The following is a 104,902-nucleotide window of genomic DNA, read 5'->3' on the forward strand; positions in this document are numbered from 1 at the left end:
GTTTTGTGAAGATGAATTTTCCCATCATTGGTGGGCCTGAAGCCAAGACTAAATGATCATTCACTGGGGTGCTAAACTATGCTAAATAGTTTACATAGAATTGAGTGAGAAGATATTCAACCCCAGGACTGCGAGTCTATGGTAAAGTGGTGCACAAAAGACAGAGACAGCTTCTATAACAGCATTTCTTCAGGACCTTTTCTGAAAGGTCTTTCTTGGAATTCAGAGATGCAAACAGTACCCCTTAATTCATGCAGGATTGTGTAGAAACTGAACTTAGAAAATCGGCTTCTATTTAAAATGAAATAGTGTTTATAATGCACAAGTAACGAAAATAAAAATTTGAAAGTATAAAATGGAAAATTTGTAATGAAGAAAATTGTTCAGTGATCTCATAGTTACTCAGTGTGCATATCTAAGCAAAACTCACATTAAGAACTTTGCAAAGAAGTCAACAGAGAACACAGAAGCAAGTATTGGCAGTGTCCCAAAGAACACAGAATCAGTCCACCCGTTACAGTACTGACATTTGAAATACTGTGAAAATGAAAATATGTTAAATTTGAACTAGTTATTACCTTATACTGTGAATATATTCAGAACATAGTTTTTAAATGATCAAATACTGAGATTTTTAAAGGAGTCAGTGTAAACCAGAACATTTCATTTATTCAGAACTATTTACCGCAGTTATTTGAAAGTCATTACATTTACATTGTGGATCAAAAAATTCTTTAAAAAGGTATTTTAAAATATAGAAATAAAACAATAACCATCCCTTCTAGGCATTAACTTTGTAAGGATGTTTTTCCAAACTCAAGCATATTTCAATTTCTCAAATTTGTGGATTTCTTTTTTTAACCATTGTAATGTTTCAAATAAGAATATTTATATTTTATATGTTTTAAAGTCCATGTCAGGTTCAGTAGGCATTCATGTAAGATCATTGTTTCTTAATTGATTCAAAATTTAAGAGTGAAAACAAGTCATAGTGTCTGTAAAATACAAAATATTAGCATATGTAATCAATCATCACAATATAAAGATAATTGACCATATCCAAAGGAATCATGAAATAGTCATGTGAATTCAGGTTAAAGTAGATGAGAAATAAAAAACACAAAAATGGGTTAAAAGAATTTTTCATTTATGTATTCAGCATACAAAAGTTGTCTGGTAAACATTAGTTTCATGCCAACCATGGTGGCACATGCCTGTAATCACAGCATTTGGGAGGCTGATACAGGACAATTGCTGCAAGTTTAAGGTCAGCCTGAACTATACAGTGAGTTCAAAGCAACCTGAACTACACATCAAGACCCTGCTTCCCAAAAAAGTTTCTTTGCTAATTATTGTATGTTTACCTTTAGCAGCAAGAAACACAATTATATGATTATGTCTTGTAGTATGGACTTGTTCCTTAACAGTATAATTTGAAATTTTATACGTGAAATACCTTAAATAGTGTATGTTAGCTTTCTCATTGGTGGACACAATAGCTGACACCCACAATTTAAAAGAAGGGAAGTTCAACATAGCTCACATTTAAAGGAGAATCAATTCATGGTCAGCAGCTCCAAGGCAAAAATATCATGGTGGAATGATACAAGAGTGAAGCTCTCTGTTCATGGCTATCAGGACTCAGAGCAGGGGAACAGCACCAGAAAAGAAAGGATGGAGGGAGTCCCTGCACCCCGTGCACCAGCAGAGGCCTGCCAGCAGCGGAGAAACAGCGAAGTAATGCAGACCCTGAAACCTACGTATCAGCGGAGGTCCTGCTGTCCAGGGAAACCCACGTGCCGGCAGAGGTCCTGCTGTCCAGGGAAACGTATGTACCGGCGGAGGTCCTGCTGTCCAGGGAAACCTACGCGCCGGCGGAGGTCCTGCTGTCCAGGGAAACCTATGTACCAGGGAAAAACAGCAAGGAAGGAGTGCAGTCCGCAGGAGGCCTTACCTGTAGGGGAGAACCAGCAAAGAAGCCATCGGCCTTCCTGTGAGCCAGCGGAGGTTCTGTCAGATGGGGAGAACCAGAAAAGAAGCCGCCTCCACCTCCTGCCTCCTGTCTCCTGCGTCCTCCCTCCCCCGACCAAAATTAACTGGACACCACACGGGCTAAGATGATAATACTGAATCAACCTGACATTTAAATTGCTTGATTGACTGGGCAACTGGGCAACTAATTAGAGGATAAGATCATGCAACATAATGATGATTGTGGATTTCCTACTGTCCTATCACTGTTTTGTTTTGTTTCACTTTACTCTTCTGTTTTAGTCCCTTTAAAATACAATTTAAAAATTTAAAAAGAAAAAGAAAGGATGAAGAACCAGATATAGACTCCAAGATTATGCCTCAATGACCCACCCAGACCCAACTAGAAGGGTACTCTGCAGGTCCCCTGATTGATCCCAAAACCAATCAAATGGGCACAATCAAGCTAACCCATCAAAAATAAATTTTTACAATTTGTTCTAATGGTCTTTAAAGGTTTTTAAAAAGTAGTTTTTGAGGGAGACTTTTTTAAAAAACTATTTTATCTTTTAGTACCAGAAACCAAACTCAGGGCCTCATGCTTGCCAGGCAGGTACTGCACTGCTGAGTTAAATCACTGGCCTCTACTGGTCTTTATTGGCAAATCATAATCTTATCATTTTTGCATTGTGTAAAGCTGAGATGTTTTAAATCAATTTCACTTAAATGAAGTAAAATTTTCTAGTTATTAAGTAATGAGTCGTATCTGTTTAGCATGAGATTGACAATACAAAGTCAGTGGATAACATCTTTTTCAGACCAATTATGAAATGAACTGCTAAACTGTAAGTTCCAATATTCTGCTTCTTATTGAATGCAATACCCCAAACTCTTTAATCAGAAACAGGCAATTTATCCAAACTCAATTTTTATATAACTATCCTGATCAAGTCATAAAAACTTACCATATCTTTTGGAAACTTATCACCATACAATTAATTCCCTGAGAAAATTGAATTGAAACTATTACAAGTGAAAATACATGACAGTACTTAACAGTAGAAAAAAAAGCCAAGTGAGATATAGGAGGAACATACTGTCTGGGATAAACCAACTTGTATGCTCACAACTCAAAAATGTATAATTCCTTAGTAGCCTAATTTCAGATAAAAGCTAATTGTAGTCTGTCATGGCCCTTACATTTTGGTGACACAGATTTGCCAATATTGTTCTCTTTCTCCCATTATGTGCTATTTTTCCTTCCCATCACTACCATGTGTGCTACATTTTTAGATATATAATTCATGCCAGAGAAGACAACATTTCTTTTTAGAACATGTGATTTATAAGATCATACATAGAATCTTTATGGAATGTTCATTTTAGTCTTTATATAGGGTTTTGGTTTTTGTAACTCTTTGAGAGCAAAGAATGCATAATAAGGGGGCTGGGGATTTAGCTCAGCGGCATAAGCGCCTGCCTTGCAAGCAGGCAGTTGTGAGTTCGATCCCTGGTACCAATAAAAACGAAAAAGACCAAAAAAAAAAAAAAAAAAGAATGCATAATAACATTATATAATGATATGCTATTATTAAATGTTTGGGGTATCCCACATGCTTATGATTTCTGGTTTTAAAATTTGGAATTTTGGGTTCAGTTAATATCAGGACAATAACTTTCCCAATATTAAGTACCTGTCTGTAAATCATAAAACAGTCATTGTATTTGTGCATCATAGTGAATGAAGAATTCTGACATTTCTGTTCCTATAACATCTACACAACCAAGGTCTTGCTGTTTGTTATGTTCCAGACTGTAAAAATTTTGTCAATTTATTATGTGCTTCTTATTTCTTGACTCTTATTAGTTCATGTTTGCAATACATAAATGACTACGTTCACTGTAGGGAATTGGTACATGTATGTGATACATTCCAATTTTATTCAGTTTCCCTCCTCCTTGCATCCCACTTTTATTTTTCCACTATGAGATTCATCAATTTATCTTTTAAGATCTTATGAAGTTAATTATCATTTATACAGATTGAAAACCAGACTAAACGGCCAGAGAATCATTATGTGCTTCTTGAAGGAATCTGAAAAACTAACATTTCTGAGTACTGATTTTGCTGGGTAGTTTCATGTACATTATCTTACTTCTCTCCAAAGTAAGTACAGTGTCCATAAACCCCAGTGATAATTTCTCCTTAAAGAATGACCCGGGTCATAGGCATCACATTTGGTAGCTAAAGTTTTTCTGCAGATAAAATGATGCTGAGGTAAATTTGGAGGCCACCTTGTCCAACATGGCAGCCACCAGACACAGGTGGCTATTTAAATTTCAACCAATTAAATTAGAAAGTTAGTTCCATAGTCACAGTTGCAATGTGCCAAGTGCCCAAAGGCTGCATCTGGTTAGTGGTGATTCATCACCTCAGAATGTTGTATTAGACAGTGTTACAATAGACAGTATTTTCATTGGAGAAAACAAAAGTGGAGCTTAATATGCAAATGTATTAGACTGAGCAAGAATTAATTCAACATTAAATAATAACATCACATGAACAATAATCAATGGGAGAAATAAAAACTAGGTAACCTTTCTCCTTACTGAAAGCCCTGCCCTCATTTCCTATAGAATTTGTATTTTAGAAAATTTGTAATTTCTTTCCTTTCCTGAGATGTAAATAACTTTATAAAGCCTTTTGCCAGTTTTACAACCCAATAATACCTCTGCTTCAAAGGCCTGGGAGCCATCCCTTTGAAATGTAATCATCAAAGGAAATAACATCCTTGTCTCCCAACTGCTGTGGGAAAGCAGAAGACCGACTTCATGGACACTTTGCTTGAGGTTGCCAAAACTATCTCCTGTCAAAAGAAATGAGAAGTTGATTTTTCCTTTGGATAAAGCCAGTTAGCAGATGGTGTACGTCCTACCCCTAAGGTCCTCCTGTACTTTTGTGACACCTCGTTTCAGCCCTTATAAACCCCTGATTCCTCTGCCTTACTCTCTCCCTAATACAAAACCCTTCAATAAAGTCATCCTCACTTATTTAATTATTATTTATAATTATTATAATTATTTTTCTTTGATACCAGTTTTCAGAAAATGAAAGTAATAATAAAATTCAAAGTAGTACAAATCTTAGTTTATACCATAAACAGCTTTGAAATTCCCTTCTTTCTTCCTTTCTCCTACTCCTCTTTTTTTGTCTTCTCCATCTCTGTCTCTCTGTCTCTGTCTGTCTGTCTGTCTCTCTCTCTCTCTCTCTGTCTGTTTCTCATTGAACCCAGGACCTTGCTCCTGCTAGGCACGTATTCGACTGCTGAGACATACTGTCTGTCCCTTGATATTTTCTTCAGATAAGCTACCTACTAAATGATTTATATAGGCAATTATATAGCAAAGTGGGAAAAGTCAAAGGACAAAGGTTTAAGGACAGATGGATAATCGGCTTTCAAAGGTGAAACTGAGTCCAGTATTCTAGGGTATAGCATCACAATTATACATAGTTATACTTATTACCATTGCAGCATCCGCTCTGCTATGAAAACATGATGGAAAAGGAAGCTAAGTGTCTGGGGAACACTTTTTTAGAACACTATCTCCCTTAACTGAATCGAGCACCCCTGAAAGTCATTGGTGGGTCCTTCTAACAATTTATTTCCAACATGGTTCTGAGGCTGAGCCAGGACTACACCATTTTCACATCTGCACTTCCAAGTCTTTTTATTATTCTCTATAAATCTCAAGAAATTAATCTCCCAACTCCTTCTGAACATTTCGCAAACATTGACTCACTGTTCATAATGCTCTCTTCTCAGAAAGTAAATCTAATAATTTATGAAAAGATTTTTGGGCTCTTTCTCTCCCTCCCTTTGCTCCCTCCCTCTCTCCTTCCTTCCCTCCACCTGCCTCTGTGCCCTCCCTTCCTTTCCTTTTTTCATCTTTTTGACCCAGGGTCTGGCATCAGTCCTCCTGCTTCAGCCTCCCAAATGCTAAGACTGCAAGTGCACACCACCGTGCCAGGCTTCCGTCCTTTCCTAATGCCGCTCCAGGAGATTTACCTTTGTTTTCACCTGAACACTAAAGTGGATCAAAAATGCATTTTTGATGTTCTTTGCTCTTTCCTTTTCTTTTTTCCTTTTTTGGAAACAGAGCCCGGTATCAAGCTCTTCATCCTCCTCCTCACGTTAGATTTAAAAAGTGATGGCTCTGTTGTGAGTGGGGAGGGGACTGATACAGGAAGAATCACAGACTTTCCACAGAACTCAAAACACTTAATAACATATAAATCTACTTAAATATTTCTGATGTTGTATAACTTTAAAAAAGCTTTCCTGTTAATCCTGGGGGACAAATTTTAATATATGGTCTATTTTGCTACAACAAAACATAAAACTAGTAAACTTAGAGACACCGATTGGAAGTCAAAGTTTTAAAACAGTTGTCTACCTCTGCCATCCCATCTCTTATTGACATTCTCTGTAACCCTGGTAATTTGTACATGGGCTTCTCCCATTTGAAAAAACTCTATTTGTTGCTGTCTCTCATAGTGTCTCAGTGCCTACCTACGCAGCACCATCAGCATGGATTCTGCGGGCCACACCTTCCCTTGGCTTCTGAAACACCACAGTCATCTGTTTTTCCCTTGCTTAACTTGTTTGGCTTTTAAAGACTTCACTTCCTTTGTCTCAGAGCTTCCTACCAGGCAGGAAGCAAAGCACTATGGTGGAGCCCAGAAGTACAGCACTTCCTAGCTGACTGCTGTCATTAAAAACACATTTATTCTGTGCTCCTGCAAGAGTCACTTAAGAAGGGTGAATCTGCAAGTGTCTGCCCTCTTCTCAGCATCATAAGGGACGCCCCTCTCCTTTGAGTCACTCTAGGAGTGGCCTACTGGGACATTACATTTCTTAACCTAAAGAAGAGAGTATAGTGCTCAAGAGACAGGTGGTAATGATGGAGAAGGCAGGCAAGGGCTCCTTCCTACTAGTATTACAATAGTGGCCAAAGTCTGCCTTCAAATATATTCGTGCTAGCTACACTATCTGGAGAAGCTACTTGATGGCCATCCTAACAATGTATGTTTGTTCATCTGTAGAAAATTTGATTGGATTTAAAATTTATTACCTTTATGAGAAATTTTCTGTTATACCTATCCATGGGGAAAAAATAAGGAAAGACTGATAGATTTTTCTAATATAATTTCAACTTTATATTTACAGAGGATTTATAGAATATTCTTTTTATTATATATTCATATGATTTTTTTACCCATGATAAATAATCTAGAATTTGAATTCTGTGCACATTTTTTATCAGTGCTAGTGATCATGTATAATAAGAAAATATATCCAATTTGAATATAAATGATATTAAAATCAGATTAAATATAATGTTTACTATCATAGTACTTTCTATTTCATTTGTTATAATTATGAAATATAAACTTAACATGATGAAAGGAATTCTGTTTCCCCAAAAGAATATATTGAAGCCTTAAACCCCAGTACCTAAGGATAAGATCTTATTTAGAAGCAGGGTCATTTCAGAAGTAATTAGTTAAGGCAAAGGTTTAGAGTAGGAAGGGTCCTTAATCCAATGTAACTTGAGTTCTTATAAGAATATGGCCATGTGAACACAGAGACAAAGAGAAATCTTGTGTGGTAATGAGGGTAAATACTGAAGACTTATAACTATTAGCCAAGGAACTTTGAAGACTGGCAGCAACCACCAGAAGCAAGAAAAGAGAAAGAGAACAATTTCACTGAAGGTTTCAGAGGCACCAGTTTTTGCTGACACCTCAATTTTGGATTGCTAGCCCCAGAACTATGAGATAATAAATTCCTCTTGTTTTTAGCTACACTATTTATGGTACCAAAGTATAGTATGGCAGTCATAAAAAACAAATATAGATAGCATTGAAAAATGTCACTGAGCCTCATATACGGACGGTTAGATTTCTTAGAAACTGCCCTCAGTGACATATGCCTATATTGTTCTGTTTGTGATGGTAAGTAGAAAGCTGAGAAGCAGTCTTCCATCCCTTCTTAAACAAGAGCACTTGTCCGTGTTGTCATGTCTTCTCATAATCCACCGAATCTTGCTTCATGATCCTACTATTCAATTTATAGCTGATTGATCACCTTAAATCCGTGTCTCTAAGCTCAGGTGTCTCTCCTGAGTCTCAGACTCTAATTAACTACCTACTGCATTTGAAGGTCCCATGGTCAAATTGAGACTGCAAGACCCAACTGGGATAATTACAGGAACCCTTGAGAGGTTTGAAGTTAGATTACCAAGGCAGACACGGAGACGTGGGGGTCTGGGCATTGCCTCTGGACACAGCTCTAGCATTTTCTTGTCATCTTAGACAAAACTTCGTCCTACGGCCTCCCTTGAACCCATCTCCATCAAAGTGCAGAGAGTATGAAGAACAAATCCTGAGAAAAAGCATCATCTTGAGAAACCTAAAATGCAGATAGATAAACGACACCATCTGTGAGAATTTGTCTTCACTACAACACGGCCAAAAACGTGCCATGCGTAATAACAGGCTAACTCATGATGTTAAAGGTAAATTATTCACCAAAAACTGTTAAAAACTACAAGAAAGGTTTTGTTAAGCTACTACAGCAAGGAGATTCCAGTATATAAATAAACTCGAATGTACAGACACAAAAGGCAGGAGGTTTAAAAAACATGTTATGTGCCGAGTTCCATGTGAGTTCCATGTGACTAGGCCGCTGTCTGTTGCCTGTGGTTATAGAAATTAGGCTTCCACCCACCCCCGGAGGTTGGGGTGGGCCAATCATTCTTTGTTTTTTCTTAATCATTCTTGATGATCGTATTTCACAGTGATAGTTTCCAGGTCCCTGAGAAAGACATTCCTGGAATGTACAAGATAAATCTCAAAAAGAAAATAAATTTATAACTGCAAGTTTTCTACATTAAATGCTCTGAGAGAGGAGAGCTCGGGGCCTATGCTCAGGTTTTGGCAGGAACAATCAGTAAATTCTTTTGACAGCACTGAACTTTCTCAGGGAAGTATGTTAAGGAGTACGGGCTGTCATCCTCTGTTGGGAGCCGCAGCCCCGAGCCCGGTCGCCTCACTTGGCGGACGTGAGGCCTGTAGTAAAGAGTAAAGCCTGAGGTAGATTACCCCTCCCATCGAGCACGTTAGTTTCCTGCTTACCGCGTAAGCAACCCGCTCAACAATATAGTCTGCCTGGCAACTGATGATGTTAGCCAATCAGCTTGCCTTGCTTACTTTAACATGATTGGACACTGTATCCGTATATATACTGGTGCCACCCCTGGGGGGGAAGAAGAAGCCCGGAAATAGAAGCCCAGAAGGAGCCGCGGGGAGCGGACCAAAGGAGGCTTCGGCTGGGAGCGATCCCAGGGCAGGCTGTACGGAGAAGGAAAATAAAAGAAAAGGTTGTCCACTGCCAGACTTTGTCGTGTGTCCTTCCTGCCGGCCGGGAGCGGACATCGACATTTGGAGGCCCGCACGGGGACTGATCACCCCCGAGACGTGACAGCGGACAACGCTCCAGTACAGAGCTGCGAGACAGGTGAGTTGGGGATAAGCCTGGGCTCTGGGTGGCGCGCACCTACAGGGCTTTTAGACTCCCCTCAGGCTCACGCGTAAGTGGCGGATTCCTTGGGCCTCACGCGGTGAGTAACATATTAAAAGATGGGAAACATGCTAGGTAGCAACACTAAGAGCGAGGGTGGTTGTGGAGAAAGCTCTCAAGAGCTTACAAAAGTACGCAGGGTATTTGAGCAGGCCCAGTCGGGGAGCTCCCGAGAGGGGCCCGTCAAGGGGAACAAAGATGCTAAGGAGAAGGACGGGGCTCTAGCCTCGGAGTCGTCTGACTCCGAGGACGAGGGAAAGTTGAATGGCAAGGAGGCCAAAGAGACCAGCTGTCAGGAGCCTAAGTCGCTCGATAAGGAGTTGCAGGGTTCTTTCCCAGTAATTCAGGGTACCACAGAGCCATTTGTTGACTTTGTGGCCCGAATGCAAGATGCTGCCGATAAGATATTTTCTGATCCGGGAGTGGCTCGACCGCTGGTAAGGCAGCTGATTTTTGAGCAATGTACAAAGGAGTGCAAGGCAGCGATAGCTCCTCATAAGAACAAGGACCTCAACGCCTGGATTAGGATATGTAGAGAGATAGGGGGGCCGCTCTCCAACTCGGGAGTGGCTGCTCTCCTGGCCGCGGCTGTACAGCAGAGGGGACCTCGCGGGTTAGAAGGGGAATGTAAGGCTAAAGGGTGTTTTGCCTGCGGGGAGCCAGGACACATTAAACGTCATTGCCCAAACAATACAGATGCTAGGCCTCGCCCTAGGAATGAAGAACCATATGTTTGTGGGCGATGCAAGAGGGGATCACACAAAGCTGAGGAGTGTAGGTCGGTCTTTGATGCTCAGGGCAACCGTATTTGTGGACGAGATGCTAGAGGGCCAAAAAACGGCCAGAGGGGGCCCCCTTCACAGGCGGGCCCCCGCCCCAGAGACAGGACAGCTCAGGATGGCAGCCTTCAACAAGGGCCACCCCTGGGTCAGCAGGTGTGGACCTCAGTGTCGCCTCCAGACTTATATTAGTGCCTGATATGGGTGTTCGAGTGGTTGAAACCACCTTTAAGGGACCGTTACCCGAAAATTCCGTGGGTCTGGTGATCGGGAGATCCTCCACGGCCCTTCGGGGTCTCATAGTAGTCCCGGGGGTCATAGGCTCAGACTACACAGGACACATTAAAATTATGGTTCAATCTCTTGTGGGTACTATGGTAATCAATAAAGGAGACAAGATAGCGCAGCTCTTGCTGCTCCCCAGTCTCCACAAGAGATTCCCCTCAAAGCAGAAAATTAGAGAAAGTCAAGGTTTCGGTTCCTCAGGGGAAGTCTTCGAGGGACTCCATATAATACTTGATAAAAGGCCCATGCTCTCACTTAAGGTCAATGGCAAGAATATAACAGGGCTCCTAGACACAGGAGCTGACCGTTCCATTATCTCTAGAAAGGATTGGCCCTCCAACTGGCCCACCAACACTGCAGATAACACGCTGCAGGGCCTGGGGATGGTGTCAGCTCCTCAGGTTAGTGCTTCAACCCTGTTCTGGTGCGATGAGGAGGGTCATCAGGGCCATTTCCAACCTTTTGTGTTGCAGTTGCCAGTGTCTCTATGGGGAAGGGACATCCTCACTCAGATGGATGTCACGCTTACGTCAAACTGCTCCCCCCAGGCTAAGGATATACTCAGGAACCAGGGATATACCCCCGGCAAAGGCTTGGGCAATGCCCTACAGGGTCGGACATCCCCAATACCAGTAGAGAACAAAAAAGGTAGGCAAGGGCTGGGTTTTTCTTAGGGGCCGCTGAAGAAGCTCTCCTACCCACTTCGATCAAAATCACCTGGAGGTCAAATGATCCGGTTTGGGTACCTCAGTGGCCCCTGCCTAAGGAGAAGCTATTAGCCTTGTCAGAAATAGTCAGTACACAACTTAGATTAGGACACATTAAGCCGTCAACCTCCCCATGGAACACCCCCATTTTTATAATTAAGAAAAAGTCTGGCAAATGGAGGCTGCTCCATGATCTAAGGGCGGTCAACGCGCAGATGCAGTCCCTGGGGGCGGTCCAGAGGGGGCTGCCAGCTCTCTCAGCCATCCCTCAGTCCTGGCCAGTTTATGTTATAGATCTTAGAGACTGTTTCTTCTCAATCCCCCTGCATCCAGAGGACACTCATAGGTTCGCCTTTACTTTACCCACCATTAACCAAGAAAGCCCTGATCTCAGATACGAGTGGATAACGCTGCCCCAAGGTATGGCCAACAGTCCCACTATGTGTCAGATTTACCTTGATTCCCTACTGGCCCCCCTACGGAAATCCTTTCCCAAGATAAGATGTGTGCATTACATGGACGACCTTTTGCTCAGCGGCAGGGACCCAGACATGCTAAATAATATGCTCGGCCAGTTGGTCGAGGCCCTGAGACAAGCTAATCTGCATGTTGCCCCCGACAAGATTCAGGGAGGAGAAATGGTGACCTACTTAGGCGCGAAAATCTCCCCTATGCTAGTCTCTCCACAGAAGGTCACCATTAGGACGGATGGCGTTAGGACCCTAAATGACATGCAAAAGCTATTGGGAGACATTAATTGGATTAGGTCATATTTACATATACCAAATTCAGATCTCAAACCCCTGTTCGACCTTCTGAAGGGAGACCCAGATATAGCCTCCCACAGGAGGCTCACTCCTGAGGCAAGAGCTGCCTTACAGAGAGTGGAAAAAGCCTTAGGTGGGGCTACCTTACACAGAATTGAACCAGGGCGACCCTTTGATGTCTGTTTGCTACAGACTAGTCTACAGCCTACAGCGGTGATTTGGCAGAAAGGACCATTACTGTGGATACACCCTAAGGTCTCACCTGCAAAAGTCATGGAGCATTACCCGGAGGCAGTCGCTTCATTGGCCCTTGAAGCGCATGATAGAGCTGTCCAACATTTTGGCTCAGGACCACAAGCCATCCGAGTACCCTATACCGCCAGCCAGATCAAGACCCTGGCTGCCTGCATAGATACATGGGCCATTCTGAGATGTGTTTTCCATGGGGATATAAACAATCAATACCCTAAAGACCCTATCTTGTCATTTGTCACTCAGCACCCTATAATTTTTCCAAAGGTTACTGCCTCTGAGCCATTAGTCCCAGCAACTACAATATACACAGATGGCTCCAAGACGGGGATAGGCGCCTATGTGATCCTAGGCAAGCCCCCGGTTACCATACAATTTGAACCTGATCAGCCTCAGGTGGTGGAACTGCAGATCGTTAAAATGATTCTTGAACGGTTCTCAGAAGCCATTAATATTGTCTCCGATTCTAGGTATGTGGTCAATGCTATGCAAGTGCTTGAGACTGCCGGTTTAATTAGATCCACTTCCACAGTGGCTGGGCTGTTCCTGTCTATCCAGACATTGCTTCAGAACAGACACCATAAGGTCTTCACCACCCACATAAGAGCACATACATCCCTGCCGGGGCCCATGGCACAGGGGAATGCAGCTGCTGATACTGCCACTCGCCCGTTATGGATTTTTACCTTACTAACACCAATCGAGCGAGCCCGTGCCTTCCATGATAAGTTTCATGTCAATGCCAGGACACTAGCAAACCATTTCCATGTTTCCAGAGCAGATGCACGAGATATCGTGCGACTATGTGACTCCTGTGCCACATACAAACCTGCCATACCGATGGGAGTAAACCCTCGAGGTTTGATCCCTGGTGATGTTTGGCAGATGGACATCACACATATACAGGAATTTGGGACTCTTAAATATGTTCATGTTTCCACAGACACCTGTTCTCACGTCATATTCGCAACAGCAGAAACAGGTGAAAAAGTGTCTAATGTGATCAATCATTGCCTGGCGGCTTGGGCCGCATGGGGCAAACCAAAAATATTAAAAACTGATAATGGACCAGCCTATATAGGCAAAGCCTTCAATGAGTTCTGCAAAATGATGGAGGTTCAATTAAAACATGGTATCCCATACAATCCCCAAGGTCAAGGAATCATTGAGAGGGCTCATAGAAGCCTCAAAGAAATTTTACAAAAACAAAAAGGGGGAGTAGGCCAAGGCCTGGCCCCAAAGGCGCGATTATCCATGGCACTATTCACACACAATTTTTTAAATTTAAATAATGATAATTGCTCCCCAGCCGTGGAGCACTGCAACCCTTCCCCCAACCATAAAGGGTGGGTGAAGTGGAAAGATGTCCTGACAGGACAATGGATGGGCCCGGATCCAGTGGTCAGCTGGAACCGAGGCGCGGTTTGTGTTTTCCCACAGGAATCGGGACGAGAACCACTGTGGGTACCGGAGAGACTGACACGGGCGACAAAGCCCTCGACTGAAGATCAGACCTGCCCTACCGGAGATCCATCACAGACCAACCAACAAGATGAATAGAAATAGCGGTAGCCCGAAATGGACAAGAAGATCCTCAGGCATATGCATGGCTCGCTCGCCTAGCCTACGACCGAGTCTAGGGGTGGTGAGCTTCCCACACTCCTCCTCTAAAAAATTATGACATAGCTGGGTAGGAGAGTCAATGACGGGTAAGAGCGTACTCCCCCGGTGCGACTCAACCTAAGCCAGGCCCTACCCCATCCTGCACGTAAGCCGCTGGACTGTTAGATGCTGCCCAGGTCTAAATTTCTCTCCGAGGGGATTTCTTTACGGAGAGGAAATGAGTGCAAGCTTGTGTGCATCCGGGTTCCGTCCAGTTTGTGCCTGGCCCTAGAAAAAGGACGAGGGCCTCAGGGCCTTGGCAGACCACGGGACGGCCGACCAGGGTCTAAGCCAAGGACCTACGGTGGGCCTACGCATAGGGCATAAGCCTCTGCACCCAGTCCAGAAAGGGCTACGATGCGCACATTCATAAAAAATAAAAAAGGGGGAGATGTTGGGAGCCGCAGCCCCGAGCCCGGTCGCCTCACTTGGCGGACGTGAGGCCTGTAGTAAAGAGTAAAGCCTGAGGTAGATTACCCCTCCCATCGAGCACGTTAGTTTCCTGCTTACCGCGTAAGCAACCCGCTCAACAATATAGTCTGCCTGGCAACTGATGATGTTAGCCAATCAGCTTGCCTTGCTTACTTTAACATGATTGGACACTGTATCCGTATATATACTGGTGCCACCCCTGGGGGGGAAGAAGAAGCCCGGAAATAGAAGCCCAGAAGGAGCCGCGGGGAGCGGACCAAAGGAGGCTTCGGCTGGGAGCGATCCCAGGGCAGGCTGTACGGAGAAGGAAAATAAAAGAAAAGGTTGTCCACTGCCAGACTTTGTCGTGTGTCCTTCCTGCCGGCCGGGAGCGGACATCGACAATCCTCGGAACACATCTTTGAACTGACAGAAATGACACTGGTGTTTGCTTAGTTTCATAGAGAAATGGAAAAGTTACCTGTGCTGTTTGTGGCAGCTTTTATAGGCCAAGGTTTAGAGTGGTAAGAAAGGACTTCGAAGAGCCCAGGCGAAGTTTAATCAAGACCATGAGTGTTTATCTCTGATGTGAATCATTGTGAAGTTCCTCCAATCACACTGTGTTCTCAAAGAATAAAAGGAATGCTGTCAATTTTTTACTGTATTTAAATAATAGTGGCACTCAGTGCCCTCTGTGAAAAGCAAAAGTCAGACTAAATAAACCTGACATGTCTGTTATCACCAAAGGCCAAGTTGCAGGAATTTAACTCATTCATATAACTTCTATTAGTAGCTGAGAACAGACTTTTATTAAAGAAGCAAATTAATATAGAGATCTAAGGTAACGTGTGCAAAAGCCTTGATATGGGAGTTGTGACTTTACCAGGAAGAAGTAGGTGAAGCGTAGTAAATGAGCACAGAGCAGTCTGAAATGTGGCTGGAGGAGAACCGGGTCGCACGGGGCCTTCTCACCAGTGGCGAGGAGTTTACATTTCATTCTAAATGCAGTAGAAACTCAGGAAGCATTTTAAGCAGATAGATGAGACCATCAGATTTACAGATTTTTTAAAAATTGCTTTGGTTATTTGTGGAAAAAAGAATAGTAAGAGGAAAGATTGCAAGTAGAAAACAATTTTGTAAGTTGTAGAAAATTCCAGAGAAATGAGGTGATAGCTCGTACTAGGGAGACAGCAGTAAAGATGGAGAGATATGAATGGATTTAAGTTATACTTGAAAAGAGAACAGACTGTAAATAAATTAGGTTTACAGAAAGGGAAAATTTAAGGGAGATGCCTAGATTTGTGATTTGAAGTAAATACCAGAGTAAAGTAGATTTGGGGAGGAGACTGAATTATGTTTAACAGAAATGGTCAGTTAGGCACTGGATATATGAATCAAAAATGCAGGGAAGAACTCAAGCTCAAGATTTGGAAGTCATCACCACATAGAAGACACTTAAACTCATCATCTTTGGGATTTAAATAACATGTAACATAAACATTTTAGACAATGAGGAGATGAGGAAATACAGTTGTCTATGTCACTTATTATTTTAATGGTAGCTGTTAAGTATTACATGTATACATTTTATATATTGTATGTTAAATGTCCTTTAGGCATACAGAAATATGATAGAGAAAGAGACAGAGACAGGTGGACAGAGAGGTATCTTGTCATGTTTTACAATGCTGTGATCCTCAAAGTCAACAGCGCTGCTTATGCTAATAAAAGTCTATTCACTGTGTGGCCTAAAGGTGGAGTACAGAAGGGTAAGTCATCACCTGCTGGTTCATTCCTGCCCTATTACAGAAATATCAGAGTAAAGGCAATGACTCCTCGCTGTCACCCTCTGGATATAAGAGGGTGGAGCACAAGTACTCCAAACAGAATCCTCCCGTGCCCAGCAGAGGCACGCTGCACTGTATCATTTACTGTGACTGCATGATTGCGGTAAGTCTTTCATGGCACATATCCAGAGGTCAGCCTGGGGCGGTTGCAACCTGCAACAGGTAGGTTTATTGATGCGATTTCTCTCAAATATTCAGATATTTCTTCCCCACAGCAGGTGTTGAACTCAAGGGAAGCTGAGCTACTACATTGTCAGCAACAAGCCCCAACCCTGCCCTGCTTGGAGACACTCTGGCCTTGAATTTGTGATCCTTCTTTCTAGTCTCCCAAACACCTGGGACTACAAAGCTTTGCCAATTCCCCTTGGCAATAAATTTTCTTTTTATAAAATTGTATATTTTCCTGCAGGTCAAACAATTAGAATTCAGTAGACTCTTAGATTAGGAAATGTTCCATAATATCCCCAGTTTGTTGCAGTCATTTTTTTTTTTTTTGTCTTTTTCGTTTTTTATCGGTACAAGGGATCGAACTCACGACCGCCTGCTTGCAAGGCAGGTGCTTATGCCGCTGAGCTAAATCCCCAGCCCCAGTTTGTTGCAGTCTTAGCATATTGCAATTTCATGAATATTTCACTGTACTCAAAGTTTACTATTTTAAAGAATTATATGGAGAAAACTGCTTCTGATTCTGGAGGTGCCTGGCTTAATGCTTATTTTCTTCAGGCTTTAATTTCTCTATTTTAAAATGTATTTTAAACGAATGCTATACATTGCTTCTAACAGAAGTTATCTCGGATAAGTAATTCAGATTAGTTTTTGCTAATCAAGAATTTTCAACTCTCTGACGTTCTAAAGTAGCATGGTACACAGGTACAATAGTACATGCCTGTAATTTCAGCACTTGGGAGGCTGAGGCAGGAGAATCACTGTGAGTTCAAGGTATACCTGAGCTACATAGTAAGATCAAGACCAGCCTAAACTACATAGTGAAACCCTGATTCCAAAAAACCTTAATAACAATAGAGGAGTATGCAGGATTAAAGCTGGTATATTTCTAGTGTATTCGGCACTGCTGCTTCTTCAAGCCTTCACTATTAGAGACTTTAGCCTGAGAAGCCTCATTTTCATCTGTAACATTGTCGCCCCCTGATTGATGTGTTTTGAAATTTTGTTTCAGTTTTTTCTTTTTCTTTTGAAGTAAAATAGATTTGGAAAATAGTAAATAAACCCATGGCCTTCCCTCTGTGCTATGTTACAATCTTTTTATTTGGATTTTGATACAGATTCTCAAGTCACTAAATGTGACAATTTGTCCAGGCTGGGCTTGCTCCTTTGATCATCCTGCTTCCCCCTTCCGGAGTGCTGGGGTTACCTCGGGCAGCACACACGCAGTCAGTGGCAAATAACTCCTATAAGAACGAGAATAACTTTTTAAAAAAAGACCAATATACTGTAGTAACCACTTTGGGAGTGTAGTGGATTAAAGTTTTAATCATTTTGATGAATTTTTCTGCTCTTTGTTCTGAGCCTTGTCATCTGTTTTTTACTTCATAAATATTAACACTGTGATTATTATTATTGTCAGCAAGAAAAGCCATTACTAACATTCAGTTGCACAATTTAATTAATTTAAAATTAAATGTAATTAATAACATACCATTTTATGTATACATCTTTGGAGAAGAGTCCATGCAAGGTTATAAACAAATAGACACAAACGTTAACAAAAATCCAAACAGAAAACCAAGCCAGCCAGAATGCAAAACAACTCCCCCCCCCCCCCCCGTGGCTTTACACAAGCAAATGACTTTAGATTTCTGGTGGCTGTCAAAGGTGACTGCACGTCAGACAGCGCAGTTCCACCCCACACCGTGTGACTTTGTAGGGTGCCCACAAGTAGCCCCATCGGCCCTGTCTCCCCAGTTTGCTTACAAGCTGATCTCATAGTGCGCTCTGCTCAGCTCCTGAAGCGCACAGCTGGACACTGCTAACAAGGATCCTGAACCAGTAGCTCCCCAAAAGCCCCTCGGATGTGAGCGGTGACTGAGGAGCCCCGGAGCCCTTCCCTGGTTCACATTGCCAGTGCCCATGAAGTGCCCTGTGTGGATCTGAGCATTGTGCAGCAAGGCAGGGCTGAGATGAGATTTCTAGGCTCCATGCTTTCCATTACAACATGTTTCTGGACAACCAAAAAAACCCCCCACATAACACATCCGTCTTTGTTAGGAAACTTTAGTAGCTTAAAACTTGCCCCATTTAGTATTTGAAACAATGTTTCAAGGGTTCAGTGTCTTCCACTTATTTTCATTATTTCTCCGGTTTCTACCCACTCTGTACTGTCCTTTCTTCTCTCTGATTCTAAAGCCATTCTTCTTAGTTTATTTACTCTTAATTGTGGAAAAATATTTTAAGTACACAGCTCAGTAATAGTATGTACATTCACACTGTTGCACACAAATCTCCAGAACTGCTCATCTTGGGAAACTGCCGCTCCTTCGCCTGTTAAGCATCTTTTTCCTCTTAGCCCAGCCCCTGGAGACCTGCGTTCTATGTTCTGTTTATAAATTTACTGCTCTGGATACATTTTGTGAAATTCTACAGTATTTGCTCCTTCTGTGACTGGCTTATTTCATTTAGTGTAATGTCTCCAAAGTGTTCCCGTGTTACACCTTGTCAGAGCTTTTTTCCTTTTTAAAATTCTGAACCAGATGATGTGGTGCATGTTTGTAGTCCCAGCACTTGGGAGCCTGAGGCAGGAGGATCACTGTGAATTTGAGGTCAGCCTGAGCTGCATAGTGAGTTCAAGACCAGCCTGAACCACATAGCAAGAACTTACCTCAAGAACAAAACTTAAAAAATAAGATAAAATACATAAAATAAAATTCTGACGAATGTCCCATTACATGTATACGTTGTACTTTGTTTATGCATTCATCTGTCAATTGCTTCTACTTTTGGCTATCAGGAATGTGGATAAACAGATACCACGTTGAAATGGACTATTTTCTATTCTGTTCATGTGTACTTGGAAGTAGATCTGCTGGATCCACAGTCTAGAAGAACTGCTTCTTTTTTTTCCCTCTGTGTGTGTGGTACTACAGAGTGTTAACCAATAGAGAGTTCCACGGGGCTTCTTTTTAAATTGTTGGTATCCCAGACAAAGAATTGGACAAGACACATAGAAAACAAAGTGAAAGCATATATTTATTTAACAGAAAAGAAATATGCTCTGCATAGTGAGAGCCGGCTCACAGTGGGCCCCAAAGATCAGAGAAGAGAGTCTTTTATGTTTAATCGAGTGTCTAAGTTGCTCCCTGAGGGCTATCCTGGGAATGTCTGATAACTCACGCTGAATTACGTTCTTTGTATTAACCGCTGATGTTTTGTCCCATAACTTACTTTGTTATAACTGTACTCAGGAGATGCAGCCCATACGGATGACCAGACAATGAGTTTGTGGTCAAAGGATACTGTTGGACACATTGAGGTGCTTATACCTGAACTGAGGAATTCCCCAGGTGCGGATCTGTGGGCTGCTGTGGCTGTTGTGTGGGAGTCAGAGAGGCAGCTCCCTAGGCAGTACTGAGAGCCTTGAAGAGAGCTGATGAGGTGGTCTGTGGTCCAGAAGAAGCCATGAGCTCGCCTGTGCTCACTGCTATCCTGGGGTCAAATTCAAGGAACATCGAACCACGGCTACAGCTTTTATGTTTTGTTTTCATTTTGAGACAGGGTTTCACTGACTTGATAAGCTTGTCTAAAACTTATAATACTCTTGCCTCAGCCTGAGCAGCTGGGATTACAGACATGTGCCATCTCACCAAGCTCTATTTTTAATGTTTTGAAGAACTGCCATTTTGTTTTCCATAGTAACAGCACAATTTTACATTTACACCACAAATGCCTAAGGATTGTAATTTTTCCACATCTTCCCTAATATTTGCCACCTTCTGGTATTTTTAAATACAAAGTTATAGGCAGAATGGTGTCCCTCAAGTTTTGTGTATTGAATTATAACCCCCAGCACCTTAAAATGTAACTATATTTGGAGATAGAGTTTGTAGGAATTAATCAAGTTAAAATAAAGCCTTTATGTTGGATCTAATCCAATCTTATTTGTGTCCTCGTAAGAGGAGATTAGGATACACAGACAAAAATGAAAGATGGACACACAAAAGACAGAACCTATGGATACTTTGCAGAAGGCAGCCATCTGCAAGTCAGGGAGAGAGGCCACAGAAGAAACTGAGCTGGCTAATTCCCTGGAATTGGACTTACAGATCCTATAACTGAGGAGATAAATTTCTTTTGCTGAAGCAGAGTAATTCTTAGCCGTCCTCATGGGTGTATATAGTACATCATTAGTAAGTGTGATTTCCATTATCCTAACAATTAGTGATGTTGAACATCTGTAAGAAATAGTTTGTTAACTATTTCTATGTTTGCTTTGAAGGAACTTCTTTTGCACAGTTTTTATTTTTACTTTTTGGTTGTAGAAGTTCTTTATATAGTCTGGATATTAACTACTCATCAGATACATGATATGAAAATATTTTTTTCCCATTCGGTGATTTGCCATTTCTCTCTGGATTATGTTCCTGGACATGAAAAGTGTTAAATCTGATGTGTCTGATTTATCCATATTCTTTTGTCCAGTTTTAGAGATTGAACCCAGGTTCTTGCATATGTGAGGTAGGTGCTCTACTGTTGACTACGTTCTCAGGTCTTTCTCATGTTTTATTTTGAAACAAGATCTCACTAAGTTACACAGAGTAGCCCGATTTATGGGGATATGACACTTTTAGCTTTTTTGACTATGGTTTTGGTGCTATATCCAAGAAATAGCTGCCAAATTCAATGTCATGAAACTTTTCTCCTAATTTCTTTTCCTAAGAGTTTTCTAATTTTAGCTCTTATGCTTAGTCTTTAATTCATTTTGAATTAATTTTATATATGAATATAGTAAAGGAACAACTTCATTGTTTTGTACGTAAAAACACCTGTAAATAAGGCTATTTTTATGGCTACTCACTCTACATTCAAAGCTGAGTATGGAAAATTGACCTTTGGATCAAAACTGAGTCTATAATTCCTTAAAGAACAAAGTTTGCAGACTTTTATATACGACAAGCAAGGCTATGGGATGCAGGTTAAAAGTACTGACTTTTGGAAAGTACCACTTCCACATAGCATGCCTCTGGGATACTTCAAGTGGGATCTGTCCACTTTCTGGGGCCTCAATCCCAAACGTTCTCCATTATATTGAGAGTTACTGTCTCTGACTTATCATATAAACTTTCACGTCACTCCCTTCTGCTCTAGCACTTCTGCCCAGGTATTGACTGACCTTTGAGAACTATCTTGGGAAACACACACACACAGACACAATCACCCTACCTGGATGACCAGGGGAGTCAACCTGTCTGAGTCCAGCGTTGGCAAATGGGATGGGGAAGCTAATGGATAAATGCTTTTCCCTTTCGTGCAACAGTCAGAGCTCTTAGGTGCTCTATATAAAGCTTCTCAGATGTGCAAGCAGAATCTAAAACCAGTGATTTGTAGTAGCAGCCAACACAGTAATACATTCTTGTTTTGCTTCTTTTCACCCTGTCCTCTCTTCAACCCTTGCTGGCTCATTGGGTCCAGTCCCTCACAAATAACCACAATTACCCAAGCCTCTGTCTCATACTCTGCTTTCAGGGGAACTCAAGTTAAGATGGACACAGTATTATGAAGTTAGGGTGCCTTGTTCCTAATAAAGTACCTATCCATCCACATGGATGTTCTTCTGTTTTCTGTCCTTAACTGAACGGAGAAGGAAGGCAAAAGATGATGGAAAATTTGGAGTTTATTTTCTATACATAATAATTAAATTCCTCTGTTGCACTGTTTTATCTTTGTAGGCGATGGACCAATTACTTCCAAGTGAAATGGAGAAGAGAAAATTGACAATAATGTTTGCAGGAACATATTTCTTAATACGTCCTTCGTTACATGGGAGAGTTCCCTACACAGTGCTTCTGTGACTCATACAGAACCTTCTTGCTGAAGCAGAATGGGTGATAATTTCCTGGGAAAATATACTGAGGGCCACAAAATTCTACCTAATGTTAGGAATAGAAGGGAAATAAGAACTCGAAGCATTGGGGATGATCTCCAATCTATGAGACTGGAAATAGTCTGGTCAGCTCTGTCACCAAGACAAGTAGCAGCTCAGAGGCTTCACCCAGTCCCACCAGGTCTGCCAGCTCACTTAGCAGTTGCTTGCTTTTGGTTTCAGCTGAGATGCCAGCTGCTGTAGCTGCGGAGGACCTGAGGGCACAAAGAGTCAGGGAAGGGTCTGACATAAAGTCAGCTTCCGGCAGCAGTCTGAAGGCTGCTGTGAAGCAAAGCAAAGACAGACTTACCACCAGGTCACCCAGAAAAAAGGAACAGAGTGGGGCAGCGTCCCCATACAAAACCAGAACACATCGAACAAGCCCATGCATACAGTAGATGCCTTTCACGATGGTCCACTGCCACAGCTCTGGGTGTCCTTGGTAAATGCATGAAGACAGTTTAAAGTCATCTTCCCTGGTTCTCTGTTATGAAAAATGAAATCCATGAACTAGGAATATTGGAATCACCTGTGTGCTCATTAGAAATGTAGACTCTCACTTCCATTTCAGAACTAACTGGTCTGTAGTTTCTAACAAGATTGCTGGTTGCTTCTCATGCTTCTTATAGTTTGTTGTCAGTGAATCAGTCATATTTCATATATTTCCTAGGTGTTTATGAATGATTTGTCTGAGAGATTTTCAAGAAAGGGAGAGACACAATTTCTCTAGGAACTTTAGAAAGTGTGCGTTGGGGTGCATTTTGGTTGTCATAATGAAGTCACTAACATTCAGTAAACAGGTGAATGAAGTGAATTATTTCAGATCCTAAAAAAAAAACAATTTCCAAAACAGATGATATACCCAACAAAACTGTTTTCAAAATGGATAGAGAAATAGATACTTCCACAACAAAGAACAACTGAAGAACTTCATGACTACAAAACCAACCTGGCAAAGAATACTGAAAGATATTCTAGATAGACATAGGAAAAATCCACTAAGCAAGGCAAACAATAAAACAGAGTGAAAAGGTAAAGAATCAACCTCAGAAAGATAACATGTCGAAAATAAACCAATATATATCAATTTTAACCAATAATGTAAATGACCTCAATTCACCAATTAAAAGAAACAGACTGGCAGAATGGATCAAAAAACAACATCCAACCATATGCTGTATACAAGACACCCATCTAACCCAAAGGGAAACTCATAGACTGAAAGTCAAAGGATGTAAAACAATACTTCATGCAACAGGAACCCAAAAAAGAGTAGGGGTAGCTATTCTATTTGCAGACAATGTGAACTTCAAACCAAGAATGATCCAAAGAGATAAAGAAGGTCATTATATACTAATTAGAGGAAAACCTCAAGAAGAAGAGATAACAATCTTAAATATCTATACACATAATTTGGGAGCACACAGCTAAAGAAAAAAAATATTAACAGAAATGAAAAATCAAATAAGCAATAACACAATTATAACAAGAGACCTTAACGTGCCATCGATGCAAAGGGATAGATCAACTAGAGAGAAAATCAGCAAAGAAATAACAGAACTGAATCACATCTGTGAACAAATGGACTTGGTAGATGTATACAGAGTGTTCCACCCAACAACATCAGATAATACATTGTTCTCAGAAGCACATGGAACATTCACTAAAATAGACCATATACTAGCCCACAGAACATACTTAAGTAACTGCAAAAGAATTGAAATTATCCCTTCATGTTATCAGATCATATATCGGATCATAGTGCCATGACACTAGAAATTAATGACAAAAGAAACTGAAAAAACACAAACACATGGAAATTGAATAATACACTCCTGAACAATCAGTGGGTCACAGAGGAAATTAAAGAAGAAATTAAACAATATCTACAAGCAAATGAAAATACAAATACAACTTACCAGAATCTGTGGGACACAATGAAAGCAGTCTTCAGAGGAAAATTTATTGTGGTAAATTCCCACATCAGGAAAACAGAACAAACACAAATTAACAACTTGATGCTACACCTCAAACATCTAGAAAAACAAGAACAAGTCAAGCATAAAGCCAAAAGAAGAAAGGAAATTATAAAAATCAGAGCAGAAATCAATGCAATAGAGACTAAGAAAACAATTCAAAGAATCAGTGAATCAGAGTTGGCTCTTTGAAAGAATAAATAAAATTGGTAAATTCTTAGCCAACCTTATTTTAAAGGAAGGAAAAAACCTCAAATTCATGCACTAAGGAATGAAGAGGGTGAAATCACTATAGACCCTGTGGAGATACAGAAGATCACCAACACCTATTTTGAAATCTCTACTCTCATAGGCTTGCTAGCACAGAAGAATGGACAGATTCCTACAAACATATGAACTACCAAAGCTGGGTCAAGAAGATGTAAAACTGCTGAATAACTCAATTTCAATTAACAAAATTGAAAACATAATTAAATACTTATCAAAAAAGAAAAGCCCAGGTCCACGTGGATTCACTGCAGAATTTTACAAGAAGTACAAAGAAGACTTAATGCCAACACTCCTCAAACTCTTCAATGAAATTGAAAGGGAAGCAATTCTCCCTAACTCATTCCTGGGAGCAAGTATTACTCTAATACCAAAACTAGAGAAAGACCCAACTAAAAAAGAGAACTACAGGCTAATCTCCGTACTGAACATAGATGCAAAAATTTCTCAATAAAATATTGGCAAACAGAATGCAGCAAATCATCCAGAAGATCATCACCATGACCAAGTGGGATTCATCCCAGGAATGCAAGGATGGCTCAACATATGCAAATCAATAAATGTAATGCACCATATCAATAGAGCCAAATATCAGAATCACATGATCATTTCTATATATGCAGAAAAAGCTTTTGATAAGGTCCAACATTCATTCATGATAAGAACCTTACAGAAAATTGGAATAGATTGTCTTTATCTCAATATGATAAAAGCCATCTATGACAAACCAACAGCCAGCAACATAATTAATGGCCCAAAACTGAGAGCTTTTACCCTAAAATCAGAAACAAGACAAGGATGTCATTATTCATCAGTCCTATTAAATATAGTACTAGAAATACTAGTCAGGGCAATTCGATAAGAAAGAGAAATAAAAGGAGTAAGGATAGAAAAAATAGAAGTCAAATCATCATTATTTGCAGATGACATGATACTCTACATAGAAGATCCCCAAAATTCCAATGTAAGACTCCTAGGTAAATTCAGTAATGTAGCTGGATACGAAGTCAACACTCAAAAATCAATAGCATTCCTATACACAAACAACAAAATCACTGAAGGAGAAATAAGAGAAGCCACACCCTTCACAGTAGCATCCAAAAAAATGAAATACTTAGGAATAAATCTAACAAAAATGTAAAAGATCTATTGAGGGAAAAGTATAATTTAAAAAGACCTCAGAAAATGGGAAGACATCCCTTATTCATGGATAGAAGAACAAATATTGTGAAAATGGCCATTCTCCAAACTGTTACTCAGATTTAATGCAATTCCAATTGAAATACCACTAGCATACCTCACAGATCTAGAGAAATCATTCCTAAAATTCAACTGAAACCAGAAGATACCTACAATAGCAAAGGCAATTCTGAGAAACAAAGGCAAGGCAGGAGGCATCACAATCCCTGACTTGAAGTTGTACTACAAAAGCTATTGTAATAAAATCAGCATGGTACTGGAACAAAAAGAGACCTAAAGATCAATGGAATATATTAGAAGATGCAACTACAACTACAAACACACTCAATCACCTTATATTTCATAAAGGGGTCAAAGACGCCCACTGGAAAAAAGTCTCTGTAATAAATGGTGCTGGAAAAGTTGCCTCTCCATATGCCAAAAACTAAAACTAGACCCATGCCTATCACCATGTACTAAACTAAAGTCTAAATGGATCAAAGATCTAAATCTTAAAACAGAAACACTAAATCTGTTGGAAGACAAAGTAGGTAGAAATGTTGAAGACATAGGGGTAGGTAGAGAACTCATAAACAAGAATCAAACTGCTTGGAAAATACTTCCAAGAATCAATAATTGGGCCCTCATCTTATCAAAAAGTTTTTGCATGTCAAAAGAAATCTCCAGCAGAGTGAAAAGAAAATCCACAAGTTGGGAAAAAAATCTTAGTCAACTGTCTCTCAAATAAAGGACTTTTGTCTAGAACATATAAAGAATTTAAAAACATCAGTCCCCTGAAATTCAAATACCCAACCCAAAAATGAGTATCTGAGATGAATATACAGTTCTCAGATGAAGAAATACAAATGGTAAATAAATACATGAACAAATGTTTAACATCATTGGTCATTAGAGAAATGCAAATTAAAACCACACTGAGATCCCACCTCACTCCAGAAAGAATGGCCAGAATAAAGAAAAATGTCAACAATAAATGCTGGAGAGGCTGTGGGGAAAATGGAACTCTTCTGTACTGTTGATGGGAGTGCAGACTGGTGTAACCACTGTGAAGGTCAGTCTGAAGGTTCCTCAGAAAGCTGGAATTGGAAGTCCCATTTGACCCAGTTATTTCACTTCTGGGTAATACTCCCAGAAGAACTGAAAACATCATACCAGAGTGATGTATGTGCACCCATGTGTATAGCAACACTATTTGTAATAGCCAGATCTAGGAAGCCACCTAAGTGTCCATCAACTGAGGAATGGATAAAAAAGATGTGGTGTTTTCATACAACCACTACTCAGCTATAAAGAATGATCACATTGAGATATTTATAAATAAATGGATGCAACTTGAGTTATACTCATAAGTGAAATAAATCAAACTCAGTTTTGTAAATACTGTATTGCCTCACAAGTTTAAGAAATGGTAGGAGTACATAAGATACAAAATCTTCAATAAATACAGTGGAAGGATAAGAATCTGCTCAAAGAGAAAAAAATAATATCTCAGGAAAAAGGAGAAAAAAGAAAAACATCTAAAATTGAATAAACACACTTAGAATAGCTAAGATGATTGTGCTACAAATTCTGTAAGTTCTTGGAACAAAACAGTTAACATTCACAGGACTGGAACAATTTTGCATGTTAGTGTCTGGTGATCTGAGGAACTTTTGAAGATCATTATATAAAGAAACAACCCTAGGGGCTGGGGATATAGCTCAGCGGCATAAGCACCTGCCTTGCAAGCAGGCAGTTGTGAGTTCGATCCCCGGTACCGATAAAAATGAAAAAGACAAAAAAAAAAAAAAAAAAAAAAAAAAGAAAGAAACAACCCCAGTTATCCTCCTACCACCTTGTTTTGAAGGCCTATATCATCGTTTTGGGCTCTTTGCTATTGTTATTTATTTGTCTTTTTGTTTAATGGTTTTCAAGTAATCTATTTTGTTTTGTTTTTCCCTCTAATACAGAAAGGATAGGTATACATGTAGAGGCGTATACATGTGTAGAACTTCTCCTAAACAGTTTATGAGAATCGATTATATTATATGTGATGAAATGAACAGCTACTTTGAAGAAAAAGAGACATTATGGTATCCATTGCTGATTCCCTATCATCATGCTGCAAAAACCAGTAATTCTTTTATTTTTTGTTTAGAGTGGTTATAGTCTGTATTTGTATTACTTAATTTCAACATGAAGGCATGGACAGCTATTTTGAAGAGAGCGAGAGACATTATGGCAATCATTGCTGATTTCTCTATTGGCTGGTTTTAAAGACCTATAATGTCTTCCTCACTCCGTTATGATCAGTTTTATACTGTTTTGTTTTGTATGAATTCATTGTGTGTGAAGATATAGACCACTATTTAGAAGAAAGCAAGAGACATTACGGTAGCCACTGTAGATCTTCTGTTGTCTTGCTTTGAAATCTGCGTCACTTACATTGTTTTCTTCTGATCTGCTTTGTTCTGTTTAGTTTTATCCTCTTTAAAAAAACAGTAAACAGGTGCCAGTATGCTAAATATCGTGCAAAGTTTGGGGTGGCTCCATAGGGTAGAGAATTGTCTGCACAAATGACAGTAATGTTCCCATCAAGGAACATGTTAGCAATTCTTTCATCTGTCAAATAAGCATTTGGGCTGCGTGGATTCCAGTGTTCTCCCTGGCTGTAAGCAACTTTTGTTCTACATTGTCTTTATAATGATTAAGAAAGCTGTCATTTCTGTCTTTCTCTGTCTCTGATTGTGGCTTCTGTAAGCCTATATCATTTTCACTTAGACAATCCAATGGAATCAGTCACAGAGATTAACCATAAATTTATGTAATTGTTTGCTAAATATAAGTTTCCCAGTGGGGTTAAAATTCAAGAGTCATTTAGTCAGTTAAATGTATTTGTTGTTTTTGATGCTGACAAAACAAAAAGTCTGGAAATACTTACAGCCAAGAAAGTAATTTTCTAGTTTGCAATTCAAGACCACCATTGCCCTGAGTTTAGCTGAAGTGACGGTCTCCCTATTCCCCCATTTATCTGGATTGACACGAGAATAAGAGCATTGTAAGAGATGTAGTTCTCCGGTAGCTGTTTACCCATTGTCTGTGACAAGTCAGCATCAGACAGCAGACACATGGAGGGACATAAATAGGTCGCATAAGCCTGATGGCACTGAGGACCCTCTGGATGTGTGGGACTGGTGGAGTAGATTGAGTGAGACTGAACTGCCTGGATCTTTGGAGATGAGTAAACAATCAGATGACTCTGGGGTCTGATAACCCCCCATTTGAAACTGGAAACGAGTTAATTACTGCTTACCTCACTATAGTACTGTCAGGACATGTCTACTAAAAATGTGAACTTGGTTGAAAAGCAGTATTTACCTGTAAAGTGCTACTAGGATTTACCATTGTGATATATCTAACACATATTACAGGAATCAAAGTTAGGAAATTGAATCACAGGAAAAACCACTATAGCTAAAGTAGAAAGCAATATCCTACAGAAAATTCTTTTTCCTAGGGTTATTTGCCCTGGGATTCTGTGTTAGCAATATGAGTCAGTAATAAATCAATGGCATGGATGAAAATGCAGGCTTTTATGTTGGTACGCATTTCCTCTGTTAAATATGTTGGTGTCTGGTTACTGAGCAAAGCAAATAGGAGAAACAACACAGAGAACTGCAGTTCTGTCTATAGCTTAGACTCTAACTCAATCGAGAGTGTACTAATTGTGGCCTTAATATAGTGCTGATCAAAAGTATTCAACTTTTTTGAAGTGACTGTGAAAACCAGTTGACTGATAAAAATTGTTAAAAATAACGAAGATATCCCTTAATGTTGTATTTTAACATATAATGCATAAAAGCACATTATTGCATGATTTGTCAGTCCTTATTAAAAATCTATTCTCTAAGTTTGCTGATTTTTAAGATTCTGTGACTATATTTTCACCTAAGTAACAACTATAATGTATTTGCTGTATCTGGTTTTTAATCTTTCAGTGCTGGGGACGGAACCCAAGGGTCCACTCCTGTTAGATCAGAGCTCGGCCACAGAGACAGGTCCTTAGCCTTTCAGATTCTTTCAAGTGGAATAAGAACCACAGTCACTTATGGGACAATATTACTGCAGATCCTAGATTTTGACTTCCTGCTTTCTAATATTCTGCAGTTACCTTTTCAATGATTTGTAAAACTCTGAAACTTTCCAAAGGATTCAATTTAGTTTTCACAGAAACAACAGCTTGTTTTAATACTCACATTTCTGTTTGTCATAAAGTAGTTTAAATTACATAATTACAATAACAAGTTCAACTGGCATGAGCAAATAAGTAATCACAACTGACTGGATAAACTTGCTTCTCAACACGCGGAAATGGTAGCACCAAGATGTGCTCTACTCAAGAGCAGCCTTCTGGTCATGAGCCTTTGTCAAGTCACAATTGTCTCTTACAAAGAGATAGAGAGGACCCACTAACCGATATAATCAGTGTAGTAAATAGCTGTCTATTATGGATCAAATAACTAATCCCTTCAGAATTTATATCATGCTAGATGCCCATTCTCAATTTGGTATGTTAGGGTATGTGTGAGTGTGCACACAAACATGGCTAGGGATTTAGCCCAAGACCCTACGAATTCTAGGCAATTGTTGTATCTCTGAGCTACACTCACACCTCCTATATTGCTCTGTTTTGTAGGTTCAAGATTTTATGATACAGTTTTCATAGGAGAGTCTACATTCTGAAAATTATTCAAATAGCATACATAATAGGTTATTTGAGGTTATTTTCCTGACCTTATTTAAGTAGCTACATTCAATAATTCATTACTAGAACCAGACTTGTAAATACATTTTAATATTTGCCTGAAATAAAATTGGAATGTGCTGTGTATCAGGGCCCTTGAACTTTAAGTCCATTTTCCAGAAATGGTGATAAATTTGTATTGACTCAACTGAACGTTGTTCCTAAATGTTCCTCAGGACTAAAAAGGCATAGTACTTAATATTAGAATGAAAAGATAATTATATTAGTGTCTTGGACTGCCATAACAGAATAACATAGAGAGGGTAGTTTCACATGTCACCCCAGCCCTTGAGACACAGTAGTTCATGCACGACTGTGCCATCTGGCAGTTTGTACCACTAGTAGTACAAATGGATCTAATCACTCCTCTTGGTCTTTTTATTTATGAATATAATTAGTGAAAAATCACGATGGACAGCCATGCACATATCACTGGTGGCTCAAGCCACCCAGCAGCAAGACATAGGAATTACTGCCCCACTGCAAATACCTTAAACAAGTCCAGGTCAAGGTCTGGCAGAGTTAGTCTCTGGAGAGGGCTCTCTCACTGGCTTGTAGATAGTCACCTTCCAGCCATTGTTCTATCATGAAACACAGAAAAATAAAAGTAGTAGAAAATTATAGAATTGCTGTAAATTTCTATTTTAGTAATTTTTCTACACTAAAATATTCATTACAATGATTATAAAAACCAATTATATTCTTAAAACTTGTAATGAGGGCTGCTGGGGATATTCCTCAGTGGTGCAAGTGCCTGCGTGGCAAGTACAGGGGGTCTTGAGTTTGATTTCCAGTACCAAGGAAGAGAGAGAAAGTGAGAGAGAGAGAGAGAGAAAGAGAGAGAGAGAGAGAGAGAGAGAGAGAACTTGCAATGATGATATCATCAAAGATGATACTGATATGAGAGAAACAAACTCAGAACCTGCTCCACGTCTGGTATAAGTTTGTGTTCTCTAAAATTGAAGAATAAATTCTAGGCACAACAGCAGAATACATTTACTGGGAAAAGAAAGCTTCTGTCTGTGAGAAACCGAAGGGGCCTAAGTGGGTTGCTGAGGACTCCGCATCTTCAAGGGGTTCTTACAGAGCAAAATCGTGAGATAAAGTGGGTCCATGGTGGGGAAAAATGCGAAATCACAAGGTGGGTGTGAGGTGGGACAAAAGAATAGTCAGTTAATAAGATTGTGAGCATAATGCCTCAGGTAGTACTGATTAAATTGGGAACAAATGGAGAAGCAGTCAAGTAGCAAGAGGGCATGAAACAGAGCAGGGGCTTTCCCTGGAGGGGGTGGCGTTCCCGGTTTTCTTTCTGGTTTTCCCAAAGTGACTGACACCTATTTAGAATATCAGTCATTGTTGTTTAGTCCTCAAAGGAAGTGTGTGGGTGCATTCCTGAGGCCTGGCCCTCAGCAGATGTGTCTGTTGCAATATATCCTGTCTTCTGCACTGGCTTCTTCAAGGGCCCAGCCCTGTCTGACTGACTGCCTACAATATTTCTATCTCATGGAGCTATCTGTAACATTTCTCCCTCTAAAGAAGTATCTGCCATGAGGGAGCAAAGGCCGACCTGGCTTCTTCAGGCTGAAGGGGGTCATACTTGTGATTGACAGTCAGAGATTCTCTCCAGAGAGTCACCTAAAGGCCCTTGATAGGTGTCAGGCATTCTCACCTTGGGTGGCATATAACTTTAGGCCTGGACGAGACAAAGCCAAAGTAAGTATTTGTGGCCAAATAACAAGATCAACAGGATTATGACAGGATTATGAATATGTAAAATGCTTCCACAAGGAAGAGCCAGTAATAGCTTCCTCTAAAGAGGATGCATAAGGTCCAAAGAATTTCAGAATCTAATTATGTGATTAATTTGTCATCTAATATCTTGAACACTTATTGAGGTATTAGCAGAAGGATCAGGAATGTACACACAGTGTTTAGCTTTTATAATTGCACAAGTACCCCTGTACTGCTGCTAGAATGCCTAATGTCACTGTATCTTAGTGGGTGGCTTTTCTCATTAATCTTATCTCTTTATCTAGGAGAGAGAGAGACCAGCTGTAGTGTCTTTAAGGCCCCCACTCTATGTAACTAGTCAAATTATATGTGTCATATAAACTCTCCTTACAAGGTCGATCTGGCGGATCCCGGTAAAAGGAGTCTAGCACACTTGTCACTGGATTTGTCTGTATGATCACTTGGGGTTTGGCAGCCTCCAGGCAAAAATAAACAAACTTTTAAGAAATTAGAGTGGATATAACCAAAGTATGAGTACTAGAGCACATAGTTAAGTCTAGAAACTGCTCTTTATTTTTTTATAAAGGATTTTTTTAAAAAAGGAAAAAAAGCAAAACAGACAAAAGGGTAGAAGTAATACAGAATTTCAAAAAACAGTAAGAAATCACTAGATGATAGACTACATATTGTCATCTTCGAAGTCGCTGTTCAAGTTACAAAAGTAAAGCGTACAAAGTGGACATTTAAACAGTGAGACTGCAAACAGTTCTGTTCCATGATCCAACAAAAACTTAATAATACGGCTATCTGTTTTACACACTTAAACATACATGCAGTTATATCCTTTAGAGCACTTTCTTTTCCTCTCTTTTTTATAATAACAATTACACCTTTTAGGTTTTGTTACTCCTACAGTTCTTATTACTTTGTTTGAAGAGAATGAAACCAAATGTGACAAAGCAAAATGGAGTCAGTTAAAACAAGAAGAGACATAGTATATGATGTAAAAACAAAATACAAGGTGACCAACAATGGCTACTATAATGCCTCTTGCTATCTTCAAAAGAATTGCCCATATCTTAAAGAGGGCAAGATTAAACATACCAAAACAGAATAAAACAGATTATAAGGAAACAATTTTAAGAAACACTGATTTCAAAGCAAGTCCACTGGAGATCTTCACTGTCTGTCTTATTGTGTCTGGTTTTCTTCCAAATAGTTGTCCCCATCTTCACACACAGTGAATACATACTGAACATTATAGAACTAATCTGATCATAATGGGGTGATGAAGACTTTTTAGGTCTTCAAGACCTGACATTGGGGAAGTCAATAGTGACTACTATAATGTCCCTCTTTCTCTTCATAGTAGCTGTCCTTATCTTTACATACACTGAAATTGAACGTAAGACACTATACTAATATCACTCTGAACAGTGAATAATAGTTTTGCTAGATTTTATATCATAATGCTACAGAATTAGCACTGGGTTTCTTAGTGTCTCTTCTTCAGAGTATCTGTTCATTACATCATGCATTATATAATCTGTTCCTGTAAGCTGTTTAGAAATTCTCCCCGTGTGTGAATCTCTACATGTATATCTTAGGGAAAAAGATCATAACAAAACAAAAAAAACCAAATTCTTAGAAAAACATGAAATGAAAAAGACATAAAGCCACGTTATTAGGTGATCTACAGTAGTTACTATGCTTTCTTTTGTTATTTTCAATTCAACTCTGTAGAAACTGTTCTTAAGGGACTGAAATAGCAATTGTAACCACTGGCTCTTAGCCTCTTTATTGATGGACTCATATTTTCGACATAATTTCCTCCAGTTTTAGCTGTAGTTATACGCAAAATTTTGATGACTTGCGAACCAGATTATAACAATTCACATGTTATTTTTAACCAGTGAAAGCCTCGCAAGTTATTGTACATAAACATCGACAGATACTGTATTTGTAAAAGCAATCAGCATCATTTTGATTAATGGGAAACCTGGGTACTTATAGTATTTAGGCAGATAAAATATCTTTCCTCAGGATGGGACGTGGGCTTCTATGCATAACTAAAATGAGTAGGTGAAGAGAAAGCATCTCAGTTACAGCTTAAGCAAGTTACCTTTTTCCACAGACTTATTTTTTTGAAGTATGACAGCTAGAAGGAAGATCTAGTTGAAGAGAAAGACCAGGAGACGCGTGCCAACGTCCAGCAACAGGCTGGTTTTTTTCTTCTCTCAGGACTCCTCCGTGGAGATGACAGATGGAGATAACTCTGGCCAGAGGGAAAGGCAGAATGCCTTGGGGCCTTTTAGTTTGGCTGGATCACTGGGGCCTCTGCCTCAGAGTGCTGTCTCCTTTCCAGGGGTCGCCTTTGCAGTCAGAGCAAGACATAGGGGCCTCTTCAGGCAGTCCGTCTTAAGGTGGCCTGGATTTCCACAATAGTAGCAGGTGAGTCTAGTCCTTAAGCTCTTCTGGAGACCCTTATGGTCTGTTCTTTTTAAGACTGAAACGGAAGCAACCACTTTTTGGTCTCTTTGCTTTTCTCCTTGGCTATCTCCAGGTCTTGATTACAGAATACTAAAAAGGCAGCTTTTACTAACGTATCAGTTGAGCAATCTGGAGCAAAAGCTATCTTTTGCAACGTTTGTTAATATCTGGGGATGACTGGGTAATAACTGTCTTTAAGAATAATCTGTCCGGAGAGGGGCGGCTCCGCGTGACCAGAGTCCGCGTAGGAGGGGTCGAAGGTCTAATCCCAAGACTGACTAGGCTAGGACTGGCCAGTGGACCGAGAGACTAATAAACTGAAGCTGCTGGAGCATTCCTGCGAGGAGACAGGCATGATGGGTGAACAACTGTAAGCCCAGCACTGAGGCAGAAGATTGCCAAGAGTCCGAGGACAGCCTGGGCTACCTACTGAGGAGTCAATACCAGTCTGAAACCATAGTGAGATCTTGTCTCAAAAAACAAGTGTGGGACTGTGTATGACAAGACACATAAGAACAGATCACTGAAATACCATTTGTGGTGCAGAGGAGGAGCTGGGCGGATCTGGAGTGCCTGCAGAAGCCCCTTCCTTTGTCTGGAGGACTGAATATCTTTGCAAGCAGGGAGGGATCGCAGACTCCTGAGGCACCTCGGCCTGTGGTGAGTGCCCAGCACACTCTGCCCAAATCTCAGACTGTTCCGGACCCCCCAGGCGTCTGGGTGCAGTGAAGTGGAGCAGTGGGTTAGAGGCCACTACATCCGCCTCCCCAATCCGGCTACACTTGGAGGTCTGCTGAGCTCCCGATGGGTGGGCGGGCCTACACTACCTCCCTAGCCCAGCCGCGCCTAGCCATCAGTGTGCAGAGGAGGAGCTGGGCAGATCTGGAGTGCCTGCAGAAGCCCCTTCCTTTGTCTGGAGGACTGTGGATATCTCTGCAAGCAGGGAGGGATCGCAGGCTCCTGAGGCACTGTGGCCTGTGGTGAGTATCCTAACCCAGCTGCGATTGAAGAGCTGTGGAGCTTCCAAGGGGCAGGTGGGCGCACAGTGTCCCTGAGGCTCAGCTTGTCTGGCACTGCGGAGTTCTGAACAAGCAGAGGAGGGCCATTGGTTCTGCAGGCCCAATGGCTTGGGGTAGCATGGTGCCAGAGTCTCAGTAGCTGCAAACATAGAAGGGGATTTTCAACAATCCTGAGGAAGCTTTCAAATAACACTTGAAACACAGAAATATAGGAAAATGACAAAATGAAAGACCAAATTACAACCTCAAACCTCCAGCCCATCTCAGGAAACCCTAGGAGGGATGTATTTACAAGAAAATATATCCCATCCACCTCATATATCAGACACAATAGCTACTGAAGTTGACAAGCAACTCCAGGAAGCTTTAAAGAAATTCAAACTCGAAATAATTTCCCAGATAAAAGAAGAAATGATAAAAGAAATGAAAGAGATTCTGAATATATCTAAAGAAAACACAGATAAAAAATTGCAGGAATTAAACAAAAAGATAGAATTCCTAGACGAGCAATATAAGAAACAAACAGAATACATAATGCAGATGCACAGAGATATACAGGAAATAAAAAACTCCACTGAAAGTTGTAAAAACCACCTTAATGAAAGTGAAGATAGAATTTCAGACCTTGAAGACAGGATTGCAGCTAGTGAACAGGAAAGGAAAGATCTTTTAAAAATAACAAGGAATCAGGAAACAACAATTCAACAACTGCAAGACGATGCAAAGAAGAATAACATAAGAATGATAGGGATTAATGAAAAAGAAGGAGACAACATAAAGGATATCAAGAGGATATTTAGAGAAGTAATAGCTGAAAATTTCCCAAGCATGAGATCAAAAACTGACATCAGGATCAGTGAAGCATATAGAACTCCAAATAGTCAAAACCAAAATAAAACTACACCCAGACATATAATAATCACCATCCCAGAAATCCAACACAAGAATAGATTATTAAAAGCTGTCAGAGAGAAAAGACAGATCACTTATAAAGAAAAACCTATCAGAATCACAGCAGACTTCTCATCCCAAACAATAAAGTCAAGAAGAGCATGGAGTGAAGTATTCCAGATCCTAAAGCAAAATGATTTCCAACCTAGACTGATATATCCTGCAAAACTATCATTCAAAATAGATGGTAAAATACGATACTTCCATGACAAAGAACAGCTGAAGAACTTCATGAACACCAAACCAACCCTGCAAAAAATATTGAAAGACAGTTTAGATACACAAAGGAAAAAACCACTAAGCAAAGCAAATAATTAAACAGAACGGAAAGATAAAGATGCAACAGCAGAGAGATAAGATTCCTACAATTAACCAACATTTAACAATAATAACCATCAATGTAAATGGTCTCAATGCACCAATCAAGAGAAACAGACTAGCAGAATGGATCAAGAAACAAAATCCAACCATATGCTGTTTACAGGAAACCCATCTAACCCAGAAGGATACTCAAGAATGAAAGTCAAAGGATGGAAAACAATTCTTCATGCAGCAGGAATCCAAAAAAAGGCAGGAGTAGCCATTCTGTTTGCAGACAACGTGAACTTTAAACCAACAATGACCATAAAGGATAAAGAAGGTCACTACATACTCGTAAGGGGAAAACTCCAAGAGGAAGAGATAGCTATCTTAAATATATACGCACCAAACTCCAGAGCACCCAGTTATATAAAGCAATTATTAACAGAAATGAAAACTCAAATTATCAGTAACACAATTGTAACAGGAGACCTTAATATGCCATTGACACCAAGGGACAGATCAACCAGACAGAAAATGAGCAAAGAAATAACAGAACTGAATCATACCTGTGAAAAAATGGGTTTGATAGACATATACAGAATGTTCCACCCAACAACATCAGAATACACATTCTTCTCAGCAGTACATGGATCATTTTCTAAAATAGACCATATATTAGCTCACAGAACATATTTAAACAAGTGCAAAAGAGCTGAAATCATCCCTTGCATGTTATTGGATCATAGCACTCTGAAATTAGAAATTAATGATAAAAGATACTGCAAAAATCCCACAAACACATGGAAACTGAATAACACACTCTTGAGTAATCAGTGGGTCACAGAAGAAATTAAAGAAGAAATTAAACAATACCTAAAAGAAAATGAAAATGCAGATACAACTTACCGGAATTTGTGGGATGCAATGAAAGCCGTCCTGAGAGGAAAATTTATTGCACTGAGTTCCCACATCAGGAAAGCAGAACGAATACAAATAAATAACTTGATGCTACACCTCAAACAGCTAGAAAAAGAAGAGCAAGTCAAGCCCAAAGCCAAAAGAAGAGAGGAAATTATAAAAATCAGAGCAGAAATCAATGCAACAGAGACTAAGAAAACAATCCAAAGAATCAACGAATCAAAGAGTTGGTACTTTGAAAGAATAAATAAAATCAATAAGCCCCTAGCCAACCTTATTAAAAAAGGGAAGAAAAAGCTCAAATTCATGCAATAAGAAATGAAAAAGGAGAAATCACTACAGACCCAATAGAAATACAGAAGATCATCATCACCTATTTCGAAAACCTCTACTCTCAAAACTTTGATAACACAGAAGAAATAGACAGATTCTTAGAAGCATATGAAGTGTCAAAGCTAGATCAAGAGGATGTAAAACTGTTGAATAACCCAATCTCTGTTACTGAAATTGAAAATGTAATTAAGTTTTTACCCACCAAGAAGAGCCCAGGCCCAGATGGATTCACTGCAGAATTCTACAAGAAATACCAAGAAGACCTAATGCCGACACTCCTCAAACTATTCAATGAAATTGAAAGGGAAGCAATCCTTCCTAAGTCATTCCTGGAAGCAAATATTACTCTAGTACCAAAACCTGAGAAAGACCCAACTAAAAAAGAGAACTATAGACTGATCTCCCTAATGAACACAGATGCAAAAATTCTCAATAAAATATTGGCAAATAGGATCCAGCAAATCATCAAGAAGATTATACACCATGATCAAGTGGGATTCATCCCAGGAATGCAAGGATGGTTCAACATACGCAAATCAATAAATGTAATCCACCATATCGATAAAGCCAAAAATAAGAATCACATGATCATTTCTATAGATGCAGAAAAAGCCTTCGATAAGGTCCAACATTTATTCATGATAAAAACTTTACAGAAAATTGGAATAGATGGTTTTTACCTCAATATAATAAAGGCCATTTATGACAAACCAACAGCCAGCATCATACTAAATGGCCAAAAATTGAAAGCCTTTACTTTAAAATCAGGCACAAGACAAGGATGTCCTTTATCACCACTCCTATTTAATATATTACTGGAAGTACTAGCCAGAGCAATTAGGCAAGAAAGAGAAATAAAAGGGGTAAAGATAGGAAAAGAAGTTAAGTTATCATTGTTTGCAGATGACATGATACTCTACATAGAAGACCCCCTAAACTCCATTGAAAGACTCTTAGATACAATAAATAAATTCAGTAATGTGGCTGGATACAAAATCAATACTCAGAAATCAATAGCATTCCTATACACAAACAACAAAATCACAGAGAGGGAAATAAGAGAAACTGGACTATTCACATTAGCAACCAAAAAAATGAAATATTTAGGAATTAGTCTTACGAAAGAAGTGAAAGACTTATACAGTGAAAACTATAATACACTGAAAAAGGAAATTGAAGATGATCTCAGAAAATGGAAAGACATCCCTTGCTCATGGATAGGAAGAACAAACATTGTGAAGATGGCCATTCTCCCAAAACTCTTATACAGATTCAATGCAATCCCAATAGAAATACCATCAACATACCTTATAGATCTAGAGAAATCACTCCTCAATTTCATCTGGAACCAGAAGAGACCTAGAATCGCAAAGGCAATTCTAAGCAGCAAAGACAAAGCAGGAGGCATCACAATCCCTGACTTGAAGTTATACTACAAAGCAACAGTAGTAAAATCAACATGGTATTGGAATCAAAACAGAACCGAAGATCAATGGAATAGATTAGAAGATACAACCACAACTACAAACACACTCAACCACCTTATCTTTGATAAAGGAGCCAAGCAGGTTCACTGGAAGAACGACAGTCTCTTTAATAAATGGTGCTGGAAAAACTGGCTCTCCATTTGCCGAAAACTAAAGCTAGACCCATGTCTATCACCATGTACTAAATTAAAATCTAAATGGGTCAAAGATTTGAATATTAAAACAGAAACACTAAATCTATTGGAAGACAAATTGGGTAGAAACCTTGGAGACATAGGAGTAGGTAGAGAATTCATGAACAGGACTCAAACCGCACGGGAAATACTTCCCAGAATCAATACCTGCGACCATTTCTTATTAAAAAGTTTCTGCATGTCAAAAGAAATCTCCAGAATAGTGAAAAGAAAACCCACAAACTGGGAAAAGATTTTAGTGAACTCTCTCTCAGACAAGGGCCTCTTGTCTAAAACATATAAAGAATTAAAAAAACTCAGACCTCCAAAATTCAAAGATCCAATCCAAAAATGGGCATCTGAGATGAATACGCAATTCTCAGATGAAGAAATGCAAATGGCAAATAAATACATGAAAAAATGCTCATCATCGGTCATTAGAGAAATGCAAATTAAAACCACACTGAGATACCATCTCACTCCTGAAAGAATGGCCAGGATCAAGAAAACCAACAACAAATGCTGGAGAGGCTGTGGGGAAAAAGGAACTCTCCTGCACTGTTGGTGGGAGTGTAGACTGGTACAATCTTTGTGGAGGTCTCTCTGGAGATTTCTCAAAAAGTTGGGATTGGAAATCCCATTTATTCCAGCTATTCCACTTCTAGGCATATTCCCAGAAGAACTGAAAGCATCATACCACAGTGATATATGTGCACCTATGTTTATAGCAGCACAATTTGTAATCGCCAGATCTTGGAAACAACCCAAGTGTCCATCAACTGAGGAATGGATAAAAAAGTTGTGGTATTTCTATATAATGGAGTATTATTCAGCTATGAAGAAGGATCACATTGAGATATTTATCAATAAATGGGCGCAGCTTGAGATCATACTCATAAGTGAAATAAATCAATCTCACATGTATGAATACCGAATAGTTTCCCTAATGTAAGTAATGATTCAAATATATAAAAATATGTGGTAATCATGATTCCCCATTATGTGGCCTTGAAAGCCTTATAAAATTTTCACTTATTAATTAGAAAGGCTTTATTCTGGGCTTCTTGATATGGAAATATTTGAAGCTATAGTATATGAAGTTTTATCCAAATATTTCAAGGAAAAAGACAGACACTATGGTAACTACTATTCTTTAAAAAAATATTTAGTTATTTCTTATGTTTATTTTAATTAAGGGAAAAATTAAAAACATTAGGAGATATAATAGTAACTCTTTTTGATTTCCTATTAACTTGTTTTAAAGTCTTGTTTTGACTGATTAGACTCTGTTCCATTCTGTGCGATAGTATCAAGTTTGAGGGTATAGGCAACTAGTTACTTTGAAGGCAATAAGATTCACTAAGATGCCCATTCTGGTTTGACTATTGTCTCCTTTGGAAGTCCTGTAATGTTTACAATGCCTAAGTTTTATTGGTCTTCTTCTCTACTATTTTGTCCAACTTTATAATATCTAATGAGATAGACAATTCTTTTTAAGGAAACAAGAGACAATGTTGATAACCATTGTTAATAACCTTGTACTCTGTTCTACATCATGTGCTATGTCTATCCTTGGTTTTGACTGACAGCTTTGTTTTGCCATATTTGACTTTATTCTCCCCCCCCCAAAAGTAATAAGAACTAAGGAGCAATAAAATCCAAAATGAGGGGCTGGAGGTTTAGCTCAGCGGCATAAGCACCTGCCTTGCAAGCAGGCGGCCGTGAGTTCGATCCCCGGTACCGATAAAAATGAAAAAGACCAAAAATAAAAAATAAATAAAATAAAATCCAAAATGTGTAAATTTTGTTGTAAAAAAGAGAGAGAGGGAAAAAAAAGAGCTCTAACGGATATAACAGCAAGTATGTTTAGGGGTGTTAAATAGCTGACTATATTAATGTTTTTGGATCATTGAACACAGCTGTTTGCAGTCTCTCTGTTTGAATGTCTACTTTGTATTCTTTGATACTGTGATTTGAGCAACTATTTCCAAGATGATAATATGTAATCTATTAACAGGTGATTTCTTACTGTTATTTTTTTTTTTTTTGTAGATCTGTATTATGTGTAACCTTACACCGCTTTGTTTTGTTTTGTGTTTTTCTCTTTTTCCTTTTAAATAAAAAAAAAAGAACATACGTTTTATCAATGCCTCTTATAAACAATGTAAGAAAGCATAGGAGTTTTCTTATTTTTTGATAGTTAATGATTTAAAATAATTAGAGGGTTTGGTTTTTGTCCTTCTCAGAACTTCAAAAGTACATACCTGAAAATGTTTCTTGCCTGGCTGGTAAGTCAGCAGGGCCCTTGAATAGGGACTGGTTGGGCTCCAGTGGGCACTTTCCCTGATTGTCTACCTTCGCTCTTACAATTAATATGATATCCTCCTCAAATGTAATAGCAGCTTATAATGGGGCTTGTCTCTCATTAGAAGTCAATGTTTGATTTAAAATTAACATTCAATCTTTCCAGTCTAGCTGTAGGTCTGATTAAGTTTGTTAAAAATCTCAATATACTTAATGGAAGGATTTTGCCCTAGTTAGGACCCTACAGCAGTGAGAGGCAGGACTGAGGGATGTTTACCTTGAGGGCATTTTCCCCGCCCCTAGGCAATTTACCTGTGGCACTAAATGAGTTCCAATCAGCTGCTGGTGCATCGGTAATGCCTCTTTAGACACCAACCCAGACCAAAGCTATATGTATGCCCCAAACCATGTGTCTGGCAGAGAAAGCCAGGTCCGGTGGTCATGGAGTTCCTGTCCACATCCTTAAGATAAAGGCCACTTTGCTTTATAGTCTGTCTTTTAACCGTGCCAAAAGTTCCATCACTTAACAGGATCATCTAAAATTTTTCTATATCTGCTTTAGATCACTGAGAGAAAGAGATATGAGTATGGTAGTCTCAAGTGGATTAATACTTATACCTCAAGCATAAATAAGAATTATTTTGTAATGTAAAAGGAAGTTCAAACATAAGGCAATTCTGACCACTTTCCTTCTTTACTACAGTATGATTCTAATTGTAAAAGAGCATCAGAATTAATATTTACCTTTGCATTTTGTTTGGCTCTAGAGGATAAGCTGTTCTAAAATGTCAGAGTCAAACTTCCATTAGTGCTTAAAAATATATACCAAAGGAATAAGATTATATATTGAATTTCTCAGCAAAAGAAATGAAAAAGAAAGAATTGTTCATCTCCTTTAATTTCTGTTGTATCGCTATACTCTGATGGTGTCCCTAGTCCTGTTGCAGGCAGCTGAGTTAGTTAGAAATACTATAGGCAGCGAGATAGGGCACCTGGCATCTGTGGGGAGACAGGCACCTCCTGCTGTGGGCCAGGCCTCAAGACAAAGGATCAAACAAATGCATCTACATCTGGGGAATGATATTCTAATTAGTTCCCTCTCACCCTGGAGTCACTATCCCATTCCTCTTAGGGAAAGGTCACAGCTCCAAAATGCCCGCTTCTTAACGTGACTTGCTTTCCCATTTATTCCTAATGTAATCAATTTTACCTGAATTATTGATCTTATTGGCTGACTATAGTTATGTCCCACCTTATGCCCATCTGCTTTGTGAGTTCCCAGTCCCCCCCCCCCCGCCCTGAACCCATGATTTTACTCCATAAAAGTCCCTAGAAAAGACAGAGTCAGGGGCTTGGAAACCCTTTCTGTCTCTCTTCAGACAGAAGCTTTCTTTCTGTCAATAAATATATTCTACTCTTAACCTCCGTTGTTCCTAAAATTCATTCTTCGATTTTAGAAAACACAAACTCGTGGACATAGTAAGTTGGAAGTTTCATTCCTCTGTATCAGTCCTTCAAATTGATTCCAGTCCAGGGCAGGTAGATGCCAGCTGGAGAGAGACAGAAGATAAAATTCATTCAGCTTACCTACCTTTGCACTGGTGCACAATTTCATCTTCCCAGGGAGCTCATGTACTTACTCCTGGAAGTACTTCTATAAGCATGTTACAACTGGTCTTGACGATGATGGTAATGTTTAAAGAAGGAAGCATTGCTTTATATTAAAGTACTACTTTGTTCTTTGAAAAAGCACCCATACCAAAAAGTGAGTAAGCACTTCTCAGTCTGCAAATGAGACTATCACTTATAAAGATAGACAGAATCAACAATTGACTTGAAGAATTCCACCCTGGGCCCTAGGCCAAAGAAGTTTCCAGGACACTTGTGTTATCTATTGATCACGGAGGCAACCTTTCCTAGCAGAAAGACAAAGCTATGCTTTATTTAAACTTTATAACCTTGAAACTCATAGGTTTAACTTAAATTCATCATCTAGAATTCACATTTTACATGTTAGTAAAAGTACATGTTAGTAAAAGTATTAGCCTTCTATGCACACATGAAAGAAAATGATGCCTGACTCGAATCTCTTTCTTACTTAGTTAGCATTTGTCAGGCACCAATGTAAATCATTTCCCTGATAGCCTGTGAAAGACAAACAGTGGTAGGCTACCTCAGCCTGATTTTTGGAGGGACAGTCAACAACAAGGTGATTCTAAAGTGAACTCAAATGCTTAGGGGGTAATTTCTAGTTTACTAGCAGAGAAAGATAAGTATGATAGATGAGTAGAGATTTTTCTGTGGTTGGGAGCCAATTCCCACTGAAGAACCTTTATGTACCTGCCAGAGAGTAGCTCTGGTCCTGGCGAGCTCAGTTGCTCTAAGTTTCTACTGGTCCACGCAACCAGAGAGCTGTCTCTAGCAAAGAATCCAGCTGCCTTTCTAGTTAACATTCCATTGCCCATTGACTTTAATGAAGATGCACCAAAAGGTACTAGGAAACCTGTCCTCTGCTTTAAGAGTGGCAGCTGTTCTAAGAGTCTGTAACTAGCTGGCAGAATAACCACAGTTTGTTAAAGTCCTATAAGGGATGTGTAAAAGCCTGAGAAAAATAATTACCTAGCACATTACAGGTTAAAGTAAAAGTTTCAAAATCCACAATTTATTATCAAAGTATTTTTCTATACACATAAATGATAACTAGACCTTGGAGAGGAGAGAGAAAAACGGAGGTACTCCTGTAGGCTAAATGTGTTTTGGTCCCTTAAGTGTGATGTTTTGAAGTTTGATGCTTTCATTCAGAAGTCAGTTCTTTCCACTATGTCTCAGGTTCAGCTTCCTAAAGTAGCCCAGTCTAAACCACTAAGCTGGGACCTGGCTTTTATGTGGGTCTTCTTGCATGGGAAAAATTCCAATGTCTCATCTGACCCAGAGATGGGGTATGTGTCCCTCATCTAAGATGGCTTCCTTGCCTTTGGCATCAACAAATGCTCATTTTCCACAGTATTAACTTAGTTGTTGAGTAGGAGGCAAAGTTTGGGGCAGTTTAAGAGTTATTTTCTCTCAAGATATTACTCAAGAATATCTTATAGAGAGTCAATGCAGGCAACAAAGTCAAAGAATCAGATGGAAGGAATACATCAAACAAGGGAAATAGTTGAACAAAAAAGAAACAAAGGACTCAACAACAGGAAAAGAATCTAAAGAAGGGTATATGTCAATAGCTTACAGTAATAACTCTCAGCATAAAAGGCCTCAACTCCACAGTGAAAAGAGCAGACTGGCAGGGTAGATCAAAAACCAAAACATGACAATCTGTTGCATTCAAGAAATTCTTCTAATCCACAAAGAAATTCATAGATCAAGAATCAAACAATGGAAAACAAAATTCCATGCATTAGAATCCTGAAAGCAAACAGGGATAGCAATTTTATTCTCAAAGGAAATGTCAAGATAAAACTAATCAGAAGAGGCATAGAAGGTTTCTACATATTAGTTAAGGGAACAATTCAATAGGAAGGGACAACAATTATAAATATATATGCATTTGATATAAGGGCACCTAACTTCTAAAACAAATACTGCTAGACATAAAATATCAAGTAAACACCAACAGAACTGTAGTGGGGGACCTCATTATCACACTCTGATAAAAAGACAGACCAATTACCAAAAATGTCAACAAAGAAATAACAGGCTTGAACAACAATTTACAACTTTAAACAAGTAACTGTAGTAGATAACTCAGAAACTATAGTAGATAACTGTAGTAGATAACTCTTGAAACTATAATGTTACATCAAATAAATCTAAGCAAACCTTAAATACCACATGGTTTCTCTCATATAAGACGTCCAAAGCACAAGAAAGGTCAACATAAAATATAGGTAACAGAAAACAGGGAGATGGATCTTTTGTAAATGGGAAAGGGATCCAGAGATGCAGGTAGAGTAGGAAGGTGAGAGTGAGAGGGAATGTAAGAAAAGAAATCTTAAAGCATGCCATATGCATGTAACAAATACTCATGAAAGGAACATTGTGTATTACAAATAAATACTAACAAATATTTACATTTAAAAATACTATTAAGTAGGAAAGCAATCAAAGGATAGGTGGTTATTTTGTAGAAGAAGAAATTTGAATGAGTTATAAATATAAGAAAATCTATTTAATCATATTGGTAATTATTATTTAAGAAATCCATATTATACCAGGCTCGGTGGTACTTGCCTGTGATCCTAGCACTCCAGAGGCAAGAGGATCACAATGAATTCAAGGCCAACCTCAATTATACAATAAGTTAAAGTCCTGCCTGGATTACATCGTAAGACCCTGTCTCAAAACCAAACACATAAAAAAAGACATGCAAATTAATGCAAGATTGTACATCACATTCATTAGAGTGGCAAAGATTAACCTCTGACTATACAAAGTTTTGTGAAGGATGTGAAGAAACAACTCTTCATAACTAGAAAGAACATTATCAAGGAAACTCACTTAAAGAAGCAATTGAAATAATCTAGGGAAGTTGAATTTGTAAGAATATACTTTGAGAAATTCTCCCAGGTTTGTAACTAAGAACTAAAGATAACCTAAGTGTTCATTAACAATGATAGTATGTAAACACAAAATACAATATTGTACAGTAAAAGTGAGTTCACTAGATGTATATGTGTAATAATTTTGGCCATGTGTATAGTACCCTCAACTGCATCATTTGCTATCATATTTCTACCTATCCATTAAGACCCAAATTAAATGTCCCCTGCTTCACAAAACATTCCTCAACTATCCCAGTGCCAGTTGGAAATCTTTGCCACCTAACTCTGTAGCATTTTGTTTAAACATGTACATGCCACTTACTACCTTATACTATGGTTATTTGTGTTTGCATTAAAGTTCCTCCTACCTGACTGGATCTTCTCTGAATAATAATACATGTATATTGACTAGAATTTTTCACTTGAGATGGCCTGTGGTGTTGGCAGGATAACCAGCACTGAAAGTGCTTAAAATCGTGCATTAGTCTACCAAATGATTGTCGTTTGCTCTTTATCATAGTGTCAGAAGCAAGGTATTCTTACTGCTAAGGTTTACTTAGGGAAGTCCTTAACTACATCGAAGATATCTTAGCTAAAATTTCATTTTACAGAATTATTTTTAAATTTTCCAGGGCTGTGGATATAGCTCAACAGCACAGTGACTGCCTGGCAAATGTGAGGTCCTTAATTTGACTCCAGGTACTCAAAAAGAAAAAAAAAAATCCTCCCTGGATATAGTTTCATCATTGCATGAAGAAAACCCTTGGTTAAGCATAATCTCATGGATGCACAGGTTTGCACCATAGATGTGTACTGTGAGCTTGGACATTACTCCACCAAGGGAAATTAAGTTACTCAGGGTGTTCACTTCAGACCCCTCAAAACCCGTCTTCTCTTTCAGCTTTCCAAAGTTCAATCACGTTGCCAGTGGGAAATGAAGGCATTTCCTTTAAAAATCTGTTTAAAAAAATAGTGCTGACATAAAACTGATAACAGCAGGCATTTGCCCCATGATATTGACTGACATGAGTTTTTTGGAGAAAATATGGAAATATTAAATCTACTCATTATTAATATCTGTTACATGACAGATTTTATGAAGATTTGACTTTTTCTTCAAACTTGAGTTAAATTATGACCTACCAGTTAAAACAGAATTATAGGATCCATTCATCCTGATAGACCATTATGCTATCATTCAACTGATTCCTACAGAATACTCTGAAATTAATGAAGTGATATAATTAAGCAATGAATTATGCTCTGAAATTTATCACTTATTTAGGAATTAAAGACAATATTCATATGCACTTATTTAGGTATTAAAGAAAACATTCACATGGCACACACATACCAGATGTGCAGATTTATGTATGTGCACATTTATACACGTACACACAAATTTTTATATATACAACACACATTTTCATTTGCACATACACAACATAATACAGACATACACACATCTAAACACACGGATTACCCTTATTCACCTTGTGGTTTGACAACAGATAGCTTCACACAAAAAAATAAGTATAATACAAAAGTATTATGATAAGAACTATGACTATGAATTTTGATGCTTAATGTTTTTGAGTTAGTAATTCATTCCCTACATCATCAAAACTACCTTAAGAGTAGATGAAATAGAGACATATCCTGGTTACCCCAGAAGAAAGCAGTAAAAGGGCTGCAATAAAGTAACAAAATTGTGAAAGAAGTAGAAAACACAGTAGACTTACCCATTTCAATAATTCCAAATGTGAAAGAACATTTCCATTAAAAAGCACATCTTTAGACTGAATAAAAATTTTAAAAGAACAGCTCTGCTCCTGCCCGTGCTGCTCCTCTTGCTTTGGCTCACATTACTTCTGGCCTAGGCAGCTGCTTAGGCACCAGTGAGTTTGCAGGGCAGCCTGTTGTGGGGACCAGGGCTACAGGTGGCCATCATCTTGCCCATTCGCTATTTCTATCTGCAGGTGGTCAGTGCACAGGGCAAGAATCTCACTCACTCATCCCCAGGTCAAACAGTATTCAAAGTAGCAGTCAAACGTCTTTCATCTAAAGAAGTAGTCTGGATTCATGTTCCTGAACCTTTGGACAGGAATGGTGGGACATTTTTGGTGCGATATAGAATGTATGACACTGTCAACAAAGGGACTGAAGATAGATGTACTTTATGGTGATGAACATGTGGCCCAGTCTCCCTATATTTTGAAAGAGGGTAAAACAGAATAAAATGAATCAAAACAAACCAGTGTAAGAGTACAGGACTTTGGGGTTGCCAGAGGAGGGAACTATGCTGCCAGAGAAGGTGACTTCCTGTACATCATCCCATGCCCTGGGAGAGTTTAAGATCATTGCTCCCAGTGGTCAACAACCTGCCCAGCTTCCAGCCACATTAGACTAGTGGGAGGTTTTGCAGCCCAACTAGATTACACCTAGCAATTTTCTTCAATCAAGGGAGTTGAGAGCATGTGAGGTGAGTTCTAGTGCATTGATCCTTGCCTGGGGAGAATTTTGGACTATCATTCACAGTGGTTAGGTGCCTGCCTAGCTGCCTGGAACACTGGAGGTGGCATGGGAGGTCCTGTGGGCCTGACTGCACCATGCTCAGCAACCTCCATTCAGTCCCAGGAGCCAAGGGCATAGGAGATGATTTCCAACACGCCCAAGGAGAAGCACTGGAACAATACTTGAAACACGAAAATATAGGAAAATGACAAAATGAAAGACCAAAATGCAATCTCAAACATCTAGTCATCCCAAGAAAGACTAGGAGCCATGTACAAAGAAGAAAATATATACCATACACTTGAAATACCTGACATAATAGCAACTGAAACAAAGAAGCAACTTCTGGAATCTTTAAAGGAATTCACACTAGAAATAATCTCCCAGGTAAAAGAAGAAATGATAAAAGTAATGAAGGAGATGCTGAACACATCTAAAGAAGACACAGTTAAAAATTAGAGGAACAAAACAAAAAGATAGAATCCCTGGATGAACAAATAAGAAACAAGCAGAATACATGAAGCAGATTCAAAGAAATATATGGGAAATCAAAAATTCCATTGAAAGTTTTCAAACTGCCTCAACAAAAGTGAAGACAGAAATACCAACTTCCGGGAGAACATGGCGGACAGATAACAGATACTACAGAGGCTCTCTGAAAGGCTTGGTTCAGAAGTCAGGAAGGGTGCGGAGTAAGGAGACATAAGCAGGTGGAGATATGCTCTGCTGACTCAGGAACGAACTGGGCTGAGAGAAACCAACTTGGAATGCAGTCCTAGTGCTAAAACAGGAACAGAAAAGCCTCAGTGTGGAGGCTGGAGCCCGTGCCATTGGAAGCCGCGATTTGGGTTTCCTGCTGCGCGGCGGCTGGCTGCCTCTACATCAGCTCGGCAAGGAGAGAGACGCGCGGAAGCTCTGAGAACGGGAATCTGCGAACGGAGTCGAAAACAGGATGGGAAGGGAGGCGTGCACTGACTTGTGGTGAGGTGAGTGAGAGAAACTGACACTCTACCACAGTTTGACTCCAGTGGAGGACTTTCTGGGCCTGGGCAGTCCTGCGGGAGCAGGGCGCGGTGGCGACTCCAGCCACATATCCCCCTCTCGGGCGGGATTGGTGAAAAGTGCCTGGCCTGCATGACGCTGCTGGCGGACTCGGTAGGCTGGCCCAACCCAGATCCCAGAGCCTGACGGTGGCCGGGAGAGGCAGGCCCCGCATAGGCTGCCTGGTCCGTAACTCCCTGGTGCGCTGCGGTGGGCGGGAACACCTAACCCGTGCAATTCGATCAGGCTGTGGCTGACAGGGAGAGAAGCTGGGTCTCCTATATAAGCTTGCATATATAAGGAACAGAGAATATGGGAAGAGGCAGCAACAAGAAAGGCTCCTCGGCCCCCAATTCTGAGAAACAGGCAATAGCGGACACTGCGCCAATAGACATAAAGCGCCATATAGAGAGCCTCATAGATCAGTTCAGGAATGAAGTTATCAATGACCTGAAGCTAGAAGTATGCAGAATAGTTAGAGAAATGCTAAGCACCACCCAAGAAAAAACAGATGGTGGAATGGAAGAACAGAAAAAGAGGGGAGAATTGTTTGATGGAGAAAACAGAGAAAGCATAGAATACGTGAAGCAGGTTCAAAGGGACTACCAAGAAACTAAGAAGTCTATCGAAGACTGGCATAACAGCTTGAAAGAAACTAAGGACAGACTATCTGAACAGGAGGGCAGACTTGTAATATGGGAGAATGAAATGAAAAACTTCTTAAAAATAACAAAGAAACAAACAGCAATAATACAAAGACAAGAAGATGATAAGAGGATCCATAACTTAAGGATTAAGAACATAAAAGAAGAAGTAGGGACACAAACAAGTGAACTACAAAAGCTACTCACAGAAATAATCCAGGAGAATTTTCCTAATTTAGCAAAAGGTAAAGATACTCAGTTGTATGAAGCATACAGGACCCCAGCCACATACAACCCAAACAGAGCAACACCCAGGCATATAATAATAAAAATTCCAGAAATTCAATACAAGAACAGAATATTAAAAGCTGTCAGAGACAAGAAACAGACCACTTACAAGGGAACACCCATCAGAATTACAGCAGATTTCTCTGCACAAACCATCAAATCACGAAGAGCATGGGGGGAAATAATTCAAGCTTTGAAAGATAGTAATCTCCAGCCAAGATTAAGATATCCTGCACAACTGTCCCTGGAAATTGATGGAAAAACAAGGTGCTTCCAGGATAAAGAGGAACTGGGGGGAATTTGCAACCACCAATTCAACTCTACAGAGAGTATTGCAGGATATTCTAAAAAAAGAAAAATACAAAGAATCCAGGAAAAGTGGCGGGGAGGCCACAACGAATGGAGCAGAGAACAAAATGAAGAAGACAAACTGACAGAAAAAGAGCTCAACAGAAATGAGGCAGAGAAGATTGGATGATAGGAACAGCTATTTTGGAGAAAATGACATCTTAATAGGTAATACTGATTTAGTATCATCTTGTTTTGAAGTCTCATCTAGCTTTTGTTCTTCTGTCTCAAATGGTCTAAATAGGTTGTATCTTATTGGATTTTATTATGTACGATAGTATAAGCAAAAACCTTTTAAAGACAAGGAGATTATAAGAAAAGTGAAGGCAGAATTTTAAATTTCAGACCTTGAAGGCAAAATTGCAGCTAGTGAACAGGAAAGGAAAGGTTTTTGAAAAATAACAAGGGACCAGGAAATAACAATTAAAAATAGCTGTAAGATGATGCAAAGAAAAACAATGTAAGATTGACAGGGATAAAATGAAAAAGAAGGGGATAACACAAATAAATATCAAGCTGAAAATTTCCCAAACATGACAATGGAAATGGAGATATGGATTAGTGAAGCATATAGAATTCCAAATATCCATAACCAAAACAAAACTACATCTGGGCATATAATAATCACATTCCCAGAAATCCAACATAAGAACAGAATATTAAAAGCTGTTAGAAAAGATAGGTCACCTATAAAAGAAAATCTATCAGAATCACAGCAGACTTCTCAACACAAACAATGAAGTCAAGAAGACCATGGAGTGAAGTATTTCAGATGCTAAAGGAAAATAATTTCCAACCTAGACTGATGTACCCTGAAAAACTGTCCTTCAAAATTGATGGAGAAATAAGATACTTCCATGACAAAGAACAGCTGAAGAACTTCTTGATCACAAAGCCAACTGTTCAAAGAATACTGAAAGACAGTTTAGATACACACAGGGAAAAACCACTAAGGAAGGCTGTCGGTGTCTCTCCCGGCCGGCAGGAAGAACACATGACAAGATCTGGCAGTGGCTAGGCTCTCTTTATTTTCCTTCTCCACACAGTCTGCCCCAGGATTCTTCCCGGCCGAAGCCTCTACCGGTCCGCTCTCTGCGGCTCCTTTCGTGCTTCTCCCCTACAGTCTGTCCCGAAGCCTCTACCGGTCCGCTCTCCGCGGCTCCTTCCGTGCTTCTTCTCTACAGTCTGTCCCGAAGCCTCTACCGGTCCGCTCTCCGCGGCTCCTTCCGTGCTTCTTCTCTCGTGGCGGGAGAGGCACTCACTTTTATAGGGTTACAGTGGCCAATCAGTTCAAAGCGCGCGATGCGGGCTGATTGGCTAACATCAGTTGTTGCTAGGCAGACTATCTTACAGAGCGGGTTGTTTACCAAGCAGGAAGCAGGAGATAAGCGCCATCTTAGCACACTCGATGGGAGGGGTAATCTAGCTCAGGCTTTGCTCTTTCTTACAGGCCTCATGTCCGCCAAGTAAGGCGACCGGGCTCGGCCGCGGCTCCCAACATCTCCCCCTATTTTATTTTACAAGAAAGAGCGCATCGCAGCCCGTCCTGGATCGAGCGTAGAGGCCTATGCCCCGAACTGAGGCCCACCGCAGGCCTTTGGGTTGGAACCCGGGTCAGCAGTCCCCGGGTCCACCAAGGCCTTGAGGCCCTCGTCCTTTTTTCCAGGGCCAGGAATGAATCTGGACGGAACCTGGATGCACATAGGCATGCGCTCATGCCACTCCGTGTGATCCCCTCGGAGAGGCATCTAGACTCTGGGCAGAATCTAGCAATCCAGCGGCTTTCGTGCGATGTGGGGTAGGGCCTGGCTTAGGTCGAGTCATGCTGGGGTGGCATGCTCTTACCCGTCATTGACTCACCTACCCTGCTACATGTTGTTGTCTAGGGAGGAGAATGTGGGAAGCCTGTCACTTTTAAACGCGGTCGTAGGCCATGTGAGCGAGCCATGCGTATACAAGGGTAGCACATAGGGGAGCAAGCCGTTCCAGGCCCCCAAAAAGGGATTGTCCTGCAGTTCTTTTAGGGCTCATCTTGTTGTTGGGTCTGCAGTTGGCCTCTGGTGGAACAGGCCTGATCTTCAGTCGAGGGACTTGGCGCACTTGTCAACCTCTCTGGGACCCACAGTGATTCTCGTCCCGGTCCCTGCGGAAAGACACAAACCGCGCCTCGGTTCCAGCTAACCACCGGATCCGGGCCCATCCATTGTCCCGTCAGGACATCTTTCCATCTAACCCATCCTTTATTTTTTTGGGATGGGGTACAATGTGCCATAGCTGGGGAGCAATTTTCACTGTTTAAGGAATTTTTATTAAAGCAAGAATTTTATAATCCAAATTACGTTTCCTTGCTCAGTTATCAATTCTGTTATGTAGACAGAACTGACATCCTGAGCTATTCCACAGTAAAGAATTACAAAATTAAAGAAAGGAATGCTTTAAATTTTTGTACTTTGCTGAAAATTCTTTTTCTGGGGTCTATAAAACATTAATTTGTTTTTATATTTTACTATTTTTTTTGTATTTTTTTTTTTTTTGTTTTTAAATCAAGTAATCTAGGACTAGCATTGTTTGCTAGACCTGGCATTTGCTCGGTACATAAGGTAAGCTGTCAATTTCTGCAAGGAAATTTTCTAGAGTCTTACGCCCCACCTTGAGGTCCTTGGACTTTAGGAGTCTCCGAAGGACCAACACCAAGGGCTGAGCATCTTTGTCCGGTATGTTTCCCATATTTATATCTTGTTGTGTTCTATTATTTTGACTCACCTCGTGAGGCCTAGGAGACCGGCCACTTACGCGTGAGCTCGAGAGGAGTCTAAAAACCCTGTAGGTGCGCGCCACCCAGGGCCCAGGTTTATCCTCTACTCACCTGTCCTGCAGCACTGTGTCGGAGGATATCGTCCACTGCCGCGTCTCGGGGCTGATCAGTTCCCCGTACGGGCCACCAGTTGTCGGTGTCGCTCCCAGCCGGCAGGAAGAACACACGACAAGATCTGGCAGTGGCTAGGCTCTCTTTATTTTCCTTCTCCGCACAGTCTGCCCCGGGATTCTTCCCGGCTGAAGCCTCTACCGGTCCGCTCCCCGCGGCTCCTTTCGTGCTTCTCCCCTACAGTCTGTCCCGAAGCCTCTACCAGTCCGCTCTCCGCGGCTCCTTCCATGCTTCTTCTCTACAGTCTGTCCCGAAGCCTCTACCGGTCCGCTCTCCGCGGCTCCTTCCGTGCTTCTTCTCTCGTGGCGGGAGAGGCACTCACTTTTATAGGGTTACAGTGGCCAATCAGTTCAAAGCGCGCGATGCGGGCTGATTGGCTAAAATCAGTTGTTGCTAGGCAGACTATCTTACAGAGCGGGTTGTTTACCAAGCAGGAAGCAGGAGATAAGCGCCATCTTAGCACACTCGATGGGAGGGGTAATCTAGCTCAGGCTTTGCTCTTTCTTACAGGCCTCACGTCCGCCAAGTAAGGCGACCGGGCTCGGCCGTGGCTCCCAACAGAAGGCACACAATTAAACAGAATGGAAAGATAAAAATGCAACAGCAGAAAGATAACATGTCAACAATAAACCAATATATAATAGTTATAACCATTAATGTAAATGTTCTCAATTTACCAACTAAAAGAAACGGACTGGCAGAATGGATTAAGAAAAAAAATCCAACCATATGCTGTCTGCAAGAAACCCATCTAACTCAAAGGGAAACTCACAGACTGAAAGTCAAAGGATGGAAAACAATACTTCATGCAACAGGAACCGAAAAAAAAAAAAAAAGCGGGGGTAGCTATTCTGTTTGCAGTCAGTGTGAACTTCAAACCAAGAATTATCCTAAGAGATAAAGAAGGTCATTACATAATGGTTAGGTTTCCTTTCAAGAGAAAGACATAACAATCTTAAATATAGATGCACCAAATTCCAGAGCACCCAGTTATACATAGCAAGAATGAACAGAAATGAAAAATCAAATTAGCAATAATACAATTATAACAGGAGATCTTAACACACCATTGACACCAAGGGACAGATTAACCAGACACAAAATCAACAAAGAAATAACAGAACGGAATCACACTTGTGAACAAATGGACTTGATAGACATATACAGAGTGTTCTATCCAACAACATCAGAATATACATTCTTCTCAGCAATACATGGGACATTCTCTAAAATAGACCATATACTAGCCCACAGAACATATTTAAATTAATGCAAAAGAACTGAAATTATCCCATGCATGTTATTAGATCATAGCACCATGAAACTAGAAATTAATGATAAAAGAAACTGCAAAACCCCCACAAACACATGGAAATTGAATAATGCACTCTTAAGCAATCAGTGGGTCACAGGGGAAATTAAAGAAGAAATTAAACAATACCCACAAACAAACAAAGATACAAATACAATTTACCAGAATCTGTGGGATGCAATGAAAATGATCCTCAGAGGAAAATTTATTGCAATGAGTTCCCACATCAGGGAAACAGAATGAATCCAAATAAACAACCTGATGCTACACATCAAACATCTAGAAAAAGAAGAGCAAGTCAATCCCAAAGCAAAAAGAAGGGAGGAAATTCTAAAAATCAGAGCAGAAATTAATGCAATAGAGACTAAGAAAACAATCCAAAGAATCAATGAATCAAAGAGTTGGCCCTTTGAAAGAATAAATAAAATTGATAAGCCCCTAGCAAGCCTTATTTCTAAAAAAGGAAAGAAAAAGCTCAAATGCATGCAATAAGGAATGAAAAAGGTGAAATCACTACAGACTCTGTGGATATACAGAAGATCATCAAAACCTTTCAAAAACCTCTACTCTTATAGGTTCGATAACACAGAAGAAATGGACAGAATTGTAGAAATATATGAAGTACCAAAGCTGGGTCAAGAAGATGTAAAACTGTTGAATAACCCAATTTCTATTAATGAAATTGAAAAGGTAATTAAGTCCTTATCTTACCTAAGAAGAGCCCAGGCCCAGAAGGATTCACTGCAGAATTCTACAAAAAATACAAAGAAGACTTAATGACAACACGCCTCAAACTCTTCAACGGAACTGAAAGGAAAGCAATTCTTTCTAACTCATTCCTGGAAGAAAATATTACTCTAGAACCAAAACCTGAGAAAGACGCAACTAAAAAAGAGAACTACAGGACAATCTCCCTAATGAACATAGATGCAAAAATTCTCAATAAAATATTGGCAAACAGGATGCAGCAAATCATCAAGAAGATTATACACCACAACCAAGTGGGATTCATCCCAGTCATGAAAGGATGGTTCAACATATGTAATCAATAAATATAATCCACCATATCAATAAAGCCAAAAGTAAGAATCACATGATCATTTCTATAGATGCAGAAAAAGCTTTTGATAAGGTCCAACATTCATTCATGATAAGAACCTTACAGAAAATTGGAATACATGGTCTTTACCTCAATATGATAAAGGCCATCGATGACAAACCAATACCAGCATCATATTAAATGGCTAAAAACTGAATGCCTTTATCTTAAAATCAGGCCCAAGACAAGGATGTCCCTTATCACTGCTCCTATTCAACATGGTGCTGGAAATATTAGCCAAAGCAATTAGATAAGAGAGAGAAATAAAAGGGGTAAAGATAGGAAAAGAGAAGTTAAATTATCATTATTTGAAGATGACAGGATACTTTACATAGAAGAACTCCAAAACTACATTGAAAGTCTCCTCGATATAATAAATAAATTCAGCAATGTAGCTGGTTACAATATCAATACTCAAAAATCAATAGCATTTCTATACACTAACAACAATATCACTAGAGAGAAATAAGAGAAGCCACACCCTTCACACTAGCATCCAAAAAAAAATGAAATACTAAGGAATTAGTTTTGTGAAAGACTAAAAGATCTATACAGGGAAAATTATAATACACTAAAAAAAAAAAAAAGAAATTGAAGAGAATCTCAGAAAATGCAAAGACATCCCTTGTCCATGGATAGGAAGAATAAATATTAAGAAAATGGCCATTCTCCCAAAACTCTTATACAGATTCAATGTAATCCCAATGAAAATACCATCAACATACCTCATAGATCTAGAGAAATCACTCCTAAAATTCATCTGGAACTAGAAGAGACCTAGAATAGCAAAGACAGTTCTAAGCAGCAAAGGCAAGCCAGGAGGCATCACAATCCCTGACTTGAAGTTATACTACAAAGCAACTGTAATAAAGTCAACATGGTACTGGAATAAAAACAGACCTGAAGATCAATGGAATAGATTAGAAAATATGACAACTACAAACACACTCAACCATCTTATCTTTGATTAAGGGGCCAAACATACACTGGAAGAATGACAGTCTCTTTAATAAACGGCGCTGGAAAAACTGGCTCTCCATACACCGAAACCTAAAACTAGACCCATGCCTATCACCATGAACTAAGCTAAAATATAAATGGATCAAAGATCTGAATATTAAAACAGAAACACTAAATCTGTTGGAAGACAAATTGGGTAAAAATATTGAAGACTGTCGATGTCGCTCCCGGCCGGCAGGAAGGACACACGACAAAGTCTGGCAGTGGACAACCTTTTCTTTTATTTTCTCTCTGTACAGCCTGCCCTGGGATCGCTCCCAGCCAAAGCCTCCTCTGGTCCGCTCCCCGCGGCTCCTTCCGTGCTTCGCTCTGAAGCCTCTACCGGTCCGCTCTCCGCGGCTCCTTCCGGGCTTCGCTCCGAAGCCTCTACCGGTCCGCTCTCCGCGGCTCCTTCTGGGCTTCTACTTCCCCCCAGGGGTGGCACCAGTATATATACGGATACAGTGTCCAATCATATTAAAGTAAGCAAGGCAAGCTGATTGGCTAACATATTATTGAGCGGGTTGTTTACGCGGTAAGCAGGAAACTAACGTGCTCGATGGGAGGGGTAATCTAACTCAGGCTTTACTCTTTACCACAGGCCGCATGATCGCTATATGCAGCGGCTCGGCAATGTGGTGGCTCCCAACAGAAGACATAGGGGTAGGTAGAGAATTCATGAACAGGAATCAAATCACAAGGGAAATACTTACCAGAATCAATAACTGGGATCACATCTTCTTAAAAAGTTTCTACATGTCAAAAGAAATCTCCAGCACAGTGATAAGAAAACCCACAATCTGGGAAAAAATTTTAGTGAACTGTCTCTCAGACAAAGAACTTCTGTCTAAAACATATATAAAGAATAAAAAAATTGGGCTGGGGATTTAGCTCAGCGGCATAAGCACCTGCCTTGCAAGCAGGCGGTCGTGAGTTCGGTCCCCGGTACCGATAAAAACGAAAAAGACAAAAAAAAAAAAAAAAAAAAAAAAAAAAGAATAAAAAAATCAAACTCCCCAAATTCAAAGATCCAATACTAAATGGGCATCTGAGATGAATATACAGTTCTCAGATGAAGAAATACAAATGGCAAATAAATACATGAAAAAATGTCCATCATCATTACTCATTAGAGAAATGGAAATTAAAACCACACTGAGATTCTATCTCACTCCAGAAAGGATGGTCAGAATCAAGAAAACTACCCACAACAAATGCTAGAAAGGCTGTGGGGAAAAAGGAACTCTTCTGCCATGGGAAGGGCAGAACTCCAAAGGAGTTTTAAAGGAACTCTTCCTTTAACTTCCAAAGGAGTTTTAAAGGAACTTTTCCCACTGTTGGTGGGAGTGTAGACTGTTGCAACCACTGTGGAGGTCAGTCTGGAGATTCCTCAAAAGGTTGGGATTGGAAGTCTCATTTGATCCAGCTATTCTGCTTGTACACATTGCCAGAAGAAGAGAAAACATCATACCACCGTGATATATGTGCACCCATGCTTATAGCAGCACAATTTATATTAGCCAGATCTTGGAAACAACTTAAGTGTCCATCAACTGAGGAATGAATAAAAAAGATGTGGTATTTTATACAATGGAGTACTACTCAGCTTTATATCACATTGAGATATTTATAAGTAAATGGATGCAACTTGAGACCATTCTCATAAGTGAAATAAATCAAACTCACATTTATAAATTCCATATAATCTTCCTAATGTAAGAAATGGTAAGAGTACATAAAAGTTTATGATAAACATGATTCCCTATTACATTGCTTTGAAACCTTATAATGTGTCCATTCATTCATTGGAATGTTTTTATCCTGGGTTATTTGATAGTTTTTTTAATCTGTGATGGTATGAACAGCTATTTTGAAGAAAATAAGACATTATAATAGCCAGGGCTGATTTAATATCATCTTGTTTTGAAGTCCTACCATAATTTTGTTCTTCTGTTTCCATTGGTTCTATCATGCAGTATCTTACTGGATTTTATCACGTGTGGTAGTATAAACAAATTTTTTATGGACAATGGGATAACATAGACACCATTGTTCATTTTCTGTTATTTGGTTCTGAATGTCCTGTAATACTTTCATTATCATTATTGGTTTTATACCATTTTGTTATGTTTGATACTATTGTGTATGAAGGTATGCTCAACTATTTCAAGAAAAGAGACATTATAGTAGCTACTCTTATATCAGGTTTTCTTGTGGTGAAATACTGTGTTGCTTAAATTGTTCTCTTCTGATCTGCTTTGTTAAGTCCTCTTTTATCTATCTATTTAAAGTAAAAATATTTTTAAAAAATAAAAGAACAGACCTATAGCTAGCTATAGTAGCACATGTAGGTAGTCTCAGTCACAAGGGAAGATGAGGGAGGAATCCAGCCTGGAAAATTTAGTCAAATCCTACCTTAAAAATAAATAATATAAGTAAAAGGAACTGAAGGTGTGGTATAGTGCATCTTTGATTAGGGTACAGAAGCCCTGGTTTTGATACTCAAAATATCTACACATGCATGCAAAAAAAAAAATTGACAAGATAAAAGCATAAATCAATAAATCAATAATTACAATTAAAAATTTTAAAGACTTTTCTGTGTCAATAGACTGGATAGAAAATCAGCAACAATTATTATTTATAAAGTATTAATAAATTAGTATTCCCAATACATACAAAAAAGAAGTAAGTCACACATACTGCTTATTTTAGTTATCTTATTTTATCTTATTGCTGAAATAAAATAATAGCTAAGGGAAAAAACGGTTTATTTAGTTCACTGTTTGTGGAGGTTTCACTCCATATTTGGCTGGCTCCAAGGCAGGGTGGCATGTTACAGGGAAAAACATTCCTGGCAGCAGAAAATGGCAAGATCTACAAGATCAAAGAAGGAAGATTGAGGAGAAAAGACCCTTTCTGTGCCTTATATTGTATGTAGGCTACCTATCCTAGGGTTGGTGTGGCACTCATACCCATAATTTCAACATTGTACCATGAATCAGCCACAAATCTAGAAGCCTGCCCCCAAGACAGTATGAGGCTTTGGGAGGATATCCAGACACAGATCATAACATTCCTCCGCTGGCTCCCCAGAAACTCATGCACAAAACTTTATGGAAAAGGCATTTTAGTCCATCTCTAGGAGTTGCCAAAATTAACAGTATCAGCATTGTTGAAAAGTCCAAGTCCTAAGTCTCCTTCAAGATCTAATGCAAACTCCCAGCTATGAGCCCCCATACAAATGAAAACAAAGTTAAATGCTTCCAACATACAATGGCACAAGATTAACATTTTTGTTCCAAAAGTTACACATGGGGAATAAAGAGGATTGAGACCAAAGCCAGACCAAAATCCAGCTGAGTAAACATTAAGTCCTGTAGTTCCTTGTGGAACATCTCAAGCAATCTGTGTTAAATTCTGAGCTGCAAAAGGTTTGTGTGACTCTGCCCCTATGGCACTTCCAGTGGTTGTAGCTCCTAGGGTTTCTTTCTTAGGCCCACTATGTTCAATTCTTGTAGCTTTCATTAGATGATCCATGTTCCTGACTTTTCCAAACTTCTGGGGTCTCCACCGCACCTTGGTATCATGTTCAGATCTTCATACATTGCCCTCTCAGGGGCATACTGCCTGGGCTCTCAGGCCTTATTTTGAAATCTGTGTGGATAGATAACCTTAAAACTTCTGCATTCTGCAAGTACCTAAAACCAGCACCATATGGTTTATGCCAAGGTCTGCTGCCAACTGGAGCAGCAGCCAGGCTTTCTTCTCTCTTGGCTGTAGGGGTCAAGTGCCTGAATCATTAGGCACTCTGAATCCAATTGTAGGAACAAATTCTCTAGTCACTGCAATTCGGAACCTGGCCCGATTTTGGAATTTGCTGCAGTCACCACTGCCATTCTGGAGCACGGCATAGCTGCTGTCATTCTGGAACATGGTGCTCTGCAGCTTTCTCATCAGAGAAATTTCTTTCACTTTTGCAATTTTGAGGCTGCAAAGGATAGGGACTTGCTGCTTCTTGTGATGGCCTAAGACCATCTTATATTCTCTTTTTCCTTCTCAGTAAAGAAAATCCTCTCAGCTCTATCTTTGCAGTCCACAGCTTTACTGGAGCTTCTTTTCTTACCAAACTCACAATATTTTAAATCATCCTGCCTTTGCTTTTGATTTGCATCATAAATCTAGCTAAAAGTGCCCAACAATATCCATGCTATAGCCTCAGCATTAGACCACTGGAAACTTCTGCCAGATTAATCAATCTGCTGCCATTAATCTCAGTCTCAGAAAAAAAAATCTCTGAATATGAGCAAACTGCACACAAACTTTCCACTAAGCCACAACATATATCATCTGAACTCTAATAGCTAATGTAGTCCTTCCATACAGAAACCTCCTGAGCCCCATCTTTACTGGCAGAATTTCTATCAGTCTTCAGGTCTAAACTCTGACCAAATCTCCCATAGAAAACAGCCTAAGCCATTCCAGTTCTACTCTTCCAGGTAACATCTCTGAGCCTTTCCAAACTCTTCCCACAAGCGATCCTTAAAGCCTCTTGACAGGAATAGTGATGATAATGACCCCACTTTTGGCACCAAATTCTGTCTTGGTTACTTTGTTCCTGCTGCTGAGACAAAATACCTGACACTCAAAGTTAAGGGAAAAAAAGGTTTATTTAGCTCACAGTTTGTGGAGGTTTCTGTCCATACTTGGCTGGCTCCAAGGCAGGGTGGCATAGCACAGAGGCAACCATTCATGGTGGCAGAAAATAGCAAAAACAACAAGATCAAAGAAGGAGAAGCACAGAGAAAAGACTCTTTATGTCCTTTGTATTGTATGTAGGTTACTCGCCGTAGGCTGGGTGTAGCACTCACACCCATAATCCAAGCATTGGACTATGAATCAGTCACCAACTAGAAATCTGCCCCCATGACTGTATGGGACTTTGGGGAATATTCAGATACAAACTACAACACTGCTGAAATGAATATAGTCTATTCAACAAAATAGATTGTATTCTGGGCAACAAAGCAAATCTCATTAAATTTCAGAGGATTGAAGTCACATGGAATATGTTTTCTGATCACAATAGAATTAAGTTAGAAACCAAACCAAAAAATATTTCTCAAATGATTGCAATTTAGGATATATTTCTAAGTGATCTAGTGGTTGTAAAATAAATTACAAGGAAAATTAGAAATTGTTTTGAATTGAATAAAGATACAAATTAGCAAACTTTATGAAGTTGTAATCAAAGTCATGATTAGTAGGAAATTTATTAAATACATATATTGGAGAACAAAGTTTTAAAATCAATGATCTAAGCCTGTACTTTAAGAAACTAGAAGATATCTGGACATGGTGGCACACTCTTATAATCTTAGCACTTGAGAGGCTGAGGCAGGAGGATTGCTGCAAGTTCAAGGCTGGCCTGGGCCACATAGTGAGTTCAAGGCCAGCGTCAAATATACAATGAGACTCTGTCTCAAGATACAAACAACAACAACAAAACCAATATAAACAAACAAAAAACTGGAAAATAAAAGCAGGAGTCACCAAAAATTTCACAAGGATAATGGATAAACAAGACGTCATATTCACACAGTAAAATGCTCTACAACGTTAAAAACATACAAATAGATGAAAGATAAAAATTTCAAGAGCAAAAGAAAAAAATGTAAGAAGTACATGCTATATTCAAGTATAGGCAAATGTATTCTACAGTGATAGAAACTAGCACAGCAAGACAATCTTAGGCAAACCAGGAGCATGGCTCATCTTAATTCTCCTGCTAGAGTGCATTTAAAATAGAATCCAGTAAGTATTTCAGCTTGGAATTATAAAAGATTAAGACTCTTCTTTTTACACAGTTACTCTGCCTTATTATATCTAAAATTAATAATAACTCTTTAATATCCAATGAATATTTTCAATATTTAGTGTCTGTTAAAATTCTCATTTTATCATAAATGTTACATTTCCTTATAATTACTTGATTGGAATCTGAATAAGATGTGAAAATGCTTTTGATTAATGGATTTTTTAAGGTTGTACGTGTGTGTGTGTGCCTGTGTGCATGTTCACCTGGACGTCCTGGAGACTGAATCCCAAGTCTCACACGTGTTAAACACATGTGAGGATGAGCTGTGCTGCCAGCATAACCTGCCCTCAATCAGTGAGTTTCTGCTTTAGCTTTCTTATCACTTGTACCAAATACCTGACATCCATGATTTAGAGAGGAAATGGTTTATTTGGCTCACAGTTTCAGACGATTCAGTCCATAACTTACATGGAAAAATGGACTGTTAAAGTTACAACTTTTCCCTTTAAAGATGAAATTTGCTTCTATAAACATCCTCAGGCCTTCGACATAGGCACCGCTCCCTCATCTTCTCCACCCAAAAGTATTATACCATGCAAATGATATCCACAGGTCATCAGGGCCCAGGTCCTTTCCATAGGAAAATGAGAGAGCTCAACATGGCTGGGGCAATGATGCAAGTCTGGAGATACTTATTGTCCCGTGGCATTCCCTCTTTACTATAGTAGAGACCCTAACACTCGTGAAAGCAGTGAGGTGGTAATTTGAGGCAAATGAAGCCCTCCATCTCCTTGGAGCAAGGCTAAGTGAACCACTTTTTTTTTTCTACCAAAAAATGAATCATTTCATTTGGTCATTGGTGAGCAAATGAACTTGAGTATACGGATCTCAGTGGCAAGTAGCACCTGGTCGGCCAGCTCTAAGGTAGAAGCATTATGTCAGGAGAGGGTGGCGGAAAAGCAGTTCAGTTCAGTGTCTACCTATTTTTATCTTTTCTTCACAATTCATGATTAGACTTAAAAGTTGAATCTCTTTTGGCTTCAATTTTTAAAATCATGGTTATCTCATTTATGGCAGTATTCATTGAATTTTAAATTTCAATCAATGCATTCTCATTTCAAAAAAAATTTATTTGATGGGGGCTGGAGATTTAGCTCAGCGGTATAAGCACCTGCCTTGCAAGCAGGCGGTCGTGAGTTTGATCCCCAGTACCGATAAAAATGAAAAATCTATTTGATTTTCTTTTCAAATCTACTTGGTCTTTATAAAAAAATCCTAATCTTACTTCTATTTCCAATACCTTCTTATTTACTTAAACATATTAAGCAAATTTATATAGCATTTTACATATCAGAATCCCTGTGTGTACAATCTCCATGGGTCTAGTTCTGGATCTTGCTTAAGTATGATCTCATCAAGTAAATGAGAAATTTCTCTGAAAGAATGATTTGACCTTCATCTTGAAAACAGTTCACTATAAGTACAGCAAAGAGATCTAGGAAGTACAGCTTCTTGAGGGACAAGCTACTAATCCAGATGGTCCCAAGAACACAGTAAGGCAGGTGACAGATTACAGATTATACTACTGTACTTAAAAGCAATCACTACTTGCATTACTTCCCAGGGAGCCAAGGCTGCAGGGACCTGTCAGGAACTATTATGCCTCCTCATTTTTCTCTCATTATACCTTAAGGCTCTGCTAGAGCTTCCTCCAAGATAAACAGGCAGATAGTGTCCAGAGAATGACTATCAAGATTAGAGAACAATGTATGTAAAAGCAACCTTAAAAGATTTACTTCAAACGGAGACTTGGGTTGGGAGAAAGTGAATCAGAAAGTAGATGAAGAAAAATTGTTAAAGCTAATTAATGGAGAAATGGACATTCATTATACTCTTACGCCTACTCTATTCATGAGTCTCCAAAGTAAAGAGTTTTTCAAAACTTCTGTAGAAGAATTTAATAGCCTGACAAGGGCAAGCCCCTGAGTGCAATTGCTAGTATTAAAAAAAAAAAATCCAAAAAAAGGGATTTAATAAAAAGTGATACAATATAAACTGAAAGATATATTAAGAAAAGTTCCACAAATTCTCTACTGCAGAGAGAAGAAAAAAAAGCAATTCCAAATACCAAAATATATTGAAAGCTTGAGCATACAAGTAAGAGTAAGATATAAAAAGAAGAATAAGGAGCAAGATAAGTTAAGATAATAAGACGAAAGCGTTCCTAGACTTTACCTAGAAGAGCTGATGTATATTTTTGGGTTTTGTGCAGATACTCAGCATTAACAAATTCCAAGCCCTTCTTTAATGTCTCTAAAGAAAAGGCTATTATTTGGAGCATATGTGATTTGCAGGTGTATATTGTTCTCTGGTGGCCACTATCATCTCAAATCTGGTCCTACTTGGCAGAAAAACTTATTCCAATTTAATGAAGTACAACTGCTTGTGAAGTGGATCTGGACTTCCTTCCCTGTCTTCAGCCCCTTTACATGATATCATAGTAAACAGAAAAAAACTAAGTTTGCAGTGTTTGACATGTTTCAGGTGAGTGTCACTTTTCTTTGAAAAGTAAGCCAATTCTAGGCGTCATCATTATACTGTACACACGCTATATTTCAGTTGATTTGGAACAAGTCTTCTGAAAGCCAAATAAAAAATGTAACCTTAAAATATCAATCACAGAGAAAAATATTTTACAGAATATGAGGTTTTGCAATAAAGCGGGAAAGTTACAAAGGACAAAGAGTATAGAACCAAAAACTACTATAAAAATGAAAATGACTTTGTTACAGTCTCAAATTTTGAGCATTGTGAATATTGCTAAAAACTTTAAAAAAAAACATTAGGAATAAATCCTCTTGTATTTTATTTATTTATATTTGTTTTTGGTACTGGAAATCAAACACGGGACCTTGTGCTTGCCAGCAGGCACTGTGCCATCAAGCTACATTCCTGGCCCTTTTGTATTTTAAAATGTTCTTTATAATTCCTTAAAAATATGTTTCTGTTTTTAAAACATCATTCCTGGTTTTAGCATAAAGGTTAAAATTCCATCCAGTATAGCTGTTTGCACTAACATCAGAAACATTCCTTCTCTGAATTCTGTTGCTTTTCTTTTCTTATTGACTTTTTAAAAAATCTAGTCAAATATGCAATTTAGTTTCCATTACTGTTCTAATTTTTTATGGATACACAAAGTATTCTGGGGATAGTTGGAAACATTAAGCCTTTAGACAAGACAAAAAGTGTCAGTCTTTTACCGCGTCTATTCATTGCCACTTGGATTTTGGAGACTCACTTTGTAGCTTCATAAACAAAGCTACAGTTTTTTTGTATTTGAGTTGTTCTTTTATCCCCTGAAAAACATTTTTTGAAGAAAAGAAGATGATTAAATCTCCCAGCTATATGTTTTTAACAAACAAAATTAAAATCAAATACCTGAGTCTAAAAATATTCAACAAATTTTGTTACATTTTTTCAGTTTTAATTTTTTCAACATTATATAGGAAGTTTGACATTGAAAGTGAATAAAACTAATTTTCTACTCTGTTCAAGATATTGTGCTACATATATGCTTTAGAAAACATAACAGTGAAACAGAGGTCTTTCTCCTCACTGTGCAAAACCTCCAACATTTCCAATTTCACAGTCTCTAAAAACAGCTTCGCCAGAGGAATTGTGAGGATCGTTAAGCTGACTTTGTGAAGGGGGGACATTAGAATTCAGGATTCTAAGGATTTTTAGGAAGCGTTCTTCAGATAAAAAGAGCCAACAGAATGTGCATTATAGAGTGACTTATGTCAAGGAATTGGTTTATGCAAATGTGGACAATGGCAAGTCGAAAATCTACACAGTAGGCACAGGCAGACAGCAGACCCAGGGGAAGTACAGTTCAAACCCAAGGCGATCTGCAGGCAGAACCACTTCCTTTGTGAAGGCCAATCTTTTTTATTTATCTTTCTCAGCATGACCTCTGACCGAGGACAGTTGTGGAATTATACTAATTGGAATTTGAATCCCAAGACCTCTCTTCCCCTCACTAATCTACTACTGCATATGATTTTGTGAAAATTAAACTCTCATAGTGTTCATTGTGAAGAATAAATAATATGATCTGGTGAAAAAAAGTATCTAGGACGACAATTACTACTTAGGGGTGATTTTGCCTTTGAAGGAACATTTGATGATGTAGAGATACGGCTGGTTGTCATACCTGGTGGGGTGAAAGCATACTTGGCACCCAATAGGCAGACACCAAGAGTCCTGCTAAACATTGTAGGCACACATGAACCCCTAAAACAAAGAATCAGCCATCCCAGTATGTCAGCACCTGAGGCATTATAAACATTCAGCAAACGTTGGTTTCTGACTGTGCAACTCACTTAGAACAGAACTTTTCCCGTAGACAGCCACATTTGAAGGCTTGTTTTATAAAATATTTAAAAAATGCTCTGCTGTTGGATGATTAAACTAGATCTTGGAGGCCAAAAAGAAGAAAACTCTATTCAGATTTTTTTTACACAAAATATGACAAAAAAGCAAATTTAAGAACACCAAAGTCTCTTAATTATTCTCTTGGTAAAACTCGAGACTGGTGAAGGCTATAGTTTTAATGAATCATACGCTATGAACCAACCTTTTCAGAAAACTTCCAAATGACTTGTTTTTACATTTTATAAATATATTTATTTATTTTTCCTATCCGTGACATACATGAGAAACAAAGCGGAATTCAGCTAACCAAATGGTTAAATTTTATTCATTCTTCTATGGAATTTCTAGGCTAAAAATAAAACTAAAATACCAGAATCAACTTCAGTGCCAACACAGTACTGCTTGATCTGAACTATCTTAGTACTGTTACCAGGTTATAGGTCTTCTCCAGATTCTTGATGTCCTAAAGATTTGACAGAATACTAAAGAGAAGTGGCAAAATCAAAGATTTATTTGAAAGAGAAGAGACAAGATCTACTCCACAGGGTAGGAGCAGGCCAGAGAGAGGAGACCTCATAGCTCTGAGTCAGTCCAGAATTGAGGGTGTAAAACGTAGGGTTTGGGGTAGAATTAATTGATTGTTGGTATGAGAACTGACTTTTGCTGATGAGTGGCTGAGCTCAGCTCCTCTGTAAATAAGCAGTGAAATATTTGCCCCTTATAATCCTAGAACCATCAGGGTATACAAAGCTCACTGAGGTGGGGGTGAAGGGTAGGTAATGATGTGGTATTTGGGTTGGGGTCTGCCAAGGGTTGCGTAGAACTACTGGGTGTGTGCCTGGGAATTTAAAACTAAGTTACCTGTTTACATTTTTCCCATTGTATTGCGATCTGGGCATCTTGGTTTTGGGCTACTATTTTATTTAAAAAATAGATCTAATACAGACAGGATATTGGGCAGTGAGGAACTCACTCTCCTCCACCCACCTGAGCAGGAGCACCACCCAAAAGCCATCCCTCTCTGATCACTACCCTCCATCCAATGAAGCTCAGACACCATTTTAGGAGCATTCCATATAATCCCAGACCAAAGCACACGCAAGCTCTTTCTGTCCCACTCTCTCTCTTGAGCCCAAAGGTGCCATTAGATGGTGGTGATTCCATTAATGATAATAAAAATTATCATATACAGGAGCCCTCTTCTCTCTTGTCTCCCTCACATCATCCATTGGAATGGAGACTGTACCAGGTCTTCAAAAGTAACTGCAGGTTAGTTTGCTGAGTTTTCTTTATAGTTTGCATTTTATATTATATTAGAGCATTGCGACCATTTTTGTATGAATATTTTGGGATTGTGGACTGAATCATCTGAGTTTCTATTATTTCTTATGCAGAAATTCACTATATTATACAGAACTTTGGACTACACGCATGTTTCTGGAATAAATAATGCTCACAAACCAATGTTTACTGTACCTTGATTTGTATGTATCTACAATTAAAATAGATCTATAAATTGAGCATGGTGACACACTCCGGTAATCCCAGCACTTGGGAGGCTGAGGTAGGAGAATCGTTTGCAAGTTTGAGACCAGCCTGGACCACAAAGTGGGCTCAAGGCCAGCCTGAACTATATATATAGCAAGACCCTGTCTCAAACACACAAATAAATAAATAAAAATAGATCTACAGAGTTTTTGAAAATTAATAAACTTTGAGTATCATAGTTTACATTACTAGAGGTTCTCTTTTTTATCTTTCTTGGGGCTGGGGATTTACGCTCAGTGGCACAGTGCCTGCCTATCAAGCACAAGGTCCTGCGCTTGATTCCTGATGCCAAAAAAAAAAAGCTTTATCTTTCTTTAGTACTCTGTTGTGTATAAATATCACATGTTATTAATTCATTCATCTGTTAGTTAGATGTAGCTATTATGAATTGTGCTGCTATAAACATGGGTATATATGTATCACTGTAACACAATATTTTTTAATTCTTTTGGGAAGATACCTAGAAGGGGAATGTCTGGGCAAGTGGAATTTCTACTTTCAGTTTTGTTTTGGTTACTTTTCTCATATAGTTGAGACAAAATACTGAATGCCCAATATTAAAGAAGGAAAAGTTTATTTAACTCACAGTTTGTGGAGGTTTCAGTCCATAATCAGCTGGCTCCAAGGCAGGGTGGCATGGTTGAGGGGCAACCATTCATGGTCAGCCAGAGCAAAAGAGGGTTGGGGAGCAAGACTCTTTTTTTCTCTTATATTGTATGCAAGCTACCAGCCCTCAGCTACACATAGCACTCACACCATCTCCGTGGTGTGCTCTGTTGCACAGGCTCAGGATGCTTACAGAGTGAGGACCCTGGTCCCCTGATGAGTCACTTAGTTAAACTTCTAAACTTTGCAAGTTGACACAATGAACAGCATCCTAGAGCCAAGGACATGTCCTCTATACCCTAGGATGTAGAACTGCTGAGATACTTAGTTAAGCGTCTAGACTTCTCAAATTGGCACAGTGAATCAACCGTAACAAGTTTTGTGAGGAATGTGCACACCGAATTCTACAGACGTTGTACTAGTTTATGTCCCATCAGCTATGAAAAAGTGTTCCTTTTCTTCTGCAGGCTCACCAGTATTTATCAGTATCTGATTTCTTGATGATGGCCATTCTTTCTGAGGTAAGATGGAATATCAGCGAATTTTAAGTTTGCATTTCTGAAATATCCAGCAACATTGATCATTTCTTTGTGTACTTTTTGGTAATTTGTACTTCTGTGAAGTATCTATTCATTTTATTTGCCTGTTTTTTATTTCAACTTTTACTTGGAGGGGTCTATTATTTTTGAGTTCTTTGTATATTAGTATTCTGTCTGAAGTATAGCTGGCAATTCATCTTTCCATCCTGTAGATTGTCTTTTCATTCTGTTGGTTGTTTCTTTTGAAATGTGAAAGCTTTTGACATGATACTATTTGGTGAGTCTTATTACTTCCTATGAAGCCAGTGGTCTGTTTAGAAAGTTCTTGCCTATGCATATGACTTCAGGGATTTTATCTGTTTGATCTTCCAGCGGTTAGGTTTTGTGTTTTAATATTAAGTTCTTTGATCTATTTTGATTTTACTTTAGTACATAGTGAAAGATAGGAGCCTAGATTCAATCTTATGCATGTGGAGAACCAGTATTCCCAGCACCATTTTTAAAAGAGAATATCTTTTCTCCAGTGTATATTATTGGTTTCTTTGTCAAAGATCAATATTGAATGTACTTCTGGCTATTTATGTATCCTCTCTTCTGTTCTATTGATCATGTCTGTTTCTGTGCCAATATCGTGTTTCTATCACAGCAGCTTTCTAGTATAATTTTAAGTTCAGGGTGATACCTTCTGCTTTGCTCTTGTAGTCCAGGACTGCTTTTGCTTTTCTAGGTTTCTTCTGGTTGCATATGAATTTTAAGATTTTCGCTTCAGTTCTGTGAATAATGCTGTTGGCATTTTGATTAGGATTGCATTAAATTTGTACTTCAATTATGGAAGTATAGCTCTTTTGATTGCATTAGTTCTGCCATCGCAGGAATCAGGGATAGCTCTTCATTTTCTGATGTCGTCTTCATTTTCCCTTTTAAGAATTATATAGTTTCTGTTATAGAGGTCTTTCACTTCCTTACTTAGGTCATTCCCTACATATTTATGTTTCCTTAGTGCTACTGTGAATGGCATAATTTTCCTAATTTCTTTCTCAGTGGTTATTGATGTACAGTAATGCTTTGATTTTTGTGTGTTGACTTTATATACTACTATAGTGCTGAATTACATGGTTACTTCTCGGAGTCTTTTGGCAGATTTTTTTTTTGCCTTCTATTTAGAGGATATGTCATCTGCAAACACCATTTTGACTTCTTGCTTTCCTATACATATCCCTTGTATTTCTTTTCAGTGCTGGGGAGTGAACCCGGGCTCTCATATATGAGACAAGTGCTCTACCATTGAGCTCCACAATTCCCATGAATTTTTTTCTTGCCTAATTTCTCTTGCTAATGTGTAGAGTACTATGTGGATCAGGAATGCTCTCTTTCCTGATATTATAGGAAAGGCTTTTGTTTTTCTCCGTTTAATATGATGTTGGCAGTGTGGCTGCCATAAATGGTTTATATCAGATTGAGATAAAGTTCCTCTTTTCTTAAGTGTTTTTATCATGAAAAGATATGGATTTGTTTCAAAGGCTTTTTTGCATCTATTAGATGATCGTGTGATTTTCATTCTTGCTTCTATTTATGTGATATGTTACATGTATTTATTAGTATATGTTGAACCATCCTAGCATCCAAGGGATAAAGCCTTCTTGGTCATGGTGTAGGCTTTTTGAGGATTTATTGCATTGTATTTCTCTGTTTTATTGAGAATTTTTGCATCTATTAAAGAATTGTCTATAGTTCTCTTTTTATTAGATGTTCATCTGGCTTTAGAAGCAAGGTAACGTTAGCTTCCAAAGATGACTGGAAATGTTCCTTCTCCTCCAATTTCATTAAAAAATTTGAAGAATGTAGGTGTTAAAACTTCCCTGAAGTTTTTGTAAAATTCAAATGTGAGTCTTTCCAGACCTGGACTTTCCTTAGTTAGTAGATTTTTAAAAATTACTTTCAGTTTCATTGACTGGATTATTCATGATTTTAAAATCTTTTTGGTTTAGTTTTTAAAGTTTTTTTTTTATATTTAAAGATACTAAAATCTAACAAAACAAAACCAGAACAAAGCCAGTCAAAACAAAGCAGCAAAACTGGTTCAGAACTTCAAAGTAGGATACCAGGAAAACAACAACAACTACCATAGTAGATCTTCTTGTCTTCACAAAAGCTGTCCACTCCATCAGGTATAGTAAAATCAAACCAAAAACAAAATAGAATAAAACCAAGCAAAACAGAATATTGACTAAAGCAAAACAACTGATCAGAATAAAGCAAAACAGAGAGAGCGATACTGGATTTCAAAGGCAAGATAGATGGAAATCCCTGTATTTGCTATATTGCATACTGTCTTCCTCACAAAAGATGCTCAGACCGCTGGAGGCACTGTGTGACTTTTCTCTTCCTGCAGCCTACAGACTTGCCAGCCACAGAAAGGCTGGCTGTTGGCTTCTTTGTCAGTCCCCCCTCCATCACTAGTTCTCAGAGGCGCTGACTTTTCTCTTCCATTTTTTTTTTTTTTTTTTTTTAGATAAGGTCTCAGTATGTTCAAGCTGGTCTTGAACTCACTATGTAGCCCAAAATGGCCTTGAATTCTCAGTGATCCCCCTGCCTCAGTCTCCCAAGTACTGGGATTACAGGAGTATATCACCATGCCTGGCTTTGTTCAATTTTAATCATACATATTTTTTAAACATCAATGACTTTTTAAAATTCAGAATTTATTTTCTTTACTTTATCTCCTCCTTCCTCCACTTATCTGCACATTTAAAGTATGATTTCCATGTTTGTTCCTTTATTCCCAAATCATAGGCAGACACATACATATGCACATATGCATTCATACCTATATACATACACATGTAACTGTTTTTGTTGGTGGGTTTCTACCAGTGAGATCATCTTATATTTATTCCTTAGTGTATTTTATATAATTGCACTCAGAAAAAATCCCTCTAAACAGTGAGTTTTGCTCTGATTTATGGCCGTCAGCATTATGACCTAAAGGATGAGATATACCAGAATATATTCAAACACTTTCCCTTGTTGGGAATTCACTTTGTTTCTATTTTTTCCTGCCTTTATAATAAAAAATGTTGCAATAAATACTTGTATATATGGTCTTGATTTCTTGTAAGCCCCAAATCCTCCATTCTTTTCATTCTCGATTCTGCCACCAGCTCACTGAATTTTACCCATGAGGTACCTCTGGAATCTGTCCTCTCCTCCGTCTCCAGGGCTACCACCTCGTTTGAACTTGCACAGTGTCTGACTGTCTTAACTGCTTGTGCTTCAGATGGAGTCCTTCTATGTCACCCCATCTCTCTCTGTCTCCCAATTATAATTCCTTCTGCTTTCAGGATTATCTTTGTGATATGAAAACAGAGCTGATATTTTCTCATAGCTCCTTAAGATGCATAGAGTGCAGTTGGCTTAAAAGCAATGATAATATCTTGGAGATGACAACTGGAAACTGGGACTCTAGAGGATGCAGCACAGAGAACAGGAGCGATGCCAAGTTCCAGGGCAAAAGGACCCGTTCCATCTCGCTGTTCACTCTGGTTAACTTCAGCCGACAAGAGCCACAAGGGAATGTGGGCCAGACTTGCTGCATCTAAGTTTTCACACACAAAAAACTTGGAGATCAGTTTCATGGACTTTTATGGAAACTTTCCATTTTGCTGGTCACACTACATGCCTGCAATGTGAAACGTCTGTCCTATGGGATCAAATGTGTCCCCGCCTGCGCGTGAGTCTTACTTCATACAGTTCCTCTCTTCACGTCCATCTAAACGACCTGTAAATCTCAGAGGTCACCAGACTCTCCTTGATGCTGCTCCTTCACATGCCACGATCTCTTCAGAGATGCTCATTCCCTGATTTTTCATCCTTAGGGAGGTATTTCAATGTGGGAAGATTTTTTTGTTAATTGACACTTTGTCTCTGGACCCGGTCAGAGTCTCAGGGTGCAATGAGAATAGGAAAAAGTGGGAAACTGACAGTAGGGGTTCCTTCCTCTGTTGCCACTTCTTGCAGGCACAAAATCAGCTTCCGGTTAGACTTAGGAGTGAAGCAGTGATCTCTGTTGCTTGTTATTCACCATACTTTGGGGTATCCATGAGTTATAACCTCATTCTATTTCTGAGCACCTACCATGGACTAGACCACCAATAGGGTGTTCATATTCATCCTCTTTGACCCTCACAATTACTTTTCAACACCAGCTTTATCAGGCCAGTTTTTCAAATGAGGAAGGGTCTCAGAGAGGCTAAGAGTATTCCTGGGCTTACATGCTGAATGAGTGGTGGGGTTCAACTTCAAGTCTTAGTATTCTAACCTCAGATACATTATCATGGTGTGCACTGTCACCCAAGATAGGCTCAGTACCATATGTGGGGCGAGATAAGAAGGAATAGAAGCTGGGAATACTGCTCCATAGTACAGGTCTTGTCTAGCACACTCAAGGAATCAGTGATTCCCAGTTACTGCAACAACAGCAGGAAGAGGAGTAAAAGGAAGAGGAGGAAGAGAAGAAAAAGGACTAGATGCAAAGAAGAGAAGGGATGAATAGCCTTTGCTTTTCATAATTAGGTATATGATTGAAAATGTAAGCCAGGCGAGGTGGGCACAGGCTTTGGAGTCCCAGCACTCTGGGAGCCTGAGACAGGAGGATTGCAAGTTTGATTCTAGCCTGGATAATTTAGACCCTGACTCAAAATTTAAAAAAAAAATATTTTTTTAAGGTCAGGGGATGTAGCTCGTTGCAAAGGTCCTGAGTTCAAACCACCTTCCCCGTAATAATTTGTCCAAGATCATTTTGATCCTGATAGACAAGGATATTTATTGAAAGCTTGCTCATGTCTTGGAGTTACTTATCACCATTTCTTACACACTCAAAACATTTAGTAATAAAAAATAAAGCCAGAAGCCATTATGAGCTTCCAAAGTTGAAGTATAAACAATCCTCAATTAGCTCCAACTTACATTCCAGTGTTGCAGCTTTACAAAGGTCTTGCTCCTCCTGTAGCCCCTGTGAAGTCCCGGCTTAGGCATGGCTTCATCTTGGGCCCAGTGTTTTCCATCTTTGACTGCATTCTCTGGAGTTCACACATTCTCTTCAAGCTGTTCATTCACATGTATTTAGACATCTAATTTCCAGAAACTGTACTTAGTGTTGGACATGCAAAAATTTTACTCCCCTCAGAGCCTCACAGGCTTGTTTGGGAGGCAGACATAGAAATAAAATTTCTTTTTTTTTTTTTTTGTCTTTTTCATTTTTATCGGTACCGGGGATCGAACTCACGACCGCCTGCTTGCAAGGCAGGCGCTTATGCCGCTGAGCTAAACCCCCAGCCCCAAAATAAAATTTCTAAAACAGTGTCCAGGCCAAGTGTTGTCACAAGAAAGGTAGACATCAAACACAGTCAGAGATAGCAGGTCCAAATAGGGGGGTGGGCTGCACCATGGCTCCACCGAGGACTCCAACTTTTGAATTGTTGAAGTGCCTGTGACGTGGTGACAAGGATGAAAGATTATGTGGAGCCACTGTCCACTTCAAACCTCCTGAAGGTCCACGTGGTTTACCCTTATCCAAGACCCCTCAGCATGAGCGAGTCTCATAAAGACAGCCATCAACTGAAGCTTCTGTGGATTTTTACTGATGGAATCAGGAAGGACCGGGGAAAGTCAGGGTGGTTTGTTTCATGATTGATATTAGTAATAATTAGAGTAATAAATTAGAGTATGAAGAGGATGAGGGCCAGAGAATTCATTCCTTAAAGCAACATGCTTTGATCTTTCTTGAACTTGTGGTTCTGTAAACTATTTTAAAATCTCTAACCATGCATTTTAGGAAGTTTTGGTCTTATGGCCCCCAAAGTCTCATACATATCTCTGGCCAAAGCCTCCATATGCAGTGTCTTTTGGGAACTGAACATTGTTTTTCCTTGGGTCACAAAGAAGCATAAAGCCAGTGGCTCTTTAGGTTTATGAAAAGCCAGCAACTTTTTCTCAAATTAGCTGACCATAGATGGCTTCCATCAGAGTAAATCTAAGCTGAGAACAACTGTCATTTTATTTTTTTTTTATTTATTATATTTGCTCAGTCTGCCTTAACAAAGGAGCCCTGAAGCTTTAAACATGTAGAACCATTTTAACTAAAGAATAACTTTCTGATAAGACCTCAGGATTAAAAGTTAACAGGGAAGATTCCAGCCACAAAAGTTATGTAGTTTCTACAAGGTTGAGTCATCACTTATATCCTGACAATGGACCATGAAATATTTTCTCATAGCTGAAACTTTCCAAGTACATTTCCATTACAAGGAAAATTTAGCCTTGGAATAGAAATAATTCTAAGTTGGGGCTGATAAGGGATAGGTAGTTACATAGTCTGTGCATTAAAAGGCTTGGGTTATATTAAAAGTAATTTGATAATATCTTTGGTCACAGTATTTAAAAGACCAAGTCTGGGAGCTTCAGGGAAAGAAGACTGAAAATTTTTGTGAGCTTCTTTTCTTTTTTAAAAAACATAACATTCTCCACAATGAATTGCTTTCTAAAATGATAATAGTATTGTTGTCAGTGTTACTTTCCATGAAAAATATGGGCAAGTGCATTGGAAAGTGCTAACACCATCAAAATCACCAAAATGGAGAGCTTCATCAGTTGGGGAGGTGCTTGCTTCTGGTGTTGGGTACAGTTGTATAAATTGCTTATAGTCGGTTTCAGGAAATCTGAAGGGGTGGACAAAATCAAATGAAGAAATCCTAGATAAGAAAAGCCAGAGCCTCTATACAAAGAAGCAGTAAATTTCAAGTATCAGAACCAGATAAGATGAAGCAGAACTAAGTCAAACTAAGCCAAACCAAGTCAGGGCGATGCTAATACAGCCTGGAACAAATACTGTACTGAAATAGAATACAAAAGGCTTGAGGTAAAAGACTTAGAAAAGGGCCTTGAAAACCTGAGAACACTTCAGAGTCAACGTTATGTGATGTTGGTGGGGGATGGTTGGTGAATAAAGGAATCGGACCTGCGTCCACATTAAATCCTTCTGGAGTTATATAGTGCAAGCATACTCAAGATGTTTGGGAGCTGCAGAAGTCTTCTAGCTCAGCCTTCTCAGTTTACAGGTGGAGAAGCTGGGGCTCAGAGAGGGGACACAGCTATTGAGTGTCAGACAGGATTCCCATTCTGAGCTCTTGCCTGTCTTGATGACTTCCACACACTTCATGTGACTGGGAAACTTTTTCAGTTCAACACATCATCAGCACTTACTTCATGCTAGATCTTGTGATGGACAGTAATTAGTCAAAGACACGTGAATATTACAGTTGAATGGATGAGAGAGCTCCAGAACTAATTCTGCTGTACATACCAGGTAAAAATTACCAGCAGATTTGAACTATATGAGTAAACACATACATGAAAATGTTAAGTGAGAAAACAGAAACAAAATCAATATATGTCATTCTGTTAAAAATAATAATCTGAGAAGTGCAATAATCGACTAATGAACCAAGTGTCATGCAACATGCTAAGACCTTCTGTTATGAATACTTTTGGCACTTATTTGATCTCTCTGCCTGGAGAGTTAGCACCAAATTTTTGCGCTCTGGGTGCTAATCAGTGCATGTTGTCCTGGAAGCCTCTGCCGGCAGAGAGCACTCTGCTAAGGAGACGGTCTGGGTCATAAGGATGAGGTTAGATTCTGTGGCTTTAAAGCAGGCAAGTCCAGCTTCCTCAGCACTGAGGTGGTCCTGCATTTCAGCTGGCCCCAGGTCTTTCAGGCCAGGACTTGATAGGAAATGTGGTCAGGGGCTGTTAGAGCTGGTTGCCTTGTGTGGTGTCCCTCTAGAGAAGCAGAAGAGTCCTAAGCAAAGCCTGGCTGGGAACACCCTGGATCCCTCTGAACAGCTGAATCCAAGTTTGCCTGCGTGAAGGAGACAAACTTAATGAACACTGTCTCCAGCACTTCGCTCACCATCTTGAGCTGATTTAAGGGGTGTCAATGAGACACGTGTCTTGTGAACTCCTGATTTACTTCTTAGTGCTCCGGTAACTCAGTGTGTGTGCGGGGATGCTGAAGCGAGGGTTGGCTGATCTGCAGCTCCCCCAGGCACAGCCCCTCCACGCCCCTCCCCACCCTCAGCCTTCGCCCACCTCCTCCCTGCGTCATCGCCCGCACCCTCCCTCTCCCCCCGCGGCTCTCAGTGGGCTGAGCGCTCGGTGGTGCTGGTGGCCCACTCGGTGCACAGCGAGCGCCACTCCTGGTAGAGGCGCCCCGCCCTCCTGCCCACCCTGCAGATCCGGAGCCTGGGATCCTAGGCCGGCTGCGCCCTGGAGGACCGAATAAGCTTTGCCGGTAAGGATGACGCCCTGGACGGAAGACCCAGAGCCTGAGCTGTCCCTGAAGGCAAAACCCACTCCAGGGGCTTCTCTGAAGGGAGCTACAGGAAGGAACCAAACTCAGCTCTGGCTGCCCCTAGAAAGGAACTACCTTTCCCATAGGCAACAGTCAGTACCGTTCTCCTCGAGGTTTAATTTTAGCAGTAAAGATGTTTGCATTGGAATGTAAATGCAATTTATTGTACTTAAGCAGTGCCAGAGGGCAGCCTCTTTATTTGTATGATTATTAACAGATGCCTTTGAAAAAGGTGTAAAACCCATTCCTGGAAAGTCTATTCTTTTTGCAAGCCTCTTTGACAGGGTTACTGTGAAAACTATAGAGACTGTCCTTCCACTCCAAGAATGGAAACCAGTCTTGCTTCAAAATACCCTTGCAAAGACAGGAAAAGACGGCCGAAAGGAGAGGGATGAAAAAGATGGCAAAGAATTGATAAGTGCTGGAGCGGAGTGGTGGGCACGTGGTGTTAGGGCTTTCTCTGGGCTTTTTTATTGGAAAGAGGCGAGCCACGCTCTCCTGATTTCTCTGACCTTTTAGCACTATTATTGATTTAAACAGAGGCTGCCTGTCATTTTTAGCCACTCACACCCCCATTAAACTTTCTCATTTGTGAAATCAACTTTCACTTTATTCCAAGTACATTTGTCTTAGAGAAATGTAAAAGTCCTATTTTGCTGCTTGGGGAATTTTGCTTGCAATCTGATTTACAATTCAGAAAAGAAAATGTTAAAATTTCAGCCAAATAACATTTTTTTTTTAAACTGGGAATTGAACTCAGGACCTCATTACTTGCTGGTATTAAAAATGTTTTTCACTTTTTAAAATGTGAGATTGTTTAGTGTATGCTTGGTACAAAAAGATTTACTCATTAAATGTTAAAATAACTACTTGCTAGTGTGGATTCATTCTGTTACTGAATAAGTTATCTATCTTTCTGTGCCCAAAGCTTAAGTATCCACATATATATATTGCATTTTAACAGCCAGATCAGACTCAGAACTTGGGAGGATGAAGCTACCTCATCTTAGCACAGAATTAACTTTACAGGTGAGAAATCCAAGATGGGAAGGTTAGGAAAGAACTAAATCAAATTAGTAGTACTCAAGTCATTATTTTTTAATTCTAAAGTTTAAAAAATTTAAAAGCTTCATATAGGTAAAGCTGATGTGTGATTAGCTAAAAGAAAATTATAATCATAATTTTCTTTAAGGCCTGTAAGTTAGCAACCCTAATACATTTATAGTATTCTTTTCCTTCAGAGTCCTACTTAAAAAATACCGAGATAAGTCAAGAGCCATTTGCTGTGCATCTCATAAATCAACAAATGAAAAAGCTAGCAGAATTCCCATGGCAAAAGTCTACCGTCATTAATCCCAAATTTTATTTACACACAACACATCTATTGCATAAATTGAGATGTACATATTCTGGAAAAATACCTCACAAAACAAAGAGAGGCTTTATTTTTTTTTTATTGTGATGAGAAACAGAAGTTGTGGGTTACTGTAAAATAATTATCTGTGTAACTTTACCATCTTTCTTTCCCTTCGATGCTGCCAAACCTTTAAAGCAGACATTACTTTGTCTTCATTCCTAACTAAACTTGAAAATAGTGCTATGGTATGATATTTTGAATAGACCTTGGCATACTGTCAATGACTTTCTTGCTGTTTATCCTCAGTGGAGAATCCAGGGAGAGCCTGTCCTTTAGTAATAATTATAAAGTATTTGATAAACATATGTGAACTACTTGGCAGGTTTGAGATTTTCCTTAGTGTCGAAATCAGTTGCAGTGAGTTTGGCAGACTGTCCAGCAGTGCTGTAGGTCACGGTGGATGTGTGCTGGCTCTATAACTGCTTTTAGAAAACCACCTGCCAGAAAATTGTCTGGCTGTAGACAGCGTTATCAGCACTCAGCTCATCAGCATAGCTCTGGGACCTGCAGGTGGGTTTTCTAAATGTGAGAAGTTTCATATGCGACTACCAATTAGCACACTATTAGACAGACCCTGCTCAGTCTCTCTTGGTTTTACATAAATTCTGTTCCACACCTGAAGGAAAGTAAACAATGTAAACGCCTGGGTTAGATGTGCCCTCCGCAGGCCTGCCTCACCATCTAGTGGTAGCAACACAGACAGCAAGTGTGTTCCTTGGGAGGAGCAGCTATGCGAACCTTCCTGAGGATCAATGACTAAATAACTGGTGTTTCCTAACTCTAAGCTTACTTCAGAGCTGGAAGAGATCCTAGAAAGTAACAGTTTAACTTAGTAACTGAGAACTACTGTCAGAGAGATCTGATGAAATGATTTTAAAATGATACACAGCATAGTTGACTTAGTGTGCTTTTGTTGAATGAACTTATTTATTTAACCTACTCCAATTCTGTGCCATACCGCCATATGTATCATAATTTTATTTTTAGCTCTAAAAGCAAATATCTGTATAATTTTTCTTAATTTTCATTTATGTTCAAGGCCCATGAACCAAATATTCTTTTCTACTTTGAGTCACTTCTTACTACTTTTTTTCCTAAACATCAAGGGATGAGAATTTTAGAATTCCTGTAGTTTTCTTTAGCTGTTACAACTGATTACCAAACTTTAATGTCTTATGTAAAACTTTACTGATGTAAAACAAAGCAAATTTATTACCTTATGTAGGAGGCACGAAGTATGCAGTGGGTCATCAGACTGTGTTCCTTCTGGATGTTGTAAGACACAATGTTTCCTTACCGTGGGCTGGTCTCTGAAACCACTCGCCTCCCTCAGGCCATGGCCTGGAATCTGTGTGATCTCTGCCGCTACCAGCTCCGGCTCTCTGTGGGTCCACCTGCTTCCTTTTAAAAGAGCCCAGTGACTATACTGACCTCACCTGGGGAGTCCAGGAGAATCCCCTCATCTCAAAATCTTTGATGTAATCATTTTGGCTACATCTCTTACTAAATGAGGAACACGTCCACAGGCTGTTGTGAAGAGGCTGCAGGTACCTTGAGAGGCTGTGTCAGCACCACGGTGAGCTAAAAAGCACGTTAGAGATGTGTGAAAAGTCTTACAAATACCCATCTAAATTTTATTTTTAAGAGACTGGGTCTTGCTGTGTTACCTTGGCTGGCCCTGAAGTCTTGAACTCAAGTGATCCTTCTGTTTCAGCCTTCTGAGTAGCTGGGATTATACAGGTTTATGCCATTGCACTCGGATTTCTAAGTTTTAAATTCCTGATGTTGAATAATAATAATAACACCGATACCAACATCTGCCATTTGTTGAGTAGTTATTGTGCTTTGTATATTATGTTAAAATAGTTATGGTACCTACAGCAACTGGTATATATATATAATATGTATATATATTTCTTTCAAAAATACTCTGAAGTATATCCCTGTTTAACATGCATAAAAAATAATGTTTAGAGTCATGAGATGCCTTTGACAGTCATGCTGCTAGGAAGTGGCAAGCGTGAGATGACTTAGCGTCAACACTGCTACCTCCACAATCTTTGAATTACCTGGTCCTCATTCTCTGCTTCGGTTTGTCACTGGGAACTATCCACTCTCTTTTTGCTTATATCCTGTTCCAAGCAGTGCTGCAATCATTGATTAACATTTGGTAAGGGCGACAGTGAATCAGGAATTAAACTTTATAAAATTTTCTTCTACATCTACTGCTCAAAGCCAAAAGTGACTAAGAAGGTTTTCACAAATGTTCTCCATAATTAAACATAATCGATTTGTTTAAAGCTTGTTTTGTACCTGTTTGCTGTGCTCTTCATGCTCCTCCTCTCCTGCTGTGGCCTTTTGCCTAAGTCATGGCCTCTGTCCACTGTTATTTAGCATGTCTGGGCCAGGCCACGAGGTCTCCCTGCTGTGTGCCAATCCTTCCTGAACAGGTGGAAGATGAGAGAAGAGGATGAGAGATGGCTTAGCACGTAGGCATGTGTGTATACACAGGCAGTGGTGTGTGTGTGGGGGGGACAAGTGGCTGGCGTCATGAATGTCTAAATAAAGGACAGCCAAGTTTTAAGAGGTGGTTATGCAACCGCTTGTATGGTCTACCATATACCACATACCATAGGTTAAGGTGGAAGTTGGTGTTGGCTTTACAGGGTCATTGATCTCACCAAATAGCCTCTGACCCACACTAGCCCTCCAGAAGATGTTTGATGGATTAAGGGACAATTATATCCTGTGGCAGCATAATATACAGGGCATGAAAATGAACAACTACCTCAGTACACATTAAAAGGAACCAGATGAAAAGAAAGGTATAGGTAAGTGGGAATGTGAGGAACCAGTGAGGGAATGTAGTTCAGGGCAGATCCTTGGCACCTTCATTTTGCATTTATATCCAAGGAAAAGAATTAATTTGAAATATTTGATATTGGGAGCATCCATATAACCTTCCACTAATTGCCAACCCTTCCTAAACTAAGCTATAAGCTTCTCAAAGGGAGGGAAGGAGAAGGAGGAAAGGGAGGGAGCTGCATTAGAGTATAATTACGTACAGGACGCTAAAATTCTGTACCTCTAGATAGAGCCCAAAATGTTAGGTCTTTCTTTCACTGCAGATTGCTGCTTTAGAGTCATTGTTTCAACTCTGACTTAGTTTCTTTTTAGGCTGAGGGCCTAATGTAAATCCAGGACATAAATAAGACACAGTTTAAGAGTTTTGTGGCTGGGTAATATTTAATCAAACGTAAGTTCACTGGCAAAGAGAAAAATATAGTACAAAGCCACAGATACATATGAAAATAAATAATTGAGAAAGTATTCATTTGGAAGTCTGTAAAATAAAGGTGTTCTTGAGCAAACAAAACAAAGAAGGGAATTTGAGAGGGTAATTTTCATCAGTACATGTTTGTAGTACATAGTGATTACGTTCATTGAGGTGAGTTGGTGCATGGACATAGCATATCTTAATTATTTTTTCATTCCCTTTCTAGTCCCTTTTTCTCTTCCTTCCTCTGCCTCCTTCCCTCAAAACTATCTTGAAATAAAAAATTTGACTGTAAATTTTGCTATTTAGAAACTACATGTTCTCTGACTTTGACTCATAAGCCAGTTTTAAAGTGACATTAATTCCCCTGTCAAAGTAGGATAATAATGAGAAAATATGTACTGGCTGCTCTGGGCTCAGTGGTTCTTTGCATCTGTTATCTCATTTGGGTTTATAATACCATTTTGAGGTAGACTTTCTTAAATCCCCACTTTGCTGATGAGGAAAGTGAAACCTGGATCGTTAGTGAACTGCCCAAATTCATGTACCTAATCAGTGGAAAGATGGACCTGCACCCAAGGCTCCTTACTCCATTTTAACCATTATGCTGACACAGATGCACAAATATGCTGAATATTGTCAGTGACCTACATATCTGAGAAAGTCTAAACAAATAATAAAAGTAATTATAATTAGTAAATCACCTTTTGCAGCTATGTGTGCTCGTTTCTATTAATAGACGAGGTATGAATGGGCAGTTACGCCTGTTCCATCAGTAAGAGTTCCTCTCCGAACACAGATGTTCCCAGTTTTCCCTTGTTTGCTTCACTCCCTTTGTCTGCAGGACCTTCCCACAATCGGCTTCACAGACTCACCGTGGAGGGCAATGCTACAGCCTCACTTTAATTAACCAAAATTGGAATTTGAAGCCGCAGATTCAAGACACCTGAAAAGTGTTGGTAGCAGTAACAGCTAGAAAACGGAAAAATGGGCGGGAGTAGAGGAAGACAAGGGACATTTGGGCTTTCAAAATACTACAGTGGCATTACCAGTTGGGACCATGTCTCTTTCGTTCAGTGAGTCAGTGCTTCGTGGATGATGGACATATGTAGACCGAGCCACTGAACTGCAGGATTGTTCCATCAGCAAGAGCTATCATTTACACTGACATTTTACCACAAGGCAAAGTTAGATTTTCCACAGGAAAGTGTCCTTAAACATTGGTCCAATTTTAAATTGCAGACCAAATTAGACAGGCTAACTAAAGCCCTGTCCTTTTATTACTGTGATTCAGAGGTCATATTACAAAGCTCTCTGCCCTTCCCATGCCCAAGATAAATGTGGGCATGGCTTTCTTCCTGTGGTGCCCTGTAGTGCCCCTCCTGACAGAGCTAGAGGATCCATGCCATAGTATGCTCTCTAGTGGTGGATTTGATTCTTTCTCAGATGTATTAAACCACTATATAAAAGTAAGTTATGTTTATTTATTAAAGCTTGAACTATTTGATATTATCAGTTGCCAACATGATAAGAAATTCAGAATCAATTTCTTTTGTACATAAAGATAAGCAGATGTTATTTGAAACCCAGTTGAGTAGTCATCCCTGGAAGGCTTTGATAAGATAATCGACTGAAATCAGGACTCCAGAGTTAATAAACAAATGAAATTATACTTGAATATGATTGATTCGGTGGGCTTTTCTCAAAGTCTACAGAATTATGGTAAAGAGCACAAACTTTATTTGGTAAAGAGTATGGGAAATTCTAGATTTGAGACCCATATCCTACTTCAATGGTTTGCATAGTAAATATCATGTTAATATTTATGTTTCAGATTTCTAATACCAAATAACTAAAAACTTGTAGGAGTAAATTAATGCTACTGAAAAAGGAAACCTAGGTGAGCAAACAACTCCACAGCAGCACAATTTAGACATTAATTTCATTCAAGAGTGCTTTTTACACATTACTATACAGATCATTAATACCATCTGTTGAAGTATACAAACTGAGAGCCTATGTATTTCTTAGTGTGGATAATAGGACGATATAAGTCTTTGATATAATTATATATTAAGTACATTATAGATAACTTTTGTCATAAATGACCAATTGGCAATGTAATACAGATTTTGTCTCACAGAAAAAATATTCCTTAGCTAGCTGTGATCCTGTATATCTAGATTTTGTAATCTGAACAACTAGTTGTGAGATAACAATGTATGATATATTAACTAGTATTAATTTTGTACTTTTCCCTCCTTTTTGTTTGAAATTCTGTATCATTTCAATCCTTTTTTTCTATTTTGCTTTTTTAAAATTAAAAAAATATTATTTGGCTAAAATTTGGCCTGCATATATATTTATATACATATATAACTCCGGCTTGTTGATAAATTAAGAAGAAGCAAATATCTCTTTAATGTTAGTGTTTGTATTTTAGGCAAAGACATAACTTTTCATCTTGGAAAATACCCAGTTAAAAATACAATTTCAAGGACTCAGTACAGTTACTGAATTGTTAACCTTTTTTACTTCAATTCAATTAAATAAAATTTACAAAATACTCCTTGTGAAAACTGAATGGAAAGTTATAAATGAAAATATTAAGTGGCTCAACAAACCTGTTAGCATATAAACATTCTGTATAAAGTAAAATTTGCCATGGGGATGATTACAGAATATGTTGACACAAAGGCAGTTTTTTTTCTGCAGTATGCTTTCTTTCTTTCTCTTTTTTCTTTCTTCCTTCCTTCCTTTCTCTTTCTCTCTTTTTTTCTTTTCTTTTCACTGTATCTATTACTTTTCACTGAAGAATACCCTATCTTTAAGATAAAATAAATTGCAAGTTATTTAGCAACACTAATGTTTAATATTAACCAGAATCACTACCGGGCATTCGGATATGAGTTTAAAAATGGAAATTCTAAACTTCTATGTCAGCTGATGCCAAGTCATGATAAGGATTATTATAAGCTTGATTAATATTTTCAAATGTATGATGTTTCAAATGAATTATGTTATATGCATATCCTATTTACCAAGAAACAAACTAATATACACTTTGTGTTTGATCAAAAGGATGTGATTAGTTGTTAATAACATTATAGGTGTGGTATAACACACTAAATGTATGGTATTACGGAGTGCTCTTATTCACTTCTCTGTCAGATACTGTTTTTCTTTCAGGCAGTGCTCACCTCTGTCTGGCTGTGGGCGCCACTGTAAACATTCTTCATTAGCGTTTTCCATGCAATAAAAAAGGTTTATCTGAAGAAATTGAGAATGAAGGTGCTGTAGGAAAAATCCAACCTTGACTTACCTCTCATATATTCAATATGTAAGTTTTTTATTAAGCCTTGATATCTTAGCTATTAGTTAAAATCAATCTAGAGTATAGATAACAAAGAATAGCAACATAGAAGTTCAAAATTGCTGCTCCCGAGAATGCTACCACTGTTTGCCACCTCCTCCTTGCCCAGAGCTGCTGATAAACATCCGTCTACCAAGCAGATATTCACAAGTCAGGAAGCCAAGAGAAGGGGAAAAGAGGGCTAGGAGATGTAAACAAAAGAAGTATATATAATTTTTCAAATACTGGCAACATTAAAAATATTTAACTCAAAAACACTGCTCTTAAATGGTAAGAATCCCCATGAAAAGGAACAGTATCTCACTATGATCATGTTCCTCACATGGAAAATCCCAAACCACACTCTGCTCTCCATAAATTCTTTAAGTTACTTTAGTACCAAGTTCCACTATAGGGTATTTTTGTGTGTTACTTTGCTTAGTTGTACTTGAATGACTCTTTTTTACTGCATGGTGCATGTTTTGTTCTCCATCATAAAATGGCCTGTGCCATATAGTTTCTTTTTATGACAAAAGGTTCTGTGAAAATCTAAACAGGTCAATGGCAGAGAAGGCCATTTCTTTCTTTCTAAAATCTCTACCACTTTTAAGAATATTATTCAATTATTTGCACTGCATCTTCATATCAGCTGGTTTACAAATTGTGGTTCAGGGAAATTCATTATATTCCAATGAAGGTTTTCGGAAGTCTGTAATAGGCATTTACATTCTAGAGTTGGGGAATTTATGGTTCTGGTTTTATGTTTTGTTTTGTTTTTAAACAGGATCCTGCTGTGTAGTTGATGCTGGTCTTGAATTCACTACATAGGCCAGGCTGGCCTCCAACTTACTGCAATCCTCCTGCCTCAGCCTCCCCAGTGCTGGTACCCCATATTAGATTGTCCTGGTTTTAAGGAGTTAACACTGCAATGCAGATGCTCATAGCTCTGTAAATCATTTGGAAGTATGGTTAGAGCAGGCTAAGGGAGAAAAGGATGTAACCCTGGAAGCAAAGGAGCCCCTCTCCTCTCCCATGCTCTGAGCAGTCTGGGGATGACAGGTAAGGGTAGGAATGGGTTAGGACTGGTGGAGCAAAAGTTGGATGAAAGCAATGAATTGTTTTGAAAGTTTGTATGAACCCACTTAGCAGGATGTTTAAGCTGAGCAAAATGCAACTAAGGTGAACATAAGGGTTCCTTGTGGTTAAGGTACTTTTAGGCTCAAAGCTTAAATGGAATAGATACACAGAAATGAAACAGGTACAATGAAATAGAAAACATTGTAAAGCCCCTCTCTCTCTGTTTCTATTTTTAAGGACAAAATAGAAGAAAAAAATGGAAAATGTGCTCTTTTGGATGGTAATTTTCCTGCCTGGATGGATTCTCATTGACGGATCTGAAATGGAACCGGATTTTATGTGGCACCCAAGAAAAGTTCCCCAGGTGGTGAGTGAAAGCACTTTCCACCTCGCCAGTCCCTGGTTTGAGGGAGATGCCAAGTTGGTGACAAACAGAATGTGTGGCATCGAATGTCAGAGAGAACAGCCTGCTCCCAGCCTTTCTGAGTTGGAGGATTCTCTCTCATACGAGACGGTCTTTGAGAATGGCACCCGAACCCTAACCAGGGTGAAAGTTCAAGGTTTGGTGCCGGAGCCCACTCCGAACAGCACCACGACAGCAGCGCCCATCAGGAGGAGGAGACAGGTGTACGGCACGGACAGCAGGTTCAGCATCCTGGACACCAGGTTCTTGACCAGCTTCCCCTTCAACACAGCCGTGAAGCTCTCCACCGGCTGCAGCGGGGTCCTCGTTTCCCCTACTCACGTCCTGACAGCTGCCCACTGTGTCCACGATGGCAAGGACTATGTCAAAGGGAGTAAAAAGCTCAGGGTAGGGCTGCTGAAGATTAGAAATAAAGGCAGTGGGAAAAAGCGCAGAGGTTCTAAGAGGAACAAGAGGGAAGTTAAGGGTGGCGATGGAAGAGAAGGCACCAAAGGGAGGAGACTGCAGGAGAGAGCTCGGGGTGCAAGACAGAGAAAACCTGGCGGCGGTCAGAGAGGAGCAGAAGGGAGGCCCTCCTTCCAGTGGACCCGGGTCAAAAGCATCCACATTCCCAAAGGCTGGGCAAGAGGAGGCAGTGGAGACCCCGCCCTGGACTACGACTATGCGCTCCTGGAGCTCAGGCGCATGCACAAGAAGGCCTACATGGAGCTGGGGGTCAGCCCGGCCGTCGGGAAGGTGCCCGGCGCGATGATCCACTTCTCCGGCTTCGACGACGACAGGGCTGATCAGCTGGTCTACCGGTTCTGCAGCGTGTCCGACGAGTCCAGAGAGCTCCTCTACCAGTACTGCGATGCCGAGTCGGGCTCCACCGGCTCTGGGGTCTATCTGCGTCTGAAGGAGCCGGACAAGAAGAAGTGGAAGCGCAGAATCGTGGCGGTCTTCTCGGGCCACCAGTGGGTGGACGTGCAGGGCGCGCAGAAGGACTACAACGTGGCCGTGCGCATCACCCCGCTCAAGTACGCGCAGATCTGCCTCTGGGTGCGCGGGGATGCTGCTGCCTGTGCCTACGGCTAAGAGGGAGGGCAAGGTGCACAGATCTAGACTGCAGGGGAGAGAAGGCCTGCTCTGGTCATTAAGGCAGTGGCCTCAGAGGCTGTGCCTGAACTTGGGCCTGTCAATGGCCTTTCAACATTTTTACAAATCTATTTTTTCAAAGTTAGGATATTTTCACACATTTTAATATGTCTAGGTTCAGATACCGAAATGTTAGGTGGACACTTCAATGCCACGGATATATTCTATACAGTGATATTTTATTTGCAAGAAGATTTTTGTAGCCTTTTGTCGTCCTAGAAATTAGACATTTTTTAAAGCTTCATACTGCTACCATAATACGTGATTTGTTAGCGGACTTACTCTAAGAGGAATCTAAGAAGGTGTTAGTTGTGCGTAAAATGTGACACTGCATATACAAAAATTAATAATGCAACTAGAATCAGGATAGAGAGGGAGATTTACAGTTTGCATTTCTCTCAGATCCAGTCAGTTCATGCCCTCAGTGTTTAATTTTGTTTGGTCTGAGAAATTTAGGCTTTTAATTTTCTTTAAAGAGCTACGCATCAGAATTAATGGAAAACTTTAGAAACCAAAATATTAAGTACTGCTTTAAAAAAGAGAAGTTGCAGCATCTGTTTAAAATGGGATACTTTGTTCTATGAAAGAAATTAGCTTAGAACTAGGTGAGCTTTTAATGTCTCAAGCTTTTATTTAAAACTCAAAGTATGAATTTTCCATGTATATGTAAGGAAGATATTTCACAAAAGATTATCTATTGATAACCACATCATATTTTATATATACATATATATTATTGTGCATGAGGTGCTATATTTTTAAGGCAAGGAATTCTGTAATTTTTTTTGTCAAAGCAGAGCTTGTGCCCTGTTAACCAAGTTCACTGTTTTCTTTCTTCCTTCCAACCTTCCCTCTCCCCTCGCTCCCTCCTTTCTGTCTGTTTTTCTGTCTGTGCTGGGGATCGAATCCGGGGCCTCTGACAGGCCGGCAAACCACTGAGTTACACCCCCAGCTCCAAATGAAACTTTCTTAACAGGACCATTGGTATAATTTTTTGATGAATTTTCTGATTAGTAACTTTAAATGTATCCTTTACTAAATAATATATAATTTACCAATAGGAATTTTTAAGACAGTATCTCACTATGCAATGTATGCTGGCCTTGAACTCACTATGTCGCCCAAGATGTCTTCCAATTTGTCAGAATCTTCCTGGCTCAGCCTCCTAAGTGATGGCATTAAAGATGTGCACACCATGGCCAGCTACACGTAGAACTTTTAAGAGAAAGTTCTGGTTGTCTTCATTAGATACCAGAGCTGCTTGTGGCTTAAGCGGGAAGAGGTCAGTAGCTGTCCTGGGGCAAAATCCAGGATGGGCATCAACGTGTATTTCTTGAATTCAGCAAATATTTGCTGATTAACTATAAAAGGAAGTTAGCTCAGGTATTATGCTTAAAGCATTTTATTTGCCTGTAATCTAAAATACTCTAAAACTCAGAAATTACAAACTTGATTTTTGGTCTGCTCTTCCTGGCCACATCCCCTTTTCTCAAAACATATCCAACTCTGATTTTTGCCAGGGTACACATTTATTTTAATGATTATTTTTAGATATATCCTAAGATGAGAGAGTATACCCTTGATTAGTATGTAAAGGAGTATTTTATTAGATTATCTTAAATGATTTTGTAAGCAGTAACCAAAATAGCTGAAATTGAATATAAAGCATATTCTTTTGTAACTGAGTTTAAGATAATTCAATAAAAATTCTTAAATCAGTTATAATTCTTACTGTATCTATATTTCAAAGTTTTATCAAATAGTAACCAATTTAAGTAAAAAGTGATTCTATATGATTCTAAGCAAATCTCACTGGCCAATATTTTATCACTGGTTCTAATGGAATAGAGCTGTTGACATGAAAATTGTGGTGGAAGCTTTTTATTTTTGTTTTAGAAACAGTTATAGGATCGCTGCAACCAAAAACATTTCAGGTGAATTGTGTATATTTATCTACTTGTGAATATACACACACACTATCTTCATCTTAGATTCTTCAGATATAGTTTGTGAGATTTGAGTAAATTCTGAATAACCTAGCATGCTTACTAGCTTATTATAATAGTTTGGTGCTTAAGAATTCTAAAAATCATTAGCCTATAAACTTATTTTTTTCTTTCAGACAGAGTGTTTGTAGCCTAGGCTGCCCCCAAATTTGTGGTCCTTCTGTGTTAGCCTCCCATGTACCTGGGATTGCATATACTAACATGCCTTCTTTTCCAAAGTACTTTTTAAAAACACAAAATTTTGTACATTTAATTTGCAGAAGTTTTGTTATCTTATGTTCTTCTCTTTACTAAAAGAATCATGAATCTTATATGCTCTATTTAAAGTGTACTATATTAACCAGAAAAAATTTTTTAAAAAGAATAAAACAAAAAAGAACAGAACAAAGCAAACCAGAACAAAACAATACAAGCAACACAACACTTCACAACAAGACAACTGGATATCAAAAGTAGCTGCCGTGATGTCTTTTTTCTTTGAAATAGTTGAGCATACCTTCACACACAATAATATCAGACATAACAAAATAGTATAAAACCATTCAAGAGAATGAAAGTATTATAGGACATTCAAAACCAAATAACCAATAATGAACAATGGCTACTCCCATTTTCCTTAAAAAGTTTGTTTATATTATCACATGTATTAAAATCCAGTAAGACACAACATGGTAGAACCAATGGAAACAGAAGAACAAAAGCACGGTAGGACTTCAAAGCAAGATGATATTAAATCAGTAATGGTTGCCGTAATGTCTTGTTTTCTTCAAAGTAGCTGTTCACACCATCACACATAATAAAAAAAAACAGAATAAAACCATGCCAACCAATGAATGAAAATACTCTGACTTCAAAGCAATATAATGGGAATCATGATTATCATAAAATCTTATATAAGCTTACCATTTCTTACACTAGGGAGACAATAGGGTATTTATACATGTGAGTTTGATTTATTTCACTTATGAGTATGGTCTCAAGTTGTGTCCACTTATTTATAAATATCTCAATGTGATCATTCTTTATAGCTGAATAGTACTCCATTGCATAAAAATACCACATCTTTTTATCCATTCCTCAGTTGATGGACACTTAGGTTGTTTCCAAGATATGGCTATTATAAATTGTGCTGCTATAAACATGGGTGCACATATATCACTGTGGTATGATGTTTTCAGTTCTTCTGGGAAAATGGCCAGAAGTCGTATAGCTGGGACAAATGGGACTTCCAATCCCAGCTTTTTGAGAAATATCCAGCCTGACCTCCACAATGGTTGCACCAGTCTTCACTCTCACCAACAGTGCAAAAGAGTTCCTTTTTCCCCACAGCCTCTCCAGCATTTGTTGTTGGTAGTTTTCTTGATCCTGGCCATTCTGTCGGGAGTGAGATGGAATCTCAGTGTTGTTTTAATTTGCATTTCTCTAATGAGTAATGATGATGAACATTTTTTCATGTATTAATTTGCCATTTATATTTCATCATCTGAGAAGTGTGTATTCATCTCAGATGCCCATTTTTGGATTGGGTCTTTGAATTCTGGGGGTCTGATTTTTTATTCTTTATATGTTTTAGACAGAAGTCCGTTGTCTGAGGGACAGTTCACTAAGATTTTTTCCCAATTTGTGGATTTTCTTTTCACTTTTCTGGAGATTTCTTTCGAAATGCAAAAACTCTTTAATAAGACGTGATCCCAGTTATTGATTCTGAGAAGTATTTTCTGTGCAGTTTGATTCTTGTTCATGAATTCTCTATCTACTCCCATACCTTCAACATTTTTACACAATTTGTCTTCCATAGATTTAGTGTTTCTGTTTTAGTATTTAGATCTTTGATTCATTTAGACTTTAGTTTAGTACATGGTGACAGGCATGGGTCTAGTTTTAGTTTTTGGCATATGGAGAGCCAATTTTTCCAGCACCATTATTTAAAGAGATTATCTTTCTTCCAGTGGACATATTTGGGCCCTTTATCAAAGATAAGGTGGCTGAGTGTGTTTGTAGTTGTTATATCTAATCTATTCCATTGATCTTCAGCTGTTTTTATTCCAGTACCATGCTGATTTTATTATAGTAGCTTTGTAGTATAACTTCAAGTCAGGGACTGTGATGCCTCCTGCCTTACCTTTGTTGCTTAGAACTGCCTTTACTATTGTAGGTCTCTTCTGATTCCAGATGAATTTTAGGATGATTTTTCGAGATCTGTGAGGTGTGTTGTTGGTATTTTTATTGGGATTGCATTGAATCTGTATAAAATTTTGGGAGAATGGCCATTTTCACAACATTTATTCTTCCTCTCCATGAACAAGGGATGTCTTTCTATTTCTGAGGCCCTCTTCAATATCTTTTTTCAGGATATTATAATTTTCTCTGTATAGTTCTTTTACTTCTTTCATTAGATTGGTTCCTAAGTGTTTCATTTTTGGGGGGTAGTACTATTGTGAAGGGTGTGGCTTCTCTTATTTCTCTCTGTGATTTGGTTGTTAGTGTACAGGAATGCTATTGATTTTTGAATGTTGACTTTGTATCCAGCTGCATTACTAAATTTATTTATTATATCTAGGAGTCTTTTAATGGAGTTTTTGGGGTCTTCTATGTAGAGTATCATGTCATCTGCAAATAATGATAATTTAACTTCTTTTCTTATCCTCACCCCTTTTATTTTTCTCTCTTGTCTAACATTTGTGGCTAGTATTTCCAGCATTATGCTGAATAGGAGTGTGATAATGGACATCCTTGTCTTGGGCCTGATTTTAGGGTAAAGGCTTTCAGTTTTGGCCATTTAATATGATGCTGGCTGTTGATTTGTCATAGATGGCCTTTATCACATTGAGGTGAAGACCATCTATTCCAATTCTCTGTAAGGTTCTTATCATGAATAAGTGTTGGACCTTATCAAAAGCTTTTTTCTGCATCTGTAAAAATGATCATGTGATTTTCATTTTTGGATCTATTGATATGGTGGATTACATTTACTGATTATGTATGTTGAACCATTCCTGCATGCCTGGTGTGAATCCCACTTCGTTGTGCTGTATTATCTTCTTGATGATTTGCTGCATTCTGTTTGCCAATATTTTATTGAGAATTTTTGCATCTATGTTGATTAGGGAGATTGGCCTGTAGTTCTCTTTTTTTAGTTGGGTCTTTCTCAACTTTTGGTAGTAGAGTAATATTTGCTTCCAGCAATGAGTTAGGAAGAATTTCTTCCCTTTCAATTACGTTGACGTGTTTGAGGAGTGTTGGCATTAATTCTTCTTTGAATTTCTTGTAGAATTCTGCAATGAATCCATCTGGGCCCAGGCTCTTTGTTGGTAAGGATTTAGTTACATTTTCAGTTTCATTAATAGCAATTGGGTTATCCAGCAGTTTTGTATTTTCTTGACTCAGCTTTGGTATTTCATATGTTTCTAGGAATCTGACCATTTCTTCTGTGTTATCGAACCTAGGAGAGTAGAGGTTTTTTGAAATAGGGTTGATGATCTTGTGTATTTCCAGAGTCTATAGTGATTTCACTCATCATTTCTTATTGCATTTGAGGTTTTTTTTTCCTTTTTAAAATAAGGTTGGCTGGGGCTTATCAATTTTATTTATTCTTTCAAAGAACCAATTCTTTGATTTTTTTGTATTGTTTTCTTAGTCTCTATTGCATTGATTTCTGCTCTGACCTTTATAGTTTCCTCCCTTCTTTTGGCTTTGGGCTTGATTTGCTCTTCTTTTGCTAGATGTTTGAGGTGTTTCATTTATTTGTGTTCATTCAGTTTTCCTGATGTGGGAATTCACTGTAATAAATTTTCCTCTGAGGACTGCTTTTTTCATTGCGTCCCACAGATTCTGGTAAATTATGTTTGTATTTTTGTTTGCTTGTAGATATTGTTTAATTTTTTCTTTAACTTCTTCTGTGACCCACTGATTGCTCAGGAGTGTATTATTCAATTTCCATGTATTTGTGGGGCCTTTTCAGTTTCTTTTATCATTAAACTCTAGTTTCATGGTGCTATGAACTGACAACATGCATGGGATAATTTCAGTTCTTTTGTATTTACTTAAGTATGTTCTGTGGGCTAGTATATCGTCTATTTTAGAGAATGTCCAGTGTACTGCTGAGAAGAATGTGTATTCTGATGTTGTTGAGTTGAACACTTTGTATACATCTATCAAGTACAATTTTCACAGGTGTGATCCAATTCTGTTATTTTTTTGCTGATTTTTCTGTCTGGCTGCTCTGTCCCTTTGTGTCAATGGTATGTTAAGGTCTTCTGTTATAATTGTGTTATTGCTTATTTGATTTTTAATTTCTGTAAATCCTTGTTTTGTATAACTGGGTGTTCCCAAATTTGATGCATATAAATTTAAGATTGTTATCGCTTCCTCTTGAAGTTTTCCCCTAACTAGTATGTGGTGACCTTCTTTATCTCTTTTGATCATTCTTGGTTTGAAGTTCACATTGTCTGCAAACAGTATAGCTACCCCTGCTTTTTGGGAGGTTCCTGTTGCATGAAGCATTGTTTTCTATCCTTTGACTTTTGGTCTATGAGTTTCCCTTTGGGTTAGATGGGTTTCTTGTAGACAGCATATGGTTGGATGTTATTTTTTTGATCTATTCTGCCAGTCTGTTTCTTTTAATTAAATTGAAGCCATTTACATTAATAATTATAACTGATATATACTGGTTTATTTTTTGATATGTTATCTTTCTCCTCTTGCTTCTTTACCTTTCCACTCTAATTGTCTGCCTGGCTTAGTCGTTTTTCCAACGTCTGTCTAGAATGTCTTTCAGTATTCTTTGCAGGGTTGGTTTGGTGGTCATGAAATTCTTCACCTGTTCTTTGTCATGGAAGTATTTTATTTCTCCACCGATTTTAAAGGACAGTTTTTCAGGGTACGTCAGTCTGGGTTGGAAGCTGTTTTCCTTTAGGATCTGAAATACTTCACTCCATGCTCTTTTTGACTTCATTGTTTGTGCTGAGATGTCTGCTGTGATTCTGATAAGTTTTCCTTTATAGGCGCTGTCTCTTCTAACAACTTTTAATATATTGTTCTTTTGTTGGATTTCTGGGATGCTGATTATTATATGTCTGGGTGTAGTTTTATTTTGGTTATGGCTATTTGGAGTTGTATATGCTTCACTGATCTATATGTCACTTTCCCTTCTCATGTCTGGAAAATTTTCAGCTATCACTTCTGTAAATAGACTCTTAATATCATTTGTGTTGTCCCCTTCTTTTTCATTTATCCCTATCAATCTTACTTTGTTTTTCTTTGCATCATCTTGCAGCTGTTGAATTATTTCCTGATTCCTTGTTATTTTTAAAAGATCTTTCCTTTCCTGTTCACTAGCTGCAATCTTGTTTTTGAAGTCTGAATTTCTATCTCCACTTTCACTGAGGCAATTTTGCCAACTTTCAATCTAATTTTTGATTTCTTGTATATCTCTTTTGAATCTGCTTCATGTATTGTTTGTTTCTTATATTTTCATTCAGGGTTTCCATCTTTTTGCATTGTTCATCTAATTTTTTAACTATGTCTTCTGGAGATGTGTTCAGCATTTCTTTCATTACATTTACCATATCTTTTTTTACCTGGGAGATTACTTCTGATTTGAGTACTTTTATAGCTTCCCGGAGTTCTTTCAGTCGTTATCATTTCAGGCATTTCAGGTGTATGGCTTCTATTTTTTTCTATGTACGTGGCTCCTAGGCTTGCTTGGGATAGACTGGAGGTTTGCATTTTGGTTTTTCGTTTTGTCATTTTCCTATATTTCTGGGTTTCGAATGATGTTCCAAAGCTTCCCACAGTCATGCTGGAAATCATGTAGTGTGCTCTCAGCTACCCAGGACTGATTGACGGTCACTGGGCATGGCCCAGTCAGGCCCACAGGGACCTTCTGTGCCTCCTATGGTGTTTAAAGAAGCTGGGCGGGCTCCTAACTGCTGGGAGCAATGGTCCAAAGTTCTCGCAGAAAGTTTTGTTTCACATACTTTTTCTGTTATTCTCATAATATTTAAAAGTTAAGTTAGCTTCACTTAGCTACCCATCCTCACACACTCATGTGTCTATTGTGTCCAAAGGGTTACACAATGTATGGCTTTGAGAATCTTTCACTGGTTCAATTTAAATAACTTTACAAAACAAGTAAGGTTTATGATCTTGGAGTTTTTTTTTTTCTTTACCTAAATTACATTTCCCCCCTTGCCCAGGTAGACATGTGTGGGCAGAATCAACTTAGTTTTTTCTTTTTTGATAGTATTTTTCTTTTTTGATATGTTTCTCAGTTTATTTTGAAAAAGATTTAAATGTATGTATTACAATCTTGGCCCATTTTTGGCTGCAAAATATCTTAGCCTGAGAATTAATAAAATGTGGAAACAGATTGCTCACAGTTCAGGAGGTTGGGAAAAAGGTGTCAGCTGATTCAGTGACTATTGAGTGCCTGCTTGTCACAGATGATGACTGCTTCCTCTGTCTTCATGTAATGGGAGTTGAACAAACTTGCTCAGGTTCCTTCTATCAGAGAAATAATCTTATTTATGATGGGTGGACACTCACCTCAGGATCTTGTCACTTTCCTGAGGTTCCACCTCTTAATATCATTACTATAGAGGAGTAATATCATTACTATCACACTATAACATATCAAAGGGGTGTGGCATGTTTCTGGACCATGGCAATTATCAAGCTCAGAGTTATGGACAGACTTTCACCCTTGGATTTTTTCTTAAAGTGAGTTCTTGCTAAACTACTATGCTGGCCTCAAAAAATATATCAAAAATTTCTCCTACTTCAGCTTTTTAAGTAGCTGGGACTACAGATACATGTCCCCATGCATAGATAATTTTAGTTTTTTTTCAGTTCTGGGGATTGAGCTACATCACAAACCCTTTTTATCTTTTGAAATAAGGTCTTGCTAAGTTGCCCTGGCTTGCAGTCCTCCTGTCTCAGCCTCCCAGAGTGGTGTGATTATAGTTGTACACACTAGGCGGTAGCTAATTTTTACTGTTATTCCTAGAAAAAAGAAATCTTTGAAATTTTAATATCAAAGACAGAATATCAGTGACTCAGGGACATTTTGGCTCCTATTTCTGCAAGTTAATGATGGAAAACTTCATGTTGTGCTAAATGTCTTTCCATTTTTTAAACAAATTTTAAAGAGAATAAAATCAAACAAAATGAAACAGAAGTCAATCAAAACAATGAGAGTGATACAGTACTTCAAAACAAGGTAATAGGAAATCAACAATGGCTACCATAGTGCCTCAAGTTATCTTCAAAATAGCTGCCCATACCATAAGACAAAATAAAATAAAAAAATAGAACAGAATAAAACCAATCAAAACAAAACAAACTGATACAGAACTTCCAAACAGGATAACAGGAAATCAACAATGGATGCCATAATACATCTTGTTAGCTTCAAAACAGCTGCCAATACAATGGAATCTAACAAAACAAAACAATAAAACCAAACAAAACAAAATTACGGAATACAGGACTTCAAAACAAGGTAATAGGAAATTAACAATGGCTACCACTTTCCCTTTTTAGACATTTCTTCCCCGTTCACCTTCACAGTATCTATTACACATTTTGGATGCCACTAATTCCTTCAGTTTTTATACTAGGGAGACAACATAATGCTCACTCAAGTGAGTCCAAACAATTTCACTCATGAGCATGATCTCAGGTTGCATCTATTTACCTACAAGAACCTGGAGGCTATCCTTCTTTATAGCTAAGTAGCTTTTTATTGTATAAAAATACCATATATTTCCTGTCCATTCCTCCATTGATGGAAAAATACTGCTGCTTTTTTCTGGGTCCCTGTTACATGGAGCGTTGTCTTGTCTCTTCCAACCTTCAGTCCACAAATTTTCTTTTGAGTCAAATGTGTTTGTTATATACAGCATAATGATGAATCCTGTTTCCCAATCAACTCTGCTCATGTTTTTTTTTTTTTATTTTTGAGTTCAAGTCATCTGCATTAATGGTTATGATTGATATGCACTGGCTCATCTCTACCACACTATCCTCCTGCCACTGGTCCTCTTTTCTTCCTCTCTGGCCAACTGCCTGCCCTGCTCAGCAATTCCCTTCTGCTACTGGAACCATGGTCATCTGTACCTTATCTCTAGAACATCCTCCAACACACTTTGTAGGGTTGGTTGGTGGTCATAAATTCCTTCAGTTGTTCTTTAGCACGAAAGTATATTATTTCTCTATTAGTTCTGAAAGAGTTTTGCAGCATATATCAATGTGGGTTGGAAGTGTTTCAAAACACTTCACTCCAAGTTCTCCTTGACTTAATGGTTTGTGTTGGGAAGTCTGCTGTAATTCTGATGAGTTTTCCTTTATAGGTGATCTGTTTCTCTTCTCCAACAGCCTTTAATAGTCTGTTCTTGCACTGAATTTCTGAGATCTTCATTATTATATGTCTAGGTGTAGATTTATTTTGGTTATTGCTAGCTGGAGTTCTATGTGCCTCACTTATCTGTATTTCAAGTCCTTTTCCCATGTATGGGAATTTTTCTGCTATTATTTTTGTAAATAGCTTTTTTGTGTCATTTGTGTTGATCCCTAATTTTTCCTGACACTGGCCAGACTTAAATTATTCTTCTTTGTGTTGTCCTACAGCTGTTGAATTATTTCCTTGTTTCTGTTATTTTTTAAGAGATCTTTCCTCTTGTGATTGCTAACTGCAATTCTGTCTTCAAGGTCTGAAAGCCTTTCAAGCAGTTTTGTCAGCTTTCAATGGAGTTTTTAATTTTCTGAATATATCTTTGAATCTGTTTCATGCATTGTAGTTCTTTTCTGTATTATTCATTGCAAATTTCTATCACTTTCCAATGCTCCTCTTTTTTGTCTGTATCTTCCTTAGATATGCTCAGCTTTTTTTTTTTTTTTTTTTTTTTTTTTTTTTTTGGTACCAGAGTACCAGGGATTGAACTCATTTTGTGCTTGCCAGGCAGGCACTTATGCCACTGAGCTAACTCCCCAGCCCTTGCTCAGCATTTCTTTCATTATATTTGTTATTTGTTCTTTTCTCTGAGATATTATTTCTGATCCGATTACTTTCACAGTCTCATGAAGTTGTTCTGTCCTTTCAGTAATTTCTTCTGTTTCTGTGTTCCTAGACTCATTCCGTGTGGTCTGAAGGTCTAAAATTGCCTTTTGCTCTTTCATCTTGACATTTCCCTGGGTTCCTCCAGATGAGCCAGGTGTGAGGTCCCAGTGCTTTCCACATTGGCTTCCCATCTGCGGTGTAGGGTAATGGGTCAGATACCTGGATTTCTCTTATCGTAGGTTCTCAGGGAGGCTGTAAATTGCAGGGCTGGCTTCTCCAGACATGTGCGGCTACACTGAGGCTCCCCCAATGGCAGCAGGTATGTGGGAGCTTGGCTGGCTGGTTTTCCTTACCAGCACTGGTTATTGGTCCCTGATGGTGGCTGGTGGGCTCGCAGGGGTGTCTATGTTGTTTCTTCTTCTGGTTTTTACAGTTCTGTGATAATGTCCTTGTTGCGTCCCAGAGATGTGCTGGATATGGACCTGATCATGGCCTCTGGATGTGGGGGCTGGGACTGGTCTTCTGTCAGTGGAGCTCTGCAGAGTCCAACTGCTATCTTCTTGTGGCTGTTTCAGATGCTTCCACATTACTGGCCTCACACTTCATCTTCCAGAGATGTGTGTGCATCTGCGTGCTGGGCTGTTGTCCTGGGTCTAAGCTTGGGTCTTACACTGTTCCAGCTGGCTCACCCTCCATGCTGCAATAGATGAGGCCTGGATCACAAACTCATTCTCCTCCAGCTGGTCCTCCCTCCAGGATGTAATAAAGGGGTACAAAGTGTACACTCTCTTCTTCTTGGCCCGCTCTTCGGGATATAATGGAGAGGCACAGGGTGCAGACTCACTCTCTTTCAGCTGGCCTGCCTTCCGGGATTAAACGCCTTTCCTTTACTAACCCCTGTCCTCCACTGAGTGATGCAACTTGAAACATTCTGCATTTTTATAGTTTTTGCTTTACTCTGAATTTAAACTACTCTTTATTCACACTCCAGATGGCAAATCAACATAGACTTCAGGGTATCAAAGAAAAGAACCTACTAGAGTATACCAGAGAAAAGGTTAAGGAAGATACTACTGTTTTTCTTAAAACTATTTTGACTGGTTCAGTTCGAGAAATTTACAGTTAATAGTCACAGAAGACACGATGGTTAAAGTATTTTTATAACATCTATAAAATGCTGTTTTTTAATTTTAAAAAATTAGATATGCTCATATTTTATTGACATTGCTTAAAAGTAGAAGTGTGGTATTTCTGAGACAGGCATAAATTTAGTATTCTGCCTGTACATTTACTTAAGTGGCTTTCTTTGTGGCCTGGGAAAATAAGTCACACTATTGTACCCAACAATTGAACAGCTGTACCACTTCATGTGCTCAGTATGTGAGTGATGTGGCTCCATGAATGGATGTCTTTAGCAGTAATTGGCCCACAAATAGCAGCGTCTATATGTCCAAAGTACAGCTGGGTTTTTGGTGGAAGGCAGTATGGCTTAATGTCACAGGACCACCTTTTTATGACTAGTAACTTTCTCAATTCTTAGGTAAAATACTCTATGCTTTTTCTATTTTTATGTAGAAATTCTCTTTTGGAGAACCAAGTATAACATTCTAACAGTGCCACACACTGAGCCTTTATTATACCGCAGTGATTTTCTCTCCACCTAGTGACTCCCAAATTTGGCCGTTATAGAAATGACCTAGAGCAGGGCTGATAAACCTTTCAGAGCTTTCAGTGATAACAAACAGCCTGCTGTAGCACACGTGCCATAGGTTCACCACCATTGAAGAGCATTATTTTAGAAAGCCAGGTTCCAGAGTCCCACCAAAACTGGCCCTAGAATCTCACAAGAGTAGAGCTCACAAATCTGTATTTGATTAAGATCTCCAACTAATTACAGTGGTACCTCGGTTTACAAATTTAATTCTTCCCATGATTCTGGTAGCAGAATTCATTCCACAGTTCAAGCAACAAGGATCGTGGAAAGAATTAAGTTCATGAACTGAGGTACTACTGTATGATGATGAGGCAGGGCATGGTAACTTTTATCATAGCCTATCTTTTCTATATTATTATCTCAACCTCTTGAAGTTGTCATCTGTGCCCAGTTGTCTTTTTCTTCTAGGTTGGATGCTTTTCTCAATGTTTTTGTTTTTTAATCTTTTTTTTCTTGTGACCTATTTTAAATAGCTTTGAGAAAACAGTGGCAGTGTAAACTATCAAATACATAGATAGTATTCTTTTCAGTGTTTATATAAAATGGAAATAAAATTTAGAAGTAACATACTTCTATGATAAATGAGTAAAATTATAGAACTAAGCATGATTATTTTATAAATCAATGACAAACCCAATCTTATTTACTTCCTAGAAATTAGATACTACACTTGCTTTTTATTTATAATCCATTCCACAATATAGATTAGATCAAAACAGCTCAACAAACTTATTGAGTTCAATCTTGGACGCACCTATTACCTCTTCCAAAGGAATTCACAATTTAGTAAGGAAGTCAGAACACACACATATGGAAAGGGTCACATGTATAAGGAGTATAATGAAACAAATCAGCTCTACCAGGATGGACAGGTACAATGAAAAGTTAAGTTTCTTAGAAGAGGTGACATAGGTTGGGCTTTGAAGGAAGCTTTGCAGTTTGCTACCCTACAAGAGCATAGTAAAATGCATCCTTAGGAGAAGAAATAGCCTGCAGAAAGCTGTGAAAGGGTGACACTACACAGCGTGGCTGGTACAGTACTTTGGAATTGCGGCTATAGGAGGTTAGTGCCTCCTAGTAGTAAAGGATGGCACAAAATGAGGTTTCCAAGTTAGATTTGGATTAGGTTAGTGATGTGCTAACTCTGCAATTAAAACCAATTACTGAGATTTAGTTTAGAAAAAGTAATTGTTATCTGATGCTCAGCTATTGGGGCCACTTAGCTTGTGTGCTGACAGGGCTCTATGTGCCTGCCACAGCATGCGTGCCATGGGCTTGCTACCACTGCACAGGTTATGAATGGAATCCCTTGACATGCAGACTTTGATGCAAGTTTTTATGTCAGAGTAATACAGTCAAGTGGGATTTTGAGAGGGAATCTTCTGGCAGGACCATTTAGGCCAGAATGGGATGAATTTGGATACGAATCAGAGACAAAGAGACCAATAAGAGCTGGTGGAGCCACCGTGCTCAGGAAATGGCAGTGAGAATGGCAGGAGAGGGCAGCTTGTGAAGCATGCAAACAGCAGAATGTGGGGCAAACCTTGTGACTACACAAGGTTGAGGACGTCCTGTCACCCAAAGTCCTGACTTGGAAGACTAGGTAGTAAGACTACAATCAAGACAGAAAAACTAGTCTTGAAAACTAATGAGCTGATGCTTAGAAAGGTATGTTAAACAGCACTACATATAAATTAAAAGGTTGATAATGCCCAGTTAAAGAAAGCAATGACAAAGTTAAAAAAAATGATGTGGCTTTAGGGTTAAATCATGAATATATAATCAGGAAGTCATAACTATACTTTGTTCTAAAAATTGCTTTTCTGAACTAAAGGAAATGCCTTTTTTACAACTTAGCTTTGAAGCCCTATTTTTCTTTACCTTGAGAAATGTGACTTTCTAAAAATTTGATCATAAATTTACAGGTGAAATATTACATATATGATGACAATTCCATCTCCTGTTTTTCAATAGTTTTATTTTATTTTTATCTTTTTCCTTTTTATCCATACCAGGGATCAAACTC

At 39.0% G+C, this 104,902-nt stretch overlaps 1 protein-coding gene and 1 long non-coding RNA gene across 4 annotated transcripts; one reads left to right on the forward strand and one right to left on the reverse strand.

The window, feature by feature from the left end:
- Positions 1 to 292: 292 nt before the first annotated feature.
- LOC134472127 (uncharacterized) lies at positions 293 to 82,186 on the reverse strand. Its single transcript, XR_010041990.1, has 3 exons — positions 82,051 to 82,186; positions 4,702 to 4,838; positions 293 to 1,954 (listed from the first exon to the last, which is right to left on the reverse strand). It is a non-coding gene; the product is annotated as an uncharacterized LOC134472127 (long non-coding RNA).
- On the forward strand, positions 79,200 to 91,823 carry Prss35 (serine protease 35). 3 transcript variants are annotated; one of them, XM_063233153.1, is made up of 3 exons: positions 82,362 to 82,410; positions 88,248 to 88,522; positions 88,778 to 91,823. In XM_063233153.1, exon 3 carries the CDS (start codon positions 88,797 to 88,799, stop codon positions 90,036 to 90,038), a length of 1,242 nt encoding a protein of 413 aa, XP_063089223.1. In that variant the 5' UTR covers positions 82,362 to 82,410; positions 88,248 to 88,522; positions 88,778 to 88,796; the 3' UTR covers positions 90,039 to 91,823. The 3 variants fall into 3 exon arrangements, with proteins under 3 accessions (XP_003474948.2, XP_063089224.1, XP_063089223.1); XM_003474900.4 differs by lacking the exons at positions 82,362 to 82,410; positions 88,248 to 88,522 and adding an exon at positions 79,200 to 79,357; XM_063233154.1 differs by lacking the exon at positions 88,248 to 88,522 and having other exon boundaries at positions 82,353 to 82,410.
- Positions 91,824 to 104,902: the final 13,079 nt, after the last annotated feature.

The sequence above is a fragment of the Cavia porcellus genome, unplaced genomic scaffold (genome assembly GCF_034190915.1).
Source record: "Cavia porcellus strain 051 isolate PalLab524CR breed Dunkin Hartley unplaced genomic scaffold, mCavPor4.1 scaffold_22, whole genome shotgun sequence".
NCBI classification, from domain to species: Eukaryota; Metazoa; Chordata; class Mammalia; order Rodentia; family Caviidae; genus Cavia; species Cavia porcellus.

Bases quoted from the DNA above. Each gene is read 5' to 3' on its own strand.
- Prss35 (XM_003474900.4), top strand. From the start codon at position 88,797: ATGGAAAATGTGCTCTTTTGGATGGTAATTTTCCTGCCTGGATGGATT.